This window comes from Podarcis liolepis (genome assembly GCF_965112155.1).
Source record: "Podarcis liolepis genome assembly, chromosome: 10".
In the NCBI taxonomy this organism is placed as follows: Eukaryota; Metazoa; Chordata; class Lepidosauria; order Squamata; family Lacertidae; genus Podarcis; species Podarcis liolepis.
The window spans coordinates 10,126,981-10,237,181 of NC_139562.1; the positions used below are offsets into that span (position 1 = coordinate 10,126,981).

The 110,201-nt window shown below is 46.4% G+C and overlaps 1 protein-coding gene and 2 long non-coding RNA genes across 20 annotated transcripts in view; 2 read left to right on the top strand and 1 right to left on the bottom strand.

The window, feature by feature from the left end:
- Positions 1 to 484: 484 nt before the first annotated feature.
- On the top strand, positions 485 to 76,811 carry GATA3 (GATA binding protein 3). 15 transcript variants are annotated; one of them, XM_083461424.1, is made up of 7 exons: positions 485 to 667; positions 19,654 to 20,314; positions 29,190 to 29,729; positions 54,180 to 54,325; positions 54,417 to 54,542; positions 69,026 to 69,147; positions 75,472 to 76,811. In XM_083461424.1, the coding sequence occupies exons 2-7, from the start codon at positions 20,074 to 20,076 to the stop codon at positions 75,746 to 75,748; spliced, it is 1,452 nt and encodes a 483-aa protein (XP_083317550.1). In that variant the 5' UTR covers positions 485 to 667; positions 19,654 to 20,073; the 3' UTR covers positions 75,749 to 76,811. The 15 variants fall into 15 exon arrangements, with proteins under 15 accessions (XP_083317550.1, XP_083317557.1, XP_083317552.1 ...); XM_083461426.1 differs by lacking the exon at positions 485 to 667 and adding an exon at positions 3,270 to 3,294; XM_083461425.1 differs by lacking the exon at positions 485 to 667 and adding an exon at positions 3,303 to 3,393.
- A 9,053-nt stretch (positions 76,812 to 85,864) lies between these two features.
- LOC310687104 overlaps positions 85,865 to 110,201 on the bottom strand; it is a 35,058-nt gene continuing 10,721 nt past the window's right edge. The window contains exon 2 of the long non-coding RNA XR_014516223.1: positions 85,865 to 85,929. This is a non-coding gene — a long non-coding RNA (uncharacterized lncRNA). The remainder of the gene's footprint in view (positions 85,930 to 110,201) is intronic.
- LOC310687055 overlaps positions 90,681 to 110,201 on the top strand; it is a 25,184-nt gene continuing 5,663 nt past the window's right edge. The window contains exons 1-2 of one of the 4 annotated variants that reach the window (XR_014516157.1): positions 90,681 to 91,217; positions 98,304 to 98,424. This is a non-coding gene — a long non-coding RNA (uncharacterized lncRNA). Of the gene's footprint in view, positions 91,218 to 95,744; positions 96,004 to 98,303; positions 98,425 to 103,461; positions 103,611 to 105,718; positions 105,800 to 110,201 lie in introns of those variants that run through there. The other 3 variants (XR_014516158.1, XR_014516159.1, XR_014516160.1) reach the window with 3 other exon arrangements.

A 110,201-nucleotide genomic window follows, 5' to 3' on the forward strand; every position in this document is an offset into this window, starting at 1 on the left:
CCAGGTCGACTTTGGTCAATGACAAAAGCTTCCGACGCCAAGCCCCTGTGACGGACCACACGCTTCCCCCTGCTCCTGGCTCTTTTATTTGTTATTCCCCAAAGCCCCCGCGAGCTTTCTTGGCTACTCCTGCCTGTCTTTGTCAATCCTTCAGGCGACAGCGACAGGCGGGCCCGGGCCGGCTTGATTCCATGACATCACATGCAGCTCCACTCGATTCCCGAAGAAGCCTCCCCCCCTCCCCTCCCCCTCCTCCTCTTCCCACCCCAAACCCCACCTGCGATTCGCGGGGTGGCTGCGTAAAGACCCGCCCGTCCTCTTTTTCTCCCTCCCCTCCCCTCCTGCGTCTCTTTCACTCTTTCTCTGCCCTCTTTCCAACCCGGAAGCGCTCCGCTCTCTCTCTCTCTCTCTCGCACGGTGGTGAGGAAGAGGAGGAGGAGGGAGGAGGGAGGGAGGAGGAGCAGGGAGGTCAGAGAGATTTGGGCTGGGCGCTTGGAGGATGCGGATCACCCAGATCCCTCGATCTCGGCTTGGCAGCAGCTTCGGCGATGCGCGCGGCCCCGACGGCGGCACCGGCAAGAACCGCGGGTGGACTCTGCTGCTTTTCCTGAGCGCACCTCTCCAGCTGATCGAGAGAAGATAAATCGCTCTCGGCGCTCGTTCCCAGGTCAGTGCAAAAAAAAAAAAAAGAGAGCCATTCCTCAGCTCCCCTTCGGCTTCTCCTCTTTGCGCGGTCTCTGGTTTTCCACGTGGGTCAAGGCGGGGGACCCCGTCGAGAATCTCCTTCACAAGCTTGCACGGAACGGAACGATCCGTAAATAGTGTTTCTCAGGATGCACTTGGATGATATATTTCCACCCCTCCAACATCCTCTCTCTCCCCATCCCTCCTTTCCTCTTCGGTGACCTTGGAAGGGGACTTGGGAAGGTGGGTGAACCGGACTTTCCCCCTGTGAGATCAGATGACCTCTTGCAGGTTTCTCGACAGCCCCGACTCGGCTTGTGGCTAAGCCTCCGGACTAGGGTGGTGCTGGTCCTGGTGGAGCAGGGAGGGTGCTGGGGGGAGCAAGTCCACGCAAAATATCTGAAATCGCCCCTGGTTCTAAGAGAGAGAGAATGCCAACGGGAGACGGGCCCGCGTTTCGTAGAAAGCCTGCGGAACGCTCAGGAACCCCACATTTCCTTGGGGGAGAAATGATGGCCGGCAGGTATCTGCAAAGGCAGGCGCGATAACTGGGATGCATAATCTTGCGTGACATCCATCGCGCAGCCCAAGGGGGTAATTTCGTCCTTGCATCAAAATAAAATCAAATGGATGCCGGGGATTTCTTTTTTTTTTTAAATAGTGTTTATTTAATTGATGCGAGTTTGCTGCTACCCTCCCTTGGGCCTTAGGAAGCGGCGAGCAATTTAAAAACACCGATACGTTAATTCAATCAAATAAGGATATACGCTTATTTAACGCCCATAATACCTTCTCTAGCCTATGTCTTCTCATTAGGCTTGGAGCATCGAGATAAAGCATCGCCCTTCTAATCTATATGTATCCGTGAAGATACATATAGAGATTCCATAGAGTTGCTTAAGAGATTCCATTGGAGTCTAGCCTAGACCATCGGGGGAAAATGCTCCCTGTCTCTTGTCAATTTCACTTTCAAGGTCCGCCTTTGTCTGCCTCCATCTTTGCAGTCCCGCCAGTTACTTTCCATCTTCCTTTAATCCGCTGTAAAATCTGCAAGCCCCCTTGCTATCCCTTCCACAATTTATACCTGCCGTGCCCTGCAAATAACGTCTGCGGGCTCGCTCCGATTCAGCTTCCTTCGCTTTGGTTATTCAGTAATTTGGCATCACTAGTTCTCCTTCCTAAAACAACCAGGCAGGTACTGTCAGGATACTGAACACACCTGCATGTATCAACAATTCCGACTGCACCTTCTTCCAGTAGTAAATATGCAATTGGTTGTTTTTGTTTTTCTAATGGGATCGGAGAAATTAAGCACTGCAACTGTATTAAAATGCTAGCTCGGGGATATAAATATGCGTAGGAATAGAAACATGGAAGCGAGCGAGGGGAACGGATCCACCAAGAAATTACGCCGGAGAAGGAAACTCTTAGTCCCAGCCGCTTTCAAAAGGCGCGTCCTCTTTTGCTTAAGTGCCGTGTGGATCCAGAAACAATCGCCCCTTGGCAGGCGCTGCCCGTATCAAAGGCACCCTTTTCTCCGGAGCCGTTTTAGCCTCTGGATTCTGTTGCGCGAGGTATTAAGGGCAGTGTTGCGTTAAGAAAGGAGGGACGGAGCGAGGGACACGAGACCCAGCCACCTGGGGCGTAATGATAACCGCAATTCAAGTCGTGGACCTGAAAGGGGAATCTGGAAAGGACCCCTGAAATGTGTGAAGCCGGATTTGCAGAGAGGAGTCTTGTCTGGATACGACAGATCCGAGCTGGGGCGGCGGGAGTGTGGGGCTTGCGGAATTTTACGAAATTCATTTTGAACAGAGCTCGGATCGTTGGAGAATCTGTGTGTGTGTGTTTTGTTCCCTTCGCGAGAAAGGATAAACAAAGAAGCCTGCATTTTGTTGGCGTAAAAACGCGCGTGGGGAAGACTTTTATCGTAAGCAAGCGGCAAGCGTATTCCTGCGCATTCTCACACCCGCAATTGACAGATCGCTGTTTGAAAATGGGACTGGTGGGTGGGAGAGAGAGGAGATGTTCGTGATGGCGAAATCTTTGCCGTGCAACGCATTTGCTAAAGAGCTCCCTTTGCAAAGCGGTAGGTGTGCGCGTGCGAGACAGAACCGGAGCTGCCCTTTCTATATATATTGTTTTTAATTCGAATCCTTCTCGTTGGTTTCGCTGTGGAAATCCACGAGACTAATCTGGAACAAGGGGCTCGCGTTGCTGCAGTTCTTCCCCTTGGTTCACAGGCTTCCTTAGATCTCTGTGTGAATGGAACAGTTTCTCCTAGCTCTGTCCTGCCCTCTTTGAAACACCTAGCCTTTTTTATTTTTCTGCTAAGAAAGAAGTGACCCCCACTTCGGCGCGTCCATGACCGCGGCGCACGCGTGTTTGTTCAGCCCAGTACTCACGAGTCTCTTGACCCTCGCGGGTTTTCGGATTGACCCGGATCGTGAGTGTGGCTGACTTCGAAGGAAGTCAATTAAAAAAATAATAATAATCAACGGAATTTCCTCCCACGCAAAAGGCAGAGCGGGGAGGGGAGAGGGGGAGGGAGCCATAAGTATTCTGATACTTTCCTTGGAAGTAAGCTGACTTCAGCAACCGGCCTTCCAGGTAGGTGTGCTTATGATGCATTTGTGGACTTTTGCGGTCGCTAGATCGGAATTCACCGGCGTACGGCGACAGTTCCAGAGAAAGAGGAGACGGTTTCAGGTGGCTGCAGAAGTCCCCCATCTCTGTAGCTTGTTCTCTGGGCATGGATCCGCTTTCCAGGCATCCAGATCACATATTTTTGCTTTTTTTCTCTTTTTTTTGGGGGGTGCCTTTTGGCTTAATACACAATGAGCTTCCATCTGGGCATTTGCTTCGCTTATGGGCGCGCGTCGATCTATATTGCTTTGGGGGCAGAATCTGGCGGTTATGTCTTCCTGCGCAAACCCCACAGAAATGAAGGGGAACGATTTCCCGGAGGGTCGTGCGTTTCTTCGTTGCGATGCACTTCATTGTGTTGTGGGGGGTGTAGAGGTTCCTGCCAGCTCTGTGTGTGTGTGTTTGTGTGTGTGTGTGCGCGCGCGGGTCACAGAGATTTAAGCTCTCGAGGTTCTATGAAGTGCGTATTACTCTATGTTTCCAACTTAGCCGTCTTCGCTGGGTTGTGTGTGGGTCTCTCCTTGCTATATTCGTTGATGTCGCTTTGAATCGAGTCAGTTTCTCCTCTGGGCAGCGAGAAGCGGCGCATCTCCATCGCCCGCGCGCGTGTCACTTTCTCCGGGATTTCTCCAAGACTTCCGTGACCCGGTGAGTGTGCGAAAGCACACCTTGCTTAGGCACGCACTTTCGAGAAAAAGACGTGTCTGTGACCGCGCGTGCTAACCGTTCCGCCACACTTCACGACCCAGTTAAACAGGAGCGAGCGCACAATGGGGCTTCTAGTCCAACCGCTGGAATATGTTATCCACCGGGTTCTGGAGCAGCAGCGTTGCCTGACATTACCCTAGAGAGGCTGTGGATCCGGCGCACAGAGATTTCAATGCAAAGATGATTGAGGCCGCCAATCTACTCCTCCCCCTCCCGAACCGTCCTGGGTCACTGGGCCAATTTTTCGCTCTTGAAGGAAAGCCACCACCGCCTGGTTTTTCTTTCCTTTTCACGTCGGCTTTCCAAAGCCGTTGATCCAAATAGCAATCCGAATGATCAGCTCCCTTTTGCTTCTAGAATTGATGGCGGTAGAAGTGAGCAGCCCCCCCCCCCAAAAAAAAATATTGGCTTCAGATGCCAGAAAAAAATGTGTGTGTGTGTGCGCGCGCGCGCGCGTGAATTTGCAGTGGCGCAGTGCCGTGGCTGACTACGGCTGACTTCAAACAAGGGGGCTATTCCAGGACAGTGATCACGGCGGTACCCATCACGCCCCCCACCCCACCCCATGCAAGAGGGAAGGTCTTTCCTTTGCTCCTCCTCTCATCGCTCTGTTCAGTTTTCTAAGGAAGCCCCCGAATGAAAAGATAGCCAGAGAGGGAGACCCAGAGGAAAGCAGTGACCTTTCCAAACTGTAGAGTGGACCATCATCCTATAGATGCAAAATTCCTTAAGGTTTCCAATGAATCATTCTTTAAATTACAGGGCAGCCCGCAATTCGGGATTAGTCGATAACAATCAGGTTCAGTACAAACTGGGCTGTTTTGGCAAGTCTATGAAATCACGTTTTGTTTTGTTTTTGAATGCTTTGTTAGTTGTAGGTATACTACTGACAAAGGTTTGTTCCAGGCTAATGAACCCAACCAAGAGGCTTCATTTAGAGTTTTAAATGGATGCGTGTACAGACACCTACACCCCTCTATGTGCATATGTAGACACGCGGAGATATTTCCGAATTGCATTTAGCATGTATATAGTGCTTTAGTATTCAAAGTGTTCATCTACATAAGGAATGAGCAACCTCTGGCCCTGCGGATGTTGTTGGAACATTTCTAACCAGGCCCAGTTAGCATGGAGCGATGGTCAGGGATGATGGTAGTTGTGGTCCAACAAACACCTGGAAGGCCAAAGATTCTGCAACTCTAAGCTACATCCCCAGAACAATCTGCACAACAATCCTCTAGGTGGGCTGGTGCTATCCTGCCCACACTGAGGATAAAAGTGAAGACTGACTTGGTTTACAGGTTTGTTTATTACCTGGGAGATTCATTAGAATCTAGGATTTATTGGCTCAGTCTGTCTATCTTCTCTCTTTCTCATCTATCTGTCTGTCTGCCTGCCTGTCTGCCTGTCTCTATCTAAATAGCTTAAACAAGCACACCTACCAGATATTAGGAATAAATTTATTTCAGCTGGCTAACATGGAGACCAGGTATAAGACTAACTTCTCAAGAAGGCCTGGAGCTTCAGCTGAAACCAAGAACCTTGCATCTCATATTGGAGAGAGCTCAGGCTTTCTTCCACATCCATTTCTAGAGAAGAGGCCGATTCAGAAATCAGGAATTCCTTCCTGTCTGTCATCTTTCTGCAGGCCTGGGAAGACCATGTGTTCACTCCACACAAGGTTCATGGGTTCTTATTTACCCTGCACCACCATCAACCCCCACCTCTCCTCTGTTTTTGACAGGTCTGAACAGCAGAGAAACATCAACAAAAAACTTTGAGGGCTTGGTCCTCCCCCTTCCCCCAAAAAAACTCTTAGGCCTGGAAAGGTGCCTAAAAGATTAAGCCAAGATTAATTTCTTTGTTCAGTTACAGAAACTTCTTAGAAACCACAGGCCCTTCATGTACTATTCTAGAGGCCAGAGAATGTCTAGGTGTGTGGGGGGGATGGGGGAATTATTAAAAGGTATCATTTTGATTGACACCATGACACCATCCTAAGAGCATTATCTAAGAGCCGACGCATTCATAAACAAATCAATTTCAGGTTGGGTTCCCAAGCAGGGTCAAAGGGCTGCTCTTAGAGGTACTCAAACCTTGCATTCAAGCAGCCACCGTGTATCCCCCCCCCCCAATGCACTCCTCTTAGCTCCTTTCAAGCTCATAACAACCAGAAATACAAGTGCTCCGGATTCACACGTGGCAGCGAGCCCGCGGACACGACTCCCCATCCCACACTCGCGCAGAGCAGGTCTGAAGGAAAGGCGTCAGAATAAAAAAAGAATTCGGGGGTCTTGAGGAGAGTAAAGGTTGAGAGATCTATTGCCTTAAAATCGACGCGGGGAAAGACAAGATCTTTATCTTGCGCCGGTTATATTTCCCAGAACTGCACGTTTCTGAAGACATCTCCGGATTCTTAGACATGTCTGCTCAGAAGCTTGAGCGAACGGGCCCAGGATTGTAGGTTTCAATAGAGAGAGCCTTTCTGACGAATTTCTTTTTAAACACCTACTGCTAAGTGGGGGGAGCGCGCGAGAGAGGCCGGCAGAGAGAAGCACTATGTGTCGGTGTGTGTGAGAGAGAGATTTCACCACCTCCTCTCTACGCGCGGTTTGTTCAAGTGCGCGTGCACACCACCGTGTGGACACAAACAAACAAGCAATCAAGCAAGCGCGCAGGGGTATTTGTTCTTTTGGGAAGGGGCTGTTATGGAGGGAGGGCAACAAGGTGCCCAAAGTGTGTATCTGTTGACTTGCAAGCTGGTCTGCGTGTTTGCAGGGGGTGGGGAAGGGAAAGGAAAGGGGCGAGTTGATGTGGTGATGGTTGTCGCTCGCTTAAACCCTCCACCACCCTCGACGCCGCGCACACTCCATCCACCAGGAAATCTTGTGGGATCTTCCTGGCTCCCAGCGGAGAAAGTGAAACTTAACTAGATCCAAAGCTCAAACTGACTGGATCCTAGGCAGCCTTGCAGTTTGCGCGGGGATGCGCGGGGCCGAAGGGAGACCCCCGTGCAGATTCTAGAAAATTAAAAACCCTTAAAAAAAACAAAAACCCCTAAGCGTGGCTTGCGACGAGGTTGTTTCTTACTTTTCGACTCCCCCTATTTCCGCACCGTCTTCTTTCCCTCTCTTGGGAATGTAGAAGGGGGAAGGGTCGCTTCCTGGACTGGTGGAGCCGGTTTGATTCTCCCGTATCTCACTTTTGCTTACTTTTTAAACTGTCCTGAAGGCAGCGGATCTTTTAAGTTCAGAAAAGGATTTTTTTTGGGGGGGGAATGGTGGGTAGGAAAGAAAAGAAAAGAAAAGAAAAGAAAAGAAAAAGAAAAGAAAAGAGAGAATGTATATATTTTCCTTTAGGCCACCTTCCTACTCACCAACCATCTGCCCCCCTTCTCAAATGGGCCTCTCCCCAAATTTTATTCTAGAAGTCAGATTTCTAGAGGTCTGAAAGAGGGTCTACCCGGACCCCGCCTCCCCCACGTTTCTCCCGATCTCTCGGGATCTTCAGAGGGAAGCTGGCCACCACGTCGGTGGCGGTGGGAGGAAGATCATCCGAATCGACACGATCGGATGCTGAGGCGTTGTTTCGCTTCCTCTTTTTCTCCCTGCAACACGCACGAATTTCCAGTTTTTGACCCGTCAGGCTTGGTACTTTCCAGGCTTCCACAGTTGGCAGAGAATGGAGGATCGATGAAGAAAGAAAGAAAGAAAGAAAGAAAGAAAGAAAGAAAGAAAGAAAGAAAGAAAGAAAGAAAGAAAGAAAGAAAGAAAGAAAGAAAGAAAGAAAACGTTATAGGAAAAAGCGCCAGAAAACCAATGAGAACGAAGGGCAAGCCAAGTTGAAAGCGATGAAGGGGTTATCCTCTCTCCGCGCTCAGACAGAGGGGGGTGGGGGGTGGGGCAGCCTTGCAGCCTGAATTAAGCATCTGCAAAGTCCCGTTGAGTTCAGTGGAAGCGCCGTAGCACGTGCTCGAACCGCTCTCCTTTGCCATCCCTGAGATCCACTGATGCTCTTTTGAAACTTTGCAAAGCTGCTGTTTCCTTGATCGCCGGCACCACCGAGCAGGGCTGGTCTAGGGGTGTCAGCGCCTCCACAGGGCAGGCAGGCAGGCAGGCAGCAATCCCAGCCAAGCTTACCTGAGAGTAGCCCCCCCCTCCCCATTGAATTCAATAGGACTTGCTTCTTTTGCGTTAGGCAGGCACTGTCAGGCTCGCTTGGTGTGACTCCTGCGTTAGGATCGCGCGGCTGAGCCGAAGCCCTCGGTCCAGGCTTGCAGGGTGCGCGGAAAGGCGACCCCTCCTCTTCCCCTTTCGGGTGTTTGGTTTTGATCGACGTTTCGGGCGCTGAACAACCGCTCCCTTTTGTCGTCCCCCCCCTCGGACAGGGATTCAGGGCTCGCCTGTTTGGGTTCCATTTGCAGAGATTGTTGTGTCTCACGTCTGTCTTCGCCGGGGAAGCGTGCGCCGTCCAGCCGCTTTTGGCAAGGAAGAAGCGACGCGCCCTTTTCTCCCGACCCCCACGCGCAACCAAAGTTGTCCCCGAATCCTCCCACTCCCGGGGAACCCGAGTTGCTTTGTGATGGGCTGGGGGGCTGGGAGAAGAGAAGCCTTCACATCTCAGCCCTGGGCCGTGTCCCTTCCATAACCCTCCGATGCCTCGCTCGGGGCTGTTTACACAGCTTTACCTGCGCTGCGCTGCTTTCCCTGTCAAATCCCAGCCCAGTAAACGTAACATAATCCTATTCCAGTCAATTGTATGCGGGCTAAAAGCAGTTCGGCGACGGGATGAAGTGTGTGTGTGTGTGTGTGTGTGTGTGTGTGTGTGTGTGTTGCATGTGTGTATGTGTGCTCTCCGAGTCCCCCTCCTTTCTCCCCCAGCAACGAGACAGGGAAATTCAGACCAGGTGCCAGTAATCTAGAAGGTCACAGAGGAACTCGGAGAGGCCAGGCGGTTTTGCTCTCTGTCAGCTAGCCCCGAGTTCTTTGGGACCCCTTTGCCTATACCTACCCATGCTTGAATGAAGGACACGTGCTGGGCATGCAGAAGAATGCAGGTTCAATCCCCGCCCTCTCCACCTACAGGATCCCAAGGGCCAGGGAGGCGACTGGAATATAACACCCCCCTCCCTTTTGAAAGCTGCTGTCCGTCAGAATAGATGCTTTACTGGTCTACCTTGGCTCGTGATAAACAGAACCACAGTATTTTGTTAGCTACCTGATCACCCTAGATCCGGCCCTTCTTCGGGGTGTGTGTGTGCATGTTTCTTCTTTAACATGCTCAGTGCTAGTTACAGGTAGGTAGCCGTGTTGGTCTGCCGTAGTCGAAACAAAACAAAACAAAATAAAAAACAAAACACAATAAAATTCCTTCCAGTAGCACCTTAGAGACCAACTAAGTTAGTTATTGGTATGAGCTTTCGTGTGCATGCTCAGTGCTACAGTCCTATACACACTTAACTCGGGAGCAAGTCCCATTGAGCCTGTTGGGACTTTACTTGCGAGGAGGCGCGGATAGGATCGCAGTGCGCGCCGCTCGCTTTCTTGCTGAGCCATCTTCTTAGCTAATCAGAAGTCAAGCTCACTGGAATCAGTGGGGCTCACCCCTCCCTGGTAAGTGGGGTAGGATTGCAGCGCTACTCACGCTGGCTGGTATAAGGATAGATCACCCCCCATCCATTTAATTCACGAATAAATCACACACACTCCTTAGAGATTGTCTGAGGTCCTGGCACATTGTTTTATCCCGGATTAGTGAATAAGGAATAACTGCTGGTTCCCTACTGATGCATCACTAGTGAGCATGAACAGTGGCGTAGCGTGGGTTGTCAGCACCCGGGGCAAGGCAAGTAATTTGCGCCCCCTAACCCGTGGATTTGCGCCCCCTAACCCTAACCCCCAGATGTTGCGCCCAGTGCAGCCGGCCCCCCCTGCACCCCCCACTCTACGCCACTGAGCATGAAGACACTGGATCTGTGTATGAAAGGGAAGGGGCAGAAACTCCGACTTTCCTTAAATTCCTGTATTGCAGGGGGGTTGGACTAGATGACCCTTGGGTCCCTTCCAACTCTTACGATCCTATGTCTTTTGGCATGGTGGTGAAATGCAAAAGAGAGTTAAGAAAATGTCCCAGGCTAACTGACCAGCATTAAATTAGCCACCCCTGCAGTAGTATTGATTCTGGATCAAGTAATTCGGAGCACACTCAGACTGGAATGTGTAACCCCCCCCCTCCCTCAGACCTGGAATATCCTCCTCCCACTGAAGTCCGTGCACAACCTATTTATTTGAATGAATGAGCATCACACACCCGGCTCCTGCAGTTGCTGCACCGAGATTCTGAAAAAATAAAATACTGCACATCTTTACCGAAGTTTTCGTGACAAAACTCCCATAAATTTTAATTGTTGAAAACTGCAGAAACGTACTACGCAGAGCAAGACGGAAATAATTATATTTATTTTTTAAAGTAACAAGCACGCAACTACCACCCACGCAGAACCAAGCAGGAGAAGGCCTTTTATGTTGCTAAACAGTATCTTTAAAATGCCCAGGTATAGTGAAATAAGGGTCTTTTTTCCCATTTTTCAAAAGAGGTCTTCGGTTATAGCAAGAACTGGTCGTTTTGCAATCTCAAAAAGTTGATGCAGCTGTTCAGCTAGAAATGTTCATCGATTTTGGTTGATTTTTGTGTAGGTTTTTTAAAATAAAGATTTTAGGGAAAAGATCTCAGGACTATCGAGAGAAATAGGTTCCCCTGTGTGTGTTTGTGTGTGTGTTGGTAGGGAACAGGGAGCAGTATCTCTGTGTCATGTTGTGGTCATCTGTGTAGTTATTGGCTGGGGAAACCGGCTCTCCTCATGGTCTCCAGTGCGGATCTTTTCGGTTTGAAAGCTTTGGCGTGAGAGAACTTTAGGACCTGATCCGCGCAGGACGGAGCAGGAGAGTTCAGTGGAGGTCAGATGTCTGGTAAACGAACCAGACTTGTGGACCTCGTTTTGCTGCAACGACCCGGATGGTTGCTTGTGTTTGAAATTAGAATCAAACTGCATTGAACTCAATGGGACTTGCTTCCAGAAACTGTTTTCTTCAGGATCAGACTATGCGCAAAGAAACAGGCACTTCCGTTCGCCTGATTTTGTTCCACTAAAATTTGTTTGCATTCTCCGAAGCAGATGTGCTTTCTGGGAAGTGAGTTTAATTTGGTTCAGGAGAAAGTTCTTAGGATTAGAGGTTTAGGGAGCGATCCTACGCATTTCTACTCAGAAGAGAGTCCCATTGAGTTCAATTAAGCTTGCTTCCAAGTAATAAGATCGCACCTCCAGAATTTCAGTTTTGATGAACCTACCTTGGCACTATCTGGTGGGTATCTTACCTACTTGACACGGAATATTTCAGACCAAAACAAACTCTTCCCGCGGAATTAAGGGTGTGTGCTAAAATGTTTTTAATTTATTTGTTCACGTTCGAATGGCCCCCTCCATTCCTGAACTCTGACCGTGGTCATTACTCCGAAGAAATGAGAATGAGGGCTTAAGGTGAGTGGGTTATGGAAGCAAAAGAGATGTCAGAAGCTACCAGCCAAAGCCCACTTTATCTTCACAACAACCTTGTGAGGCAGAAGAGCGACTGGCCCAGTTTACCGCAGAGCCTAGGGCGAATCTCAACTCTGCTCGCCTCCTCCAACCACTACACCGCACTGCCCTCTCCACTGAGCAGAATTGCGCTTCGCTTCGGAATGAACAGGACTCTCCATCTGAGAGCCAGTAGGTGAACATGCACCACACGCTTACAGCATTCCCCACCCAAAGAACCCTGGGAACCGTAGTTCACCCACCACGGAACTACAATTCCCAGCACCCTGAACAAACTACAGTTCCCAGGATGGATTCTTTGGCTGGGGGGAAGCCATGTGCTTTAAGTGCTTAGTGCGTCTGTAGCCCGAGAGAAGCCGGGAGAGCGTGCGCGACCCTTTTTCACAAACAGTGCCCCATTTATCCTCGCTTTCCCTTCGGGCTCAGCTTCGCCTGGCTTCCCCCGGCTTCTTCTTCTCTGCCAGCTGGAAATTCGGCCTCTCGCTTCTCCTCCCTGCTCCGCCAGCAGGGGCTTTAATTGACAGTTTTGCCCTAATAGGAGCTCATTGTTGGGAGCAATTAGCAAAGCAACCAGTTTGGAGAAGGAGAGGGGGAGACGAGGAGGAGGAGACGGGGATGGGGGAAGAGGGGCGTTTAATTCGATTTGAAGGTGAGGGGCGTGTGCCTGAGATCCCGGCCCGCGCTTGGTCGATCTTTTCCAGCTGAGAACGCGGGGGAAAGCCAAGGCGAGGGGGCTGCTTCGGGGGAAAAAAAAGAGGAGTAGAGCGCAGAGAGAAAGGGCTCGTAGCCAAATGTTAATGAAGGATAGAGGAACAGCTTTGGCTGGCGACGCAAAGGGAAGGAGAGTGGGAGATTAATTCGCTCCAGAGCGCGCCGTTTAGAATCCGAATTTAGTGAAAGTGCCCAGGATGGACCACTCCGGATCTGCTTTAAGCCGATCTTGGGGGCCCCATCAGAGATCCCAACTTGAATAAAATATTGTGGGGGCCCAGGTAAGCCCTGCCCCGCACAACCGATCACATGACACAACGCACACGCACCATTTGAATGGCAATGCCGATCAACTTGGTGGGAGGGCGGTCCTCTCAAATATTTTATTGTGGGGGCCGAAGCCCCCCCGGCCCCTAGGAGTTGGCTCCTAGGGGCCCCATCCCTTCCCATCTTTCTTTGCGCGTTTGCTCGCAAGTAAGTCCCATTGAGTTGGATAGGACAGGCTCCCACGCCACTCCGCAAGGCGTGTATCTAGATGTGTAGCCTTTCTTGGCGGGGGGACGACGACAGCTAAACTAAATCCCAACTCATTAGACACACCTAGACACATTAGACACTTCGAAGTGCATCCCACGGGCAAGGGAATCTCCCCGAAAGCCGAGAGGAGACTGAGATCGTCGCGTTTGCTTTTTAAATCGACCGGTGCAATTTCGGTGGCTCAGGCTACCTAACTCCCTCTGTGTAGGGACGGGCAGGGGAGAGGTTTTGGAGAAGTTACGGGTGAGTCTTTGTGCAGGAAAAATGCCCCTCGAGAAAAAGGGAATTCCCCTCGGAACTCCGGAAGATTTGGCAAGCTTCGCCTTTCTCTAATGGAAAAAAGGTGCGTCTGTGAGTGATGAATAATCACTCGGAGGCGGCAGTTCTACACGCGCTCCTTTGACAGAAAACCCCACTCCCACCGACCTCGGTGGAATTTACTCCTGAGTAAAAATGCGGATGTCTTTCTGCAAACCGATTTTTGCTCGCATTTGGAGAAGAGCGCGCGACTGCGTCTTCTCCGCGCTTAGGAAAGCGGGATAGGATTCCCAAACAAAACTAAATCTCCATGTGCGCTTATTCCGTAGTAGACTAACTCAGAAACTTGGTCGGATTGAATCTAGTTTATATATGTTGAGAAGTTTCCCCTGAATAACATTTATGTGGGGAAATTTGGGGCGCCACTTCGCGTTAATTTGGCCTTCTCTTCGCTGTATATACCTAGAAAGGTTCGCCTGGGAGTCAGTCTTACTGAATTTAGAGTCTCTCTCTCTCATCTGCAGCGCGCGGGAATTTTCAAACCGTCTTACTCTAGAGGAGTCCCATGGACGTCCGCCCGACTCAAGCCAGATAGAATAAATGCAATTATGTTAATAGCCTGGGAAACGCATTCGGTTTGCTTGGTCAACAGATCTATTCTGCTCCTACCTTTAGCCACCTGGAGGAAAACAAATCACACTTTTTGCAGCGCACTGCCTTACTCAGAAGTAAACCTTACTGAACTCAACGGGATTTACTTCTACGCAAAGAGTTTCTCCTCAATCTGCATCCCTTCGAATGGTGCTCAATGCCCTTGCGCCTGGGCGCCAAAATAAACATCAAATAAATGTATATATGACTGATGTCGTGCAGGGCTACCGCTTTTAGAGGTCGGAAATGAATACGATGGTCTTGCCAACTTCCCTTCCATTCTCTTGGGTCTCCCAGTGGTCCCCTTCTGAGCACGTGCAGAGTGCCTTATTTATTTATTTCATTTGTATCCCCCTGTTTCTCCAAGGAGCTCAAGGTGGCCCAGATACTCCCCCCCCCCGCTGTTATCCCCCCCATCAACACTGTGGGGTAGGTTAGGCGGAGAGTGAGCGACTGGTCCAAGGCCACCAAGGGATCTTCGTGGCCGAGTGGGGGATTTGAACCCAGGACTCCCGGGTCCTAGTCCAGCACCCTAATCATTGCACCACCCTGGCTGCCCACCCAGACTGTCACCATTCCGCATGGCACCCCTTACACCGCGGAAGCATAATTGAATTCCTGAACCCCCCCCTCGCTTGAACTCAGTGGGCCTTCTGTGTGTGTAAACACACAAACACTGGGAGGGGGGGGGAAGGATTTCCAGGCGGACCTCAGCTACTCTCCCACCTACCCACTTTTCTTTCTAATTGCATCATTTAAAGGACTTCTTCCCAAGCCCAAGCCCTTGTAGGATCCAGGATGATCCAAACAGCATTCTGACCCGGTGTGGCGAGGGTAGTGTAACGTCTGTACGAGGAATCCCTCTTACACGTGTATCCAGTGCTGGGAACCATAGCGGGACTGCATTGAATGGCTCCTTCTATTTCCGCCCTCCCCACCCCGGTCACGCTCCTTTGGCCCCTCCCGGATGGGCACAATGGCCGTGACGTCAGCCCTCAGTGGCGTCGGCCAGGCTGGCCCAGGAAAGGGGCCTTCGGCAGAGCAGCCTCCCAATTACAACCGGTCAATCCAGTTACCAAGAGGGGAGGGAGAAGAGGAGAGATCTGCTCGCAATAAACCCCCCACCTTTTACAGCAGCAGGCACGGTCGCTCCAGGTTTCCTCCGTTGCTGCGGTGGCTAAGAGGTTCTGGGTTCGAATCTACACACCCACTGAAGAGCTACTTCCCTTCCGGATAGAGGGCCGAGGGGAAGAGTAGCAATAATAATAATAATGATGATGATGATGTTGATGATGTCCCACCTAACAGGGCTGTTAGTTCATTGCTTTTTCCTGCTACGCCTTTTCTGCAGCGCGCGCAGAATGCGCCGCCTCTGATCCTCAAAACAATTTTGCAAGGTAGGCTAGGCTACGCACTATGCATTTAAAACACATAATCTCCCCCCCCCCAGGAGAACTGTAGTTTGCCCTCTCACAGAGCTATAATCCACAGCACCCTTAGCAAACTAGAGTTTCCAGGATTCTTGGAGGGAAGACATATGCTTTAAATGATGCTGAGTACGCAGTCTTGGTCGCGGGCATCCTAAATCTTATTTGGGAGGGAGAAGGCGGCGAATAACACCACCACAAAAGGCCCTCCCCTCCCCAGAAGCTGATATTATGCAGAGCTTGGGACCTTCTTCAAACAAAACTATTCTTTACCTGTTTTATCTAATACAAAACCTAGCCTTCTGAATAAGGACACGGGGATGAGCCACTTACATTTTGCCTGGAAAACTTTTAAAAGTGACCAAAGCTGAACATTTTTAATCGTCTTACCTTTTTAAAAACGATTACAATTAATATTTTAAGTGTCCCAAGAGAGTGTGCGTTGAAAGATCACTTCGTGCGCCCCTCCAAATACCACGTGGGGATGAACAAAAAACAGGAAAGCAAGCCCTTCGATTAATCAACTTTATACACTTTTCATTTAATCATTTAGTTGGGACAAGATTCTTCTGCGCCTGCAGCTAGGGACTTTTTACTCTTTCTTTCTCTCATTACTCCTGTTTTTAAAAATAATAATAAAAACGCAATCCTAACCATGTCTACGCAGATATGTCCTATTGAATTCAACTGAATTTACTCCCCAGGGGTTAGAATCGCAGCCTAAATCGCGGGAGAGCACTGGGTCAATTTTTTTTTTGAAGGAAAGGTGTCTCCCTTCGTCCAGAAAAAAAATAACCCCATCCGCCAACCTTTCTGCGTCAGTTATAGTTAGAGATTCACATGAAATGGTCTGGACAGATTTTTTTCCCCACAGTGCAGTTCCGATTCATGCAGGAATCTCGCAACTGTGAATGAGGCAAAAATGTTAAGGCTCTTTTAACTGCCACAAAGAGTTAGCAAAGGAGACACATATATAGAATTGGGCCCTTACTTTCGGAATGGGTAAACAACAACAATAATTCAAGTCGTCTTTAGGCAGGCGGCAAACATGTTTAATGACACTAATCGCAGATTCCTGCTTGCTCTAAAGTTTTTTTAAATTATATTTTAAAGTGAGCATTATTTGTACGTTTCCGGGCTGCGATCTACAAACCATGGGGGGAAAATTCTTCTAAGCTTTACTCTGAGTAGACCCATTGAAATTAATCAACACGCCTAAATTCGGTCCATTAATCTCAAACGGGTCGGCTCTGAGTAAAAGTTAGTTGAATGCCACCCATTGCGATTCTTACTCCGAAGTAAGCCCCACTGTATTCAAGGGGACTCGCTGCTATCAAGGGTGCATAGGATCGTAGCCTCAATCCGGAGTCAATGACTGAGCGTCGGGAAGATTTGGGTCTGCCCTGTCGGCGCCTGAGGATTACTGGTAGCTGTGCTCAAAGAAGGGATCCCCCCCTTTTTTTTGGTTAGGAAAGTGTTAAATTACGCCCCAAGCAACTCCTAGACATCTCTGATCATCAAAACAGACTGGAGATGCAAATCTGTCAGTGAAGGCAAAAAGAAAAAAAAGGGAAAATAAATCCTTGAACCCGATCCACAAACCAATTAAGCTGAAACATTAGGACTATCTCCCCGCACACTTAACTTAAAACTGATGTAGTAATAACTTTGGTGGAACTTCCATAGACTTCCAACGGCGTGGAGGCTACCATCCTCTGCGCATTTACGCACAAGCAAAACACATTAAGTTCAAGTGGGGCTTTCCTCTGTGAGTAAGCACGCTTACTCTCGGCCTACATTAACACTCGTGAAACCAAATGCTTTCGCTTAACTGGGTAGTGGATCCTGCGAAGGGATAGCAGTACAGCATTAGGAGATCGATCTCTCTGTGTGTGTATCTTATCCACACACACATATTTTTTTACATTAAAAACAACTTCCAGTGCAGGGACAATGGCCACAATTAACAGAGCTCTCTCTCTATATATATATTTAAAAATGCAACTATTAGCATTTCAGGAACAAAGCCAATACTCGGGTCCCTTGCGCGTATTTTAAACACTTGTCTAATTCTTCCCAGCAACAGTTTGACTTCCCCCAATTCAACCCAATTTATTGAATTGCAAGGTATGCGCGAGTGGGAGAAAGGGCGACAAGAGAAGACGGGTGGAGCCGGGTTGGGGGAGCAGCGGAAAGGAAGACGATGCAACTTGTTGCGCTTTCACAGAGAACAAAAACCCCACCACCACCCTTCAAAATAAATGCTCAGGGCGAAAATAGCTCCTCCGGGTTCTTAAGTTTGAATGAACCACTAGGGGATGCAATGGCTCAATGGAGAGAACGTTGAGAGAGTAGTTAAAAGTTCGAACGCCAGGCGAGCAGCCAATCGCTGACGGCTTTGGCCAGCAGACGGCTCTTGCTGCTTCCTGATTGGCTCTGAGAGTACCCCTTCCTTTCTCCTCCAGCCCCTTTCATTTTCGCAAGCCAAGTGGCCCGTGGAGGAGCTCAGGGGCCGAAGCCTCTCCTACGGCTCAGCCTTCGCCTCTTCGGACCGATGCCGGATTATTATGGGGCAGTTAATGGCTTTGAGAAGTCAAATCCACTCCTAACTCCCCCACTTTCAGACTTTCTCCCAGTGGCTCCCTTTCACCTGCAAGCAAGAACCCTAAGCTCAGCTCCCTCCGGGGATTACATTGATATTTCCTCAGTTCTGTGCTCCTGAAAGAGGCTCGCCCCTTGCCGTTTCATTCTCGGCAGACCGCGAACGGGGGGAAAAACACGTGTACTCCTTACTCGCTAAAGTCGAACTCGCCATTCTTTTAAATATTACCCCTCTCCGTTTGCCAAAGCACACCAGGGCTAGCTTGAGCTGACCAACTCTCACACGCACCCGCTTTGTTTTGCGTCTGAACAGCCCACGAAGTACTAAATTCGCCCCTTTTCACTCACTTTCATCTGCTCAGAAATAGAGGCTAACTCGTATCCCAATATAAACAGCTACCCAGTTCAATGTCCTTACATTATACGGTGCCCAGTCCTTCCTCTGAAAGGATGATCCAATAAAATAAAAATCATTAATAATAATAGAGGGCTGATTCCTCCCCCCCACCCCCCAAATCATCAACTTATAGGAACTCAAACTTGAGATGGTTAAGTCTTTCTCCCTCGCCCTCAAAATGAGTTTATTTCTTTCCGGCTCCGGTACGCGTGGGTGGAGGGGAGGTGTGTTTTCTTTTGGGGGGGGGAGGAGGAAGAGGAGGGGAAGGGATCAGCCCTAGTTCGCTTTCTTCCTTTCCCCCCTCCCTGCCCGTCCCCCTGTCCCTCCTCGTTCAGGGACAGACTCCACCCCCTCCCTGCTGATGACACTGGAACCTCCTTAAGTTCTGTCTCGCCGCAGCTGTCTGTGGATACTGAGCCGGCTGGCGCCATCCTGGTTCTTTCAGAAATAATGCCTTCTCTTTAAAAAGATAAAAAAGAAAAAAGAAAAGCAAAAGAGAGAGAGAGGGAAGGAAGGAAGGAAGGAAGGAAGGGGGGAGGGCAGGCGAGAGGTGGAGTGAAAAGAGGAGGACGATTTGAGCCGATCAAGTTTTCCTTGGCTTTTTTCGCACAACTTTTCCGAGGGTGCTTCTGTATTCATTTTTCTTCCTTTCTTGTCTTCCTTCCTTCCTTCCTTTTCGGGCTCCTCGCACCCCGTAGTTTCTCCTCCCTTTCTCGTTTCTTCAGCATGCTCTTAGAAATAGCATTTTAAAACGTCCGCCAAGTTTTTTCTTTTTTTGGTGGTGGTGGGGGGCAACGCTTGCTGGTTTTTGAAAGGGGGGAGGGGGAGGAAGAGGAGGAGAGATGTTCCCCGCCGCAAAAAGCAGCCCCCACCGACCAACGCACTCCAAAACAACCTAAAAAAAGAGGGGGAAAGGAAGGCGAGAAGAGGGGAAAAGTAATCTCTTCAACAAACCAGAAAATCAATACAAGAATAAAACAAAAGCGAACTTCTCACCGCCGCTTCTGCAGGTGAAATTGGCCAAACAGGAGACTTTGCGGGAATCGGTGTATTTCCTTCTTTCTTTTTAAACCTGAGAGTGAGGCGAGAGGGTAGGACAGCGCGGCAGCGCAGGCTGAGCGCTCAGGGATCCCCGCGGCCAATTTCCCCGCGAGGCTGCGGAGATCGAAAGAGAAAGAAGCGAGATGGTGCCTTCGCTGGGCGGATAGGTGAGTCGCGAAGACTTGTTTGAAAAGGCGGGAGGGGGGGGGGAGATAAGAGAGGCACAGGAGGTGGACTTTTGCAGAGATCTCTTTGGCGCTTGGGGAGGGGGGCGCCTTTTCTGTGCGTGTAAATGAAAAAATTAATCCAGTGTTTTAAAAGTTTTTAAACCAAGTTTTTTCTCTCTCCCCTCTCCTCCTTTCTCTCTCGCCTTTTGTCTCTCCCCCCTTCCATTACAGGTGATCGACCCAAGGCAGGCAAGCTCTCTCCGAGAAAAGGAAAACTCCTCTTGCCTCTCGTTGCTTTCCAGGCTCTCCCGGCCCCCCTCTCTCTCCAGCCACCCCCACCCATTTTGGGGGAGATGGTTATTTAAGCAACACCTTTTCCCTGCACCTAGACACTCTCCAAATCTCTCCCTCTCTGCAGTCCTTCGGGCGACTCACTTTGACGAACTTTTTTTTTTGTGTGTGTTTAATTAATTCAGGTGTTGGCATTTGTAAAAAGTGATTTCCCCAGCTCGTTGTCTCTTACCCCCCGCTCCATTAAAAGAAAAAAGATTTTTATTTTTTTTGCACTGGTGTGTGTGAGAGAGAGGCCAGAAAAAACCTTCGTTGCAACCGACCAACTCAAACCCAGCCGCCACTGATCGTGAGAACAGGATGGAAGTAAGCACGGATCAGCCTCGGTGGGTAAGCCACCACCACCCGGCCGTCCTCAACGGGCAGCACCCGGACTCCCACCATCCCGGACTGGGCCATTCCTACATGGATCCCACGCAGTATCCTCTGGCGGAGGAAGTGGATGTACTTTTTAACATCGACGGGCAAGGCAACCACGTCTCTCCGTATTACAGCAACTCGGTTCGGGCGACGGTGCAGCGCTACCCCCCGGCCCATCACGGTGAGTGCCAGGATCCTAGCAGATCCCGGGGAGGGCGACCGACCCGTTCTCCCCTCCTCTCGCTTGCTTGCTTGCTTTCTCTCTCTCTGCCTTCCCTCCAACAACTGCTACATTTTGACAGCCAGCGATGAGCCCCGGAAACTAGACAGAGAAAGCAGGCGCGCTCTCTCTCTGCTCTTTCTGCATGCTTGGTCTTCTAAACTGCTGATTTAATGCAAGCCCCAAAGCCATTAGCAACTGACAAGAGAGAGGATCGTTTCTGGGAAATACCAGGTCTGTGTCTCGCTCAGGCTCGGCCTTGTCCTGGTGGAAGAGGATGAACTCTGGGCCTCTTTGCAAACCAGCCACGCTCACCGCGTGGAAAGTGCTCCTTGCTGCCCCGATCCTGTAGCATGCTTTTAAAAATATTACTCGGGAAGCAAAACTCCCCCCCCTTTTTTTTGTTCAACGGGATTTTCTTCCCCAATACGCGCGCACTGGGTTACAGGCTGCGGTCGCGCCAGCTTCCCTTGGGATTTCCTTCCTTCCTCTCGTGTAAACGTGTCCTAAGATGTGCCGAATCCCCATTATTTGAGGAGAAACGTCCTAATGGCCTCCGCGGAACCGGTTTGCACACGCAAATCCGATTTGAACTGCAACCCGGTTGCAGCCACTACTAACTTGAGAGCAAGCCCCACTAAAACTCAGCGGCGCTTCCTTCCGAGTAGACATGGCTCGCTTTGCAGCGTCAGGCTGAATGCCGATGCTTGCTTGGGCGGCGGGGACTGAGGCCCACGAAACTGAGCGCGAGGCTTACTTGCGAGTAAATGTTGGCCTAGGGACAGGTTGTAACGTTTGTGGGTTAAAAGCAGCTTGGGAACTGGGTGGTGGATGGGGCCCATTTGGGCAAAAAGCGGGGTCTATCTAGTAGTCACACACTGAAGCACTTTGAAATCCTAATGGATTTCCGCAGGATTCCCACGCTTTTAAGAGGCGCCAGTCCCCTGCTCTTTTACCTAAGAGTAAATCCACTGCACACTTGTTTCCGAGTAAACGTGTCCCTTGTGCTGGGAGGTGGCCGGTGGGTGATTGGCTGGGTGCAGATCTTTGCTCTTTGAAAATATTTGACTAGCTTTTAGATCCTGCCGCTATTTTAATCCCTCGCCTTCATTATTACATCCGGAACCACGATCCGGAGCAGACGGGCTTCAGTGTAAACAAACAAACAAACAAACAAACAAACAAACAGCCCATCAACTACGTTTACTCGGACGTAAAGTGAGCTGAAGCCGACCTCACTGAGGACTTAAGACCGCATGCAGATAGTTTCAGAAGTTTGTCCTTAACAGAATTTGTGGCTAGTTAGGAACCCACACGGCTCCCCCACTCAGCCGCCCCCCTGCTCACTTTGAAAGCCCCCGCGCGTGTTTTTTAAATCATCCCTTGGCTGTCATTTCTAGTTTTTAATATTACTTGTAATGATGCCGCTGCAAAAGACAACAGGCTCCTTTTGACAGTGATTATGAAAGCACTTGGGAAAGAGAGAGAAGGGGAAAAAAAACTCTTCCCAGTTGGGCGATGAAAAGACAAACTTGAACCGTTCTAAACTAGAACTCTGGGAGGAAAAAAAAAGAGAGAGAGATGTAATGACTTAGCCTCCGGGCTGAGATGTTAGAATTAAAAGCTGTCAGGGAAAATAAGTGATATGATTGTCTCCCTGGGACTTCGTCCCATTAGTATGTATGAATCTGTACTGAATATTCACAGAAGCAACACAATAGCACCTTCCAAGTCTGACAATGTGGCCTGCCAGTTTTCGGAGTGACACAGAACGCTTCAAGCGGGATGGCAACAAAGCACAGGCAGTCAAAAGTTTCTTAAGTTTTTTTTAATATACAAATAGAAATATAAATATATTAAAGTAGTGAGAAGCAGTGCAAGAGCCCGTGCCTGTCTACTTAGAAGTAAGGCCTACTGAGTTTGATGGCGCTTACTTCCAAGTCAACACTGCAGTCCGAGCCTCTTACCTATTTCCCCAGGAGCAGGTCCCTTTAATTTCTCAGGGATTGCAGCCTTTAACCGTGTGCTTTAACAATCTGCTCCAAGCCAACTAAAAGTATTTAACTTTGGGCTGGGTCGTGCTCATTCCTGTTTGATTTTAGCATTCACCCTGAGGTGCTCTGTGTGGCTCCCAAACTCACCCACTTAGTTTGGTCTTTCTAAAAGGCTTAATTTACTCTCTCTCTCTCTGTGAAATTTTATTCTAGAATGAATTTTTAAAAGGGTGAAGAAATAATGTAGTAGGCAGGAATGTATCTATGCAGTTAAGGAGAGCACGATAAATTGGTGGGTGAGGAAGAAGAATATTTGTGAATATATATCTCAGAGATATATTCACCCCCCAAAAAAAATAATAAATCCCAAACTTTTCCAGCTGCAGATTTAGCTCTCGCTTTTCAAGCCCTTCTCCGGTTTCCCTCGCCCAAAAATTGGGAAATAAAGTTGGGGGTGGTGGAAGAGAACTAAATTTCCCCAAATGTTTCAAAGAGCAAAAAAGGGCCTCCTCCGCCTCCGGGGAACTGAATGAGCAATATTAATCCCTGATTAGTAATTGCCTTGCCCCGCTGTTAGTCTTTACAAGACATTTCAAAATATCGTTAACCCTTCCCCTCCGAGTTGCAAAACAATCGCTTTGATCTAACGTGAATTTGAGTGACTCTGACGCCGCTTGCCCAAGAGCGTTTTCACACCTGAGGACTAAACTGGGTTAGAAGGAAAATCTCTCCCCATACCCTCAGAAGAGTCTTCATTGTTCCAAAATACCCATGCGATTTAAAAATGGGTCCCTTTTCAAATACACCCTCGCCCCTACCGTCCACAATATGCACACAGGGCAGTATAGCTTGCGAGGGCTATTTCGTTTTTCTTGTGAAAGTTGCCTAGTTTATCTCTTCTTGGGCAAACAGAGCCAAGCCGCCCACCCCCGCAAACTCAGAGCCAAAGAATTTCGGGCTTTTGCTTGTTGCTGCTTCACCCTTGATTTAATTGGGACTGACTTCCAAAACGAACCTGGGAAGATCGCAGTTCTGGCTGCGTAGCAGGCAGGGGGACGCCAGTGGGTTTAAAAACAAAGATCCTAGCTTAACTTGGGTGGCTGGAGAGTGCTTGCTCCAGAACTTTGATTTCTTCATCCCAAAGTCTGGTTACAAAGCAAGAGTTTAGGTAGTTGTGCTTGCAAAATCTGCAACTATCTATCCGCTCGGAATCGTCTCTGTATATTTGAACTCTCCGAATAATTCACAATATCACTAAACAGCAACAGGAGAAAGCTGGCTTGAAAAGTTGCAGATCCCCCCTCCGTTTAACCATTAGAGTAGACTGCTCAACCCCCCAGTCAGTTGCAACTTGGTCAATTAAAATGAAAGGCAAGATGTTTTTAGATCCTCAACCTGAACTCATTTTTTAAAAGAAGGAATGAATGCCTTTCTGATTTTTCCTCTCTGTGGAAAATGTCCTGGTTACATTTACTTGCAAGGAAGTCCCATGGATTTAAGAGGCACCTTAACATGTGGTTAGGATTGGGGAGAGACCCTGTTAAAATCCTAACTTGGGAAACTGTAGAAGTCATTGATTTGAATGGGACCTTCTTGCTTCGGAATACATATAATAAGGATGTCCTTTTTCTCTCTGTGTGAATGCTTTAAGCCTGAGCATGTACATCTTTACTCAGATGTAAGTCCCCTTGAGTTGAACAGGGCTCCTTTCAAAGGAAGTGTAAAAAGGGGAGAACCGCCTCAATTTGGATCATTGGATAGTTTTCTGGTTCAAAAACCAACACAGGCAGACTCAGGAAACTTTTAACCACTACCATGAGAAATTCTTGTGGAAAAAGTAAAATTTGGAGCTGTCTGACTGACAGAGGTTTCTTTTTTTGGCCGGGGGGGGGGTGGGGGGTGAAGAAGAAAGGAAAAGGAAAAACTTGCTCAAATAATTCTGCAAAATAATAATATAATTTTTTAAAAAAGATATTTTCAGTCAATTTTTGGCATGTGTCGCTGAACGACATACTGGAAAACTGTCTTTCTTGCTTCGATCGTAAACCTATTAAATTGGAATTAATACTTCCAAGTACTTGGATTTAGCATGGTAATTTGTGTGTGGGAGGGGGACTGCCACCCAGTCAGCCACAGGTTGACTTAAAATGTTTCTCATTGGTTTCAACAAGATGCTAGTTGCAATCTGAAAGCTGTAACGTCATATGTGTCTACTTGGGAGTAATCCCCTTTGAGCACAAGGAGGCGACTGTGGAAACACAGGTATTTTGTATTTGCAATCGTACACCAGGCCAGGTTTGCTGGTACCCATGCATGTTTATCTGGGAGCCGGTCTATGTAATTTGGTGGGACTTACTTCTGAGTAAATATGCAGCATTTTGGACTGCATAGGGCTTTCTTCGAAAGGAGGCTGCAAGGTCCGAAACAGGATATTTTAATAATAACCAGGAATTTTAAAAGCCCATTTAAAAAGATGTGCAGCGTTTGCTCTCTGAAGATTATTCCACTTTTACTCCCAAGTATGGCACAGGCTTGAAACTTGATTTCTGTGAGGTGCAGGCATGATCCTAAACACATTTCCTCAAATGTAAACCCCCCTGAAGTCCATGGGGCTTGGTCCCAAGTAAAGTGTGATAGGACGGCTGCCTTATCCAGCATTTACTTAGCAGGAACTAAGACTGATTGAGCGGGGGTGTCTTACATCCGAGTAGATCTGCTTAGGACCAGGTTGTTGAAGTCCCAACTCCAGTGCGTTGGGCTGATTTTTCTAGCAAACATGATTTAAGTGCCCTGGGCTCCTTTTGGGGGAGAAGTGCAGGATATAAATTTAATGATTATAATAATATGTATTACAAAGGTATGGGCAGGCAAAATCAGCGCTTCAAGAGGTAGGGAGCTGAAAGAAGTCTGGCTTAAATCTATCCTTCTGGCCTAACTGGGTGATTATTCCTCCTGCCCGATGCTGTTGCACAGTTCCCCCTGCTATCTTGCAAAAGGTGGGGAGTCCTTGTTACGGGTTTTTGTCAATTTCACGTGGCCTCCTGGTTCAAGAAGCCGTGCAGGATTGATTGGGGAAGGCCCATTAGCAGGGATTGATTTGTCCAAGGGGGGGGGGGTGAGTGGGGAACATTGCGAAGAGAGAGAAGGAAATCTGAATGGGATCATTCACCAACAAGGAACGATTGTTCTCAGTTACACTTTACCTTAGAGTCCGTGTGAGAGTGTAAACACCGAACTGGAGCCTGTGCGCGTGTTCACAGGCAACTTAGCTCCTGGTACATTTTATCCACGTTCGCAACATTCTTCTAGAGAAGCGTGCGTAAGACCGTTGTCTTCTCACCTTCTTAAGAAGCACACAAACACACAGGTAAATGATGGAAGGAAGGGCCCTTTCACATGGCACAAACTCTGCTATCTTACCTACTCCTGTGGTCCTGGGCTTTCTGACCCAGCAGGGTTGCAAACTGATCAGAAAGGAAGTGAGCTGGCTTCCTCTTCTGCCTCGAGCAGAAGGCAGCCTGACACAGTAGGGAGATACGGCAGCATTCTCACCTGTCAATGCCTGTGGAACAAAAGCCTGCTGTTAAAGGCACAGCTACAGTGTCCAGTCGAAAAGTTGGCCGCATTACTGAGCAAGGCATCTTTAAGGTCCTTTCCTTACACTGCTACATTTTAGGCATACACTTAAAAAAATGTCAGGTGTGAAGAAATCATAAAACACCATTGAAACTTCCACTGAACTAAACCCCATAATTTTAAGGGGTTGGACGAGATGACCCGAGGGTCTCTTCCAACTCTACAATTTTACAATTCTATTATCAACTTGTATTTAAGATACAGAGGTGAATGTTTTGTGTGTTCATGCCTAGCCTAAGCATTTTTACTTGGAAGTATTTTAAGCTCCACAGTAATCAGTGTAATGTACTTTCCTGTCGATGTTTAGCCTTAGGATTTAAGTGGGGCTTAGGGTCAGAAACCGACACCCCCCCCAAGCCTGAAGATTTAGATGTTAGTAATAATAATAATAATAATAATAATAATAATAATAATAATAATTTATTATTTATACCCCGCCCATCTGGCTGGGCCTCCCCAGCCACTCTGTTAGTCCCATTTATTCCAAAAAGTTGTACTTCCAACTCTTGAATTTGAGATCTGAGTGTCGGAGAGTTTTGTCTTTGGGCCTGACCTAATCCAACACACATTTCCGTGAAAAACCATTACCACTTTGTTGAATTTGATTTCAATTTACACGCCATCATAAAATCAGGAATGGATGATAAATCCACCAGTTTGAAATGAAACTGTCTTCTACGTAGATGTCTGTTTCCTTTCCAAATAACAACCTCATCTTGAAACATATTGACTCTAACACACCTGCCTCTGTTCTGTTTGTTGACTACAACTGAGAATTCGCTTCCAAGTAAGTAGATTAATTTTTAAAACATGGAGAGGGGGAGGAAAACCTCAGACTGCTTTTTAAAAAAATAAAATAAAATCAAGTATTAGGTTTATGTAAATTTCCCACTGTATTTTCAATAATACCAACAAAATATTCTTAAGGTAAAAGATCTGGTATGTTGGAATATGCTTTGCAACTTGAATGCATCAATTCAAACTTTTGCCTCTTGTTTTCTCCCTTCTCTGCTGCTGTCTTTCGCTTCAGTACTGGGGTAACACTCCCTCTGGGATTATGTCGTGTGTGAACCTATTTATGAGAACTAAGGAAGTTCAGGCCTGGGGAGGGAGGGCAAACGCAGCTCTCTAGATCTCTCTAAACCTCTGTTGAGCTCTCCCCAGCCCATATCCCTCACTGGTCCTTACCAGCACCACTTCTGACTCTCCATGAATGCTTTTGACTGCATGGAATGTGGCTTTGAACTCGTGATAATGCCCTTTTGAGCCTGGATGGAGAGCTGTGTCTGTGTCTCCAAACCTCTGGCTTTTGCATGGCCTATTGGACAAAGGCTCTATCCTCTGTAGCCTCGTCCACCAGTGTCATGTGGCCCTCAGAAGTTTGTATTATGAGGGAATGTGGCCCTTCAGTGAAAAAATGTTCCCCTCAACCACTAAACACTGAGAGAGATTATTTAGCGTTCCCCACAGTGATGTGGGGAAAGGTAGAGGAGCGTCTATGGAAATCCACTAGTCCCACCGGCTAATTTTAGCAACATTATAGCCTTCTAAAAATAACAGCCGAAGGGGTTGAGTGCGAACACAGCACAGGACCCAAATGGGTTCTACTCAGAGAAGACCCACTCAGATTAATAGACTTAAGTAAGTCACGTTCATTGATGTTGACGGGCCTATTCTGAGCATGAGTCATGTTGGAGACAAGGCACAATCCCCCATCACATTTGCTCCAAAGTAGTCTATCGGAGACCGCCCTGGAGAGAGGCAGCAATTTGATGCACACTTAATTTGTTAAACTTGTTGGAACTTACTTCTGAGTAGCCCTGTACTGAATTGCACTGTCAGTTGGGTCGGTACCATCGCCATTCCTCTCCATTTCTGATCTCAGACTTTTATCCTGAGCAGGGCTAGCCCAGCTATAGAGGCAAAAGAGACATTTGCCTAAGGTAGGACACCAGAATATCCACGGCTCCTGCTAAGTAAATGCCACCTCCTCTGATTTGGCAGGACGCAGAGGCTTTCAAGCGCTTGGGTGTGATTAGACTTGCGCTCAAAGCGTTGGCATTTGGGTTTGAGAAGGTGGGTGGCAACGCTTCTGTTTTGCACATGGTAGCCAACGCTTCCTTCCTGTGAACCTCGAATCTCGAATCGATCGAGGGATTTCCGTTTTGGGTTGCCAGCAGATCTGTACTCAAGGCATTCCTCGACTGGAGCCCTGGGAGAGCACCCCTTTCGCATGCAGAAGATCCGAGGTTCAGTTCCTAGCATTGGCAGCCAGTCCTGGGAATATCCCTGGTCTGAAACCCTGGAGAGCCGCTGCCTATGGAAAATACTGAGCTAATAATAACAATAACAATAGTAATAATTATTATTTATTCTTTGTACCCCACTCATCTGGCTGGATTTCCCCAGCCACTCTGGGCGGCTTCCAACAAAGACCAAAAATACACTAAAATGTAACACATTAAAAGCTTCCCTGAACAGGGCTGCCTTCAGATGTCTTCTAAAAGTTTGGTAGTTGTTCTTCTCTTTGACATCTGGTGGGAGGGCGTTCCACAGGGCGGGCGCCACTACCAAGAAGGCCCTCTGCCTGGTTCCCTGTAACTTTGCTTCTCGCAATGAGGGAACCACCAGAAGGCCCTCGGCGCTGGACCTCAGCGTCCGGGCAGAACGATGGGGGTGGAGACGCTCCTTCAGGTATACTGGGCCGAGGCCGTTTGGGGCTTTCAAGGTCAGCACCAACACTTTGAATTGTGTTTGGAAACGTACTGGGAGCCAATGTAGGCCTTTCAAGACTGGTGTTAGGTGGTCTCGGCAGCCACCCCTAGTCACCAGTCTAGCTGCCGCATTCTGGATTAGTTGTAGTTTCCGGGTCACCTTCAAAGGGAGCCCCACGTAGAGTGCATTGCAGTAGTCCAAGCGGGAGATAACTAGAGCATGCACCACTCTGGCGAGACAATCTGCGGGCAGGCAGGGTCTCAGCCTGCGTACCAGATGGAGCTGGTAGACAGCTGCCCTGGATACAGAATTGACCTGCATCTCCATGGACAGCTGTGAGTCCAAAATGACTCCCAGCTAGATGGACCATTGGCCCGACTCTGTTGTGACTGAGCTCATCTGACTTACAGGTCCCTAAGCTGTCCCACTACCCTACTTCCTTTGGGGGAGACGTTGGCTAATGAGGAACTGCTTTTGTCTTTCTGTCCTAGCAGGTGGTCAGGTGTGCCGCCCGCCATTGCTGCATGGTTCTCTCCCTTGGCTGGATGGGAGCAAGGCTTTGGGAAGCCACCACAGCACCGCCCCATGGAACCTCAGCCCCTTCTCCAAGACCCCCATCCACCACAGCTCGCCTGGACCTCTCTCCGTCTACCCTCCAGCGTCCTCCTCCACTTTGTCTGCGGGTCACTCCAGCCCACACCTCTTCACCTTCCCGCCGACCCCTCCCAAAGATGTCTCCCCGGACCCCTCCATCTCCACCCCAGGCTCCACTGGGTCCAGCCGGCAAGAGGAAAAAGAGTGCATTAAGTACCAGGTGTCTCTGGCTGAAACCATGAAGCTGGAGTCTTCTCATTCCCGAAGCAGCATGGCCTCATTAGGAGGGGCCTCTTCCTCAGCTCATCACCCCATCTCCACTTACCCTTCCTACGTCCCTGAATACGGCTCTGGACTTTTCCCTCCCAGCAGCCTGCTGGGGGGATCGCCGACCGGTTTCGGGTGCAAATCCAGACCAAAAGCACGTTCCAGCACAGGTAGGGTCCTTGACGGATTCTTAAAATGCTTCTGTTTCAGGTTCAGGAAAGACTTTTTTTTAAAAAAAAAATTGAGCAAAAGTTAAGGGCTGGGAGGAGTAATAATATGGGGCGAATGGGGGTTGTATGGGTTTTCAGCTGCAAATTCAGACCAAAGAGCTTCCGGTGCAGGATAGGTGCTAAATGGATGACCAGTTAGAAGCCAACTCTTGTTTTATTTTTAAAAAGAAGCCGAGGATCGTTACAAGCAGAAAGCAAACTCTGGCAATGCAAAGGTCAACAAAGAGATCAAGCAGATACCACAGAACCTTTCTTCCTAAAACACTGTTGCATTCCATAACAGTTGCTATAATTTTGCTCTTCCTTTAGAAAGATCAGAACAAGCTAAGGTGGGTTTCCTGCTGGTCTTCCAGTCAGGGCTTGACCAAAGGTGGGGTGGGTTAGCTTTAACAATGTGACAAGAGCCCCAGGTTCTCCCAGGCTACTCACTATTCACTCTGTCCATTTGCACATGAGAAACTCAATTGATTTTTAATGGGGATCATTTACCAGAAGAGGGAATCTTGCACATGTTTCCAGAAAACTCAGTAGGCCTACTAATTTTTGATATTTGCAGGGTTTATGCACTTTCTCCGTTTTATACACAGAGATACTTGATTTTATATTAGTTCCTCTGGCATTTAGAGACTCTTTGGCCCGGGATCCAAATTTCACCGTTTGCAAAATGGTTAAACCAAACTATGCTGGTTTAACTACATTATGTCAATTTCGACTCCATTTTCTTCCCCTAGTTGTTATTTTTTCTGAATATAAAGTGGATTGGATTCTCCCCCCCCCCCACAGCAAAGGGCCGTTAACGCTTACTGAAATGTAGGTCCTATTGATTTCAATAGAACTTACTTCTGAGTAAGTGCACTTGGAATCCTTGCTGAAATTGATTGAAAAGCCAGTTTCCTTCGTTTGACATGAGTTGCCCCAGATTTTATATACCCTGTTTTGAGCGTGTTTCTTTAGGGAGCTGGTGAAGCAAACTTTGTTGATTTTGACGAAATGTTCGTCTGAGACAAAGTTCTTACAATTGCATTGCTTTGGAGTTGCATGAAATTAATTGGATCTATGTCTGAATAAACATGTTGGATAGGTGATTCGGCTTTCTCCTTGTTATCACATGTACTAAACCTCACTCACTCACAACACCCCACTGCTAGGTTCAGAAAGATTTGTACAAGGTGGTAGTGATTAAAAATGTTTTCCATACTCTACAGGTCAGTCCTTTCCCTTCCTATTTGATTTTTGCCTCGTGGGAGAGAGAGTTGAATCAGATTTAAGCTGAAACATCACTTCCAGCCCCACACATTCAACAAGTGGGGGGGACCTGATGTCCGTGGGAGGGGGGCTAATCCCAAATTCTCTAGAGCCAAATATAGCATAGGACAGAGGTCAGGAAACTTTTTCATCAGGGGGCCAGTCCACTGTCCCTCAGACCTTGTGGGGGGCCGGACTATATTTTGGGGAAAAATATGAACGAATTCCTATGCCCCATAAATAACCCAGAGATGAATTTTAAATAAAAGGACACATTCTACTCATGTGAAAACACACTGATTTCTGGACCGTCCTCGGGCCGGATTTAAAAGGCGATTGGTCCGGATCTGGCCCCTGGGCCTTAGTTTGCCTACCCATGGCATAGGACATCACCCCACTCTGATGGGTGATGAAGGATCAATGCACCCACTTAATGCGGAGATTTCACTCCTATCTAATGGACTCCATTTGCACACCTCCACAAATGGCTATTCAGCCACATATACACACTTTTTGGCTGGGTGTTCCTGCGCTGTGAACATTCAGTGAAACAGATACGACAGTGAAACTTGAGAGAGAGAGAATGTGGAATAGATACTGGGGATGGGGAACTTTGAGATGTTGTTACACTACAACTCCCATTATCCCTGACCATTGGCTATGGCGGCTGGGGCTGATGGGAGCTGGAGTTCAGCAACATCTGGCAAGCCACAAGTTCCTCATTCTTGTTACATTCAATATGCTTGCCAACCTTTTAGCTTGGCTCGGTAGCTGACCCCTTTTAGCTGCAGCAGACATTAGGAGGGGCTCACGTTTATCCACTATTGTGAATGGTTTCACTGGTTGGCAAAGGCACAAGAGCAGGCTAGGCCAGTGTATTTTTCCAGTCAGTTGGCAATCCGTAAGAGTCTGATTGTGCATTTGTCCAACAGCCCTAATCCATTTACGGATTAAAACAACAATTGCTTTGGGTGTTTTAGCTGAAATTGACACACCAGGTAGAACTTTGACACATGATTCTAAGCCATGGTTTAAGCCATGGATGAACAAACCATAGGTTAACTTATTTTATTTATTTATTAGATTTATATACCAGCCTTCACCAAAAGATCTCAGGGCGGTTCACAAGATAGAAACATGAGATAAAAGCACAAATAAACCATGAGTTCTCCCCACAAACAAACCATGGCTTGCTTCTTCAAAGTTTGTTTTGTTTTCCAGCTGCTGCTGCCTTTGCAGGGTGGTGAGAGTGGGGGGGGGGGATTAAAACAAACCGAAGTTAAGGAAGGGTAGTGGTTTTACACAGAATCCACCATGGTTCAAAAGCCGACAACAAACCATGGCCTCAGATTGTGGTTTCTTACCAGTAAACAAACCATGGTTACGCTGCTGAGCAGGGTTCATGTGTAACACTAAGACATGGTTTAATAAACCGTAAATTAACAAACTCCCATTTAGCATATGTGTAAACCACGCGATTCGCTTTCCCTCTGCTGTTTTTTTTTTCTTGGATCAAGGTCTCTTTTCTTTGTAAGCAGAAACGCAAAACCAGACTGCACGATTCATTCATTCCTCTTGCTCTTGTGTAAGCCTCACTCCCAACCTGCTTGCTAAACCTAGAAACTCATTTTAATTCACTTGAAGCTACCTGCTGCTAATCTGAACATTTCTGGAAAGCTGGTTTTTACATGCACAGAGAGAGAATGTGTGTGTGTGTGTGTGTGTGTGTGTGTGTGTGGTGTTGTTGGGGGACCACAAAAACCTAATGTGTTCCGGAAATGTTATTTATTGGTTCAGTGACTTCCTTATGCAGAGAAAAAAACTGGATAGGACTGTGTTCACTTTCCCCACTCAAAAGTCTCTCTCTGCACTTCCCCCAATTCTTTTCCCAGATCCCAGGAGCGAGTTTATTTTAAGTTGGTTTCTTTTTTTTCTTTCTGTTGGGGGTGGGAGGGGGAGAAGGGGAACTACCTAAGAAAAGAGGGAAGTTTTGTTTAGACTGCCTGATCTGGGTCTGTCTCCAAAATATTTCATAATCCATAGGCTATATAGTGAAAGAAAGCAAATTCGCCCAGGGAGGCAGTAGTGCTCAGCAAAATTTCTAGAAAGTGTATTTTAGCAGGCCTTTGGGACTTGCTTGCAAGTAAATGGCCATGATCCACAGCAGAATTATATGCAGTTTTTTTTGGTGCAGTCCTGAGCATCCTTGTTCAGGAGTCAGTTACTCTTTAATAAGTGTGAGTGGGACCTCAGCTTCAAGTCTGTTGATTTTTGTGTGGACATCCTTACATTGCACTGTGTTCAGAATCCAGGCCTGCCAACCTTTTAACCACCCACTGCCATTGTGGTTTCAACAAGAAGCTTGGATCTGCAGCTGCTAGCTGATCACCATGTTTATCTCCCTGCTGTGAAAAGCTACACCAGTAGATCAAGCTGCTGTTAAGTGCAGAAGAGCAGGGCATTTGGCAACCCTAAGTTCTGTTTTGTGATTCTTCCCCTGCCCCCCCCATCTTTGTACTAAAATATTGGAAATATGCACCGAAATCAGTGGGGCTGGTCTCGGAATGAATGCCTTTAGGTTTCAGGCAGTTTGCATATTAAACAAAGATCAAAATAAGTCGCTCCCTCACCTTTCCCCTATTCCTCCCCCCACGTTCTTCCTTTCCTCATTGAGACTCCTGCAAGTAGATGTTGTCCAGTGTGAGTCAGATCAGTTTTCAGGGTTTTTCCAGGGTGACATTTACTCTGACTGTCTGAGCAGGGACTGTCTCTATTTAGCTGATATGTTTTAGCTAATCCAATTATTTTCAGACGGCTGCACGCGACAGTTACATTGTTTATCCAGCGCCAGGAACTTTAATAGAGTCCGGATGCGGTTAACAGTGACAAAAAGAAAGAAAGAAGTAAATGCAGAACTGCCTCTTTCTGTATATGCAAGCAGACTGGGTGTGTGTGTTTGTATGAGAGAAAGAAAGAAAGAAAGAAAGAAAGAAAGAAAGAAAGAAAGAAAGAAAGAAAGCAGAAGAGAATGAAAACTCAGATCTCCTACCTTTCCGACTTCTAGCAGCAGACCTCTGCACCTTTAACAACTGCCATGTCAGGCAGAAAAGGGAGAGAAGGGGCTATCTCCACTGCTACTACAATCACGGCCATCATGGCTAGACTCGCAAAACTGTAGAGTTGGAAGGGACCTTCAGGATCATCTAGTCCAACCCCCTGCAGCGCAGGAGTCTTTTGCCCGACGTGGGGCTCGAACCCACGATGCCAAGATTAAGAGTCGCATGCTCTACCAACTGAGCTATCCATGTCATCATGGTCCAGGGCAGGGCCACAGAGCACCTGCTTTGCTTGCAGAAGACTCCAGGTTCAATCCCTGGCAGGTAGGGCTGGGAGCATCCTGCCTCCTTGAACCCCCTGGAGAGCTGATCAGTGTAGAAGCCATTGTGCTGGATGAGCTGATGGTCTGATCCAGTATAAGACAGCTGCCTTTCTAGGGTTATTATGGGTAAGGGCCATAGTTCAGGGGTAGAGCATGCTGAAGGTCCCACATAAGGCTTGAGAGCCACTGCCATTCAGTGCAGATAATACTGAGGCAGCTTTTTATGCTCCTGTGTCCCATGGATGATGTTTCCAGGGCCTACTGAGCTGAGATCCTGGGTGTAATTTCTAACCCACCCTCTTCTAGTCCTTAGGAGACCAGTGAGAAGGTGGGTGAAGGACCACAGGAGTTAGAACAGTCTGGTCTCCCTGCTGTGTTGTACTGAGTGTGCAGGGAAGGTGCAGACTGCATGTGATGGGTTGAGGTGGCTCCCTTTTTTATCTTATTTTTTTTGCCCAGGGACCCATGCAGACATGGAGTGGCCTTGGCTGTGAGTCTCCAGAGCTGAACGCACTTGGGAAGCAGTACTATGGGAACCAGTGGGATTTTTTGCCAAGTGGAAGGGTTTAAGATCAGGGTGCTTTGGAGGCTGCAAATGAAGTGTGTGTGTGTGTGTGTGTGTGTTGGCTTCCCATTGGCTATTGTTGTAGACTACCCAGGTCTTTTGCTTGCTCCACTGGGTCTTCTTAGGTCCTTGGTGATGGACAAGAAAGATGGTCTTCTTCTTCTTCTTCTCCTCCTCCTCCTCCTCCTCCTCCTCCTCCTCCTCCTCCTCCTCCTCCTTCTTCTTCTTCTTCCTCTCTCTGCCTAGGGAGGCCTGTAGCTCCATGGTAGAGCATCCAGGTTGCATGTGAAGGGTTCCAGGTTCGAATTCTTAGCATCATCTCCAGGTAGGGCTAGGAATGTCCCCTATCCAAGACCCCACCAAGCCACTGCCACTCAGTGTGGACCATACTGTGCTAGATGGACTCAAGGCAACTTCCTCTGTTTCCGTGCAGAAGGATGCTAAGATATATGGAGCTGCCTTATTATTCCGTATTATATCACTGGTCCATCTAGCCACCAAACTGCCCACTGAGCAGGCTGAAGGTAGGTTTAGATCTGCAGAACCAGCTCCGAGTTTGAGTGGGGGCTCATCCTATATCGGTGGGCTTGCTTCAGTCTGGTGGTGGCGGCAGCAGCAAACAGCTCTGTCTGGGAGCCACAGCTGAAGTTTCCCACAATGCCTCTGATGTTGCAATAGCTTCTTCTTTTTTGATGATGTTAGGAAAGGGTCTTAGCTCAGTAGCAGACCGGTTACCTTGCACAAAGGAGGTTCAGTCCTAGGCATCTCCAGGTAGGGCTTGGAGGGACAATTGTCTGAAATCCTGGAGAGATAGTCAGTGCTAGTCAGTGCGGAAAATAGAATAATAGAACTGTAGAGTTGGAAGGGTCCACGAGGGTCATCTAGTCCAACCCCCTGCAATGCAGGAATTTTTTGCCCAATGTGAGACTCGAACCCACAACCCTGAGATTAAAAATTTCATGCTCTAGCGACTGAGCTATCCCAGGAGGAGGGCAAATACTGAGCTAGATGAACCAATGCTCTGACTCTGTGCAGGGCACCTTCCTGTGCCCCTATGTTCTTTCCCTCTGTGTCTGAAAAAGCAGGTAGAAATGGCAAGGAGGAACAAAAGCAGGGTGAGGAGGTCAATATTAGCTTCCCCCATCTGTGCAAAGGGCCTTGGCAGATACCTGCATGAAAGGACTGTGCAAACAGATTCCCAAGCTCAGAATGAGCTCTGGGGCACCCAATTCCTTAAATTTAAGTGTGTGTCTTTGCACCTGCCTCTGATTCATGGACCTTGGCACTCTAGCGTAAGACACAAAGTAGGTCTCTCAGGTCTTCCCACTCTCAAAATCTCCAGTCCTGCTCCTGGAGATATTTTCACCTTAGAGGGCAGGGCTGAATCTTGTTGAGGTCGCCAACTTTCTCCTTAGTTGGGATTCCTGTGTTTTGAACGTGCAGGCACTTAGCAGCTGAAACTTTTCTGGGCAGTGAGCTAGGGAAGAAGCATCTTCTGTTCAAAAAATTATCTGCCACGACACCCGATTGCTAAAAGCGCAGGAGCTCTGTCAGAAAAGAAGGTGGCAACCCTAGGCACGCAGAGTCTGGACTGCTCCTTCTGCAAGACTTTGGAAAAAGCTTATAGTATGGAATCATACTTCTTATTTTTTAGCTCTTTTCCGCCTTCGTTGCAAAAGTTCCCAAACAACCCGAAAGCCAGACATAACATTGTTGTGTTGCAGAGAGCTGGGTTGAGTTTGGATCTCTGGCTGAGTGGAGGTGAAGGTCCAGAGATGGGAAAGGAAGGAGGCCCAGGCGAGATGGTGATGGAGAGGATCAGGAGAGGTGCCCTGCCTTTTTGGTTTCTGCTGCTGTTCTAGCTTTGTTGTGACTTTCTGGTGCTGTGTCTAACACGGACCAGGAAAAGGAACCAAAGAGGAAACTGCAAGCAGGTGACAGACACCTTTCTGGTTGCGGATCAGACAGACTCAGATAGGCCAGCTGGCTTCAAATGACTGCCTTATCATTGCCGGGTCTCTCTAACCGCCATCCCCCCTATCCTCCGACATCAAAGAGCCCTGGGCTGCTTCTCTTCTGGGGCAATCTGAGAACAAACGCTGACCACATTTTGCATTCTCGAGTGCTTCAGTTATCATGTGCTTTGTCTGAGTAGTGCTTACAATAACCTTGCAAGGTGGGACCATTGCTTATTGATTTACGGAAAACATGTCTGTGCCACGGTCTCACGAAACACGAAACACAAAGCACTGTTAAAAATAAAAAACAGGCAAACCCTGCAAATTGTGTTCACCAGAGAAGCTAAAATAAAAATAAAAAAATGGGATGGGTGTAGGCATTAGGCAACAGTTTTAACTTTTATTCAGAAAAAAACCTCAAAGGAATGACTGCCTGTCTCTTGCTTTAGGGAAGTTCAGGATTAGGGCGAGATTTGAACGGGTGACTTGCTCACAGACCCAGGTGGGCGGCTGTTCCTAAGATAATATACCTGAGACAGCTTGGATGAGCATTAAGCACCAAATCAATGCTAAGGCTTTTCATGGTAGTCCGCTGCAATAAGGGGGGGAGTGGAGGGGATTCTCATTAATTACATTTGGACCCTACTTTTCTCTGTGAAGCTCAAGTTCTCAAACCTCCCCAATTATATTCTCACAGCTGCCCTGTGAGGTAGTTTGGGCTGAGCGGTAAGGAGTGCTTTGAGGTCACCCAGAGAACTTCATGAGGATTTAAACCTGGTTTCTCCCCTCCAGTCCTAATCTGACTCACACTATAAATCAGGAATTCTGTTGAGGGTCTGTCAGGGGCTACATGGCTGTGGTGGGCTGGGAACCTTCTATTTCTCTTTCGCCCCTGCCACCCCCTTCTCTTTCTCTCCCGCCCCTTCTGCCACACTCCTTTCTGCTTAATTCGTTCCCACTTAAAACTAGGCCGTGTTTTCTCAGGCTACAGACTGCCCATCCCACGCTAACTACTACACCACACTGTCTCTCAGAGGAAGTGTGAGATGAGCTTCCCATATCCGGCGGTTTCCTATATCCAGACCTTTTGAAAGAGACAGGAATGTTTCCCAGAATGCACACGGGGAGCCCTACGGCACCATTCCCGTCCTACTTGTACTCTACCAAATTATTTCCATTTTACAGAGGAAGAACTGAGGCAGAGCAAGCAAGGGAGCCAGGGGTGTGGTGGCGGCGAAGCCATCGCGATTGGAATGTTTGCATTTTAGCCTCATGGCAGTCTGTGTGGACGCGGCGTCTGCTGGCGGTTAGGCGACCTTCTGGCATTTTATTGAGATGTGGAATCTGCCAGAGGTGATGAGTTGTGGTTCAGACTTCTGCTTTTCCCTCTGCCCTGAGTTTCCTGCTTGCATGTTTAACAGCAGTCTGAAGCACAGAGGTGCAAAGGAGATGAAGCGTTTGTTGGCCTGGCGAGTGGTGGTGAAAATTGCAAGCTCCATGGGCTAAAACGTTTGTGTGTCAGCTTGCACAATGGAGTCTGCTTTATTAGAGCAGACCAGACACTGCTCTCGGTCTGCTTTCACTTTTTTGCCTCCATCGCTGCAGCCAGTTTGGGGGAGGATGACATTGACCATCAGATTCCTCCTCCTTTGTCTCCATGTTGCCTTTGCAAAACCCAGTGAACAGGACCATGGGGACAAAAGTACAGTGGTACCTCTGGTTGCGAACGGGATCCGTTCCGGAGGCCCATTCGCAACGTGAAAAGCCCGCAACCTGAAGCGCCATATCTGCACAGGTGAATGGTGCGATTTGGCGCTTGTGCGCATGCGCGAAGCGTGATTTAGCGCTACTGCGCATACGCGAGCGGCGGAACCTGGAATTAACCCTTTCTGGTACTTCTGGGTCACCGTGGGACGCAACCTGAAAAAAGGTAACATGAAGCAAACGTAACATGAGGTATGACTGTAGAATCAGTTGGTTCTGCCTGTCATTGGCTCTGGTTTTAACTAGTACAGGGCCTCCTTCTGCTTCACGAATCCTGATGGGATTTGGCCTCCACTGGGGCCAAAGAAAGAAGATGCCTAGATGTTTGGGTAGCCATGCGCCCTACTTTGCAGAGAACAATTCTCCAGTAGAAGACAGACCTCGCTTGGAGTGAGTCCTCTGTTTTGGAAGGGCTGTCCCGTTGGTTTAAAGAGGGGCAGCAGGAACTGCCCATCAGCAGTTAGTACTAGGACTGGGCGATATCTGGTTTTCCACATTGTGACATATCTAAACATTGTGATATACTGATGTATCATGATGGCATAAATAAAGATTGAGCTAAGTAGTGGCATTGGCTGGCTTCACGGTTTTCCTCACATTGTGATTTTTGCATAGTGCGCAGACACACACATCACGATTCGAGATATGCAGCCAGCTCAAAAATTATGAAACTGATATTGCAGCATCCTGGATAGCTCAGTTGGTTAGAACGTGGTGCTGATAATGGGACAGCTGCATATTCTTGCATTTTGGACTAGTTGATCCTCAGGGTCATCCCCCCTACCAACCCTGTGATTCTGTGATATGGATGTCAAACTGGTTTTGCACAATATATCGATCTATCACCCAGCCCTAGTTAGTACCTGGACAGGTGACAGACTACCTGATCTGTGGTTCCATTCTTACCCAACTATCATGAGACGCATTGTGGTTCGATGATGAGTACACTTGTTGTTTGTTAATGAGCGTCTGCACATATGCAAATCTGTGTCCTGATTTGTCCCCTGTTTTCAGTGATGCGTTTCCTCTCCCCCCCCCCGGCAACGTGAGTGACTCCATCTTAGCAGGCTTTTGTTGTCTGGAATGCTGTGGAATGGCAGTATCCTGAAATGAGAAGCACCTATCATATTCAGGGGTTGGGGTGGGTTTAATTGTCTGCGGTTGGCAAGCCTTGAAAATGAGAGGTGCCTCTAAAAATATTCTGGTGGTTCCAGAAAACTCAGTAGGCCGGTTCTGTTGTTGGTCAGGTGTGAGGGATTATAGAGCTTTGGGTGGAGAGGGTCCCCAGCATTTCCACATAGGGCTTGGAAGAGTTTGTGCTCTAGAACCCTGGAGAGCCGCTGCTGACCTGTGTAGACAATACTGTGCTAGATGAGCCTAATGGTCTTTGTTCCTTGGCCATCCCCCTCTGTTGGAGTTCAGGGCTATATGCAACACCCCATCACCAACGTAGCCTGCTACGATCCTGTTGCCACTGTTTAAATTAGACTATACTGCCTCTCCACTCCGCTTAATGTATACAGTGGTACCTCGGGTTAAGTACTTAATTCGTTCCAGAGGTCCGTTCTTAACCTGACACTGTTCTTAACCTGAAGCACCACTTTAGCTAATGGGGCCTCCCGCTGCTGCCGCACCGCCGGAGCATGATTTCTGTTCTCATCCTGAAGCAAAGTTCTTAACCTGAAGCACTATTTCTGGGTTAGCGGCGTATGTAACCAGAAGTGTATGTAACCCAAGATACCACTGTATTGGGAGGTGGTGGGGAAAATGGTTCTCAGCCTCAGGCGGCAAAATGTGTTGGGCTGAACCCAGTTTGTTCTTTGGAACTGCATGGTCTGATTTTTACTCTCCAGGAAACGGGCATCCATGCATTTGTTTTGACACCTCTGTGTGCGCTAGGAAACCTCAACTCCAGGACAACCCTCCTCTCTTTATGCACCCAGGACTTTTCCATTTCTGAACAGTAGCTCTGCAGCATTCTGCAGACAGCAGTGGGGAGTTCTGCTAGAGGTAGCCAGGGAACTTCTGTCCCTTAAGTGGAGAACTGTACATTTGTCCCAAACAAATTCCAGGAGGTCTTCTAACCCGCAACAGAGGCCATGTCCACACAGACTGCCATGAGGCCAAAATGCAAGCATTCCAACCACGATGGCTTTGCCACCGCCACACCCGTGGCTCCCTTGCTTGCTCTGCCTCAGTTCTTCCTCTGTAAAATGGGGATAATTTGGTAGAGTACAAGTAGGACAGGAATGGTGCAGCAGGGTTGACAGTGTGCATTCTGGGAAATCACCCTGTCTCTTTCAAAAGCCCTGGATACAGGGAGCTTCTGCAGCTTGGCTCACCTCCCCACTCCTCTGAGAGACAGTGTGGTGTAGCAGCTCTCATGGTGTGCAAAGTCTGTAAGCCCGAGGAAACTCAGCCTAGTTTCAGGTGTGAGGGAAAGAGGCAGAAAGGGGAGAGATAGAATCAGAGAAGGGGGTGGCAGGAGAAGGGAAGAACAAAGGGGTGGCAGGGGGAGAGAGAGAGAGAGACAGGTGGCAGGAGAGAGAGATGGTGCCACTGCCATTCAGCCCCTGACAGATTCTGATCCAGGGAGTCTGGTCCTCAACAAAAGAAGAATTCTGCACTGCTGATTTAAGAATGTAAGTCAGACTAGGACTGGCGGGACGACCGGGTTTAAATCCTCATGGAGCTCTCTAGGTGACCCCAAAGCACTCAGCTCAACCTACCTCACAAGGCAGCTGTGAAAATAAAATTGGGGAGATTTGAGAACTTGAGCGTCTCGGGGTCCAAAAATAAATGATAATCCAGATGACAGCCCTTAAGATATTTGAAGATGGCTATCGTATCTCTTCTCAGTCTCCTGTTTGCCAGGCTAACCATACATAGCTCCTTTAAGCGTTCCTCGTAAGGCTTAGTTTCCAGACCCTTGATCATCTTGGTTGCCCTCCTCTGCACATGTTCCAGCTTGTCAACATCCTTCTGTAATTGTGGTGCCCAGAATTGGACACAGTATTCCAAGTGTGGTCTGACCAAGGCAGAATAGAGTGGGACTATGACTTCCCTTGATCTGGACACTAGACTTCTGTTGAGGCAGCCTAGAATAGCGTTAGCTTTTTTTTTTGCTGCTGCATCACACTGTTGACTCATGTTCAGCTGGTGGTCCACCAAGACGCCTAGATCCTTTCCACATGTACTGCTAGTAAGCCAGGTGTCGCCCATCCTATATTTGCGCATCTGGTCCTTCTTGCCTAAGTGCAGAACCATACCTTCGTCCCTATTGAAATTCATTTTGTTAGCTTGTGCCAAGTTCTAAGGGCCTAACCTTGGATTAGAGGGATGGTTTTCTGATTAGAGGATGGTGTCTCCAGCAAAGTTGAACTCCTTTATCTGGCTTGAGAAATCAGGTGTGGTTTTATGAATGGTTTCTTGGGCAGAAAGTAAACAACTGAGGGGTTTGGGGATTCCGGGTTCAGTGACCATCTGGCTAAGTAACTACAGCAGTGATCCTTCAAAACCCAGCTTCCCAAAATGCAACCTGGGCATAGCTGCTGTTTGTGGAAAGACATACCTTCGTTGAACAGGTAGATTAGTCTGTCTGGGAATGATGGTTTGCTCAATTGAAAGCACCCACGAATTGACTCATTTGGCTGAACGAGTCCCTTGCAGACAGGGGCACGTTTGTCATAAGAGGAAACTGAATCACCTGCTAATATTCATAAGTGCTGTTATAACTGGGTGGAGGGCAGGATTGCATCAAAGAAGAGGCAGATCTAGGCTGGATCTAAGGAGGTTGCTTTGCTTCTGTTTATCTAGGTCAAATAAGAGATCAATGTAATAATTAAAACAGGATTGTCGAAGATGCAGTTCGATTTCACTTGGAAGCAAGCCTGCCTTACCAGCTTCCTCGCCCAGAATTTATGTCTGCGGCTTTAATTTCTCCAGGATGCTCAGATGGGAAGCATTCACCTACCTTCTTGCCCATGTTTTCCCAGGCTGAGAGAGCACAGTCTTCCTCATCCTTGCAGGGCTTCCCCAGCTGTTTTTGGACTACAGTTCCCATCATCCCTGACCACTGGTCCTGCTAGCTAGGGATGATGGGAGTTGTAGTCCAAAAACAGCTGGAGACTCAAGTTTGGGAAACCCAGGTTAAACACATAAGATGAGCCTTCTGGATCAGGCCAATGGTTCCTCTAGTTCAGGATCCTGTACTCACAGTGGCCGACCAGATGCCTTTGGGAAACCAGCAAGTTGTACACAATAGCAGCTGTAACTGGAGTTGGTGGTTCTTAGGTAGGGTGCTGTCAACTGAAAAAACAAAAACTGGCCCTAATCCTGGGTCTTCAAGAGCAACTTCAACTTATTCCTGCATTGCAGGGGGTTGGACTAGATGACCCTTGGGATCCCTTCCAACTCTACGATTTTATCATTCTGCAAACTTGCTCCGCCTGCATTCTCAACATGCTGTAAAAAGCTGGTTTCTCTGAAGATAAAGCTCTAATTGAAAAATAAATAAATGGGGATGGCTGGCCAGCCTGTTCTTAGGGGAAGGAGGAAGCAAGGTGGATACCTTTCAAAGTCTATCCCGTTTTATTCATTGGGGGATATTAATTAGGAATTTTATTTACTTGATTACATTTATCCCCCTCCCCATTTTTATCCTCACGACAACCCTGCTGGATCGAGAAAAAGGAACTGGCCCCGAGTCACACAGTGAGCTTTGTGGCTGAGTGGGGATTTGACCCGGGTTTCTCTGGGCTGAGCCTGACCCTCTGATCACACCGGGGGTTATTCACACATTACATTCAACACGTGCGCAATCTGCGATCCCGCTGTCAAGGTGTGTACTCGCGTAGCTGTTCACATGTAACACCCAACACCTGTGCACTATGTGTGCCTGTTTACGTAATATACAAATCAAGGGGTGTACAGCCCTTCGCACAAACACTTGTACCTATGTAAAGATACCTTGTTATGTTTAGTCGTTTAGTCGTGTCCGACTCTTCATGAACCCATGGACCAGAGCACACCAGGCACTCCTGTCTTCCACTGCCTCCCTCAGTCTGGTCAAACTCATGCTGGTAGCTTCGAGGACACTGTCCAGCCATCTCGTCCTCTGTCGTCCCCTTCTCCTTGTGCCCTCCATCTTTCCCAACATCGGGGTCTTTTCCAGGGAGTCTTCTCTTCTCATGAGGTGGCCAAAGTCTTGGAGCCTCAGCTTCAGGATCTGTCCTTCCAGTGAGCACTCAGGGCTGATTTCCTTCAGAATGGAGAGGTTTGATCTTCTTGCAGTCCATGGGACTCTCAAGCACCATAATTCAATTCTTTTACCTGTATTTAATAAGGAGTCTCTTATTTGCAAGAGCAGATGGAAAGGAAAAACAGCAGCTGCATGCTTGGGAAGAGGAGGGATGTGTTTTACCTTATGCTTTGATAAATTGTCGGTGGGAAGAGAGCTAAGGGGTCTTTCAGGAGAAAGACGAGCAGTGGCTGTGCACACATGCAACAATGGTGTTATTTCCCCCCGATTTGGATTGAAGTTGGCTTGGAAAAAGGAAAGAAGCTCCTTCTGCACGCATCCCATAGTTAAACTATGGAACTCTCTCCCCAAGGGGGAAATGATGGCCACCAACTTGATGGCTTGAAAGGAGGATTAGACAAATTAGGAGAGGGCTCTTGATGGCTACTAGCCAGGATGACGTAGTCTCCTTTGTTGGAGGCAGCACTGATTCCAAGTTCCAGTTGCTGAAAACAACAGCGGGAGAGAGAGCTCTTGTGCTCTGATCCTGCATCTGGTTGGCCGCTGTGAGAACAAGATGCTGGATTAGATGGGCCATTGGCCTGATCCAGCAGCTGGTTCTTCTTATATTCTTAAAAGGCAGTATCTCATAAGAAACAACAGGATAGGCACAGAGCAGACCTGGACTGTGGCCGATGTCACGGGTTCACTGCTTCCCAAACCAGTCATGAGAGTGCATTGGATGCGGAGTTAAATAGCCCATGCAAGTCAAGAGCCACATCTGAATCTTACCATGCTGGTCTTATGTACTTGGGCTTTACGCTGGCTTGGATTTTAAAGATTTATTGAGGGTTTTTAACTGCATGATCATTGCTTTTGCTTCCTTTGTATGCTATGCCACTTGGAGGACTTGTTTACGAGCCACTGAAGAAACAGAAATAACTCCCCATTTTGTGGACTGTCCACATCATAGCTGTCAACTTTTCCCTTTTCTTGCGAGGAATCTTATTTGGAATAAGGGGATTTCCCTTAAAGAAAGGGAAAAGTTGACAGCTATGGTCCACATTGCTTCAGGGCAGAGAGACATGGTCAGGAATGAAGGCAGGCACCTCCAATCCTGACCTTCTTTCCCAGTGATTAATGAAATTTAATTTTTACAATCTGACCTTTCCAAGAGCGCTTTGATAGGCTGTGGGTGATGTTTTGGAAGGTAGAGGAAAGAAGTGGGTTAATCTGAGTGGATGTTGGATCAGCCCCATAAATCTTTCAGTTTGACAAAGTAACAGTTCGTCCGGCCATCCTCCATAACACGATCGCAAAGGGGGCAGTGGTGTGCAGTGGCTAGTGCATCTGAATGGGATGGAGGTGTCCCGGGTTCAGATCTATGCACTCAGCCATAAAGCACCCTGGGAGACTTTGGGCTTGCCGCTGCCTTGCAACATTACCTGCTTTGCAGGGTTGTTGTGCGAGGGTGGTGAATGCTGCCTCGAAGGAAAGGCAGGTTAGAAATGAAATAACTCCTAGGACCCAGAATAAGTGCTCACAGGAGATGTAATAACTTTTGGTGTGGCTACCAAACACACCTGAGCCATACAAGGAGTGCAATAAACAGCTACATTGCTGCATCACTGGTTAGTCCAGGCCTCCCCAGCTGGTGACTTCCAGATGTTTTGGACCATTAATTTAATTAAATTAATTTTTTGGGGGAATATTTATACCCTACCCTTTGCACAAGCCGCAAGATGGTTTAAAACAAAATCAGATGCGATACAGAGAATCCCTAAAACAATGCAGTCCTTTTTAACACCACCATAGCTCATAAGAAATCATTAAATAGCAATTACCATTAGAAGAAGCTGAGCAATCCATTTGCCTAATCATCTCTCTCCTTCCCCAAACATCTGCTGGAAAAGGTGCAGCTGCTGAAAACCATAGAGAGGGGGGTCAGAGGTGCCTCAATACAGAGTCCTACATGTTAGGAGCCACCACCGAAAAGGCCCTTCTCATATCAGCCCCAGCTCTTATGGCCCAATGGCCAAGAATGATGGGAATTGTAGTCTAAATCACCTGGAAAGTATCAGGCAGAGGAAGACTGGGTTTGTCCTTCCACAAGCAAGGCAAAATGGGGGTCTTTGATGATGGGCAGCTGGCTTTGCTTGCTGGCATATTATTTGCTATATTTTGCCGTAGCAAGAGTGCTGCAGACCTGGGCTGCTTTGAAGAGGTCCTGGAAGAGAAGGGGGGGGGGGGAAGAAAAATGAGTTTGGATGAAGGATAGAAAGAGAGTTGGCTGTAGCCGCAATGTTTTTCTTCTGTGGTGGAAGAGGCATGTGCTGAACAGAGAATGAACCTTCCTATTTCAAGGACAAATTGCAAGTCGAATTTGAGCATGCTGTTTATGGATCTGCCCTGCAAATCCTATATATAGGCAGGCGACTTCACAAACTACGTAATTAGCTTTCTGAATTTGCTGGCGCAGGATGTGTCGACGGCTAGAATCTTAAATGGCTTTGAAAAATGAGAGAGAGAGAGAGAGAGAGAGAGAGAGAGAGAGAGAGAGAGAGAGTCACAGAGGAAATGGAACCTCCATGGATATTGGTCGTAATCTCCGAAGGGGGATCCTCCATAAATTGTGGCAGAATATTTACAAATTGATGCCGGAGATAAACACCAGTGCCTTCATTTCTTGCTGATACGCTTCTGTTTGTTTGGAAATGGTCCAGCTAGATGGAGCACATTCTAACTTTCCATTTCAAGGTATCATTTTCCGCATGTATCTCTCTCAGCTGCAAGTTGTCTTCACAGCATTGCGGAGAACCATTTCTTAACTCTGCACTGGCGCAAAGTCCACCATCCAGAATATTTGGGGATTAGCCCTGCATGCTCAGTTGGGTTTTTGCCTTGCCCTTCCCTCGACAGCCGCCCTCTCCACCCAAGGCTGTTGAGAAAACCGCTTTGACATTTGGAGTGGTTTCAGATGGCGGCGTACAGCATGAGAGAAACACACGTAACTACAACATAACAACGTAGTCGTCACCGGTAAATAAAAGATTAAAAGAGATGCAACCAAATGGAACAATTTCCATGTACAGTACATCACAACAAGATCTGAAATGTAGATACAAAACCCCAACATCAACAACACACTGCCCAACAATAAATGAAGATACACACAGGAAGGTGATGGACATTCGATGAAGGGACCTTCATGAGAGGCAGGCTAGAGATGCTTCCTCAGGGTGTGAGGCTGAGGGAAGACTGGGAAACTCCCAGGTGATTGCTGGGAGGGTTCACTCTTCTGTGTGTGGAATAAGGATTAAGATATAATTGTGATAGAGGGCTTGGTATTATATACACACATACAGTTGTGCCTTGTTTCTCGGATGCCTTGCGACTCAAACGTTTTGGCTCCCAAACGCTGCAAACCCGGAAGTAAGTGTTCCAGTTTGCGAACGTTTTTTGGAAGCTGAACGTCCGACGCAGCTTCTGATTGAGTGCAGGAAGCTCCTGCAGCCAATTGGAAGCTGCGCCTTGGTTTGCGAACGTTTTCAGAAGTCGAACGGACTTCTGGAACTGATTCCGTTTGAGAACCAAGGTATGGCTCCCCCTTTTTTCTTTTTTTCCTTCTTCCTTTCTTTCCCTCTTGGTTTGTTTCTTTTCTCTCTCCTTTAGATTACTTCGGCTTTTATTGTATTTTATGTTGGGAAAAATCTCACCAAACCCCCACCCCCAATGAAGCCCCCAAACAGCACCCCAGTGTCCAATGAGGGGTGGGAGGGGGAGAAGCAGTACATGGCTTGGAGTGATGGGTTGGTGTCGTCACTGCATCCTCATCCAAGGCAGATGTGAGGTGCTGCTGACAGCAGAGATGGCTCCACCAATGTCCTACTTCAGGTGATTCACCTGAGCAGCAGGGCTTAACAAGGGACCCACGTGAATCCCAGTCTGATGGCTATAACACCCCCTCATCCCCAGCCAACATGGCCAATGCTCAGAGATGACGTGAGATGTAGTCTTGACAGTTTTGGGGGACCCACGTTTGGGGAGGCGGCTTTCATTTCTCACGGATGAGAGTGGAGTAGCTGGACTTCTTTTTCCATTGGACTCGACACAAGCTCTGCTTTTGAACTTGGGACGTTATAAGCAACGTTGCTTCTTCTTCTTCTTCTTTGGCGATCCCTCGTAGCCGAATAAGATTGTCTTCCATAAACACGGTTTTAACAGTGAGTCCGTAAGTGACCGTGGAGGCCAATTCTGGATCCACACGTCCTTCCACAGTGGAGACATAGGTTTCCGGTTGGGAGTTGATCACAGTGAGGGTTTGCCAAACTTGCATTCCTCTTAGTTCATTTCTCCCTTTCGTCTTGAGTTTGAGCATCTTCAAAGTCCATGACACCTTTGGTCGAGGCTGTTCTCCAACTGGAGCGCTCGCAGGCCAGTGTTTCCTAGTTGTCAGTGTTTATACTACATTTTTAAAGATTTGCCTTGAGAGTCTTTAAGCCTCTTTTGTCTAACAGGAGCATTACGCTTTCCTTGCAGGATGGTTTTTTCACATTTGAAGTAAAATATCTGTTGCCTTGGGGACAACAGTAGGAGACGGCTATTGTCCCCATGCCGTACTTGTGGGCCTCCTGATAGCATCTAATTGGCTACTGCAGGGAAGAAGATGCTGGGTGAGGCAAAGCTTTGGTCTGATCCAGCTCTTCTCATGTTCTGCAGTTCTGATGTATGACTGTCAACTGCTGCAGATTCAAAACTGATAGACGTTGTTGACCAGTGTTTATTTCATTTCTTTTTTAAAAAAGCTCTAGGGGCTTAGATCTTTTAATCTCTTTCTTTGTTTGCTATGGACAGTTTATTTCAGGAGTTTGCTTGCAGTTACTGAATATTGCACACACTCAAATAATATTTCACCTATTCTGAAATCTTCGCATTTTGATTTCTCATATTGCAAGACTCAGCAGTGACATTTAAAATTGCTCTAGTGCAAGTCAGACACTGTTATAGATTCTGTCTACCAGCCTAGGAACTTCCATCCCTAGTTGCAATCCTAAGCACCGTTGAATAGTGTGGGATTTACTTCTGAGTAAACATGCATAGCATTGTGCTGCGATTCATAGAATAATAGAATTATAAAGGGATCCCAAGGGTCATCTAGTCCACCCCATGCAATGTAGGAATGTCAGTCAAAGCATCCATGACAGAAGGCCATCCAACCTCCAAGGAAGAAGAGTCTACAACCTTCTGAGGGAGTCTGTTCCACTGTTGAGCAGCTCTTCCTGCCGGAAAGTTCTTCTAGAGCAGTGGTTCTCAAGCTTGGGTCCCCAGATGTTTTGGGACTACAACTCCCATAATCCCTAGCTCACAGGACCAGTGGTCAGGGATGATGGGAGTTGTAGGCCAAAAACATCTGGGGACCCAAGGTTGAGAAAGGCTGTTCTAGAGGTTTAGCCAGAATCTCCTTTCTTGTAACTTGAATCCATTGGTTCGGGTCCTATGCTTCAGAGCAGCAGAATACAAGCATCCTCCACCCTCCATTTGACAATCCTTTATATATTTGAGGAAGGCTATTATGTCTCCTCTCAGTCTCCTCTTTCCCAGGCTGAACATACCCAATTCCCTCAACTGTTCCTCATAAGGCTTGGTTTACAGACCCTTGAACATCTTGGTTGCCCTCCTCTGCACACGTTCCAGCTTGTCAACATCCTTCTTCAATTGTGGCACCCAAAACTGGACACAGTTTCCCAGGTGTGGTCAGCCCAAGGCAGAATAAAGTGGAACTATTACTTCCCCTGATCTGGACACTATATTTCTGTTGATGCAGCCTAGAATAGTATTAGCATAAGTCCAGGTACTTGCGTCTAGGATAATTTGGTTTAAAAGTCTCTTACTCCTTGGCCCATTCAAAAAGTGTCTGCTATTTACATGCCATTTATTACAACATTTACACTAAGCTCTTCCTAAATGTATGTTAAAACTTCATTCACAACAGGAAGATGTTTAATGCTGGCATATGTTAACCTGCGTTGACCTGGGTATTTTCACATGCTCCCATCAGTCTATGATGCAAATGTAAAACCTACCATATTAGGATGTATTCAATCTTCTGTGTTCTGCTGTGCATTAACACCAAGAATGCATGCAAAGTTTTAAAATCTTGCTCATGAAAACTGCATAAGCCTTATTGGACTCTAGCTTTGATATTGGCAGCTGAGGGTTGCTGTGTTTTTCGGGGGCACGTTTTAGTTTATTTACCTGCAGGGAAGCAGAGCTCTTGCATGATTCGATCTAGCAACTCAGGGTTTTGTGGGGCAAGGAGGTTAAGCTGCCTGGCTTTTTTCCCAACAAACCAGTGAAATGATGAGATCTTGGTGAAGACGATGGGATGGTGATGGGGGACAGATCTGCCTCACTTGACAATATGGAAAGTGAAACAGATCAGAGAAAACAAAAGCTACCAGGAAGCAAAGAAGACCCAATTCTTACCATCAGTTGAGAAAATGGTGCCATCTGTGTTGAGCTGGCCGCACCATCATTATGCAACGTTCTTCTTCTGCAGAACCACAGCCTGAACATAAACGCTCCAAGTGTCCCTGTTTTCCAGGGACAGTCCCAGATTTACAGAAGCTGGTTTCTGATTTGATCCCAGAATGTCCCGCTTTCCCTTAGGATGCCCCTATTTTCGTCCGAGAAATGTTGGAGGGTATGGACTAGGAGGTCCTTATATTCATCAGAGAGGTGTTGGAGGAGACATCTCTACAGTGGTACCTTGGCTTTAGAACAGCTTAGTTTATGAACAACTTGAAAATAGAACGCTGCAAACCTGGAAGTAGGTGTTCGGTTTGTGAACTTTGCCTTGGAAGTGGAACATGTTCCGTTTCCTGTTGAGTTCTGTTTGTAAATTGAGTACCCCGCTGCTAATCAGAGGTTTCCCGTTGAGTCTGTTGGTTGTTGAGTCCCAAGCACCCACGCAACACACAGATGATATTTGGAGCTTTTGTTTTTGCTATTTTTTTGCGTGGCTTTTTCTCTTTTTTACTGTGACTTGTTCTTCGTTTTATGGGACTAACTTGTGACTGTGGCTTGTGACTTCGTTTTTGTGACTGTGTGGAACCCAGTTCAGCTACTGATTGATTGATTGATTGATTGTGGAAATGGATAAAAAAAAAAACCATCCAAACTATGACTATCATCAGGGCATGTAAGAAAAAAAATTAATTTTAATTTTTACCATCTACAATACCGTCTTATTTATTTTATAGTACAGTATATTGATTATTGCTTTCATTTTATGGATCAATGATCTTCTTGTTAGGCAATAAAATTCATGTTAGATTGCTGTTCTAGGGGTTGTTTTTAAAAGTCTGGAATGGATTAATCCATTTTGCATTACTTTCTATGGGAAGCACGCCTTGGTTTTGGAACGCTTTGGTTTTGGAACAGCCTTCCAAAACGGATTAAGTTTGAGAACCAAGGTACCACTGTATTTTCATCGGAGAAATGTTGGAGGGTATGGGAACAAGTTTAAGAAAAGTGACCTGCCTTATCTGGATAGGCTTCTGAGTCCCAGAGCTGAGCAAACATTCTTGGGATTTACAGAGTGCATCATCCTTGACCAGTGACCATGCTACCTGCTGATAGGACAGCCTCTGGAGAGCCATAGATTCTCTTTCCCATATCTATCTCCAGATTTTGGATAGAATTGTGATTAAAATACAGAGCACACTTCGATTTGGAAAAGGAAGTGCAGTTATGCTCAAATGGACTCTGTTTACAGGAGGAGGCTGTTTCCTGGCACCTGCCCTTAGGAAATAATTGTTCTTATTTTGTCACTTCTGCATTTGAGGGGAATACCTTTGCTGGTGTGAGCTGTTACCGTCTGTCAGTCTTCAAGGCTAAACCTTCTCCCCTAGTTACTAGCACAACAGTCTCTGAGCATGCGGTGATGATGTGCAGTTGGAACATAGGAATGCTGCCTTCTCCTGAGTCAGACCATTGATCCATGTAGCTCAGTGTTGTTGACACTGACTGGCAGCAATTCTCACATACCCTCCAACATTTCTGCAATGAAAATGGGGACGTCCTATTCAGCAGCAACAACAACACTCCGCCTATCTGACTGGGTTGCCCAAACCACTCTGGGCAGCTTCTTACATAACAAAAACTAAACATTAAAAAACTTCCCTGAACAGGGCTGCCTTCGTATGTCTTCTAAAGGTTGTATAGTTACTTATTTCATTGGCTTGGGGGTTGCATAACTCCATACCCTCCAACATTTCTTTGAAGAAAATAGGGACGACCTAAGGAAAAGTGGGACATTCTGGGATCAAATCAGAAACTAGTTTCTGTAAATCCAGGACTGACCCTGGAAACTAAGGACACTTGGTGGGGGGGTGGCATGGAATTTCAGGTGCTGTTTTGTCCCAGCCTTACCTGGAAACGCCTGGGATTGAACCCAACACTTTCTGCATGCAAGACTGCTGAGCTATGGGCCCTTCCCCTAGATGTAATAAGCATTATGTTGCTCTAGTGACTGCACATCTAAATCCATGCACCCAAACACTAAAGCAGCATGCATTGCACAGGCTGTCATTTTCTCCCTGCAGCTACTAAGATATGTATATTTTGAACTACTGACAACATCTTGCGGGAGACAATTACCCCATGCATATTAATGGCAACGGCATCTCTGAGCACTGATCGTTATGTAGTCAAATTGCCACCACCTGTGCGCAAGAGGGACGTATCGGCAGGTTCAAGGGAATCCCAAGGTTTTCAGAAGCCCTTAAAAAAAAAAAACTTTAAGGAGAAACTTTCCCCCAAACAACTCATTGAAAGCCAAGCATGCTCAGAGGTCACAGATTTGCTGAGTGTCTGTGGGATGAAGTGGGGAATGCAAGAAGATATTCTGGAAAAGGGGCTGGCAGGCACATTGAGCAAGAATGCTCCATGACGCAACGTTTTGGTCACATCCAAATCATATCCAAAGAACCCAGGCAACTGGATTCACAAAGCTACAACCCCCAGAACCCTAAATAAACAACATTTCCCAGGATTCTTTGGGGAGAAAGCCATGCGTTTTAAATCTGCTTTAAATTCACGGTGTGGATGTGAGCTTCGCTGCAGGTCCAGCTTACATGATTTTCTATTATATTTTGAACCTAACAGAAAGCCCACCCCCTTAGCTGTTAAATTATAGTGGAGTGAGTGAATACAACATTCAGAAGACCAAGTGGAAGGTTTGATAGTAGTCTTGGGTATATTTTTCAGTTATTTCTTCGCATATAAAGTGTTGATAACGTGCACAATGTACTACTGAACCAAAATGGCTCCACCCCTAACGTAAATCAGGGTTTTTGAACTTGGGTCTCTAGCTTCTTTTGGACCACAATTCCCACAATCCCTGACCACTGGTCCTGCTAGATTTTTTTTTAAATGGGGCAGCAAGCATAATGGTCTAATTGCACCCAGCTTTTCCCGACGTGCTTGCCTTTTACCAGGGAGGGTTGGAAGTTGGGACAGGAGAGAAATTTGGTTCAGTCCAGATTTTAATGTGAATCTACCTGATTCACATTTTCTGAAACAATATGTGAACTGGAAAGTCGGCTTCCCTTTGAAATTTGCGCTTCCCTGAATGTTGCGATGTGGTTCTCCACCCAAACAACTCGTACGAAAACCTGAATAGTAGGGGAAAGTAGGCTGAAAGTGCATGTGTTAGGGAGAATAACAATAGGAAACACATTCTGTTAGGGGGAATCTCTTGCAAAACTGTGTCCGCTTGGCAAAATTTTATACAGAAAGAATATGAAATGTTCCAGGAGAAATTTGCACTGAAATGCTGATGAATTTTCATGGGAACTTAAAAATAATAATCACAAACCGGTGCAGGAATGTGGGGAACAAGAATTTAAGGTTGGTGAAATGAGAGAGTGAAGTTTAGAGATTCACCTAGCCCAGGTTGAAAAATGTTACAGGAGAAATTTGCACTGAAATGCTGATGATTTTTCACGGGAACTTTAAAGAAAAATTCACAAACCGCTGCAGGAATGTGGGGAACAAGAATTTAAGGTTGGAGAAATGAGAGAGTGAAGTTTAGAGATTCACCAGCCCTAGTTTGGAAGGGGAACCTGAACTAGGTGGAGAAATTGCTAAGACCTCTTTCGATTCTCCCCGCCCCCGCCTGTTAATTTTCTTGTGCCCTTGCTGTCCATCAATGAACTGTGTCCCCTCTTGTTTCCAGAAGGCAGGGAGTGTGTAAACTGTGGCGCTACCTCGACCCCCCTATGGAGGAGAGATGGTACGGGGCATTATCTGTGTAACGCCTGTGGACTGTATCATAAAATGAATGGGCAGAACCGCCCCCTGATAAAGCCGAAGAGAAGGCTGGTAAGTGACTTGACTCTCAAAAACTGCACTAACTTCTTATTTTTCTTTTTCTTCTCCCTCCCTGTCATGTTGTGTTTTTGAATTTCCTCAGCCCAAGATGGAGAACTTTCTGGAGGGAGTAGATTTGGGCACCCCCGCCCAAAGTCTTATCTGTCTGTACAGAAGAGGGTTTTTGAGAGAGCCCAACCCCCCTTTTTCACTATGCCTGCCAAGTTATGTACCATTTCTATGTCTCTCTATATATCTCTTTTATTTTTTTATTTTAAAAAATAATCAAGTAAGGGGTGGTGATTTTTTTCCGGCGGTTTCAAGAGGGGGCGGGGCTGAAGAAAGTGGGAGCTTGGGGGGCGGGCTGGGAAGCATGCGGTAGGCATGAAAAAAGAATCCATTTCATTGTAAAAAAAGGGAATGTTTTGAAACTAGTTTTTCTCCAAAGTTGAAAGCGTCCTGGATTTAAAAGCGGTGCATCCGTTTCCCATTCATGACGCAGTTTCTGGAACTCGAAAAGGACTAGTGACTTTGGGACTACATTTTTTGTTTTAAATGCCACAGGATGGTATACAGTGTTCTCCATAGTCAAAGCAGACCCATCAAAATTAATACTGTCTGTCATTTTGCCCAGGCTATCCATAAAATTGGACCCTATTATTTCCAAATTCATGTTTTGACCTTCTCCATTTCAATTGGTCACCTAGTTCATGGTCTGGAGCACATGATGCGCACAATTGTGGGAACACATCTTGGCCACTTGGCATGGCTTCACACTCTAGACCTGCTGTGAGTAGGTTGTGTACAGCTAAGACTGATTGTGTTACTCAACTCCCTTTGGAGCGGTGCTCAGTTGTGGTGCTTATGTGCGACCCTAGACACAACCGTGCAGAAATTCAACTTGACATGAGAGAAGAGCAGTGCCCAGCGGGTTTTCCAGTTGTCCTATGTTATTTGCCCTTTGGAAACAACTGGAAAGTTTCCAGACATTTTGGAACTGCGACTGCAGAACAGGCATGGCTAAGCTGTGGCTCTCCAAATGTTGTCAGACTTCAACTCCCATCAGCCTTAGCTAGCATGGCCAATGGCCAAGGATGATGGGAGTTGGAGTTTCACATCATCTGGAAGGAGACGGGTTTGCCACCCATGTATAAAAGTACAAATCGCGAGTGCTCTATGTGGGAATAGGCTCTGGGGATTGCACCAGGTCCACCTGATAAGGCAATGTGTTTGCATCCAGATGCCTTTGGGAAGCCTGTTACTAAGTCATGAAGGCTACTAAGTCACTTTGACTCCAGCATCTAGTTTTCAGAGGTATACTATCTCTTGAACATGGAGGTTCCATTTAGTTATAGTTGCTCACAACCATTGGGAAACTTGTACTTCTGACAGGTGTTGATACCTGCCCTCCTTGACTATTAGAACCTCAAAATTCCTTATAGCCTTATTTCCAATATAAGAGTATAGCAATTGGCGTGGGAATCTTGTAAGAAGACGACAAAGCTGTGGCTCATTGAGAAACATGCATGTCCGAGGTGACCTCTAGTGTGGATGACTCACTCAGTGGTGAAAGTTGTGAATCCTTACTTCCTCGGTTAAATTAGAAGCATATGATTGGAGGCATGAGTTGAACCGGCAGGTTTTTAATCTCCATTGTTTTTGGTAATGGGCAGATTGGTTTGCCTTTGGAAGAGGCCCTGAACTGCAGGAGACTCAGAAGCTGGCTTAGTCAGTTGGCTTAGGGGTAGGGAGCCTGTGCCCCCCCCCCAAGATATTGCTGGACCTCCACCTCCCATCACCAGTTGATCCACATTCTGAGATCTGCTGAGGGTGTTCTTGTCCGCAGTCCCGCTAGCAAGTGTGTTCAGAGACGTGAGACAGGGCCTTCTTGGTGGTGGTGCCCTGACTTTGGAATTCCCTCCTGCTAGGGGTGTGCTGCTGAGATGGCATTCTAGCTTTGAGGAATTGGTTAATCTGTCTTGGAGATCTAGAGCGTCGTGTTATGCTGTTTTTATTTGTATTTTAAGGATTGCATGTTTTAATATAGTTGGAAACTGCTTTGGGCCTTTTCAGCGAAAAGCAGTCTACAGGTTTTAGAAATGAAACAAACATACTTCCCGAGGACCCAGAGGTTTTCTCCATCTTGGATAGATGCTAATGACAGTCCTTGTTTCTTGCTTTGCCAAATTGAAAAGGAATGTGTTTGTGAACAGATTGACACCTTTGACAAGTGGTGTGCACGCATTGGTAGTGATAGTTCTGTCCAGTACTTTTTTCCTGGAAGGACGCATACCCCTAAACATTTTGGGAATCTAAGTTTGGCCTCATTGAGGGGCAGTATTTCAATATGAGTCGGAAAATGAGAGTACCCATAAACATGTTTTTTAAGAAAAACAGAACTGGTTCTGTCTGTGGTGCTTGGCCTGTGATGACCTATTCACACATGCCTAAATCTTTGATTTATGCTGCTGGTGATCCAGGGTCCAAGTCTACCTGGAGGAGCAACAGTCATTTGGACTCTGCAATAGTCATCTGAGGCCCTTATTTGTGTGCCGCCTCCGTGAGAGGCCCGGAGGGTGGCAACACGCGAACAGGGCCTTCTCTGCAGTGGCGCCCCATTTGTGGAATGCCCTCCCCAGGGAGGCTTACGTGGCACCACCATTACATATCTTTAGGCTCCAGGCAAAAACATTCCTCTTCTCCCAGGCGTTTGGCTAATTAATCTACAGCCTACTAAGTTTTGTGTGTGTGTGTGGGGGGGTGTTATTGTCTCTTGTTCGTTACTGGGTTATATAATTTTGTGTTTTTATATTGTAAACCACCCTGTGATCCTTGGATGCAGGATGGTATAGAAAATTTTATTATTATTATTATTATTATTATTATTATTATTATTAAAACCTAAATTTGCCCCCCATTCACAGAAGGGCTATCAGTAAATAATAGCCATTGACACCAAAGGAAAATTGCTTTGTGAGGGTTCAGAACTGTGTCAGGATCAGGTAGGGTTGCCATATTTTGAGGAGTAAAAAAAGAGGACATATTTGCCGACTTCTGCTTTTAACCATGGATAGCTATGACGACTCTCATTTTACATACCCATGAAAAAGAGGACGTGTCCTGGAAAAAGAGGACATATGGCAACCCCCGTGGGCTTTCCACAGGCATCTGGGTGGCCAACGTGAGAATAGGATGCTGGAGTAGATGGGCTCTTCTTGTGATTTTACGAGAGTGCAGAGCAAAAGAGGGGGCTCAGGTAAGGAGAATGGGGCTCTTCCTATCTCTGATACTTACCTTCTTCCAGCTTCTTCTCCCACCAATGTTTCAGCTTGGAAGGAGAAAGATATTGGGGAGACCTTATCTCCCACCTGGCGGAGCGGGACCAAGAGAAGCAGCTTAGGGGAGGAACGTGAATTCAAAACTAGCCCATGGGGAAAGGGTTAAGCAGCCCCCTCCCCTGCCAGCCCTGCAGTCGCGAATGGAAACCAACCCCCCCTTGGCTGCTTTCGATTAGAAAAGAAAGGGGGGGGGGAAATGCAAGGAAATTTACCCATGACTGCGTGCACCGTGTCGTTTGGCCCTAAGGAAATAGGACATTTGTTTGTTTCTACATCTGTTTCTCTAAACGCTTTGGATGACTTACAATGCTGTTCTGATAGAAAAAGGGTTTTTGTGTACGCACTGTAAAATATTACGGGGTTGGGGGGCAGAGAGGGGAAACTGAGCGACTCCGGAGTGGGGTGAAAGGTGTCTCAGTGCGGTCTGCACGCAATGTCACCCTGTCCTTCCACTTCCCCCAGTGTAGGGTCCTTTTCAGTTGCAGCTGGGCTACCAGGGTGTGTGGGAAGGATCCAGCACCCCCTGCGATGGCACCCCATATTGTAGTCTGTTTGCCACCCAGAATGAGAAAGGGTTCACTGGCTTGAGACTCCTTCTATAGCTATGGGGAGCAAACAGCCATAGCTCAGTGATAGAGCGTCTGCTTTGCACGCAGAAGGCCACAGGCTCGATCCTAGGCAGGGCTGGGAATGTCTCCTGCCTCAAAGCTGCCCTGAGACCTACTGCCAGCCAGTGTTGACAATACAGAGCTAAAGAGTGCACCATGGCTCAGCGGTGGAGCTTTATGCTTTGTGTGCTGAAGGTCCCGGGTTCAAATCCTGACACCCCCGGGGTTAGAATGATGGAGTGGTTGTGGGGAGATTGGGTAAACAGACTGATGCCTGCAGTCCTGAAGAGGCACTGCCGGTTAAAGAAGACCAGGTTTTTGATTCGAGGGCCACATTCTCTGCTTGGTAACCTCTCAAGGGCGATATGCCCATAGTGGGTGGGGCTATGCATGCAAATGTTGCACGTGTACCTCAGGTTTCTTCCCAAAGAATCCTGGGAGTTGTAGTTCATTATGGGTAGCTCCATGAGGGGTAAAACGCAGTTCCCAGTTCCCTGGAAGAAGATACAGGGTTATAAAGACTAGGACTAGCAGCCTGAGAAACAGTTTCTATCCAAATGCAATTTTGGTTTTAAACGCAGTGTAGAGAGTCTCTAGGGACGCGGGTGGCACTGTGGGTTAAACCACAGAGCCCAGGGCTTGCCGATCAGAAGGTCGGTGGTTCAAATCCCCGTGACGGGGTGAGCTCCCATTGCTTGGTCCCTGCTCCTGCCAACCTAGCAGTTCGAAAGCACGTCAAAGTTCAAGTAGATAAATAGGTACCACTCCGGCGGGAAGGTAAACGGCCTTTCCGGGCGCTGCTTTGGTTCGCCAGAAGCGGCTTAGTCATGCTGGCCACATGACACGGAAGCTTTACACCGGCTCCCTTGGCCAATAAAGTGAGATATGTGCCGCAACCCCAGAGTCGTCTGCGACTGGACCTAACGGTCAGGGGTCCCTTTACCTTTAAGGAGTCTCTATGGGAGTATATTGTATTTTAAAAATGGCATCTCAGTGTTTTTAGGGTCTAACCAGGTTGGGATAGCTGGGATAGCAGGCTTGTTGGTTTTGAAGGTCTTATGTAGTTTTTTTCTTTCTTCCTTTCAATTTCGTTGTTCTGTATGGGACAATGACAATAAAGATTATTGTATCTATCTTTTGGGGAACTGTGCTTTAAATGCATGGTGTTTGTGGAGCCTGAGAGCAGAAGAATCTGCAGCCGGCATTTTTTACCTGTTCCAAGACCCAGCCCAGGGGCCTTCTTCCCTCGAGTGCCCACACAAATTTCAGATGAACTTTCCGCCTGCGAAAGCCAGACACCTGGGGAAGACCAACTCACCACTGCTGGTGAGAACAAAAGTGGTTTTTCGCTTTTTTTCCCCCCTTCAGAGAAAGAGGTTTAAATTTCCTGGCCCTCCCCCGTTTCCTTTTTACATGAATCACGAACAAAACTCAAGGTGCCACCTTGATCTTTTTCTGGCTGTTTCCTTTAATAGTGTCATAGAATTGTCAAGTTGGATGGGAGTCCATAGGGCCATCTAGTCCAAGCCCCCGCAATGTGGGAATCACAGCTAAAGAATCCTTGAAAACCAAGGAGGATAATCTTTTTCTTTCCTTTGCTGGGAAAAGCAAAACACCTACAAAGAACTGTTTTCGAGAGAGGACTTCAATTTGGTCCATCCCATCCCCCTCAAATACCTCCCTTCCTTTTAACTTTCTAAACATAAATTCAGTGTACAAAAGCTAAACTCTTAAGAAATATCTGTGGATTGGAGATTAAACATGATAAATAGTTGTCCTTCTTTCTTCCCTCCTCCCCAGTCTTTACCATTACAACAAGGATGGGGTTGGCACACATCTCCCTGGTCTCAGCCAGCATGGCCAATGGCGCTGGATGATGGGATTTGTAGTCCAGGAACACTGGGAGAGCCGCATCTTCCCAACCCTTACACTCGAGAAAAAATTGGACATATCAGAAGCGGCTGGGATTTATTTCTTTTTGAGAGAAAATGCACCTGCTTAGCTATGAGGATTTGCATAGGATGGACACATAGGGAACTGCCTTACTCTGCCTTATGTTTGTTTTCTCCTGCTCCAGAGGGTACAGTGCCAGATTTACGTATAAGCCAAACAAGCTATAGCTTAGGGCCCCACTCTTAATATACTTCTTCTTAATTGTATTTCAGTTCAACAATTAATTACTTTGATAAAATACATATTTTCTTATGTGCAAATGCCTTTCGACACAACATAACACTGGTCTTGAAAGACCTACATTGGCTCCCAGTACGTTTCCGAGCACAATTCAAAGTGTTGGTGCTGACCTTTAAAGTCCTAAATTGCCTCGGCCCAGTATACCTAAAGGAGCGTCTCCACTCCCATCGTCCAGCCTGGGCACTGAGGTCCAGCACTGAGGGCCTTCTGGCGGTTCCCTCACTGCGAGAAGCGAAGTTACAGGGAACCAGGCAGAGGGCCTTCTCGGTAGTGGCCCCCGCCCTGTGGAACATCCTCCGATCAGATGTGAAAGAGAAAAACAACTACCAGACTTTTAGAAGACATCTGAAGGCAGCCCTGTTTAGGGAAGCTTTTAATGTTTGATGTATTACTGTATTTTAATATTTGGTTGGAAGCCACCCAGAGTGGCTGGGGAAGCCCAGCCAGATGGGCAGGGTATAAATAAATTATTATTATTATTATTATTATTATTATTATTATTATTACAATAAAAAAGGATGGCAATAAAAAGAAGTTGATGGCATGGATGCCACTAGCGGTACCCCCCCACCCAGACTTTGGTTCCGTACACAACAGGCATTTTGAACACAGTTCCCTCCTTCCAAAGACTCCTGGGAGCTATAGTTTGCAACTGAAGCTCTGCAAGAGGGAAACTGCAGTTCCCAAGGTTCTCTGTTAGGGGTGCTTATATTGTGTGTGCATCTGAGGATATGGCATACAACCAAAGCCTCATGCCAATCTGCCTTGAGTGCTACCAAGGCTGGAAGGCCTCTGAGATTCAGGAGGAGCTAAGATTGGTGCCTCGTTCATCTGAGGGCAGCGCCCAGTGAAATATGCCTGAGGGCTCGAGGCAGAGCCTGATGAAGAGGAGGCCAGGGCTAATAGCTACCGTTCTCATGCCAAGCAGGAAAATCAACCTGTTCCCTTGGTGCCGTCCCACTTCCTTGAGATTTAAGCCTCTCCCCTAGAGCTCCCGAGTCCAAATAACAGCCACAAACCTCTTCGGGAAAGAACGATAGCCCTGCTTTGCATGCAGAAGGTCCCAGGGCTGAAATTCTGGCGTGCTGCTGCCATTCCATGGGAGCCATCGCGAGCTTGCAAACAATCTCAGCTTGCAGAAGCAATACTGAGCTAAGTAGACCGATGGTATGGGAATGTAAGATGAAGCTGCTGGACCAAGCCAGTGGCACATCTGAGTCCAGCTAAGTCCTGCTCTCACAGCAGCCAACCCAATGCCTCTGCGAAACTTGCTGCCAAGGAGTGTGGTGGAGTCTCCTTTTTTGGAGGTCTTTAAGCAGAGGCTTGACAACCATATGTCAGGAGTGCTCTGATGGTGTTTCCTGCTTGGCAGGGGGTTGGACTCGATGGCCCTTGTGGCCTCTTCCAACTCTATGATTCTATGAAACTTACAAGCAGGACCTGAGCGCAAGAACCTTTTCCCCTTCCTTAGGGGAGTTCTTGAGAGCCAGTGTGGTGTAGTGGTTAAGAGCGGTAGTCTCGTAATCTGGGGAACCGGGTTCGCGTCTCCGCTCCTCCACATGCAGCTGCTGGGTGACCTTGGGCCAGTCACACTTCTTTGAAGTCTCTTAGCCCCACTCACCTCACAGAGTGTTTGTTGTGGGGGAGGAAGGGAAAGGAGATTGTTAGCCGCTATGAGACTCCTTAAAGGGAGTGAAAGGCGGGATATCAAATCCAAACTCTTCTTCTTCTTGAGCATTGTTGAGCTCCAAGGAAAGAGTCCACACCCACACACAAAGGAGACTGTTCCACTGTCAAACAGCTCTTACTGTCAGAAAGTTCCCCCTGATGTTTAGTGGGGATCACTTTCCTTGTTTAGTGGTACCTCGGGTTACAGACGCTTCAGGTTACAGACTCCTCTAACCCAGAAATAGTACCTCGGGTTAAGAAATCGTGCAGCGGCAGTGCAGCGGCCACGGGAGGCCCCATTAGCTAAAGTGGTGCTTCAGGTTAAGAACAGTTTCAGGTTAAGAATAGACCTCCAGAATGAATTAAGTTCTTAACCCGAGATACCACTGTAATTCGAAGCCATTGGTTCGAATCCTACCTTCCCAGGGCCAGGAATCCTACCTTCCCTGTAACTTGGCTTCTCGCAGGGAGGGAACCACCAGAAGGCCCTCGGCGCTGGCTCTCAGTGTCCAGGTAGAACGATGGGGGTGGAGATGCTCCTTCAGGTATACTGGACTGAGGCCGTTTAGGACTTTAAAGGTCAGCACCAACACTTTGAATTGTGCTTGGAAATGTACAGTTCATGTCTCAGAGTGCAGCTTAGGTTTTAATGACCAATTCCAGGGCTGAGCCTTGCTGTCACTCTTGATTAAATTCTGCTCTCTGTTGTGTGATCGTACGCCCTTTCCAGTCCTCTTTATATTAAGTTATCTTCAATATGAATTGGTTTAGGGTCAGGGAACTGAGTGTGCCAAACCGTCTTGTGAATCGCCTAGCGTTCTGTACCAGCTAAGCTGACTGACATCCAACGCCCTTTAAAAATGTGTTGTGGGGCGGGGATTATTGGTTTGTTTTGTTTTTATTACGCATTCTGTATTTTTATATTGTGATTTTATGTTGCAACTGCCCTGGAACCTGCGGGTAGAGGGCGGTGTAGAAATTTAATAAATAATGATAATCATTTTACAAAACGCATTGCACCACAATGCGACAGGTGTCTAAATCAATGTTGCTACATCCCCAAGGCGTGGCAGAGATAACTTACCTCAAATAGGCTTTGCTACAGAACTCTGGTGTGCATCAGTCCTTAAAGCCAACGTCTACAGATGCCAAGGACTTAGTGCAGCTCAAGTTAAATGTATTTTGTTCCCACTGATTTCAGTATCAGTTTTAAGCACGGCCTTAAAGCTCCAATTTGACTTGGTTGGCCCTGGGCCAAACTGGAAATGTGATATGTTTTCAAGGTATCCATGGCTGTGAATTTGGGGTTCTTGTTGTTGGTTTTTTCGTCATTTTCTGATATCTTCAGTGGAGCTAGATTGATAGTGCCCTAGGAGTGTGAATTTTTGGTAACTGGAATAGAGTTCAGCATCCGCAAACTCTCATATTGAAAAATAAGCAGATTCCTAGTCCCTCGGGCGACAAATCTAGGCTTTATAAGTGTGTGGGCAACAATGATTTGGTGAAAATTCAGCAGGCAGAGGTTGGTACACAGAACTGCCATTGGTTGTATATTTGCATGTGGGTGTAGAAGGCTGTCGGCAGAGAAAACTCTGTATACACATTTCCCCCTACCCTATGCAGTTACTGGGAGTTGCAGGTGGGCAGAGTGTGTTATCTCCTGCTTAGGGGCTTCCCATGGGCATCTAGTTGGCCACTGCAAGAACAAGATGCTAGGTGGGTTCGTCGGCCTGATCCTACAGGGGTTTCCTGTGTTCCTCGTCTGTAACCTCCCAGCACAAGCAAAAGAAATAACTGCAGATGGGCCAAGTTACAGGATGCATTCTGCTTGCAGAATTCAGTTTTCCTTTAGTGCATAAATTGCACTAATGTTGCACAGAATTCTGGTGGTGGGTTTTTTTTTTTTTTGGAGCACAGAACACATCCATTGACAATTCTTGGCAGACCTATTTTCTTTTTAGGTTTGCTCTTCTTGCCTGGCGCGATATATGCAGTCATTGGACTTAAGTCCATTGATTTCACTGGAGGCTCATCCACTATACTTAACCTTTGCCCCAAGCTATTTAGGGACAGGTTTAGGCTTTAAAATGCTTTGTCAGAGCAGGTTTCTTCCCCCCTTTTTCCTTTACCCCGGTGCTTTCAATGTGAAAACCTGCTCTTTAATGCAGAATTGGAACAAATGCCAATTCAGGTCTCCTGCCTATTGCCATTTATTTATTGAATCAGCAATATTGCTGAATCAGCAATAAAAAGCGATTTTTTTTTTTAAAGTACTCTGGCATTGCACTTTAAAGCGCAGACCTGGGTCTCCAGCTGTTGTTGGACTACAACTCCCATGATCCCTAGCTAGCAGGACCAGTGGTCAGGGTTTATGGGAATTGTAGTCCAAAACAACCAGCTGGAGATGGAAGTTTGGGAAACCCTGCATTAATTGGACACCAGTGGCAGAAACAAACTACCCAGCCATTAAACTGTAGTTGAGGACAAAAGACGGGCTCCTATTCTATGGCATACTTAGCATCAGAATGAATGTGACTGTGAAGAATTACCCAGATAATTCTCTTTTACGGGAGTATGGCAGTTCATAAAGCAGAGCACACGTGATATTTTGCAGATAGATGGGACCAGGTTCAATCCCCTGGCATTGCTAGTTAAGAATAAGAATAAATGTTGCAGGCGAGGGGAGTTGCGAAAGCTTCTGTAAAATAGCTTACTGGATGGACTGTTGGCCTGATATGGTATAAAGTCTCTCCGTATGGACTGACGGAGTTTGTTAGTCATGGTATAATTGTGGCTGGAGCCAAGGGAACCTTATTTTGGAGGCTGTTTTTCTATCATGTAGAACAACAACCCCAAGTCCATGTTTGTGGGTGTTTTTGAGCATTTGTTTATAGCAAACCTGTATGGGTTGCCACTCCCTAGGAAAAAGTTGTTTGACAGAGGGGATGGGGGAAAGTCTCTGTTCAGGGGCAATGGGGAAAAGTCTCTGTTCCTAGTATCTTCAGTTAAAAGGATCAGGGTTTGAGAAGAGTTTTTTCTGGAGACCTGCAGCTATGACAGTTAGGATAGCAGAATCGTGGGTTAGTCTGACCTGGTAAAAGGCAGTCTGTTAGGGGACCATTAACCATGCATGATTGTCTATCCAAGTGCTTCAAATCTCTCTCCCCAATCTGCCCCATAGATAGCAAAGCAGAAGAGTTATTGAGCCCCTGTGGTTCGGTAAGAAATGTGTTCACGTATTTTGTATGCAAATGTACAAAATGCCTGCACTGAAAACGCAGCCAATCTTCTAAATACACACTTGCCTGAGTTTTGTGGTGCAGGTCTTCAGCTCCAAAATGTGCACATTAAGGAAAAGGGCCCACAAAGACGAAAAGAAATTGCATGCAAAAATGGATAGGACGGACACCTCAAAATACACATATTAGAAAAAAAATGTGCAAAATGAATGTGAATTTCTGTGCAGACTTGAAAACAGTAATTTGCAAACGAATGCAGTTATGAGGTGGTCTGGATTTAAGATTGTGGAGAAATCGATTCTGCTTGTGGTCTTCCTGTAAACTTCTGGTTGGTCCTTGTGGAAACAGAACTGCATGAGTCTTTGCCCTGACCCAGTAGGTTCTTCTCTTCTTATTTCTCCATCTCTAGTCTCCTTACATTGTTGATGGTGTTAATTTTGCCTTAGTGGGCCATGCAGAGAGTTCATTTCACCTGATCTATAATGAAAAGCAATTGCACCAACACCACCAATGCAATGTTATAGAATTCTATAACATCTCCACTGAAAGCAGCTACTTTGGCACTGGTGGGGTTCTGCCGTAGCCTTAAACTCACAACACAGGAATGGTTTTTTTAAAAAAAAAATTGGTGTGACTTACGGGTTTATGACTGTGGCGTTAAGACGACGCATCCTTTGCACTGCAAGCCTTTTGATATCCTCTTATTGGAACAACCAGCCTTCACCCAGCCAATCACGTACACAAAAGACTTTAAGAATTACTTTTGGCAAAGATGCCTCTATGATTCATTCTTTGGCAAAACTGCCTATTCTTTTCCATTTGTGATGCAGGAATCTCTTGGAGTATGAATATATGCTTTATATTTCCAATCCCCGCATGCGAAAACAACAAGGCTCTTGCACGTTGCGAAAGATTGCTAAGCCGTTACAATAATTTCAGCATGACAGCTTAATGATTTGGTATTCCACACTGTGGAATACTCTGGCTTTTCCTCGTTTTTGCTATTTGATGCGACACAGCGGGGACATGATTTTTGCCTTGCTCTTCTCCTAAGGGACACAGGCTCTCCATATGACTTTCTTAAAAAACGAGACAGTGCCTCTTAAAATCAACAATAGGGATTCTGTTCCCCCAGGGTGGGATGGTGGATTCCTTCGCAATGGTGGAACAGGCTATCTCCATACCCTCCAACATTTCTCCGTTGAAAATAGGGATAATGCATAATAATAATAATAATAATAATAATAATAATAATAATAATAATAATTTTACTATTTATACCCCACCCATCTGACTGGGTTGCCCCAGCCACTCTGAGCAGCTTCCAATGTATATAGAAACATAAAAAACTTCCCTATACAGGGCTGTCTTCAGATGGCTCAGGAGTCGCATAACTCCATACTCTCCAATATTTCTCCGATGAAAATAGGGACATCCTAAGGAAAAGCGGGACATTCCGAATCAGGAACTGGGATGGCTTCTGTTAATCCAGGACTGCCCCTGGATAGAGGGGCACTTGGGGGGGTCTGCCTGGTCTGGGGGCAGAGCAGTTATTAATTAATGCCTCAACACTTACCTCCCTCCATCTCCAGGTTCTGGGGGTGGGGAGATGATTCTGTATTCTTGCACATCATTCTATAACTAGGGTAGCCTTTCACAGAGACATAGAATCATAGAATTGGAAGGGAGAGCAGTGGCGTAGCGTGGGGGGTGCAGGGGGGGCCGGCCGCACCGGGCGCAACATATGGGGGTTAGGGTTAGGGGGCGCAAATCCACGGGTTAGGGGGCGCAAATTATTTGCCTTGCCCCGGGTGCTGACAACCCACGCTACGCCACTGAGGGAGAGGGACCCCAAAGTTCATCTAGTCCAATCCTCATTGACCTCAGGCAGCGTGGCTAGTGCTCAGGGATGAAAGACACTTATTTCTTCACAATGCAGACATGGTGTGTGTGTTAAAGGATGTGGTGTGCCTCTGAAAAACAACAAAAAAAACCAGGTTTCTAGAAAACTAGGTGCCAGGAAGAAGGGTTTAACACGCAGTGTGTGTGTGTGTGTGTGTGTGTGTGTGTGTGTAATGATTCACTCCAGTATGTGAGTTCCCCAGCCCTGAAGTCTGAACTGGGACAGTCCACAAACGTAAGAAACTAAGCTTTGTGCAAAACCTGGGCTGGAATGACTCCCGTCTCCTGTGGAACGGAACACCTAAAACACAGGCCCGATTTCCCTAACATTACAGTTCCCTGGCTGCTTGTTATGGCTGCTTTATTTCAGACATGATTCTGGCCTCTTTGCATTTTCTAAACGCCTGCCAAAAAGATCCGTATACAACCTGGTGCATGTGCTAGTCAGCTAAACTAAAGATCATAATCCAACAAGATTTGGGGATGCAAGACTTGATACTTTAAAGTAGCTTTTTAAACCAAGTCACGAAGTTGGATAGCAGTCAGTGGACCCTTGTCACTGACGTGTCATTTCCTTCCTGGGATATGATGCAATTTTTTTGAGAGAGAGTTGATGTAAGGTAAATGGCACGCTAAGAGCACAAATTCTCTTTTAAATCCCTGGTCAGCCAGGAATGTTCTAGCTGGCTTTACACAAGTCCTTAAATTCAGTTGCCTACCTGTAAAATGGGCATAACAAAACTGGCCCTTTGTATGGTGATATTATTGCCACTTTGTACATATTTCTGAAATCCTTGGCTTTCAAAATCAGTTTCTGGAGAATCAACTTGTCTTAAATTAAAACTCCAGGCTTAAATTAAGCTTCTGATTTAAGGCAGGGAGACTGGACAAGCTAGATGGTGCTGTGATGTTGTTGTCTTCTGAAAACGTGTATTAACTAGCAAGTCTGTTCCAAAATCCCCATTACTGGTGCACAAAGGGTTTTCGCATATTCATAATTTTTCTAGACTCCTCATATTTAGGAAACCGTTTTCTCTAAAATAAATAAAAAAGTATCAAGAGAATTCTTGAGTATTTTTAGTTGGTGTTGTAGGAGGGAACAGCCCCAGTGAAAAAAGTAAATTTTGCATGGCTTGTGGATAACAGACGATGTGTGTTGTTTGTTGTTTAGTTGTGTCTGACTTTTTGTGACCCCATGGACCAGAGCACGCCAGGCACTCCTGTCTTCCACTGCCTCCCGCAGTTTGGTCAGACTCATGTTTGTAGCTTCGAGAACACTGTCCAACCATCTCGTCCTCTGTTGTCCCCTTCTCCTTGTGCCCTCCATCTTCCCCAACATCAGGGTCCTTTCCTGGGAGTCTTCTCTTCTCATGAGGTGGCCAAAGTATTGGAGCCTCAGCTTCAGGATCTGTCCTTCCAGTGAGCACTCAGGTCTGATTTCCTTAAGAATGGAATGTGTGTTGTTACTTTGATGCAATTAATCAATGGGAAATCTATGGATACAATACACTGTGGATAGAACACAACCCAAGTCATCGTCAACCTCTTAATACTTTGTTTCAGTGCTGCAAGATGCATAAATATATATACAGAACGTGAGGAAATGCCCACAACTATACTCTAGCTGCAACAATCCCTGTAATGTCCTATTTATCGTGGCAAATATCTGTCATTGACTATAATTCACTGCTTTGGATATACATCAATGCTCCATTTTTGACATCTTTGTAACACGCCTGTTTTTTCTTTTTCTACCCCAGTCAGCGGCAAGAAGGGCAGGAACATCGTGCGCAAATTGCCAGACCACCACCACCACCCTGTGGAGGAGGAACGCCAACGGAGACCCCGTGTGCAACGCCTGTGGGCTGTATTATAAGCTCCACAATGTAAGTGAGGTGGTAACTCTCTGAAGAATACCTTTTGGGGTTTAAACTAGGATAGAATATACCGTATTTTTCGCTCTATAGGACGCACTTTTCCCCCTCCAAAAATTAAGGGGAAATATGTGTGTGTCCTATAGAGCGAATGCAGGCTCCTTGGCTTCAGCGATAGCAACGCGAAGCCTCCGAAGCGCAGAGGGAGCGCTCCCTCCGTGCTCCGGAGGCTTCGCGTTGCTTTTGCTGAAGCCTGGAGAGCGAGAAGGGTTGGTGCACACCGACCCCTCTCGCTCTCCAGGCTTCAGGGATAGCCGCCTGAAGCCTTCAAAGCGCACCGCGAGTTCCCGCTGCACTCTGCAGGTTTTGGGTGCCTTTCGCTGAAGCCAGGAGAGCAAGACTCTCCTGGCTTCAGCAGGGAGGGAGAGCTGCACAGTGCCCCTTCAGTGAAGCGGGAGGAGAAATGGAAGGGGCTCCGTTTCTCCTGCCACTTCACTGAAGGGGCGCTGAGGGGAGAGGGGGAGAATTTTTTTCTTCTTGTTCTCCCCCTCTAAAACAAGGTGCGTCCTATGGTCTGGTGTGTCCTATAGAGCGAAAAATACGGTATTTCCTGGCTTACGTGTGTACAGGCAAACCACAGAGCTTTATCTCACCAGCTCTTGCTTGGGGCCCCTTTTAGCTGAACACAGTGTACTTCAGTGCACACTGAGGCTGTTCAGTGAACTCTAATGCACTCTGAATGAAGCTGTGCTAGTCAGGTGTAAATGGGCCCCATGGTGACTTCATGGTATTGTAACATATAAAGGGAAGCAAGAGAAGTCAAGCTGAGAGTCCTTTTAATGGGCTGAACATTGTATGGAATGCTGGTTGGAAGACCTAATAATAATAATAATAATAATAATAATAATAATAATAATAATAAATTACATTTTAATTCTGCCCTCTAATTTGATCAGGGATATTGAAAATGATTTACTTCCCAACCATTTATCCTCATAACAACCCTGTAAGCTAGGGTAGGCTGAGGAAAGGTGATTGGAAAAAGGTCACCCAGGGAATTTCACACGTGAGTGGGATTTGAACCCAGGTCTTCATAGGTTCTAGTCCAGTAGTCCAACATTGAAGTATTGGCTAGATAATACATTGTTCTAACCAAAATGAAAATTGCCTGATTAGAAAGGTAGCAGATACACAGGGACCCTTTACAGGTTGCGTCTCGATTCTTGCTAGGGTTGCCATCCATTTTCCCCCTCCCAAAACTCCTGAGGCACAAAGAAGTGCCAGACCAGCTGAAAATTAGCAGACGCAGTGTATTCTCATAACCACACTGTCTCCACAAAATGGGAAAAGGGCCCTCATTAAATTTGTCTCTGTCGGATGGTAGCCAATGTATTAGAAGCCCTACAGGGCAGGGAAAAGGTGGCAACCCTAATATTCTCACAAAGCTCTGGAACATTTTTCTTGCGCCTCTGCTTCAAGGGGAAGGGGGAAATAAAGAAAGTGACACAAGCAATTCTCCAAAAGAAGGGAATCTGATTTTGTCCGGTGGGTGAAAAAGTCTGCTTTGGCTGTGTCGGGGTGCTTTTAGTACATCTGATATTCTTTTAAATCAACGTGTTTGTGGGAGCAAGAGAGGCTATTGTTTCATTTCATTTTTTGCCCTTGTTTTTATTATGTATTTTGCGTTTTTATGCTGTGAACCGCACCGATGAAGGGTTTTTAAAATACAAATCAAATCAAATAAATAAGTAAAATAATGCTCATAAAAAGAGATGGGGAAATTTATATGAAAAGGTGCATCCTGTAACAAAATCTCCCAGGGTGGAATGCTGGCCAATGAGCTGTGACCTTTACTAGCACACTCCATTCCACCCTCTGTTGTCTCTCACCTCCCCGTAGCAGCCAGTCAGTACTCCATGCCCTTTCAGCATGCTATTTTGGGAAGTTTCTGTCCCGGCCCCGGGGAGGTTTCCTCTTAAGTTTTTGCACACATCTGCAAACCTTGGGTTTTCCCCAAGCTACTTAAAACCCCCTTCCATGGATGCAGTTTCAGTTATTCAAGGACTGGTGCTGAGAGGTGACATGATAGACATTTACAAAATGGTGCATGGGATAGAGGACGTGAGCAGAGAAAAGGTTTTCTTCCTCTCTCATAAAACTAGAACTCTGGGACACCCAGTGTTGGAAAATCCACGATGGATAAAAGGAAGCGCTTCATGCAGTGCACAGTTCGGCTGTGGAACTCACTGCCACTGGAAGCAGTAATGGCCACCAGCTTGGATGGCTTTAAAGAAGGATGGAGGCAGCAGTGCTTCTGAATCCCAGTTGTTGGGAACCACTGATTGGCCACTGCAAGAACAGGATGCTGGACTTGATGGGACATTGACATGGTCCAGTAGTCTTTTCCTACAATCACATGCTAGAATAACGTTGCTATTTATATATCTGATAGGGTGCCCTACCTCGAAACAAAATTAAAAAATTCCTTCCAGTAGCACCTTAAAGGTAAAGGGACTGACTCTGGGGTTGCGGCGCTCATTGCGCTTTATTGGCCGAGGGAGCCGGCGTACAGCTTCCGGGTCACGTGGCCAGCATGACTAAGCCGCTTCTGGCGAACCAGAGCAGTGCACAGAAACGCTGTTTACCTTCCCGCCGGAGTGGTACCTATTTATCTACTTGCACTATGACGTGCTTTCGAACTGCTAGGTTGGCAGGAGCAGGGACTGAGCAACAGGAGCTCACCCCGTCGCGGGGATTCGAACCACCGACCTTCTGATCGGCAAGTCCTAGACTCTGTGGTTTAACCCACAGCGCCACCCGCGTCCCTAAGTAGTTGGTCTCTAAGTAGCACCTTAGAGACCAACTAAGTTTGTTATTGGTATGAGCTTTCCTGTGCATGCACACTTCTTCAGATACCGGAGGGAATTTTTTTATTTTGTTTCAAATTCGTTTATTTTGTTTCAACTACGGCAGACCAACACGGCTACCTACCTGTAACTGGTGCCCTACCTGGCAGTCTTGCATTTGAAGGGCTCTCGGGGGGCATTCCTCTATTTGAGGGTAGTCTTTTATCTGAAGGACTGCCTGAAACCAAGTCTGGTTTAAAAGACCAAGAAGCATTAGGAAGGGAGCTTTTGCCCATCAGCCACTTGGCAGCTGAGCACGCCTGCACAATTTGTGCTTCTGTTTAAGATACAGTCCTTATAATTTGCTGCCCTGGGCTGCTTTGGAAGGAAGGGCGGGATATAAATTTAATGAACAAATAACGAACTTGCAAATGTTATGCAAATTTGAGCCTTTTGCTTTGGGGTTGCACGCTCTCTCTCCTTTTGACAACGCATAAGTGGCACCCCCAAAATATGCTGCCTGGTAGACTTTGTTCCCATATCTAGGTGTAAAGGCAGCTACAAAAACGCACCACCCTTAAGGAAATGACTGAAAAGAATCGTCTTATCGCGACAGCAGTAATAGCAGAGCTTTAGCACTAGACTTGGCGGTTCTAATCCCCGCAATGGGGTGAGCTCCCGTTGCTCGGACCCTGCTCCTGCCAACCTAGCAGTTCAAAAGGACCCCAAAAAGTGGAAGTAGATTTATAGGTACCACTCCAGAGGGGAAGGTAAATGGCGTTTCCGTGCGCTGCTCTGGTTCGCCAGAAGCGGCTTAGTCCTGTTGGCCACAGGACCTGGAAAAACTGTCTGCAGACAAACGCCGGCTCCCTCGGTTAGTAAAGCAAGATGAGCGCTGCAACCCCAGAGTTGTCCGTGACTGGACCTGACGGTCAGGGGTCCCTTTACCTTTAGAACTAGAATAATGTGAATGGGGGCAGCGGGGTGAGATTTTTTAATTGCTTTGTACGATGTTCCTTGCACTTTCTTTAATTTTTAAAAAAGCGATTTCTCACTTTTATGTGAAGCTTTTTAAAAAAAATCTTTTGCCGTCAGCAGCTTTCATGCAGCCCCCCTTCAAAACTAGTGGGGATGGTTGTGGGGTGGTGCTTTTAATGCATGTATTCATTTCTGAATTTAAACTGGGTCAGCTTCCACCTTTCCCCCTCTACTTCCACCTCTCCTGGGCGAGTAAATGTTTTTGCATGAAAGAAAAATAGAGACATGCTCCCCTCCCTGCACAATTATGTGAATCATACAGTGACTTTATTGATATTAAAATGCTGCCTTTTTCGGATCTGGAATTGAGTGACACTGGCATATTTATGCTGTGAGCTGTCCTGAGATCTGCGGGTATAGGGCAGTATACAAATTTAATAATAGTAATAATATTAATCTGCTAACATGCCAACCCAGCTCATTTCTTGGCTCTGTTGTTGAAACGTCATCTCTCCCACAAATTTTGTCTGACCTCCCATAGCTGTGTTTCTGTTCTCATGTGAATTGGGTAGTTCTTGTCAGGAGTTCAGCCTACACTCGAGTAGGACTCTGGCAGAGACACATGCCCGACTGGCATGTTCCATCTCTCCTGGTTGATTGTTCGGGAGCTTCAAAAGCTTTCTTCAGCCCGAACATCACAGCGACCGATGCCAACAGACATCGGCACACTTAGGGATCTGCAGAGTTTGCGCAGTTGCGTAACAGACCTCAGCAACTCAGCGTTTTGGCTAATCTACTTTATTTACATATAAACACACACGAAGCACTGCAACATGGCTCCCTCTCTCTCTAGCATTAGACAGCAAAGAGAAAAAGAACAAATCGTCCCATTTCATGGAACACAGTAACACAAACATCCTGTTTCCGTCACTTCCCACTCTGTGGAGTCAAAACATATACCGTCATGTGATAGACAAAAATCCCATGACTGCAATCATGGAGCAGGAATTCTAACAGTTCTGCCTTTAAATGCAAACTGCACTGAAATCTCCCCCATACCGAAACACAACCCACCAGTTAAGGACTAAAGTTTAGGAAAAGGCTTTAATGCCAGTCAGACTACTGGTTTATTTAGCTTAGTATTGTCTAAAGGACTGGCAGAGGCTCTCAAAGGTTTCAAAATGGGGGTTGAACTTGGGACCGTCTGCATTCAAAGCAGATGTCCTCCTGCCAAGCTGCTCCCTTTTAGCGATTAATGAGACGTTTGCTACCAGCAGATCATATCCAGTTAAGACTGCTTTAGTCCATGATGAGAAAGGAAGGTGTTAGTAAACCACAGGCCTACTTTTTTAAAACAACAACAACAAACAAGCCCCAAACCACCTGCAGATCACAAGGTCTTTTGGTTAGAGGTTCAGGTTGATTTGTTGAGGAAACTGTCCTCTTTCCCCCTGCCTTGGTACCATAGAAAAGGGTGAGAGATCACCGCAACAACTTTGGGGAAATATATTTTCAGGGGTTTGTGAGGGAAAGATGGGAGAAAAAAGGATGAGAGTATACTAAACAGCATATTTGGGGGTTCGGTAAGTGGAAAGCTTAAGGAAGAGGTGTTCTCCTTACCTTTTATTTGGTGTTTTAAAGAATGTACATTGATAATAAAAAGAACATTTTGCATAAAACAGGGGGAAATAGGAAGAAGAAAAGATGAATACAATTCTCATTGATTCAGCAATACAGTCAAACCTCAGTTGTCGGACGTAATCTGTTCCGGAAGCCTGTTCAGCTTCTGAAATATTCGACAACCGAGGGCGGCTTCTGATTGGTTGCAGGAACTTCCTGCACTCAAGCGGAAGCCGTGCCGGATGTTTGGCTTCTGAAAAATGCTCGAAAATTGGAGCATTTACTTCCGGGTTTTCGTCGTTCATGAGCCAAAACATTCCAAAACGGAGGTGTTTGGGAACTGAGGTTTGACGGTACAAAAGGAAATTACCAGTGATTGACAGATTTCCAAAATGACTTCACCCCCTTTGCAATTAAATATATTCAATCAAACATATGGCATAAGGGGTATATGGATTTAAACTTTTCACCTTTGAGTGACTCTCGAGTCAGATTTGCAGCTTTTGGGTCCTTTTGCTTGTGTCACTGTTCAGTTTTAGATGCCAGAAGCGCAGCAGGGCTTCCTTACTCTTTAGATGGCAATATGTATTCCATCACATACTTCAAAACATGGGTCTCCAGCCTTGCTCTGTTTGAGGATCTCTCTGCCGATTGGCTAGACAGCATCTTAAAAAGCAGAGACGTCACCTTGCCAACAAAGGTCCGTATAGTTAAAGCCATGGTTTTCCTGGAACTTCTATCCCCCAAATCCCATCCTGGCAGATAGGAATTAGTTTCATTTGAAACATTTCGCCCTATGTAGCTTTTGGAGGAGGAGGAAGAGTTGGGAGGGCAGGTGGGGAGACGAGACGGCCCCACAAAAAGATTAATTGATTTTTGTTTAGATTAACAGACCCCTGACTATGAAGAAAGAAGGCATCCAGACCCGAAACCGAAAAATGTCTAGCAAGTCGAAAAAGTGCAAAAAGGTCCACGACACCTTGGACGATTTCCCTAAGGGCGGCTCCTTCAACCCTGCCGCCCTGTCGAGACATATGTCTTCCATCAGTCACATTTCGCCCTTCAGCCACTCGGGTCACATGCTTACCACCCCCACCCCGATGCACCCGCCTTCCAGCTTGTCCTTCGGACCTCACCACCCGTCCAGTATGGTCACCGCCATGGGCTAAGATCGCGCCCGAGAGAGAGACTTAAATCCCCGCTGCGATGCTTCCTTTCCTTTTTTTAAGTTCTCAGAACGAGAGGTACGTTGATAATCCTTGCCTTGTTAAGAGGCGAGAGCGCTTCCCCCTCGGCACACGAATGGACAAGGGCGCAGAAAGAAATCTTTAAAAGTTGGACGGAGGCGTAGAAACGAAAACCCCCCAAGCAAATGTCGCGGGGAGGTGAACTCTTGGGGGCTTTTTCTCAAGTGTCTTTTGCGTTGCCAGCCACCAAATTTGGGGTCCCATTTGTGAATAAACCATTCTGACGCAAGTCCGCTCTTGAACTGGGTTTCTAGGGTCGCGGAGAAGAGGTGAAAGGCTGCCCACCCCCCAAATCCCCAACCTTTCCTCCCCACTCGCTCCCCCAAAGACAAGCAGATTGATGCTGAACACTGTATAACTTATATTGTAAGAAATTCTGTACATTTTTGAAGAACACTCTTGACATCTGCTTAGCTGTAAAAAAAAAAAGAATGAAAAGGAAAGGAAAATGGCTTGTTGGTCAAATGAAATACTGAGTTGAATGTTTTCCTGGTACGGACTGAGAAGAACGAGGTCGGACCGGCATATGGACAAACTGCCACTTGCGTTTTTTGCTCTTTCTCTCTCTCTCTCTTTCTTCACTCACTGGCTCAAGTTGTTTTGACGCATTAAAAAAAAAATTTAATCCAAGTTGTAGGCAAATCATGCATTCCAGGCTATGGGGCCTCTGAACAATAGGGGATGTTTTTGTTTTTGAAAGGGGTTTCAGGGCAGTTGGTGTGACATTCAGCTTGTAGCTGCGGCGAGTTTGTCCAGGCCTTATACGCATTGTGAACAAGTTCCTGTAATTGTTGTTTGTATGTATAATTCAAAGCACCAAAATAATAATAAAAAAACGAGATGTAGATTTATTTCATCCTATGATACAGACTGAATGGTTGTATAAATTTTACTTACTGCTAGTGTTAAGAACTGCGCTTTTGATTTTGTTTTCATATTTTCCCCCTCTTTTTTTTGGAGAATAAACTAGATTAAATTCTGTTGATTTCTTGTCTGCTTATGCTTTCGGAGTGATGTTCAAAGGTTCTCTCTCTCTCTCTCTCTCTCTCTCTCTGTGTGTGTGTGTGTGCGTGTGTGCGCGTGTGTGTGTCCGTGTGCCTCTGCTTCCATGGAAAAGGATTTGATCCTGGGCCCTAGGATTCTCAGGATCCAGGATTTTAAGACCAGCAACATGGAAACAATTTTAAAGGATTGTAGGAATATAGGAAGCTATTTTAGACCAAGTCAGGACACCAGTCCATCTAGATCAGAATGGTCTACACTGCTGGTCTTCTACTGGTTGGGTGGGAACCCACTAGTGGGTCATGGCCTGATCCAAGGTGGGTCGCAACAGAAGCACCACCACCATTCAAATAAATGGGGAAAGAGTAAGAAACGGGTCTCCAAATTAATGGTAGGTTAGAATGTTAGAGTTAAAAGCTGGTGGATCAGGGGAATGCTGTGGATGTAGTATATCTTACAATCAGAGAATTATAGAGTTGGAAGGGGCAACAAGGATCGGCTAGTCCAACCCCCTTCAATGCAGGAATCTTTTGCCCAACGCAGGGATCAAACTCACGACCCTGAGCCTAGAAGTTTCATGCTCTACCGAATGAGTTTTATTTCAATAAGGCTTGCGGCAAAGTTCCCCAATATATTCTTTTGGAGAAGCGTGGGAAATGTGGACTGGACGAAGTAACTCTTAGGCTGATTGTAGCTGGTTGACTGAACCCAAATAGTGCTCACTAATGGTTCCTAACCGTCCTGCTGCAGGGTTCTGTCCTGGGCCCATTGTTGTTCAACGTCTTTATAAACAACTTGGAAGAAGGAATTGAGGGGATGCTCATCAAATATGCAGATGACGCAAAACTGGGAGGGATGGCTAATGCTGCAGAAGAGAGAATCAAAATTCAAGATGGCCTACATTGGCTCCCAGTACGTTTCCGAGCGCAATTCAAAGTGTTGGTGCTGACCTTTAAAGCCCTAAATGGCCTCGGCCCAGTTTACCTGAAGGAGTGTCTCCACCCCCATCGTTCAACCCGGACACTGAGATCCAGCTGCGAGGGCCTTCTGGAGGTTTCCTCACTGCGAGAAGTGAGGTTACAGGGAACCAGGCAGAGGTCCTTCTTGATAGTGGCACCTGCCCTGTGGAATGCCCTCCCACCAGATGTCAAAGAGAAAAACTGCCACCAGACTTTTAGAAGACATCTGAAGGAAGCCCTGTTTAGGGAAGCTTTTAATGTTTAATAGGTTATTGTATTTTAATATTTTGTTGGAAGCCGCCCAGAGTGGCTGAGGAAACCCAGCCAGATGGGTGGGGTATAAATAAAATAAAATAAAATAAAATAAAATAAAATATTATTAACAGATTGGAGAACTGGGCCCAAATTAACAAAATGTATTTCAATAGGGACAAAGTTAAGGTTCTGCACTTAGGCAGGAAGAACCAGCTGCACAAGTATAAGATGGGGGACACCTGGCTTACTAGCAGTACACGTGGAAAGGATCTAGGGGTCTTGGTGGACCACAAGCTTAACATGAGTTGACAGTGTGATGAAGCAGCAAAAAAAAGCTAACACTATTCTAGGCTGCTTCAACAGAAGTCTAGTGTCCAGATCAAGGGAAGTAATAGTCCTGCTCTAGTTTGCCCTGGTCAGGCCACACCTAGAATACTGTGTCTAGTTCTGGGCACCACAATTTAAGGAGGATATTGACAAACTGGAACAGTGGGTATGGGCGATTACTGCAAAGCCACAAACCTATACCTTGCCACCATGTTTGCTCCTATAGCTTGCTAGCATGAGTTTGGCTGAACAACACAACCCTTTCTTAACATGGTATGGCTCCCTTTAATTTTTGTTTAAAGAACCGGACCTAGAAAACACAAATAAAGATTAGAAATAAAAATTATTTCCATCCTCCAATGACATACTTCAATACATACCTGTGCCTTTGACCATTTGCACCAAGTATCACAGGGTTAAGCATCTTTTGATCTCATTAGTTCAACTCTCTGTATTTACCAGGAACACTTTGTATTTTCTGGTTTCTGTCCCTTCTTGATCCCTTCTGTGTCCCAAGAGGTGGCACTTCTGGTCTCTTCCCACCCTTGTTCTCTATGTAGATCTTCACTCTGCCCTCCTTCCCTGGCTGGGGGATGGGTGCCATTTTGTGGTTCGCTTCAGGTGCTAAAGTGTCTTGGGCCAAACCTGTACTGCACAAAAGGAGAGCCACCACCAAGAAGGCCCTGTGCAGAATTCATCTTCCGAAGAATGGCAGTTTTTATTAACACCCCCCCAGCCAAAAACTAATCAGGCTTCTGGTCCTTATGGCTGCTAGTATATACACAAGACAGTATGTGGGAAAAGCTGGCTGAAATCTTTAAAGTCAGAAAGACAGCCAAATAAAATTCCCAGTGGTTGGAGGTGAGACTTTCATTACTAGTAAAACCAGAATCAGTGATGCAAAACAGAGACCACAAAAGTGGCGGTGGGAAAAAATGTACAATAAACAATGCAAAATAAGGTAAATTATGCTGACTTTCCTACTTCGCACAATAGTTTATTTGTTTATCTCAACAGTTTGTACAGTACTCAGTCGCCATTCTCTCTCTGTATAATTTTATTAATTTTTCTGTTTTACAATTTAAAATACTCATTTTGCATCCTTAAGATACCAGTGACTTCCCTTCTTCTCTTTCCATGGTTCATTTTACTTATCATAAATCCCTGCATATTTTACAAAAAACTATACCATTCAGTATTCCATTACTGCCTCCAGTTGCCGTTGTCTCTTATGTAGTATACAAGCAAAACACAACAGAATAAAGATTAAAGATCAGATTATTGTTATATTTTCATCAGAATATTTTCTATATCTCAACACGCACACAAACTTTTTTTCTGAATAATTTGGCTTTGCTTGGGCACGGTGCTTTTTTTGTTTTAAAGCCCAGATTATGTATAGAATTATAGAATGGTAGAGTTGGAATTGACGCAAGACTGTCTTGTCCAACTTCCTCCAGTGCAGAAATCTTTTTCTTCTTCTTTGGCGATCGCTCGTAGCCGAGTAAAATTGTCTTCCATAAACACAGTTTTAACAATGAGTCCATAAGTGACTGGAGGCCAATTCTGGATCCACACATCCTTCCACAGTGGGGACATTGGTTTCTGGGTGGGAGTTGATCACGGTGTGGATTTGGCAAGCGTGCCTTCCTCTTAGCACGTTCCTCCCTTTTGTCCTGAGTTCGAGTGTCTTCAAAGCCCATGACACCTTTGGTAAAGGCTGTTCTCCAATTGGAGCGCTCACAGGCCAGTGTTTCCCAGTTGTCAGTGTTTATACTACATTTTTTAAGATTCGCCTTGAGACAGTCTTTAAACCTCTTTTGTTGACCACCAGCATTACACTTTCCATTTTGAAGTTCAGAATAGAGTAGTTTACAAATGCAGGAATCACAGCTAATGTCCCCTTAATAGGTACACATAAGACCGGGGTACCAGCCCTCTACCCCACCTGCAAATGTTGCATTCGCTGGAGCAGGGTGTACAGTTCCCCAAACATTTGGGTTTAACCATTTGAGTGCTGGCAAATAGTGACCCCCCCCAATTGCCGGCTTGGTGACATCACTTGGGTTTGATGGTTTGGCGAATGCGCGGCATTCCACGCAGAGCTGCATTGAAGCACGAGAAAGGATTAACTGTGTCACTCTTGCCAGGATCAATGCTCTGCCACCCTCTCTTGTCAGCAGCGAAAAGCATGATGGAAGGGGCAAGCCCTTCCAGTGAATTGTCCAAAACGTGCTGTCTTTCCTCCTAGTGGGTTGACCGACAAAGAACCTGTCAACCCATTCTGGGCGATCAATAAAAGCTGCTCTGTGCTTCTGTTGCTCTGAAGACAGACCTTCATAGAAGGAGACAAGATCGTGGAATGCAATCTTCTCTTACTCCTGAACAAAGCTTTGGTGAGCTCCAGATGTTCTGGAGGTGGGGCGGATGGGAAACTCAGAACATCTGGAGGGTACCAAATGGCAGAAAATTTGAATTTAAGAAGTTGCTTTAAGTAGTTATTCCCAAGACACCTGCAGCATTTCTTCTGGGAATTATAAGGGCAGAGGTTCGAAAGGTGATGGTTAAGTTGTTTATATATGCCAGTACTGCAGCTAGAATCCTGTATGCATAGAAGTGGAAAGATAAGAAGTCCCAATTTTAAAGTTAATGGACTATGCAGAGATGGCGAAGTTGACAGCAAAACAAGTGATCTAAAGAATGAGAACTTTGTCGACGAGGGGAGGTTCTTTTTGGATTATTGAAGAAAAACCTATGGTCAAATGAAATTGTGAGCAAGAGAATAAATAAATGATTGTCATAGAGGTGAGAATACAATAGAAAATGCATGGCATTGTGGCAGCAGATAAAGGAATAAAACAGGAGCATCGCAGATGTAAGGATGGGAAGTCAAAATGTAGTTATTGTTGTTGTTTAGTCGTTTGGTCGTGTCTGACTTTTCGTGACCCCCTGGACCAGAGCACACCAGACACTCCTGTCTTCCACTGCCTCTCGCAGTTTGGTCAAACTCATATTAGTAGCTTCGAGAACAATGTCCAACCATCTCGTCCTCTGTCGTCCCCTTCTCCTTGTGCCCTCCATCTTTCCCAGCATCGGGATCTTTTCCAGGGAGTCTTCTCTTCTCATGAGGGGGCCAAAGTATTGGAGCCTCAGCTTCAGGATCTGTCCTTCCAGTGAGCACTCAGGGCTGATTTCCTTAAAATGTAAGAAATTTTTATATTGAAAGTGAATTGAATAATGTCAATTTTTGTGTAAAAAATGTGTGTGTGTGTGGAAGCAGAGGCACACACACACACACACACACACACACACACACACACAATTGCAGAAAGAATGCTAAACAACAGTGACTGGCCAGACTGCCCCAAACACAGTCAGACATGAGGCTTCCTCCTATTGCAGCAGTGGGGGATCTGTACCCCTCAGATGTTGTTAGACTACAGCTCTCATTAGCATCAGCTGGGCTGGTCAATGGTTAAGGATGATGGTGGCTATGTAATCCAACATCATCAGGGGGGCTACAGGCTCCCCACTACTGCCCTATTGTTCACTCACAGGCTCAGACAATTAAAGGGTTGTATGAGATGTTAGGGGAAGGGGAACCCTGTGGTGGTGGAATACATTGTGTTCCTTCTGGGGTAGTCATTCTACCTTTGGTCCCTGCCCTGTGCTCAGCTGTCACTTGTGGTTCCTAGAAGCATTCTTAAGGAAATGAGCCCTGAGTGGTCACTGGAAGGACAGATCCTGAAGCTGAGGCTCCAATACTTTGGCCACCTCATGAGAAGAGAAGACTCCCTGGAAAAGACCCTGATGTTGGGAAAGATGGAGGGCACAAGGAGAAGGGGATGACGGAGGACGAGATGGTTGGACAGTGTTCTCGAAGCTACCAACATGAATTTGACCAAACTGTGGGAGGTAGTGGAAGACAGGAGGGCCGGGCGTGCTCTGGTCCATGGGGTCACGAAGAGTTGGACACAACTAAACAACTAAACAACGACAACAGAAGCTGTCCACATGTGACCCTGGGAATGGTTTTGATTGGCCGGCTAAACCAGGGAAGGGTAGCTGATGAGTCTCAAACCCTCAGTGAGTTAGGGACTTGCCCTGCATGAAGGGTCCAACGATCTAGAAGTCTGTTTCTGCCCATGTTGTAGAGGGAAGTGAGAGGCAGATGGAACTCATCAACCTGGGAAGGTAGCTCATCTAGGAGAAGGAAAAGTGATCCTAAACTTCCACTGCCTTGTGGGCTATCTTTGGGCCAAACTGGTCGACACTCTAGCAAATGCATCTACTGCATGGACTATTTTTCCATCTACAAACAGCAAGGAGTCTCGTGATACTTCAAAACTATAAAATGTTACTTTGTTGCAATGAATTGCGGGCTAAAATTCGCTAAGGGGAGCTGGGTTTAAGGGATGGAATTGAGGTTTTCCTTTGGCTCGCCTAAGGCCAGGTGTATCTGGGTGCCTGGTATTAAACTTGAACTTTCTTTGTACTCTACAATGAACTGTCATAAGCTGGTCTTGCATCCCTGTGCAGCGTTAGACAGTCGTCTGGCTAAATTCCCATTGGATGTAAAAGCTGCTCAGTTTTCATCACTTTTGCATTGGGTTGATAAGAGAATTTCCCAAGCCAAAATACCCCCTTTTTCGGTTTCATGTGTCTTTTGTAAAAAAACCCAAAACACCACTATTGAAAGGGAAAATGATCTTGCGAAGCTTCCAAATTCTTCTTTCTCTAATGCTCGTGGTCCTAAAATTTTAAGACAGTTTTAAGGGGTTCAATGTTTCTTTTCTTTAAAAATTCAATCCATTTAATGGATAATAGATTAATCAAGTACAGCTTTAGTCAATTAATCAGAAAGGCGATTTTTGGGCGGGTTAAAAGAACACTTGTTTGAGGCTGTTTTGGTTCTGGTGTGCTGTCGCAACCGGGAATAACAAAGAAACCCTCACCACAATACATTTTGTCTATTAGATTTCAATCTATTCTACTCTTCCGTCAGCATATCAGAAAAGCACATTTTGAGGCCTGGCGATGTGCAAGTGTGTTTAATCAGTCCATCAGTTCTAAAAGTCAGCAATTATTCAGCTAAAAATTCTCCTTGATATTTCTATGTCATGCAGGGGCACAATTTTTTAGGGGGCACGAACCAGGTGCCCCCCCCACAGGTGCCCCTTCCTGTGGTTTCCAGTGACTAGTATTCAGAAACATTGCTGTCTCCAATTGTGGAAGCAGAATATAGCCCTCATGGCTAGTAGTCATTCACAGTCTTCTCCTTCATGAATTTGTCTCGCCATCTTTTGAAGCCATCTAAGTTGGTGGCCATTACTGCCTCCTGTAGGATTGGGTTCCACTGTTTATGTGCTCTGTGAGGGGAGGAATACTGGGCCGACATTTTTTTTTTTTAAAAAAATAAAATTTCTGTTTTACAATTTAAAATATTTATTTAAACAACCTTAAAATACCAATGACTTCCCTACTTCTCTTCCCATGGTTCATTTTGCATAACATAAATCCTTGCATATTTTATATAAACTAAACCATTCAGTATTCTATTATTACATCCATCAATACTTATTTACACTGTTGTATTTATCTTAATGCTGCTTACGTTTTCAAGTGTACACAATTCCCCCCCCCCACATATTCAATAAACGTTTTCCAATCTTCTTTCTTCTTGTTCTCTTATTCTATAAGTTCGGTCTGCAAGCTGCGCATATTCCATCAGTTTAGGTTGCCATTCTTCTTTTGTTGGGACTTCGCTTGTTTCCCATTTGGGGGCTAACCAAACATGGGCCGCAGAAGTGGCATACATAAATAACCTTTCCCCCCCCTCTCTTGGGAAGTTCCATCTGAATTATACCCAACAGAAAGGACTCTGTGTTGGTTTTTTTTTTTTTGGAAAAGTGCTTTTAAACACTTTTTTCAATTCATTATAAATTATTTCCCAATACTCTTTTACCGTTTTCCAGGTCCACCACATAAGTTGGGGTGACATTTTGAACTGTGGGTGAGGAGCGGAAGAAACCCGCAAGGTTTGAACTTCGGGTCCAGCTGTTCCTGAAGTAAATAGGCAGATAAACCATGCTCCCCAAAACCCATTTTGGTCTCTCTTTTTGGCCTTCTCAGTCCCACACCCCTCTTCCTTGCCTCCACTTCTCTTCTTTTCTATCTCTTAGCTAAATTACAAAAGGCTGAAGATCTGGATGATGGGTAGACAAACTAAGGCCCGGGGACCGGATCTGGCCCAATCGCCTTCTCAATCCGGGCCGCTGGGAATTAGCATGTTTTTACATGAGTAGAATGTGTCCTTTTATTTAAAATGCATCTCTGAGTTATTTGTGGGGCCTGCCTGGTGTTTTTACATGAGTAGAATGTGTGTTTTTATTTAAAATGCATCTCTGATTTACAGTGGTACCTCAGGTTAACATACGCTTCAGGTTACATACGCTTCAGGTTACAGACTCCGCTAACCCAGAAATAGTGCTTCAGGTTAAGAACTTTGCATCAGGATGAGAACAGAAATGGTGTTTCGGCGGTGTGGCGGCAGCAGGAGGCCCCATTAGCTAAAGTGGTGTCTCAGGTTAAGAACAGTTTCAGGTTAAGTACGGACCTCCGGAACGAATTAAGTACTTGACCTGAGGTACCACTGTATTTGTGGGCCATAGGAATTTGTTCATTTTTTATTTCAAAATATAGTCCGGCCCCCCACAAGGTCTGAGGGACAGTGGACCGGCCCCCTGCTGAAAAAGTTTGCTGACCCCTGATCTGGATGTCTCCCCCCTTCTCAGAGGGCGGCATCATACCTCCGGGTGACCTATCTCTCAACCGTCCTCTCCCAAAAGTGGAACAGCTATTTGTATGACAGCTACAGCTGTTGAAAGACAGGGGTGATAAATAATATTGAAAACCATGCTTCTCTTCTGCTCCAGGCAGGATCTGAGAATCACGGGCAAGGAAAGCTGGGGGTGAAAGACAGCCAGGACTTGCCAATATCAGAATGTAGCAAAGGTTGTTTTTTGTGGTGTTTTTAAAAATAAAACAAAATGTGACAACTTCAGCGAAGTCAGCTTCAAAACAAGGCGCATTTCAAATGTTTGCTGCACCTTCACGAAGACCACAAGCGGCATTTTTCCCCTGACTGTATTTTGCACCAGAGTGCGGCCACAACGTGTATGAGATAATGGAAATGGGGGAGTTTCTGACTTCAGCTTCTGAAGTCTATTTTCAGGGCAGCCGGGCTCAAAACGCATTCCCAGGGCAGACAACAACAATCCCCAGAGTTCTGGGTGAAATAATACTATTAATACTATTAATAATAATATTATTATTATTATTTATATGCCACCTGTCTGATTGGGTTGCCCCGCCACTCTGGGAGACCCCCAACAGAAAAATAGTAAAAACACAATATCAAACACTACAATCTTCCCTGAATTCGTGTATGTATGTATTTGTCTGTCTGTTTGCTTGTTTGTTTGTACCTAAGTTGTTGTTGTTTAGTCATTTAGTTGTGTCCGACTCTTTGTGACCCCATGGACCAGAGCACACCAGGCACTCCTGTCTTCCACTGCCTCCCGCAGTTTGGTCAAACTCATTAAGTAGCTTCGAGAACACTGTCCAACCATCTCGTTCTCTGTCATCCCCTTCTCCTTGTGCCCTCCATCTTTCCCAACATCAGGGTCTTTTCCAGGGAGTCTTCTCTTCTCATGAGGTGGCCAAAGTCTTGGAGCCTCAGCTTCACGATCTGTCCTTCTAGTGAGCACTCAGGGCTGATTTCCTTCAGAATGGATCGGTTTGATCTTCTTGCAGTCCATGGGACTCTCAAGAGTCTCCTCCAGCACCAGAATTCAAAAGCATCCATTCTTTGGTGATCAGCCTTCTTTATGGTCCAGCTCTCACTTCCATACTTCCATATGGAAGTGAGAGCTGGGAAGGATATAGGGCTCTCCTATCAACTCTCAGCAGCCTTAACAAGTTACAGCTCCCAGAATTCATTGGAGGAGGGAGACATATTTGTTTAACATAGTATCGCAATGCTTTAAATGTATGGAGTAGATGTCGCCGCCAGAATCCTGGGCGCTGTCGTCTCCCCACCCACAGAACTACAATTCCCAGCACCCTTAACAATCTGCAGTTTCCAGGATTCTCTGGGATAAGCCACGTGACTTCAATGTAAGCTGTGTATGCAGATGGAGTGCAGCCAGAGAGTGGTAGCTATTTTCAATTCGTTAATGTATAGCGGGGCCAGCTCTACCATTGGCAGAGTTGGGCGGCTGCCTCAGGTGGCGCATAACGAGGGGCAGGCAATGGCAGTGAGATGTGGGAACCATAGGCCCTGTCCTGTACCTCCTAAAGCAGTCTTCTGCCCTCCTTTAATCAGTAAGGTTCAGTTGCTGCTCCAATAAGCTTCTTTATATGTTGAAAGGGTCAGAACCACCATGTCTTCTGCCTCAGGTTTGGTCTTCTGTATGTCCAGTTATCTGTGGTGGTGTTGTGGTTAGAGTGTCAGCCTAGGAGCTGGAAGACTAGGGTTCAAATCCCCACATGGCTGTGAAGGCCAGTCACTGCCTTTTAGATGGGTTATTGCTGTGGGGATTAAAAGAGGAGGCGGGAAACTGTGTACGCCACCTTCAACTCCTCGGAGAAAAAGGAGTTATTTGCGTGTTCAGACCCAGAAACCTCCCCCTAAATAAATTCACACTTGACTCAAATTATAGTTTTGGTTTTTGGCAGAATTTAGGCCACAACTTTATTGATTACAGAAAGTGATTGGTTGCATAGGCTCTGGTTCGACTAGCTCCCTGCCACACAGGTAGCGCTGACCCAGAGTTCCAGCATAGGTCAGCCAAGGGTGAACACCTGGATTAGCGGAAAGCTGGGAACAGGCTATCTCCACCACCCAAATGTCCCCTCTGGACTCAGGCACGGGCACAGTTTCCCCCCTCCTCTTTTCCCTCCCTCTTCTCAGGAGGAGAGCCAGTGTGGTGTAGTGGTTAAGAGCGGTAGACTTATAATCTGGTGAACCGGGTTCGTGTCTCCGCTCCTCCACATGCAGCTGCTGGGTGACCTTGGGCCAGTCACACTTCTCTGAAGTCTCTCAGCTCGACTCACCTCACAGAGTGTTTGTTGTGGGGGAGGAAGGGAAAGGAGAATGTTAGCCGCTTTGAGACTCCTTCGGGTAGTGATAAAGCAGGATATCAAATCCAAACTCTTCTTCTTCTCAGGGGTTGACCAAACCATAGAGTCCCTTAACAGAATATCCTTCACATAGGGATGGTGAGAGTGTTCTCCCATCCCTATCACCTGAACCAGAGCCTATCCACAACCTTACAAGTTGTGACGATTTGCTACGCGGCAGGCGAAACCCAAATGGCCATAGCCAATCAGCCAAGTGGGGAAAATTCCTGCCTTGCCCCTGTCCCAACGACAGACGACACACGACGGCATAGCAAGGTCAAGCGCAAAGCCCTAAAAGTAGGGAGAGGTGGGTGGGTGTTCTGAATGCACACGCTGAAAGAGGAAGCTCTGGGTCATGTGCATGGATATTTATAGGTCCCTCGATCCCTTTGGACTCTGCCCCATTGGTCCGATTGAACCCAGCATTGATGGACCTCCAATTGAGTGTTGTGGCTGACCAATCAAACCCACCCACAACACAGAGTGTTGGTTTCCAGGTCTCACTGCAATACATGCCCTCTTTAAGGGAGGACCCGATTTCTTCAAAACCATTATTTTATTGCTTCCCTAGAAGAGCCAAGGTGTTTGTTGAAACCCAACACAAAACAGCAACAAAAGCACAACATGCTTGTGCATTATTGGGATTACTAGGGATGGGAATGTGGAGAGGTGTTTAAATTTTCTCCACCTTTTCTCTGGCACCGACCTTTGCATAAAGCTGCCTTTGTTGAAGACGAAAATGAGGTCACCCTATGGGATAGGATTTGCAAAGCAGGCGCTTGTGCCAGGACTTAATGTGCCACAGAGGCAAGGTAGACTTGCCCAGAATGAAAGACGGCTGCCCTCTGAGAGCCCTACAAGTTCAAACAAATTACCAGAAGGTTAAACTGGGGAGGGTGTCCTTTGATCCAGACAAATAACTGTGAGCTACCTGTGCTCACACTGTTTTATTGGGGTATTATAAAGTCCTTTCATAGGAGAACATTTGCCAAATATATATAAGTATCCGATTCCAAATTAAAATGTGCCGACAGAACGATTTCTTGTGCCTTCCACACAGACGAATTCCCTCTTGAGTCACCTTGTCACAGAAAAAGACCTTTGGGCAAGTGACCTCAGAGAATTAGAGCTTCAGCGAATATTCTGCCTTTCTGATTTTCTGGGAGAGGTTAACCATTTCAGTGAGCTGCCCCTTCAAAATATTCAGATTGGAGTGGGCAACATAAGACTTGGAAGCCACATTAGCTTTCTTCTTTCTGGCCCTTGAGTCTCTCTCCGAGCCACACCCCTTCTCCTTAGGCCACACCCCTCACCAGTCCTGTGTCATACCCTCTTCGAGTGTTTGTGGCCTGGCTTGAATGCATCATTGAACTCTGATAATGTTTTATCTTGCCTGAATGCAGAATAGAAAGGCATGTCTTTGTAGAAGCTAGCCTCAGGGCCGTCTTAAGCATATTCAGCGCCGAGGTGCAAAGATCCGTCTCCTCCTGCGGAGGCTTGGGAAGGAAGCTGCACGCTCACCATATATGAATAACATAGCATTTGGAAGAAACTAAACTGCAGTGGAATGGAAACGGCGGTGCTTGTGGCAAAGAAAGGTCCGAATGGAAATCACCGCCTGTTTATGTCCCTAGCTGAGAGACATGCGGCAAGGGATGAACCCTTTTTCATGGCACCAGATGTGGAGCACTCACAGGACACGGAAGCAGGATGTTTGAACTGGACCTCGACTACTGAATATGGTCCAGAATGATATACAGTTGCATGCCATCCACCCAACACAATTAAATACCAACAGTAAATGCCTCTGCATGTTAAGTACAGATATAAGGCAGAAAACTGTTCCAAGCCAGCATTGGGAGGCTGGGACTAGGGATGAATTGAAGAGTCAATTTCTATTCCATGTCAATTTTGCACACGCACACATATTTAACACACACATTGTATCAGTACTTTTTCTTTTTCTTTTAGGGGGTACTAAAGGGTACGCAGTACCAACACCACTTTTTGTTGTTGTTAAGAAGTGTGGCACCTACTCTAACAACCTCATGGTGAGTAACATCACCTATTCTTTCAGAAAAAAGCACTGCATTGTATCACAAATTTAAATACTATAGGTATTTTATCAGAACATATGCATTTCTGTGCACTACTTAGAGATATTTTTAACAGATTAAGCATCATAGAAATAAAATAATCAATTTCTAAATGTATGGCATTCTAAAATATGCATTTCAAAGGCATTTGGGTACATTTCTTAAGCCAAGAACCATATAACGAAGCTCAGAGAAGTGCAAAATACAAAGAATTGTTATGCTCTGATCTAGGGGTGCCAACCTGAATATTTTTTTTTTGGGGGGGGAAGATAAACCCTGCCCTCCATGCACACACCATTTGAATGGCAATGTCCATCAACTTTGGGGGCCCTGGTCCCCTCAAATATTTTATTGGGGGAGGGGGAGAAAGCCCCTTGGCCCCTAGGAGTTGGCTCCTATGTTCTTATCCAAGCATGAGGCCAAATCAAGTTGGCTAGTTTAAAAACGCAGGCCAAACTAAATTTAAAACAAAATCATTAAAATGTAAAGCAGATCTTCCATTCCTAGCGTGGGAGCCGGGCCCTCTGTAGCCTGCGCTCTGATCCCACGCTGGCTATGCCACATGTCTTTAGGGACTTGGCGCTTCTCAAAGATACCTGTAAATGCCTTGATTGAAGTATCTGTGCTGAGATTAATTTGGAGGCAATTTAGGTGAGGTTTGGCTTGGAAACGGGTCACCCGGGATCACGGGCGTGAGAATTTCTCTGTCTCCCCTCCAACATATTTGAAAAGAATCACCCAGCCTGATACCCTCAAACCAATCCAGAACCCTAGCTTCTCCAAAAGCTTAACTACTTCAGGGGACTAGGGCAAGACTCAACAACGCAAGTCCCTTGAGTGGAACTCTTGAGAGCCAAAACTCATATGCATGCTAAGGAGAGAATTCCAAGGTGGCGGAGATCTGCAACTTGTCTCCTAGATCTCATTTAGAGTATAGATTAAAATTGGAAGACTCTGCATGTCCTAAACGACGGCTCCCTCTGAGCCAATAATAAGAGGGAGTGGCGCATGTATCTGTGGCACAGCACTCCACTTGCCTTAAGACAAGAATATAAGTTGCTTTATTATTAGGTGATTTTTTTTTTAAAGAAAAGGCAAGATTTTTCCAGCAAGATATTGTCTCTTCCCTTGTCCCACCCTTTCCACGGCACAGCTGCAGAAACTGCTGGGAACACACACGGAGCTTCAGCCCTGCCGTTGACTTCGCAGACGACCAGGGTGGCGCGGCTGGGCTGGCGCCACAAAATCACAGTCTTGGAAGAGCTTAAAGAGAGAGTGAAGGCCACAGCCAGGGAAGCAACTGGGAAATTTTAGGCCCTAGGCTTTATGGTCTCTCCCAGGGCAGTGACTTCTTTAGATGGGAACTTCAGAAGAAGAGCCTGCTGGAAGAGGCTGATGGCCTGTCTAGTTCAGCATCCCTGTTCCCACAGAGGCCAACCAGATGTCTGAGGCAAGCCTAAAAACAGGAGCTGAGTGCAGAAACCTCCAGTGGTTTCAAGCAATGGACATCCAAGATGGCAGCCATCATGGTCTCCCGAAGGAGCAAGTCCCATAATATAACTATTAGTGGTATGAAGATGTGCTTTTTAAAATCTGTCCTGAATCTTCCAATGTTTGGCTTCGTTGGATGTCTGTTCCATCGTTTAACTATGTGCCATGTGAGGGAATAATAATAATTTAATAATAATTTATTATTTATACCTGGCCCATCTGGCTGAGTTTCCCCAGCTGCTCTGGGGAATGTCTTGAGTTGACATCTTTATGTGGGAGCGGTGAAGTAAAAACAGTATTGAAAGTGGGATCATGTATAACCACCCCAATAGCATCACAAGCACAAATGATCGTGAATGCATAATAAAAAGACACCCTAGCGGTATGAGGTATTTAAAAGCTAAACAGTTTTGAATTGTGCTTTTTGTGTGCGTGGAGGGATGCTGGGTGTCAAATATTTCTTTTAAGAGTAGATTCCAATGGATACATACCTTATAAAATGACACTTTTTGTCCCGGAGTATTTCAAGCAAAAATATTAAGCATCGATTTGTTAAATTCAATATGTTTGTCTTTTATTTATTTTATAGCATCTCAAATACGATTGTAGCTGTAACAGAGATTGTTACAGTTAAAAAAAAATTGAATCAGAATGCATCTTGGGTTTTTTTTGCGAAGTAATGTAAGTCAATGGGTCTACTCCAAATATCTGGATATCATCTACTCTCGTTGGCAAATTCTGTTCATGCGAACAGAGCTCCACAATGTTGGTACGAATATTTTGATTTCGCTAACAGTTCCTACGGCTGTTGGGTTGACAACCAGCGTTCCAATTCCTGTTTGCAAATCTGTAGGAGCAGGACTCAATTCATTATTCATTATTTCTAAGTTGCCCCTTCTAAGCTGGCAGGTGAAATTCCAGTTGGCTCGTGACCTCTCCCATCTATCACTGGAGAGGAAATTCCCCGCAGACAAAAGGGAGAAATATATGGCCTTGGGTGGGTGTGAGTTAATTCGCCTCAACCATTTGAAAGGTGGGAGGTCTAATTCCAGAAAACAGAGGCCTGATTTGTAGGCAAAAGATTATCCCACTGGCAAAGCCTCCCACCTTTCTCCGCAACCCACCCTTCTCTCTCTCTCTCTCTCCTCTTTGCTTCTTCTTTTTTCTAGCGTGAAACTCAGGAGTACGGATTCCCCCCCCCCCCAAATTATAATGAAAAACGATAGGCACTTGTGCAGGCTTGCAGGAGGATTTCTGTGTGTAACAAAACAATTAGGGGCTGGAGGGAAGAGCAGGTTGCCCAGAGAAGGTGTAATTAGCACCAGGTAAATGTCTAGAGGTTATACCTAGGCTTGATTTGGCTAAGTACATGAAATTGCGGCTCTGATGAGCTGCCTCGCAGCCGAAAGGGCCCATCTGTATCACACCCAGCAAAACTCCAGATGCCACCCACTTGAAAGATATCTATTATGCACTCTCTCCGTGTGCGATCAGGTGCCTTGTCTTCGTTGGTACTCCAGCCCTTTGTTTTTTTAAATACAGGAGCCACCATTAAGAACGGAGGGAGCTGCTTTGCAGCAGGCCAGAATATTTGCTCATACAGCCCCGTGTTCTCTACACTGAGTTCCCCAGGGAAAGGGGTTGTTTAAACCACTCTGGGAACCGTAGCCCTCTAAGGGGAATAGGGGTCTTGTAGCAGGGACGCGGGTGGCGCTGTGGGTTAAACCACAGAGCCTAGGACTTGCTGATCAGAAGGTTGGGGGTTTGAATCCCCACGACGGGGTGAGCTCCCGTTGCTTAGTCCCTGCTCCTGCCCACCTAGCAGTTCGAAAGCATGTCAAAGTGCAAGTAGATAAATAGGTTCCGCTCCGGCGGGAAGGTAAACGGCGTTTCCATGCGCTGCTCTGGTTCGCCAGAAGTGGCTTAGTCATGCTGGCCACATGACCCGGAAGCTCGGCCTATAGAGCGAGATGAGCACCGCAACCCCAGAGTCGGTCACGACTGGACCTAATTTACCCTTTAATGAGCCTCATCACCCTCTTAACAAACTACAGTTCCCAGGATCCCCAGGAATCTTTGAGGGAATGCTTGTTTAAATGCACAGTGCAGATGAGGCCTAGATTCTTTGAGCTCTTTGGATCTGAACTGTGTGTTGTTGTTTTTTTACTCTCAGAGTTTACTTTCTCGTCTCACTCTTCTTCCTCTCCCTCGTTATCTTCCTCTCCTTTTCTATGTTCGCTGTCAATTTTGGTTTCTCTCAGTTTTTCTCCCCTCCCCAACATAAATTTAGTTTTTAAATTTGTGATTAAAAAAAGAAATTCCCAAAGAGAATTATTCAGCATTTTAGTGCAACTCTCTCCTAATAAACACATTTTTATATGCTGTTTTGACTATTTTTTTTTCAAGTAATTCCCCCCCCCCCCGATATAATGCATTTTCAGAAATGTATTGTCACAGAGTGTGTCGGTCAGTAATCACACAGTCGGAATCAACTTTTTATTAGCAAAAACATGATCTCCACAAACTTGGCTGAGTGTCAGGCCTAAGGAGCACAACAGCTCATTCCCTGTGGGTCTTGCTCCATGAAAGCGGTTGCTGGGACTAAAGGTCCCTGCATCCTCACAGCTGCCTATGCCTCCTCTTCTCCAGGGCTTCTTCCAAGCAAACAGAGACTGCGCCTTCATGCAGCCAACTATCCTCTCCTCTGCCCTTTTCATGCCTCTTCTGTTTTGGGGAGATGAGGGGGTTGGGGAGCTTGTCGCAGCAGGAGGGGGAGACACCTATGGCTCTTCATCAGCTTGACTCATCTCTGTTAGGATCGTCCTACTTGTGTGTAGGACCCTGTGTAGGACCCGACAGGCATGTTCTTTCCCTCCTGGTCGATCGTTCGGGAGCTTCAAAAGCTTTCTCCAGCCCAGGAGGCATCAGCACACTTACGATCCTGCAGAGTATTTGCAGTTTGCTTAACAGAACTCAGTAGCACAGCATTTTGGCTAATCTACTTTTATTTATATATAATACACTTGGAGCATTCCGACTTAGCTCCTTCCTCTTTCTCATCAGACAGCAAAGAGAAAGAAAGAAAGGACAATAGTCCTACATTCCGGAATACAGTAGTACAAAGCATACTGTCTCTGTCACTTCCCACACTGTGGAATGAAAACATACACTGTCATGTGATAGACAACAATCCCATGACTGCAAACACGGAGCAAGAATCCTAACAATCTCTGCCTCTTGGCCTCCCTCCTCCCATTCTCCTGCTTCAGCTTCTGCCTCTGATTCTTGACTTCTCTCTGCCACAGACTCTCCCAGCTCACTAAGCCCTGTTACCCCTTCAGCTTCTGTCAACTCCTTTCCCCCTTCTTCTCCCCTGAGCACTCATCGCCGTCCCACCACCACTCCCCGGGTTCTGAGCCTTCTTCCTTGGGGGTTCCCCAGCTGGTTCCTCCCACCATTCCTCTTCATACAACCATTCCATGACATATATTCTTGCTTATGCACGCGACACCAGTGTGGAGTAGTGGTTAAGAGCAGTAGACTCGTAATCTGGTGAACCGGGTTTGATTCCCCGCTCCTCCACATGCAGCTGCTGGGTGACCTTGGGCCAGTCACACTTCTCTGAAGTCTCTCAGCGTCACTCACCTCACAGAGGGTTTGTTGTGGGGGAGGAAGGGAAAGGAGAATGTTAGCCGCTTTGAGACTCCTTCGGGTAGTGATAAAGCGGGATATCAAATTCAAACTCTCCTTCTTCTTTCTCATCTGCATTTTTGGCGAAGATTGGTTGGAGAGAGGCATCGCACAGCGAAATTTCACATAAGTGTGAATTTCAAAGGGTGGCTGCATATTGGCTCTCACATTGTTTTGGAGAGTGTGCGTCTGATAAATTTGGCTTTAAATGCAAACTGAATTTCCCCCTCATCCCTGGCTGGCCACGGTGGGAACTGAAGACAGGACTAGCTGGGCTTTTTTTTGTTTTTGGTAAATTTATATATTTGGGTTTTTCAAATTAAAATTCTACAATAACATATCAACATACAATATAGAAACAAGATTCTACAGAATCTCCTGGACTTTCTCCCTCCCCTTTGTGGGTCCCATTGTCCTTTCCTCCTGCATCTTTTATAATAATCCAAATCTTTTGCATCTCCACAAAACCCACCATTAAACTACAAGTGTTATTCCAATCCCACTAACGATTTTAGCTGTTTGCAATGGTTTTTAAGAGGACTAGCTGGGCTTTTGAGCCGACCCAGCAAGGCTCTTCCTTTACCCTAACCAGGAATTGTAGAGGATTTACTACCTTCTGGTAGAAATGAAACTCAATATGTATTTTAATAAATACACATGCTGATCTGCCAGCCACACTACAGAGCAGTGTCTCCACCTTTCTGAACTGCGATGGCAGATTGGGCCCCAAGTTTAATGACAAATGCCTTCACGTGAGAGGCAAACAAGGAAGGGTGGGGGAGAGAGAGAGGACAAGATCGTAAAAGGAACATGTTCTAATGATTCTCTTCTCCTGGAATAACTGTGTGAAAAAAGGCTGGTTATACCTGCCTAGCTAGACAGAATCCCAGCTCACCCACAGCTGACATAAGGACATAAGAGTCTATTGGATCAGGCCAATGGCCCACCCAGTATCCTGTTCTTGCAGTGGCCAACCAGATGCCTGTGGAAAACCTGGAGGCAGGATTAGAGCTTTTTTTGCATCTCAGTTTTGTTCAGAGCCATCCCGGACAGAGAGGGGGGCACACATTGTACACAAGGCATCCAGTTCATACTGAACACAGAGAAAAAAAATCCATTTTTTCCTGATTTCTACTTAGGCTGCTTTTCTCATCGTTCCTAGGCAACAGCCAAGGTGTGTTTTGCTTTTATCAGATTGTGTCGTGATAGAAATCTTTTTGTACATACCTAGAGCAACTTGCCACACGAGCCTGCCGAATATCTATCCGTCGCTATCTTTCTGTCGATCGATTTTTCTAGATCAGTGTTTCTTCCTTTACAATAATCATATAGCCCCTTTTGAGAGTTTAGTCTTACCAGCGTACCTCTTCTTGGGTGAATATAATTAGGGGGTAGTATTAATAATACTATTTTACCTTTGAATTGTTTAGCTCGGACACTGAGGTCCAGCTTTGAGGACCTTCTGGCAGTTTCCTCATTGTGAGAAGTGAGGCTACAGGGAACCAGGCAGAAGGCTTTCTTGGTAGTGGCACCCATCCTGTGGAATGCGCTTCTATCAGATGTCAAGGAGATAAACCACCATCTGACTTTTAGAAGACATCTGAAAGCAGCCCTGTATAGGGAAGATTTTAATGTTTGATATCTTACTGTGCTTGATGTTTTAATTTGCTAGAAGCCACCCAGAGTGGCTGCGACAACCCAGTCAGAGGGGCAGGATATAAATAACAAAATTATAATCATTTTTGTGGAATAGGATGTCCCTATTTTCATGGGAGAAATGTTGGAGGGTATGTACTGTTTGTGCTTGCTGGTGTTTTGAGGTGGTCATAGTGCTTCCTTTTCAGTCAGTGCATATCCTGAAACTTCCTGCTGAAAGCTCATAACTTTTAATGTTCTAATTTACGTTTGTTCCACTTTTGTTGTGCTATAACCCCTCTGGACAGAAATAACTTGGCAGTTAGCATTGGGGAAACATTGTAGCACAGACCAAACCAGGAAAAAACCCCCAAATGCACATTATTGAACCAAGAAGTTGTTTCAGAATACACCCACAAATATGCAAAATTGTGTATATATTTTGGACCAGAGTCTTCAATATTATCTCCAAAATTGTTGAACGACCTCTCTTGTAAAACATAGCCTTAGCCCTGCTTTCACTAAACCCAGATTCTGACCTTACTACCAGCAGAAAGATTTTATTTTTTTAATATTGGTAGCCGCATGTCTAGTGATTGCGTATCACCGTAAATCCCAGGCTCAGCCACCTCTTGAGATGTGGTTCAACAATATTTGGGATATAGCTAGTTCAGAACGACAACCTGGGCTTAGAAGAGTTGCAAATGGGGTTATAAAGGAAAACACCTTTGAGGAAACCTGGTCTCCCTTCTTTCTATATGTAAGGGAAGATGAAAGTAAAGCTCTGCCACCAGCCTCACAAACCTGTTTGCGGAGAACCTATATAGAGTGCCAATGTTTTGACCATGTAAAATGACATTTGCCTGGCACCTGATTTATATAATACAGTGGTGCCCCGCAAGACGAAAAACTCGCTAGACGAAAGAGTTTTCCGTTTTTTGAGTCGTTCCGCAAGACGAATTTCCCTATGGGCTTGCTTTGCAAGATGAAACGTCTTGCGAGTTCTTGCGAGTTTGTTTCCTTTTTCGTAAAGCCACTAAGCCGTTAATAGCCGCTAAGCCGCTAAGCCGTTAATAGCCACTAAGCCGCTAATAGCCGTGCTTCGCAAGACGAAAAAACCGCAAGACGAAGAGACTCGCGGAACGGATTAATTTTGTCTTGCGAGGCACCACTGTATAGGCAGGTGGTTAAAAAAACCACCTATTTAATTTCTCAGGTTTTAATCAACACATTGTGACTGGTTTTTTGAGCTGCTATGGAACTGCTATTGTTACACTATGATTTGCCTTGTGATGTATTCTCTGTTTCGTTGAATTTGTACGTAGCCATTTTACTGCACTTTCAATAAAAGTCATAAAGGCACACTCACAATCAAATGCCTGGCTGGATGAACAAATGGCCCGATTCTGCCTCTTAGGCTCTATATCTAAGGAACTTTAAAGGATCTCTCTTTAACTTAACAGCCAGTGTGGTGTAGTGGTTAAGAGCAGTAGACTCGTAATCTGGTGAACTGGGTTCACATCTTCACTCCTCCACATGCAGCTGCTGGCTGACCTTGGGCCAGTCACACTTCTCTGAAGTCTCTCAGCCCCACTCACCTCACAGAGTGTTTGTTGTGGGGGAGGAAGGGAAAAGGAGAATGTTAGCCGCTTTGAGACTCCTTCGGGTAGTGATAAAGCGGGATATCAAATCCAAACTCTTCTTCTTCTTTTTCTTCTCTCTGAAGATGTAACCCAGGTCTAACATGTGAGGTGGTATTAGCCAGCCAAGAAGATTCAAATTAACTTGAGTGCTTCCTGGAATAAACAGGTCTCTCTCTCTCTCTCTCTTTCTCCCCAGGAGATATGCAATCCTTCCATCTTCCCGAAGATAAAACACTCTTCTGAGGCCTCCTCCTTGCTCCATGCTGGAATGTTCTCCAGGTTCACATACTTGATGTCTGCAAAGGACTTCTCCCACGGTAGGTCAGAGTTGCTCACGGGCAGGACTATTATTCATTATTAACCCAGCTCTGCAGGGCGTGTCGGGGCTGTTGTGGGCGAATTAAATGTCAGGGCCCCTGCCCCAAGGAGCCTCAATTAGATGAATCCAGCAAGGGGTGGCCAGGAAATAATAGCAGCAGGAGGTTTGTGCTCAGGAAAGAGCATGAGAAAAAGTCTAAGGGGAATCAAGGTTCTTGGGAAGGAAGGGGGGGGAGGGAGGAATGCTGGGAATTCTTGCCCAAAGACCGGCTTTTCGGCTGTTACTCATATTGGAAGCCTGCCCGCTAATTTGGCTTGCTCCCCATTGCATGGCAAATATTTGTATTTATTTAGATTTTTTTAACACCTCCAGATCCCAAACCCTCTGGGCTGCATAGTGAGTGGCATAAACATGCACAGAGGTAGAGAGGAAATTAAATATTCCCAGAGACAAAGGTTGATTTACACTCTGCACTTAATGGGCTTATCCGCCCGCTCCCCCCAAAGATGGTGAAATTACATAATTTACTTCAATGATAAGCAAGCCCACATGTATTTGGAGGCCTTTCTACTTGTTCTGCTGAGTGGGGTCTTAGACTTGTGCCCTAAAGTCCCACCCGTGTGACACCGCTGACCAGAGGTGGGAAGGGTATATCTGACCTACATTAGGAACATAGGATGCCCAATGAACTTCATGGCTGAATGGGCATGGAAACCCAGGTCTCTCCAGCCAAAATCCAAAGAAGCTAACCGCTACATCACTCTTTGCCCACCATGCCCTTTTCCAGTGGTGTTGGGTGCCCAATGGAATTGGTAGGACAGAGAGCAGGGAGGCCAACAGTAGGGGGCGCTAGAGATAATGACAGGTGGAGCCAGAGCCCAATGATGGGCAGAGACAGAAAAAATCATTTATGTCCCTATCCCCCTCCCTCTTGAGTTCTACAAGGGGGAAGAAGTGCACAGCCCAGGCCACCCTCTGAACTGGTTGTAAATAAGAAGGCATGGGGGCTTGGAAGACTCAGGAGTGATGTTTTGGGGTCAGTTGCTCTAATGAACCAGAGTCGTCTGCATTTTTCAATGCTCTTTGGGGCTGGAGCTGTGGCCTTTGTGTGTGTGCGTGTGTGTAGGCTGCCTTGATGAGCCACGGCACTCTGAAACATACCATAGCTTCCTTGGGCTGCTTCAAATATAACACATTATACTCATACCTCATGTTACGTCTGCTTCATGTTACATTCTTTCAGGTTACATCCCGTGATGACCCGGAAGTACCGGAAAGGGTTATTTCCGGGTTTTGCTGCTCACACATGCGCAGACACGCAAAATGATGTCACGTGCATGCGCAGAAGTGGCGAATCGCAACCTGTGCGTTGCGCTCTTTTCATGTTGCGAACGGGCCTCCGGAACGGATCCCGTTCGCAACCAGAGGTACCGCAGTAATATCTTACCCTCCAAAATCTTGAGTCCCAAAACCAGGATATGTATCTTCCCGCCTATGGTCCCACATGAGATCACAAAGCCCCAAAGATGTGCTTTTCTCAGGGACAAGATCTCAGCATGAAATTGCGCAAGAGAACAGTACCCAAAATGTCTGCCATGCTCTCGTGCGAGATAACGGGGTGTCCCTTTTTTCCAGGAAACTTGTGGGGTATGTAATACAAGTGATCATTTCCCGATAGACCCACAAAAGAACAATCCATGAAGCAGCAGGATAAGGTGCTATATTAAAATACAGAACAGATGTAAAAGAGAAAGCAGATAATGCACTCAGAGGCTTCTGTGAATTAAAAGCCTGGGTAAATGAAATGAAATACAGTGGTGCCCCGCAAGACGAACGCCTCGCGAGACGAAAAACTCGCAAGACGAAAGGTTTTTTCGTTATCGAGTTGCTTCGCAAGACGAATTTCCCTATGGGCTTGCTTCACAAAACGAAGCTTGCCCCCGCACTCCGGACCTCTTTTGAAGCAAGGGGTGGCAGGGAGAAGATAGCTTCTCCCCGTTGCCAGCCCCGCAATCTCCAGGGCAATCTCTGTCCCCGGACCCCTTTTGAACCAAGGGGCGGCAACGGGGAGAAGCGATTCTCCCCGCTGCCCCTTCCCTTGCTTTAAAACAGGTCCGGGGACATAGGGGAAGGCCCGCGGCACTTCCCCTCTGTCCCCGGACGGTCTCCATAGGAACGCATTGATTGATTTTCAATGCATTCCTATGGGAAACCGTGCTTCGCAAGACGAAAAGCTCGCAAGAAGAAAAAACTTGCGGAACGAATTAATTTCGTCTTGCGAGGCACCACTGTAAACAAATCTTGATATGAAGGATGGCTTCAGATCTGCAGCTTCCGAGTCACGGCGCCCTCAGTGAAAAGGTCCTATCTGCGTTGAAACCTGCCCGGTTTCTGATGGCGGAGACATTTGGCGCTGGGCCTGTGCTTTTGATGTCAGAGAATGGGCAGGTTTATAGAGGGATGGACAGTTCTTTCGGTTCTTGAGTTTCAAATAATACTTCTAGACTTTGAATTGTGCCCACAAACAAAGAGCTAGAAGCCAGTGAAGCTGCTCAAAAGCTGTCAAGACGTGTTGCAGCACTTAGATTCAGGTCCCAATATTACTGCTGTATTTCCAAGGCCATACCTTCCAACATGTTGAGTCCCAAAATTGGGATGCTTGTCTTCCATGTGTCACGTGACAGGCGTGAGATCACAGAGTCGAAAGATGTGCTTTTTTCAGGGCCGTGTTCTTTCGTGACATAAAAAAACCACATGTTTTGGGGCACCACATGAGATCACAGCCCCCTCCAATGCTTTTGGGGAGTGAGATCACAGTGCCTAAAATGGCCGCTGTGCTCTCGCGGGAAAAACCCAACAGGATTTCTCAGTTTTTCCAGGACACTTGCGGGGTATGCAAATGCCCTTTTGTTTTCTAAGGAGATGAAAGCTTTGGAATTAACTGGATGACATGTGGCAATGGCAGTTATCCAGAGGTTGTCTGGACCTTCAGGGGAAGTGTGGGAAATCTGAGTAGTGGCTTCAAGGCTTTGCTGCCAGGAGCTAGTCTGGATAAAGGTACCTGCAAAACCCCTTTTAGGCCCAGCCAGAGCTTTACTGTCTTCACACCTGAGACAGAGCAAGTGGGAAGGGCTTGGCCAAAGTCACCTGAATGGGCCAAATGAGAAGGGCTGGTGGGCCCAATTAGGCTCATGGATCAAAGGCTCCCCACCCCCAGCAGAGCCCAAGCTATAAGGCTGTGTGTGTGTGTGTGTGTGTGTGTGTGTGTGTGTTGGTAAGAGTGAGGATGAGAGAATTAGTAGGCCTATAGTCCTCATTAAAGGCTTCCCTTTGAAGCAAATGGGAATTTGGCTTCAATGAAGACCGACAGACTGACAGATGAACACATTGTGAGTCAACAGTTTAAGGATTAACACCTTGCGAGTCCCCAGACACATGCACAGATTGCAGAAAATAAAATAGTATGCTCATAATAACTATGTTATTAAGAGCCGACTTAATGCTCATTTGAGATAGCTGTAAATGTAAAATGCAAAGAAGAAGAAGGTGCAGCTCACATTTTCTTGGATGAATCCGGTTCCAAAGCAGATATTTGGGGGTCCCGCGCTGTATTAGGACGTTCTAGAAATTAGTCCGAGCTCTGAGGGTTTCCTGGGAGTTTGGTTTCCTCTGGACAGGAAACCCCCGAAAGAGACTATGGTGGTATTTTTGTAACCTGGACAAAAACATGTGAGAATTTGACTTCTTCATGAACCCGGCGGTCCTCCAACCTTTGATTAGAAAGGGAATCCTTCTTGGAGCAATGGACAAACAAGTGGTTAAGGGAAAACAAGAACTGCAAAGAATATACAAAATTTGAAAAAAAAAAAAACGATTATAGAAAGGGGAGATAAAGATGAAAAAAGAGTTATAAAAGGAGAAACCATTGAAATTTATAAAATATTAGTAGAAACGGGGATCAAGAAGATCAATTAAAAGAGTTGTGGGAAAAGGAGACAACAGGGTAGATAGATAGTCAAAGCTGGGGGAAAATAAGAGAAACGCATGTTGTCTATAAGAATAAAATAAAATTAGTATGAATTATTTTGGAGAGGGTTTTAACACCAGTCAGATTAAATCAAATAAACAAGGACTATTTGCTGTTATGTTGGAGGGGATGCCAGGAAACAGGGAACTATGTTCACATGTGGTGGAAGTGTAAATATGTACTTTTTTTTTTTTTGGCAAAGGGTATTTAAGGAGATAACAGAAATCACTGGGTTAAAGCTGACCAAAAGCCCAGAGGTAGCATTATTATCAATTTATGATGGGGTGGAAGGTTCACAGGCTATGAAGGACTTGCTCACAAATTTATTGACAGCTGCACAAATTATGATAGCTGGGAAGAGAAGGGGCAAGTAGAATATAAAATGGAAGAATGGTATAAAGAGGTGTGGGATATAGCTATTAATGATAAATTAACATGTGCCATTAAGGTAAGATGGGGAATATGCAGGAGAAATAATTTTGAGGAGATGAGGATGTTTGTAGAATTTGTACTGTTAAAACGGAAAGAGGTCAAACCATCGCAAGAGGTGTTGAAATTTTGGGAGGTTGGATAGTTACAATGGAATGGTCTTGGTGGTGGGGTGCACATTTTTTTCTCTTATCTATTTATGATTATTACTTTGTCAAAATAAAATAAAAAATAAAAGGAAATCCTTAAGTTTCACTGTGGGTCACTGAGCAGCAGGGAGATGCTGGAGGGCCGCCCTGTGTGTGTCACAGACCCTTTTGAACCCTCCTAGCTAGCCTGTTGCCTGCCAGTGCAGTGGAAGATGTAATCCCATCAGCAATGTCCATAGAATCAAAGAACTGTAGAGATGGAAGGGGTCCTGAGGGTCATCTAGTCCAACCCCCTGAAATTCAGGAATACCATAGCAGTTATTGATCCCTGTTGAAGTTGGAAATGTAAAAGAAGCAATGAATTGTGCTACCGTGGGGCCCTGAGATGTTGCATCACAGCTTCTCGGACTGGACCAGCTGGACTTGAATGTTCAGAGGCGATGTGGGACTTGTCAGCATCTAAGGGCTGTGATGCCAGGAAGCACTACTAACCTCTGAAGAAAGGAGGAACAGAAAGCTGTTTTCTTCTCTCCGTGACTTCTGGCTACGTTGCTCACTCAATGCATCTTTAAAAAAAAGGTAACGTGTCAGGGAACTGACATCGGAGCTAGAGGCGGAGGGAAGGCTCTCAAATGATGCTGGAGAAGGGCCCAGCAGGGAGAGAGGCAGCTCAGCAGATGGGGAAGCAATTCAGCGCAACACCAGGAATAAGGAGGGGCAGATGGGGGAATCGGCGAGAGGGCTCCCAGACTCTTCACCGGACACCAGCGGGGAGAGCACGGGTCCTCCGCTACCCACGCCCTCCCTGCGCAGAAGACTTCCGCACAGAGAGAGTAGGAGGAGACTGGGTGTCAAACAACTTTTATGTTGGAAAAGGTTTAAGAAACGCCGACTGACGGATTCTGCTAGTGACTGAGGCAGCCACAAAGTGAAGGGCTGCCCAGACTGAAAGGTTTAACAAGGCAACAAAGCCAGGAGAGGCGGCAACTTACGCACGAGCAACCCATATTCATTACATAACGCATGACCGAAAAAAGAGGTCACAGATTCACATTAGTTTGGCATACGCTTATGTATACACATAGATGCAAATTTAGAAATTGTTAATGTAATTTAAATAGAAATACAATTTGTGGTGTTGATGATTCAGCGGCTAGTTGACCTGGCTGTTATACGTGTCATGGGAGCAGAGGGTATCATCTTGTTCTTGGCCTCAAGTAACAAAATGTCTTGGTCTGGTTCTGTACTGTAAGCCAGATGTTTGCGCCCTCCATATGTTGCTGGACTCCAAATCCTGTTAGCGTTAGTCATTCTGGCCAAGGGTGATGGATGATGGGTTTTGTAGTCCAACAACATCTGGTTGGACCCCGTTGGATACCCTAGCTGTCCATGGCACCTCTGTTCTTGTCCCATTTCACCCTTGGGGACCCAAGCGGGGCACTTTCTCTGGGTAGGAAGTCTTCAGTCTGTCTGCTTCCACCTCTGCTCTGCTTTATTTGCAAGTAGATCAAATATTGCAGAAATGACACTGTGATCTTACGGGGATCACTGCTCTGGAATAAAGCCACATCTGGGTAATGCTGTCCCCTGGAATTTCTCATGCCAGATAACCACATACAGTGGTACCTCGGGTTACATACGCTTCAGGTTACAAACTCCGCTAACCCAGAAATAGTACCTCGGGTTAAGAACTTTGCTTCAGGATGAGAACAGAAATTGCGCTCTGGCGGTGCAGCGGCAGCGGGAGGCCCCATTAGCTACAGTGGAACCTCAGGTTAAGAACAGTTTCAGGTTAAGAATGGACCTCCAGAGCGAATTAAGTTCTTAACCCAAGGTACCACTGTATAGGGTTCATCCAGACTTCCTTTATTGCTGCGTTTCTAGGTGGAAAGCCCATATTGCTGTTTGTTCTGATTGAGCATTAAAGAGCGGGAAAAACTCTGAGAGGGAAAAAGTGTTCGGACAGGAACGTTAAAGCACACCAACATGCCTACTTTAAGGGGCTGAGGTGTCTTCTGCCCCCTCAATATTTGTTGGAAGGGGGCTGGGCCAGTGTGGTGTAGTGGTTAAGAGCGGTGGACTCGTAATCTGGGGAACTGGGTTCGCTTCCCTGCTGCTCCACATGCAGCTGCTGGGTGACCTTGGGCCAGTCACACTTCTCTGAAGTCTCTCAGCCCCACTCACCTCACAGAGTGTTTGTTGTGGGGGAGGAAGGGAAAGGAGAATGTTAGCCGCTTTGAGACTCCTTCGGGTAGTGATAAAGCGGGATATCAAATCCAAACTCTTCTTCTGGGCGGAGGGGGCCGAGTGCAGAGCTGAGCATGGCCCTACTACGGTGCTTGGCCTCCTCCAGATGTTGCAACGTTGCGTGTGTGTTACCACACAAGCACACCATGGGCCCCCTAAATCATGGGGCTACTTGGTGCCTCTGAAAGCAAACACCTGTGCCCAGAAAGTGCAGAGCAAAATTAAAGTGTGGGTGATCTCTTATTGGGTCCTTTAACCAGTGGCGTAGCGTGGGGGGTGCAGGGGGGACCGGCCGCACCAGGCGCAACATCTGGGGGTTAGGGTTAGGGGGTGCAAATCCACGGGTTAGGGGGCGCAAATTACTTGCCTTGCCCCGGGTGCTGACAACCCATGCTACGCCACTGCCTTTAACATTCCGGGTAAATTTGGTCAGACTCCGGGGAATAAGACCAGCTCTGCTGGAACATACAAGGGGCGTATCCTGTTCTCACAGTGGGTTGCCAGTTGCCTCTGAGAAGCCAGTAAGCAGGCCACGAACACTTGTGATTCCCAAGCAACTGGTGTATTCAGAGGCATAATGCCTCGAACAGTGGGGAGAATGTAACCATCATGGCTAGTAGCTATTGATAGGCTTATCCTCCATGAATTTGTCTAATCCTCTTATAAAGCCATCCGTGTTGGTGGCTATCACTACATCTTGTGGTTTTACAAGCAGATAATGCCAGCATAATGGCAATAATGAAAAAATCCCTGTGCAGACAAACTGGGTAGAAATTTACCTTCGTGAGTGCGTGATCTAGATCGCTTATATTTGTCTCCTCCCTAATCTCTATGAGTTCGTTATTTAGTAATATATATCTATATCTATGTAAGGGATGCGGGTGGCGCTGTGGGTTAAGCCACAGAGCCTAGGACTTTCCGATCAGAAGGTTGGTGGTTTGAATCCCCGCGACGGGGTGAGCTCCCATTGCTCAGTCCCTGCTCCTGCCCAGCTAGCAGTTCGAAAGTGCGTCAAAAGTGCAAGTAGACAAACAGGTACCGCTCCGGCAGGAAGGTAAACGGCATTTCCATGCGCTGCTCTGGTTCACCAGAAGCGGCTTAGTCATGCTGGCCACATGACCTGGAAGACGTACGCCGGCTCCCTTGGCCAATAAAGCGAGATGAGCGCCGCAACCCCAGAGTCGGCCACGACTGGACCTAATGGTCAGGGGTCCCTTTACCTTTACCTTTTTATCTATCTATCTATCTATCTATCTATCTATCTATCTATCTATCATCTATCATCTATCATCTATCATCTATCATCTATCATCTATCATCTATCATCTATCATCTATCATCTATCATCTATCATCTATCATCTATCATCTATCTATCATCTATCATCTATCATCTATCTATCTATATCTATCTATCAAAATAAAAAAATTCCTTCCAGTAGCACCTTAAAGACCAACTAAGTTAGTTCTTGGTATGAGCTTTCGTGTGCATGCACACTTCTTCAGATATATCTATCTATATCTATATCTATCTATATCTTATAGATATATCTATCTATATCTATCTATCATCTATTTATCTATCTATCTATCTATCTATCTATCTATCTATCTATCTATCTATCTAATCTATCTATCTATCACTTAATGTGATAGAAGTAGCTATTGCACTTCACATAGAACCTACACAAAGACAACTGCAGTCAATAACATTTCCTAAGAAACCAGCTAACAACAAAATGTGACTGTATATATCACAAACAAAACTGAGCCCTGTACAAAATACAGAAATAATTCTTCTTCTTCTTCTTCTTCTTCTTCTTCTTCTTCTTCTTCTTCTTCTTCTTCTTCTTCTTCTTCTTCTTCTTCTTCTTCGTGTGCTTTACTCTAAGATCCCAGGACAGCATTAAATCACAGTATTAAAAACAATTAAAAATGACTTACAACCATAAAATAAGGTGGGTACTACAAACCCAAATGAGGAGTCAGATAAGAGATCATATAAGAGTTTCACTTTTTGAAATATGGCAACTCTAGCTCAGAACCTGTTTGGTAGTTACTTAAACAGATGGAGTGGTTCGGGGGAAATTGACTGGCTGTTGTTATGGGCTGAGACCTATACAAATACAACAAAGAGACTGGGCATGGCGGAGCCATGGCATGCAAATCTGTCGATGTCCTGTTGAATTGAGTTATTGTTCTGAGCAAAACACCAGCAGCAGTTTGTCGATGGAGGAGAAGGAAGTACCAGGTATTATAATGAAAGCCATTACATTTTAGGGACGACAGGACTGGCAGGATGTTCTGTTCTGGAGCTGTTTACTCCCTGCCTTCTCCTCTGGACTCTATTTCCTTCATGTAATTCATTGGAAAAGAATGCAATGAGCAAGACTTTTTCTCAGCTAGCAGGGCACAACGCTGGCCTTCCCATTGGGCAGAAAGAACAACTGTCCCGGGCACCGAGAATCTGAGCAATGATACCCATTCAATGCTTTTGGTGGTGGAAATTTCAAATGCAAATTTGCAACATGAGATTCTTTACTTTCCCACCAGATGAAACACCTGAGGATTTTGTCTGAGAGTGTTGCCTGCGAAATTCATCGCAAGTCGGTTTGATGGCCCCTCGCCGGTGTTAAGAGGAACCTCTTCCTTCCTGTTTATGATTTTTTCTCTTTCTTGTCATCACTCCCTTTGGGTAGAAATGATCATTTATTAATTTTACCCCCCTTGAGGGGTAAGCAGAAAACCACCGACATAAAGGTGTGTGGAATTGATTGCGGAAGGAGTGCATCTTGTTGAAACTGCAAGCCAAAATATATTCCAGAAAAGGAGAAATCATTAGCATTTTCATTAAAAGCCAGAGTACGACTTAGCCCCACCTCGGGCATCTTTGGCTTCTAACTTTATTGAGAACTTTTCAACAGGACTTAATTGATTTAGATTTATTAAGTCTCTCTCTCTCTCTCTTCCTTTACTACTGGTACACTTCGCTGGGTGGGAGAGAACCACAAATTGCGCTCAGAATACATGCTAAAACCCCACTACCTGAAAATATAAGTTATGATCCTGTACCAAACCTTCATTAAAATCATTAAAATATTCCCCCAAAAGGTACAAAATCAAATAAAAGGAGACGGGTAATTTACTGCTAAGCACAATGCCATCTTGGCCTGGATATGGCGTTCCGCTCCTTCCTTTGCACAATTGCCCCGCAGCTACCAAATGAAATGTCGGTGCCTTGATTTCAGTGGTTAGCATTTGGGACAGGGTTTAGGCAGAAACCCCATCCCTCTGCTGGAATGCCAGAGGCAGGTGGCTCTCAGAGCCAGACCCAGAGTTTCATAACCAGCTTCAGCGGCAAGTGCAATAAAAGGAAGGGGCCCCATTGCCTTTCTTGCTTTAATTAAATTCAAAATTTTTTGCTAAATGGGTAATTTAGCCCTTTGTGGATTTGGTCGAGGTCGGAGGCACGTGGGGCTGTTTACATAAGAGTCGCAGGAGAACTGGAGTGCTACGGGCGCTGGGATATTCTGCTCCAAGGGAGGGGAAATATTCCCATGCGTTGACAGGCGCCGGGCTGTTTGCTGACGCGCCATCTCCCCGTGGCGTTGGGATGGGCCACAGAGAGACTTTTGTCGATACCCTTCTTTGTGGCATGCTGGCGCCATGTCCCGTTTCCTCAATACCTCCAAATATCTCAAGGGCTGTCACGTGGAAGATGGAGCAAGCTTGTTTTCTCCTGCTCCGGAGGGCAGGACTCGAACCCATGGCTTCAAGCGACAAGAAAGGAGATTCCGACTAAACATCAGGAATAACTGTCTGACAGTAAGAGCTGTTTGGCAGTGGAACAGACTCCCACGGGAGGTGATGGACTCTTCCTTCCTTGGGGTTTTTTAAGCAGAGGTAGGGTGGCCGTCTGTCATGGATGCTTTAGCTGAGATTCCTGCATTGCAGGGCGTTGGACCAAAAGACCCTCAGAGTCCTTTCCAACTCTGCAGTTCTATGATAGGCTGCATCAGATATGGCTTTTTATGCCACAACAATTTGAAAATGGGCACCAGAGTGCATGGCAAGGAGCCACATCCTCACCACTTAAAAGCTTAGGGTGTGTTTGTGGCCGCCGCAGGATGGAATTGCCATTTTGACACATAGGAAGCATCTTCCAGATGGAACCAACTATTCAGGCTCCTGGTTCACCCTGATCGCTCACATGACGCTTACGTGGCAGTTAGACTACGGGCCCCTCCAGACTCAATATTGTTTTGTGGGAGTTACACTCCAGAATGGGACGTGGGTGGTGCTGTGGGTTAAACCACAGAGCCTAGGACTTGCCAATCAGAAAGTCGGCGGTTCGAATCCCCGTGACGGGGTGAGCTCCCGTTATTCGGTCCCCGCTCCTGCCAACCTAGCAGTTTGAAAGCACGTCAAAGTGCAAGTAGATAAATAGGTACCACTCGGGAAGGTAAACGGCGTTTCTGTGCGCTGCTCTGGTTCGCCAGAAGTGGCTTAGTCATGCTGGCCACATGATCTGGAAGCTGTACGCCGGCTCCCTCGGCCAATAAAGCGAGATGAGCGCCGCAACCCCAGAGTCGGTCACGACTGGACCTAATGGTCAGGAGTCCCTTTACCTTTTACACTCCAGTACATTAAGTTTGTGCCTAAATGCCCTTCATGAATTTGTCTAGTCCTTTTAAAAAAGCCACCTCAGTTGGTGGCCATCACTGCCTCCTGTGGGAATCAGCGGTGGAGGAAGTCGCTCGGGTGCCTGGGGTAGAGCGCACCATGGGGCTTTCGGAGTCTGCCTGCCACATCCCACTCCACCGCCCTACAGCTGGGGGGGGGTGCGAAGGCAGAGGGTGGACCATTTGGGCAGTGTGGAGCCTGCACGCGCCCAAGCCACCACATCTCTTGGGCGCACTGCAGG

Excerpts from the sequence above, each read along its gene's own strand:
- GATA3 (XM_083461424.1), top strand. The coding sequence starts at position 20,074 with ATGGAAGTAAGCACGGATCAGCCTCGGTGGGTAAGCCACCACCACCCG. Across the intron at positions 29,730-54,179 it reads AAAAGCACGTTCCAGCACAG|AAGGCAGGGAGTGTGTAAAC; the intron begins GTAGGGTCCTTG and ends TCTTGTTTCCAG. Across the intron at positions 69,148-75,471 it reads TGTATTATAAGCTCCACAAT|ACCCCTGACTATGAAGAAAG; the intron begins GTAAGTGAGGTG and ends TTAGATTAACAG.